The 140000-nt window shown below is 39.2% G+C and overlaps 7 protein-coding genes and 1 long non-coding RNA gene across 11 annotated transcripts in view; all 8 read right to left on the reverse strand.

Moving 5' to 3' along the window:
* The window catches only part of LOC114572795 (AT-rich interactive domain-containing protein 1B-like), a 59255-nt gene extending 58573 nt beyond the window's left edge, over positions 1–682 (reverse strand). The window contains 1 exon segment of the mRNA XM_028604562.1: positions 1–682. This exon segment is cut by the window's left edge and continues 126 nt beyond it. Within this exon segment, the coding sequence (XP_028460363.1) occupies positions 1–363 (363 nt within the window). The 5' untranslated portion in view covers positions 364–682.
* Positions 683–9246: 8564 nt separating this feature from the next.
* On the reverse strand, positions 9247–18773 carry LOC114572801 (protein NLRC3-like). Its single transcript, XM_028604571.1, has 7 exons — positions 18627–18773; positions 17171–17275; positions 15457–15585; positions 15064–15168; positions 14457–14563; positions 10511–11793; positions 9247–9798 (listed from the first exon to the last, which is right to left on the reverse strand). Exons 1-7 carry the CDS (start codon positions 18728–18730, stop codon positions 9247–9249), a joined length of 2385 nt encoding a protein of 794 aa, XP_028460372.1. The 5' UTR covers positions 18731–18773.
* A 3332-nt stretch (positions 18774–22105) lies between these two features.
* On the reverse strand, positions 22106–62274 carry LOC114572933 (interferon-induced protein 44). The gene is made up of 9 exons (XM_028604726.1): positions 62259–62274; positions 52604–52648; positions 52474–52507; positions 24399–24591; positions 23156–23314; positions 22856–23027; positions 22621–22721; positions 22339–22477; positions 22106–22138 (listed from the first exon to the last, which is right to left on the reverse strand). Exons 2-9 carry the CDS (start codon positions 52644–52646, stop codon positions 22128–22130), a joined length of 852 nt encoding a protein of 283 aa, XP_028460527.1. The 5' UTR covers positions 52647–52648; positions 62259–62274; the 3' UTR covers positions 22106–22127.
* Positions 62275–67656: 5382 nt separating this feature from the next.
* On the reverse strand, positions 67657–69511 carry LOC114572935 (uncharacterized). The gene is made up of 3 exons (XR_003694836.1): positions 69433–69511; positions 69277–69351; positions 67657–67894 (listed from the first exon to the last, which is right to left on the reverse strand). It is a non-coding gene; the product is annotated as an uncharacterized LOC114572935 (long non-coding RNA).
* Positions 69512–73213: 3702 nt separating this feature from the next.
* On the reverse strand, positions 73214–74142 carry LOC114572900 (interferon-induced protein 44-like). Its single transcript, XM_028604679.1, has 4 exons — positions 74024–74142; positions 73729–73900; positions 73509–73609; positions 73214–73366 (listed from the first exon to the last, which is right to left on the reverse strand). Exons 1-4 carry the CDS (start codon positions 74114–74116, stop codon positions 73214–73216), a joined length of 519 nt encoding a protein of 172 aa, XP_028460480.1. The 5' UTR covers positions 74117–74142.
* A 17691-nt stretch (positions 74143–91833) lies between these two features.
* LOC114572901 (interferon-induced protein 44) lies at positions 91834–94349 on the reverse strand. The gene is made up of 7 exons (XM_028604680.1): positions 94321–94349; positions 93947–94142; positions 93468–93626; positions 93173–93344; positions 92939–93039; positions 92657–92795; positions 91834–92455 (listed from the first exon to the last, which is right to left on the reverse strand). The coding sequence occupies exons 1-7, from the start codon at positions 94347–94349 to the stop codon at positions 92445–92447; spliced, it is 807 nt and encodes a 268-aa protein (XP_028460481.1). The 3' UTR covers positions 91834–92444.
* A 9976-nt stretch (positions 94350–104325) lies between these two features.
* Positions 104326–131233, reverse strand: LOC114572932 (interferon-induced protein 44). Of its 3 annotated transcripts, none has more exons than XM_028604723.1 (9): positions 130803–131233; positions 130049–130093; positions 129917–129950; positions 129065–129266; positions 128283–128423; positions 127983–128154; positions 127072–127172; positions 105007–105163; positions 104326–104797 (listed from the first exon to the last, which is right to left on the reverse strand). In XM_028604723.1, the coding sequence occupies exons 2-9, from the start codon at positions 130089–130091 to the stop codon at positions 104766–104768; spliced, it is 882 nt and encodes a 293-aa protein (XP_028460524.1). In that variant the 5' UTR covers positions 130092–130093; positions 130803–131233; the 3' UTR covers positions 104326–104765. The 3 variants fall into 3 exon arrangements, with proteins under 3 accessions (XP_028460524.1, XP_028460525.1, XP_028460526.1); XM_028604724.1 differs by having other exon boundaries at positions 130049–130117; XM_028604725.1 differs by lacking the exon at positions 104326–104797 and having other exon boundaries at positions 104871–105163.
* A 3070-nt stretch (positions 131234–134303) lies between these two features.
* LOC114572931 (interferon-induced protein 44-like) overlaps positions 134304–140000 on the reverse strand; it is a 12443-nt gene continuing 6746 nt past the window's right edge. For both annotated transcript variants that reach the window (XM_028604721.1, XM_028604722.1), the window contains exons 7-10: positions 138144–138244; positions 135677–135833; positions 135351–135466; positions 134304–135086 (exon numbers count right to left, since the gene is read on the reverse strand). In XM_028604721.1, the coding sequence (XP_028460522.1) occupies positions 135393–135466; positions 135677–135833; positions 138144–138244 (332 nt within the window). In that variant the 3' untranslated portion in view covers positions 134304–135086; positions 135351–135392. The remainder of the gene's footprint in view (positions 135087–135350; positions 135467–135676; positions 135834–138143; positions 138245–140000) is intronic.

The raw sequence follows: 140000 nt of genomic DNA on the forward strand, positions 1-140000 counted from the left end.
TTGCTGTGAAGAATTAACGTTATAATCGGGATATCCACTTCCATAACCTCGCATCATCGGGCTGGGAGACGTCAATAACTGGTTTAAAGTCGGCGTAGCTCCGGAGGGGTGCTGGTGCTGTTGCTGCGGACACTGTTGCCCGGGGAACCGCTGCTGATACCCTCCGATACCGGCCGGGGAGCTGGTAGCAATCATAGCCGCTTTAGTGCCCGGGCCCATCGGGTTATTCCCCCGGCGCGAGGGACTCATTATTCCCGCGTATCCACCATTCCCATAGCCGGGTCTGTAGTTCGGGTAGTGGTTATTATACGGACTGTTGTTGTTGTTGTTGAAGCCTTCGTGGGAGTTGTGGACCTGATCCATTGTGATGTGTACAGTCAGAGATAGTGCGCCGCTGTGCTGTTATATTACCCCAGCTCTCTGCGCTTTGTTGTCCGCCATGTTGATCGAAGCAAGGCCCTCCTTGTACATTCCCATAATAATGATTTTAAACTCGGAGCGGTTCCTCTTGGTGGTGGTGGTTGTGTTGTTGGTGGCTGATCTCAGGCTGGCATCAGCCCCTTCAGGAACAGCGCTCAGCCTTTCAGACACTTTCTTTTATTCCAGTGGCCACTCGCGGTATCGCAACGAAATTCTCCACCTTGTGGCCCAGAAAGCATTTTCTCCATAGGCCACCATCAGGGGCGCTTCTAGGATCAGACCTTTAGGTGGACTCAGCCCCTAATGTGAATGTGTGCCTTGCAAATAGAAGTTATTTTGAGTTTAGAAAATCTGCATCGACTTGAGAGCAAACTAACCATCACCAAACTCCACCAGACTCCATGTAAATAATCAGGGCTTTTAGCATCATAAAACACACTTCATTCAAAGTGGACAGAAACTAAATTAAACCATCAAAAGCCGTCTTGGTTCATCTTTCCACTGTTCCAACAATCACCACTCTGGTTTGGTTGAAATAAACCCTTAATTCACCCATTTACATGTGGAGATATGCTGGCTCTATACACGCTAAAAGTCCTGATTATTTACATGGAGTCTGGTGGAAATATGCTGGCTCTATACACGCTAAAAGTCCTGATTATTTACATGGAGTCTGGTGGAAATATGCTGGCTCTATACACGCTAAAAGTCCTGATTATTTACATGGAGTCTGGTGGAAATATGCTGGCTCTATACACGCTAAAAGTCCTGATTATTTACATGGAGTCTGGTGGAAATATGCTGGCTCTATACACGCTAAAAGTCCTGATTATTTACATGGAGTCTAGTGGAGATATGCTGGCTCTATACACGCTAAAAAAAAAGATATTACTCTTTAACTTAAAGGTCTATCTCTGTAGGGATCCTCCCATAATGTTTCCTAAGAAACAGGGGCGATTCTAGGATCAGAACTTTAGGGGGGCTCAGCCCCTATTGAGAATGTGACACAGTGCCTTGCAAAAGTGTTTACGTTTCAATTTGGGTTCTAATCTGCGCCATGAAATAACTAACTTCTTCTCTGGGACTGACTAACAACGTTAAACTACACAACCGTCTCCTGCTGTCCCTCTGATAGATCAGATAGATATCTGTCATTTCTCTCTCACACACACACACACACACACACACACACAGACACACACACAGACACACACACACACACACACACACACACACACACACACACACACACACACACACACACACACACACACACAGACAGACACTGACACACACACACACACACACACACACACACACACACACACACACACACACACACACACACACACACACACACACACACACACACACAACACACACACACAGACAGACACTGACAGACACTGACACACACACACACACACACACACACACACACACACACACACACACACAGTGTGTTTTTGACTGAATTTGACCCCGTTTTCAAAAAGTTTCTATATCAGAAATTTGAAATTTTAACGTGGATGGTTCCCTACAACACTCTTCACAAGTTAAATAAAAGATCAGTTCACTACTTTCATTGTTTTACAAAATTTATAGCATTGGGGGAAAAAAATTATAAAAGATTGTTGAAAAAAGTGACCAAAACATTGGGAAAAGTGACAAAAGTGTAGAAAAAAAACGGACTAAAATGTTATAAAAAATGTGTGAATTTAAAATTTTGACCCAGAGAAAAACAAAAGTTGCTAGCAGACAGGAAGAACACACAAGGGTTATTCAGTGTGTCATTTTTTTATGATGTGATATTTTTTCTGACATTTTAGAGACCAAACTATTAACTAACAATCCACACATCAAGAATGTAAAAAATAATAATTTTGTAGTCTTAAAATGCTGTTGTCTGTTTTTCCAATCCGCCATTTTGTGTCACAGATTTTTAGTATTGTGGTAATTTTGACAGAACATAATATGAAAATATAAAAAAATATGTTAACACACAGGCTGCCGTAGGCTACATCAGCACATCATCATCAGAGGTTAAATTAACTCCCACTGTTATGTAAAAATATGTGAAAATTAACTGTAATACTCCATTGATCCACAGTGTGGAACTGCAGCAGAAAGCAAGACAGTAACATACAGTATAAAATATACATTTAAATGTGTTAATCTTCAGTTATGTTGTCATAGAACAGATCATCTGCAGAGTCTCTCCCAGTTCAGATTATAATCACAATAAATAAAATCTGGGTGGAGGAGAAGGTGGAGACACTGAGCAGCAGCAAAGTAGTCCGGTCACTGCCACCTGATGAATAGAATAGATCTTTTTTGTCATTTTTTTTCAACAACAAAACACAGTTTAGCAGCTCTCAACATGACAGTTAAATCACAGACAAACAGAAATATAAAATGTACAATAGTAAAAACTCCCAATAGTAAAGAAATGGGAGCGCGAGCTGAGCCCTGAGGGGAACGTAATTAATTGGGAGACAGTTTGAGACAACATTTCCCACTGTTCCAAGAAGCCATAGGACATATTGGACTCCTCAGAAGAGATACGTCTCTAGAGTCATTCCTACTCCCTATTGCACATTCTGTCAACCTTAACAAACTGGAACTTTCCTGCACATGGCCTGGCAGTGTGAATGTGCATGAGTTCTGGAATCAAACAACATCAATAATATATGATGTGATAGGATGTTGAATTCCTACTGACCTGATTGTTTTGTTACTTAATGATGACTCTAAATTACAACTTCTTGGGAGACAAAAGAAAATGGCTAGCTGGCTCAACCGCAACCAAGAAAATGACAGCTCAGCACTGGCTTCCCCCCCACACTCGCTTTGTATAAAACAGTAGTTGGCGTATTTTCTGGACATAGCTATGCTGGAGCTCTCTACGTACGCTCTCTACGTAGCGTCAGTTGTTTACGTTCCTTTCAGTCAGAGTCAATCAGAGTATGATCCCCGAAGAAAAAGGCAATGTTGTTTACGGATAGGATCATTTTAGAGCATTTTTTTCAATAATGTACCCCATTTGAATTGTTTTCTTTTAGGCCGAGTACACCCTGACCAGCGGTAGATTTACCAAACAACAGCCATGTCACTGAAAAACATTGAAATGATGATGAAAAAAGGCAACAAAAACTTTAACAAAAACTTGGAAAAAGTCAGTAGAAAGAAGGAAGTATGGAAGGAAGGAAGGAAGGAAGGAAGGATGGATGGAAGGAAGGGAGGGAGGGAAGAAAGGGAGGGAGGAAGGAAGGAAGGAGGGAAGGAGGGAAGGAAGGAGGTTGAAAATAGTGACAAAAAGCGACAAAAACTTTTAAAACCGTGACAAACTCTGATGTGATAGGAGGTCGAATTCCTACTGACCCTATTGTTTTGTTACTTAATGACGACTCTAAATTACACCTGCTTGGGAGACAGAAGAAAATTTGGCTAGCCGGCTCAACCGCAACCAAGAAAATGACAGCTCAGCGCTGTATAAAACAGTGGTTGACGTATTTTCTGGACATAGTTACTAGAGGTGTGAATCTTCACTGATCTTCTGATTCCATTACGATTATCATGTCTTCGATTCAATATCACGATGCGCCAAATAAATGTTTCTCTTAAAGCCAGGTAGGATATTTAATTCACAGCTTTTCAAGTTTCAAAAACCAAACATTCTGCAGTGCTCTAATACTAAATAAACAGGATACATAAAACTATACAGCACTGAGCACATGGCACCTCCTGAATGTGCAAAACATACCAGAATATGTAAACAGAAATGTTGTTAGGCCTACATTACATTCAATTGTAAACCGAAATAATCAATTATGAGCCGGCCGATTATCGATGCAGCATCGTCCATGTCCACGATTCGATGCATCGATTATTTAATTTATTTCAACACCTCTAGTAGTTATGCTGGAGCTCTCTAAAGCAAGGATTAACAAAGCCAAGTCATCTACTATAGACCTATGGAAAGGTGCAGCAGCACAGGTATCAGTCCTAAAGAACTCAGTATCACAACAAGTAGAGGAGAGTGATTAGGCAAGCTGTGATTTCTGTTTTCTTGTATATTAGTTTGTTTTGTTTTCCCCAAGACCGCAGAGGGTGGGAGAGGGTTTTGGTTCTACTTTGATTGTATTTGTTTGTTCTCTATGTTCTATGTTCAAAAATATAAAAATAATAAAAAATTGATCATTAAAAAAAAAATGTAAATAGTAAAATAGAAAATAATAAAATAGAAAATTTAAATAGTAAAATATAACAATCAAGATAAATAAACACAATGAGATAAACATACCATTATTGTTATAGAAGAAGACAACAGAAGAGATAAACCCCTTTCTGTTTTCTTTTGCGTGTTCACATCAATCACTCAATCTATTTGAAGGTTAACAGGAAATACTGGACCTTTGGAATTTCAGTTTTTGGAGCAATAGGTATCGGACACGAGGGAATTCTTTAAAACTTTACCCTAGAACATGCCTATCTGAAAAAAGAAAGAATTCTTTCACGCTCTGTGCGGTAAAATCATGGAACGAGCTTCCAGAAGAAGTTGTGCATTCCCCTTCAATTCATTCTTTTAAGAATAGGTTAGATGCATTTTGCCAGTCAAAAGGTGTAAAGTATAATTTTAAAGCTTGTCAGTAATTTATGTAACTTATTTATGAATTGTTAGAAAGTTTAAATCATGAAATTAATGTGTTTTATGAAAACAACATGTTAAAATGTGAATATATATTTGTATTGTGTTGCTTGAGTCTGGAATAGAGGATTTTATATCCTGTACCAGAATTATTTTCAATAAATTTCAATACATTTGTTTTGATACTGTTTAGTTCAATAGACCTTTTTCACGGCAAAGATGTTGACATGTCATAGTAGGAAAAGCACAGGTGTATTCAAAACCATACATGATGGCTGCATTCCACTTAGGAGAGGTCCTGGTATTAAACCATTACTGATGGCTGCATTCCACTTAGGAGAGGTCCTGGTATTGTGCATGCTGACTCACTGAAATAGCTTACTGGGACACTTGATGGAACTGAGCCATCGTTAAGGTTATCAATCTCAGCTGTGCTTTTCCTACTATGACAAGTCAAAATGTCTGCTGTGAAAAAGTTCCATACTGCTGAAACCAGCGTGGACAAAATTCAACTCTACTTACAACAAAGTCTCCAAACTACAGAGTGGATTCTCCTTCAGATCACACAGCAGTTTCACGTCTGAATCCTGCAGGTTGTTTCCTCTCAGGTCCAGCTCTCTCAGATGGGAGGGGTTGGACTTCAGAGCTGAGGCCAGAGAAGCGCAGTTCATCTCTGACAAACTGCACCAACTCAATCTAAATAGAGAAGAAATTATTTTGATAAAAATCTATTTCTAATCCAATCACATTTGTTCAGGTTTTAAATACAGTACAGGCCAAAAGTTTGGACACACCTTCTCATTCAATGTGTTTCCTTTTATTTTCATGACTTTTTACATTGTAGATTCTCACTGAAGGCATCAAAACTATGAATGAACACATATGGAATTATGTACTTAACAAAAAAGTGTGAAATAACTGAAAACATGTCTTATATTTTAGATTCTTCAAAGTAGCCACCCTTTGCTTTTTTTGATAACTCTGCAAACCCTTGGTGTTCTCTCAATGAGCTTCATGAGGTAGTCACCTGAAATGGTTTTACCTTCACAGGTGTGCTTTGTCAGGGTTAATTTGTGGAATTTTTTCCCTTATTAATAAAAAAGCAAAGGGTGGCTACTTTGAAGAATCTAAAATATAAGACATGTTTTCAGTTATTTCACACTTTTTTGTTAAGTACATAATTCCATATGTGTTCATTCATAGTTTTGATGCCTTCAGTGAGAATCTACAATGTAAATAGTCATGAAAATAAAAAGGAAACACATTGAATGAGAAGGTGTGTCCAAACTTTTGGCCTGTACTGTACGTAGCTCAACTTCACAAGGGTTTCTTGCAGCATGATATAGCAGAGGTCTTTGCAAGGCAGCTTATGTCAGACAAATTCATTACTTGGCAAAAAAGAACATGTGCACAACAAATGTTTAAGTCAGTAGTTGGCTAAATGTTTTCACCAGGGCCTCTCTTTTAGATTACAAAAAATTGACTTAAAACTTTTTTCCACAATTTTAATTAGGAAAATATTCAACATTTCAGACACATTCTCAAAATAATAATCCAGAGAAACAATGTGACTTAATGACTAAATAAATAAAAGAAATAATAATAACAAAACAATATGTAAAATGGGAATTAAGGGGATAAAAAACATCAATAACATAAAATTGTAATGAGACAAAACAAAATAGTTCTACATAATTCTTGTAAAAGTTCAACTTTAGTTTTGTTCATTTTTTTAGGTGTCTATCAGTTTGAGAGACTTAATACATATTCCTTGAATTCACACAAAAAACTGAAGTTAGGGGTAACATTTGTTGTTTTGCATTTATGCAAGTAGAATTTGTCAAATAAAACCAATAAGTTTACTATTTTTAAATTAAATTTGGATATTATGATTAGTTTTACACAACATATATAATCCATAATTTGAGTCCAAAAGGTAATTGAATGTAAACAATAGTAGATATTGTAGTGAAGTACATTTGTTTTAGATTCTGGTTCATCATTGCAAAACCTGCATTTGTTTTCAATATTTAAGAATTTAGAGAAACTTAAGTGAACTTAATCATATCAAAACGTGAGTTTTGTGTATTATTACATCCTTAAAATGTATTCATTAAAACATACACACACCTACCAGTAAAATAAGTTCCTGTATGACAGTGTGGAGTGTGTCAGTGGCTCTATTGGCATTGAATGACACCAAAAGAATACCTAACTACTCCAACCCTTTACTGACCTCAGAGTTTCCAGTCCACAGTTTGGACTCTCCAGGAAATCACACAGAAGCTTAACTCCTGAATCCTGCAGCTTGTGACTGTAGCTCAGGTCCAGCACTCTCAGATGGGAGGGGTTGGACTTCAAAGCTGAGACCAGAGAATTACAGCTGATCTCTGACAACCTGCAGACACTCAATCTGTAAGAAAATACATGTTGTATTCAACAATACATTTACCAAAAGAGCCATCATTCATAAGTTAACATTACTGGGTCCTAATCAATTAGTTTTTGAGTAGAATCACCATTTAGCACCTATTCACATCAGCAGTACATAAACTAAAGTACTAAACTTGCCATTCAAATACCATTTTCTTGTTTCTGCTAGCCTTCCACAATGTTACTGCTGCATAGCTTTCTGATTTCACAAACTACGGAGCAGCCCAAGGCCAAAATAACATATAACAGTATATAACAGTATATACTATTATATAGTATATCAGAAAAATGAAACCAACATGGAAGTGCTAAAAACAGCAGTTCCGCGAATGGCAACTTCAGGCTGGCTCTGAAAGTTAGTCAATGCCCATGGACCCCATGTTAAAATGCCCAAACTAAACACTTTTTCTGAAGTAAGACTTTGCCTCTTTGTGCTCTAGGCTTCATCCAGCCAGTCTCTGCTCCATCCACACTCCACCTCTTTGCCAATTCTTTAGGTTAGCCAGGAGTTAGACAGTGCCAGGCAATGCTAGGATGGCGGAGACGCCCAAATAAAGTTTACAACAGCTCTTCAGAAGCCTGTGAGTGACGTCACAGGAACCACATCCATATTTTATACTATGACACACACACACACACACACACACACACACACACACACACACACACACACACACACACAAAGCTAGACAGAACAAGACAAACAGAGAACTGACCCCAGAGTTTCCAGTCTACAGTTTGGATTTTCCAGTCCAGCAGACAGCAGCTTCATTCCTGAATCCTGCAGACGGTTGTTGCTCAGGTCCAGTTCTTTAAGATGGGAGGGATCGAACTTAAGAGCAGAGGCCACAACTTCAAAGTGAGTGTCTGACAGCTCACAGTTATGAAGTCTGTGAATACAGATAAATGTAAAATATGTTACCACAGTTCATTGACACATACTACCAACAATATTATGATACTAAGTTAATAGAATATCAACAAGGTATCTCTTTAATTGAAGTTCCTTTGGCAAATTTCAATTAAGGACACAAAGGAGGATATCCATAAGGTGAAAAGTAAACTCTGAAATCTGACATCTTTTATTCAATCGAAAGTCACAGGAGTTGTAATTCCACCATTGGGCGCACTGCGAACTTCCTGGTGGGTGCCACAGTCAGCTACAATAATTTGTTCCTCCATTTTTGATTCAACAACATCAAGACATCTAGACTAGGTAAACCTAGCCCGATCTGCTGGGGGTTTGATTTCTCCCTGCAGCTCAGGCTGGAAACCTGTACGTTTATCTATCCTGCTTCCGTTACAAATGTTGATGCTGCTGTCGCTGCTACGTCACCTTGATCGTTGGTCTGATTGATTGAAGGACTATCCAGTTGCGTACAGAGTCATTTGAACTATGTGGGTTGATTACTCCTCTTGTGCAGAGAAAATACAGAGCAGACTCCCCAGACTAATGTTCAATCTTAAAAGACTGAGCTTGGTCTGATGATAGCCAGACTAGAAGATATCAAGAGAATCTAAACGGCAATAGGCTTTCATGGCATAGCATCACATGAGTTTGTTGCGCAAGTTGAAACATTTGTTTATATTCTCGAATATACATACAATTTGTGTTACCCAGCGCAAATTTGAATCTATGCATTGACTTTGAATGTAACAGTGTCAGGTCTAACATTTGCTATGCGTTTGGTGTGATCACACTATAATTCTACATTGATTCATTTTGTCAATAACAATGCATGCACTCACACAGCTTTTCTGCAGTTCCTCACAGCTGGGATCAGTCTCAGTTGTCCCTCCTCTGATGTGTTGTACTTCCTTAGGTCCAACTCATCCAGAACCTCCCCTGACATCTGCAGCATGTAGGCCAGAGCTGAGCAGTGGATCCCAGAGAGTTCCTTCTGTGATCTGCTCCCTGACTTCAGGAACTCTTGAATCTCCTGATGTATTGTTTGGTCGTTCATCTCCAACAAACAGTGGAAGATGTTCATGCTTCTGTCAGGAGAGATTACATTGTCCATGTTCATCTTCTTCAGGTTGTTGATGGCTGTTTGGATGATTTCTAGTCTGTTTTCCGACTGACCCAGCAGGCCTCCTAAGAGTCTCTGGTTGGACTCAAGAGCCAGGCCATGAAGGAACCGAACAAACAGGTCCAGGTGGCCATTTTTACTTTTCAGGGATTTTTCTGTGGCTCTCTTCAGGAAGTCATCCAGAGTTGAGACAGTGTATGTATAATAATAACGAAGATCTTGGTCGTGATCATTGTATCGATCATCGTATCGATCTTCGTATTGATCGTCTTGGTCGTAATCATCGTCTCGATCGTCGTCTCGATCGTCGTCTCGATCGTCGTCTCGATCGTCGTCTCGATCGTCATCTCGATCGTCGTCTCGATCGTCTCGGTCATAATCATCGTATCGATCGTCGTCTCGATCGTCGTCTCGATCGTCGTCTCGATCGTCGTCTCGATCGCCGCCTCGATCGCCGCCTCGATCGCCCTCGGTCATAATCGCCGCCTCGATCGCCGCCTCGTCGCCGTCGTCGATCGTCGCCTAAATCGTCGTCGCCTCGATCGTCGTCTCGATCGTCGTCTCGATCGTCTCGGTCATAATCATCGTATCGATCGTCGTCTCGATCGTCGTCTCGATCGTCGTCTCAATCGTCGTCTCGATCGTCGTCGCCGCCTCGATCGCCGCTCGATCGCCGCCTCGATCGCCGCCTCTCGCCGCCCGGATCGCCCCCGTCATAATCATCGTATCGATCGTCGTCTCGATCGTCGTCTCGATCGTCTTGGTCGTAATTATCGTATCGATCATCGTATTGATCATCGTATTGATCATCTTGGTCATAATCATCGTATCGATCATCGTATTGATCATCGTATTGATCATCTTGGTCGTAATCATCGTATCGATCATCGTATCGAACATCCTGTTCACGGTAACGATGCTGATTCAGCGATAATTTAGCCTCTCTTTCCCCCAGGAAAGGGACCAGTACCTTTTCCATTCTGTTTGTGTAACAGTGGAAAATGTAGACTGCCGCCAGAAACTCCTGAATGCTCAGATGAATGAAGCTGTAGACTTTTTTTCCCCCAAAGATCACACTCTCTGTTTTAAAGATCTCTGTACAAACTCCTGAGTACACCGAGGCCTCTGTGACATCCAGACCACAGCGCTCCAGGTCTTCTTGGTAGAACATGATGTTTCCTTTCTTCAGCTCTTCAAACGCCAGCCTCCCCAGCTTCAGAAGAACTTCCCCGTCAGCCTCCGTCAGCTCCTGTGGACTCGTCTCTTGTCCCTCAGCATACTTCTGCTTCTTCCTCTTTGTCTGAACCAGCAGGAAGTGTGAGTACATGTCAGTCAGGGTCTTAGGCAGCTCTCCTCTCTGGTCTGTAGTCAACATGTGGTCCAGAACTGTAGCAGTGATCCAGCAGAAGACTGGGATCAGACACATGATGTGGAGGCTCCTGGAGGTCTTGATGTGGGAGATGATTCTGCTGGACAGCTCTTCATCACTGAATCTCTTCCTGAAGTACTCCTCCTTCTGGTCGTCAGTGAAGCCTCGTACTTCTGTTACCCTGTCAACACACGCAGGAGGGATCTGATTGGCTGCTGCAGGTCGGGAAGTTATCCAGACGAGAGCCGAGGGAAGCAGCTTCCCCTTGATCAGGCTTCTCAACAGCACGTTGACCGATGACTTCTGTGTGACATCAGATACAACCTCCTGCCTGTTCTGAAAATTCATTGAAAGTCTGCTTTCATCCAGGCCGTCAAAGATAAAGAGAACTTTAGAGCCAGCGAGCTGCTCTGCTGGGACCTTCTGTAATGTTGGATGGAAAACATGGAGGAGCTTGAGAAGACTGTACTGCTCATCCTTGACCAAGTTTAGCTCCCTGAATGCAAGAGGAATCACCAGACTGATATCTTGGTTTTCCAAACCCTCAGCCCAGTCCAGACAGAACTTCTGCACTGAGAAGGTTTTTCCAACGCCAGCAACGCCGCACGTCAGAACGACTCTGATGTGTTTCTGTTGGCCAGGTAAGGCTTTAAAGATGTCGTGACACTTGATTGGAGAGTTATGGAGGATCTTCATCTTGGAATTTGTTTCAAGCTGCCAAACCTCGTGTTGGGTGTTAACCTCTTCACTCTGTCCCTCTGAGATGTACATCATAACGTACACCTTCTTGAGGTGGGTTTTACTTCCCGTTTCATTAGTTCCTTCAGCCACACGTTCAAATCTGCTTTTCAGACTGATTTTTTGTTCAACTGACACCTCCTGCTGACCACGATCTATTGGACGAGAAGGAAAAATGTGAGACCAAAAGAAAAATGTTTTGAGAATCTGATGATTATTTTTTAGGGCCTACAGAATTCAAGTCACAATAAACATAGGGGTTTAAATGTTATATTTGTACAAATCTTAAATGTCTATCATAGAATAGATCTTATTGTCATTGCTTTCAACAACGAAAAACAGATTAGCAGCTCTCAATATGACAGTTAAATTACAAACAAACAAAATAAAAATATAAACTCACAACAAAATAGAAAATATAAATAGTAAAATGTAACAATCAAGATAAATGAGGTGGCACTATATACACATAATATTATTGCACTTCCAATTAGTTTATTGCACACAAGTCTTTATAGAGGAAGTAGATGGAGAGGAGGGTTTGTGCTTTTGACTGCCTGGGGGAAAAAGCTGTTTTTCAGTCTGTTGGTTCTGGATCTGATTGTCCTGTATCTTTTTCCAGAGGGTACGGGAGAGAACAGGTGATGTCCAGCGTGAGTGGGGTTCTTTATGATACAGCTGGCTTTCTTTTGGAGTCGGCCAGTGAATATGTCTCTGAGGGAGGGTAGTGTTGTCCCGATGACACGCTCTGCTGCCTTCACCAACCGCTGACCTTCAGTGCTCAGCTGATTGTGAAGCGACTGGGATGAGGATCAGCACCTCTAAATCTAAGAACATGGTTCTCAGCCAGAAAATGATGTAGTGCCAGGTAGGGAATTAGTCCTTACCCCAAGTGAAAGAGTTCAAGTACTTTGTGGTTTTGTTCATGATTGAGGGGAGAATGGAGTGGGAGATTGGCCAATCGGAGCAGCATGCGGTATACTGCATTTGCTTTACTGCACTGTTGTGGCAAAATAGAGCTGTGTGGAAAGGCAAAGCTCTCAATCTATGGGTCAATTTTTGTTTATACTCTATTTATGACCACTACTATGTTCATAAAGGCTGGGTCATGACCAAAAGAACAAGTTTGGGGGTACAAGCGGCCAAAATTGTTTTTTCTCAGGACAGTGTCTGGCGTCTCTTAGGGCTTTCACAGCTGCCTAATTTTTTTGTGTTGTGCTTTGCCAGAAGCTCCTCCAAAGCATGCTGAAGGAGGGTCTGGCTACTCCACATAGCATTCGGGGATGGGAGGAAAACATGCTCTGGTTTAATGGCATTTCTTTAAACCAATCAGAATCGTCATGGGTGGTGCTAAACTCCGCACAGAGCCGCTGCAAAATAGTTGTGCAAGAGAAAACAAAGAAAGTGGAAGGAAACGGAAAAGACATGCATCCAGCGGAATTCCTGCACCGGAGCAATCCCAGAAGTGGAACATGAAGGATAAAGTGCAGTTTGTTTGGGTAGGTGTGAATGCAGCAAGTGTGAATGCAGCAATTGCACTCAGATGCACCCTTACGCAGACCAAACAAGCACACGGACAACTCCTTGAAGAGGTTGTCTCGGTCAAACAAGCTGCCGCTAAAGTTGGAGACAAATGCTGGCAGAGCAGAGCGAAGTATCCGTGAGCAGAGCAGACGTAGAAAAATTGTTTGCAAAACAATGTCTGAAAAATGATTTCAAAGAAATGAGCAGGTTTGACCATGGAGACAACCAGAACACAGGACGTTTTTCCTATATTTCCTGTACTATCATGATCCCATCCCAGACCAATAAACTGAGTGAACGTTCTTAACATTCTTGTGTGGTTTGTAATGACGCATTTTGGTTCGCTTAGATTTTTCCGTGTGAAACAAAACTAAACCAAGGGGAAATCGCTCCAAGTTTACAAAGTCATCAACTGATTCGGACCAAAGCAAACCAACTACAGGTGTAAAAACGCCCTCAGTCACCTGTAAGGAGCTCGGAGTAGAGCCGCTGCTCCTTTGTGTGGAAAGCAGCCAGCTAAGGTGGTTTGGGCATCTGGTAATGATGCCCCCTGGACACCTCCCTAGGAAGGTGTTCCAGGCGGTGGGAGGAGGCCTCGGGGAAGACCCAGGACTAAGTGGATAGACTATATCTCAACCCTGGCCTGGGAACGCCCAAGGAATGCTCATGGAAAGGGAAGTTGGGGGTCCCCTGCTGGAGCTGCTGCCCCTGCGACCCGAGCCCGGATAAGGAGATGACCATGGTTGGATGGTGCACAAAACAACAAATAAACCAAGAAGAATCATTTTTTCACACATTGTAAAAAACGCCATGCCCCTGTGCATGCATTCCCATTATGTATCCACTGTGCCTGATCACGCTCCCTGCACGTGCACTCTGCACATGCACGGAGGAGCAGACATCAGCTGGACTTGACTTTCCGTTACTTATAATGACTGTCATTTATATAGGTTACACAAAGGCCTTCGTGTTTGCTAATCTCTAATTAATAGCTCATTCCATTCTAGTTATTATTATTAGCCATTGATATCGCTCTATGCTCTATTTAGCTTAGGTTTGCCTTTGCTATTGGTCTTTAATTATGTTATGTTAATTAAACTTTCTAAACAGTCTGTATTGCTGTGCTTTGTTGTTTACATAAACCATCTAAACCACAGCCCTGGACTCTGCATCTCCTTTCTCCCACACTCTCACCTGAACATTGAAATAGTGTCCTGACCCGACACCCTGAAGCGATTGTTGCCACACCAATTAAACCATATTTACACATTCTCTCACACACACGATGACTTACTTTGTACAGTGCTGGTCTGACTGACTGTCTGCAGTCCAGCTCTTGTTCCGGATCTGTTGCCAGACGGCTGTTCAACCATGAAAACATGACTCTGTTTAGTTTTGTCTCTGTGGAGATGAACACATTTAGTAAACACATTAGTGGTAGGGAAACAACGACAAACTTCGAGCTACATACTGAAAATGTCAAGTTTTTCAGAAGATGTGGATGGGGCAACAAGGCAGGCTTGCTTAATTATTTTGGGGAATGATGGTAAAGATTTATAAAGAATATGTTTAGGGCATTTCCTCTCTAACTGGGACGTTTTGGGACTGATTGGTGGGATTGCTGTGGACAAAGTACACACGGAGATACACTGGTAAGAGCCAATGAGGTTTAACCATGTATCCAGCTACTGTGTGAAAAGTTCAATACATTTAATATTGTATGGGACATTTTATTTTACGGGGTGCAAATGTTCCACCAAAACAAGTTCCTTCCTGTGACTATTTTGCAGAGCTTAGCAACCCAGAACCCCAGAGTGTTTTTTTCTCCAGCCAGACCTTACTACACAGCGCTGTGAAGATAGGTCTAGCAATGCTAGTTCACAACAAAAACAATCTCTTACTTTGTGTCTGAGGGTCTAGGTTCATTACTGAAGAATGGAGGTTCGTCTTTGGAAAAGTCACTCTTCATGGACAGAGAGCTGGACACTGGAGACTCTGCTCTCCGTCTGTGGGAACAACATGTTTTACACATATCATTAGTACTTAGCAAAAGAAGCAGTTACATGATCTGTATCTCCATATGCATAGGATATAGACACTACCAACAGGCCCTCACACCTAAACAACAAAATAGGTACATTTTCTAGTGACTCCCTAAAATGACAAATATGAACGTTGAACGTATAAACTGTGATACGGCCCATGTTCAATGCATATTCTGCAACAAAACTAAAAGCTACGACTGCAAGGCAAATAGATAATTGGAAGTTTCTGGTCTTGTTTGGTTAGCTTACACTAGAAACCGTTTCCCATAACTCTTTGTGTCTGAGGGTCCAGGTTCATTACTGAAGAATGGAGGTTCGTCTTTGGAAAAGTCACTCTTCATGGACAGAGCGCTGGATAGTGGAGACTCTGCTCTCCGTCTGTGGAAACAAAACGTTTTAAGCCCCTGACACACCAACCTGACGGCTGACCGTCGGCTCCCTGAGGTGCAACAAATGCCTCAGAACACACTGAAGCGAAGCCGTCTTGAGTGTACGTTCTGCGCATGCACAAGACGCAATACAAAAAATGAAAACCGGAAATGACAACGGACAGCTGATAGTAATTGCGGCTTGTCCGAAATACAATCTTGTATTTTATGAAAATAGTTCACTGAAACGTGTTTCTGAAAACATTTTAAGTGGGAAATAGGCCATACAGTTGCTGAATCTGTCTTCATTTCAGATCAACAGTTTAAAAAGATTTTTGTCCGATTTTGAGAGGCGTTCGTCACTTATTCCGCTCGTTATTTCCGGGTTAGGACGCCAACAATCTGATTGGTGGAGTGAGTCCGACTGCCCGCCCTCCGACCCAGCAAGTCAGGTCGACCAAAATGAAGGCCGATGGCTCCTTCGACGGATGACGGCACGGAACACATGGAACAGACTTGAGTCACTCACCGTCCGACGGACGATTATCGGCTTGGTGTGTCAGGGCCATTACACACATCATTAGTAGTTAGAAGAAGTAGCAGTAACATAATCATGATTTGATAATACTTATAACTTTCATTTCTCCTTTAAACAACAAAGCAGGTGGATTTCCAATGAGTCCCAAAACAACAAATATGAGCGATATGGTGCATTCCATTTGTACTCGGAAGTTGAATTTCCAATTCCAAGTCAGAAACTTTAAATGGAACGCCCTCTGAGGTTTTATTCCTGACTCAGAAAAGTCAGATAACCTCACAGTACCCCGCGCAAAGGCAACCTCAAAATCCAACATGGCTGGGCCGTGCATCAACAGTAGTGAAAGCTGTAGTAATATAAAGTTTATTAGCACTTCTCTCTTATTTGTGTCTCATTAAATCAGCTGTACACACAGTCCTGTCCAACTTTTATCTTTGGACGTTGTTACTCTGTTTGCACAAAAAACAGCCTAATGTATTGTTATCAACTGGTATTGCTAGCAATGGCTAAGCAGGACAGAACAAAACTACACTAAAATTCCGACTTTTTTAATGAAACGCACTCAACTTGGGTGTGACATCATTCCCAGCGCTGGCTTCCGACGGACATGGAACACAGGATTAGATTTAGTGCTGTAACACGCCCATGTTCAATGCATTTTCTCAAATAAAACTAAAAGAGCCAAGCCAGCAACTTTGCTTAATTTTTGCATAGCGCCCCTCTAAAACCACTTTAGTTGCACTTTAATTAAAGGTATCTACATAAGAGTGACATAACACTGTCACGTGTCATAAACATTATAAACAAGTCACGTTTTTGACATGACAATTTATGGTTAGGGTTAGGTTTGGGTTAAAACGCAACGCAAATAAAAGGTCTCATCCACACCTGCCTTAGCCTAACAAAAGGCTTAGAGTTCCTGTGTCATGACAGTGTCATGTCACTCTTATGTAGATACCTTCAAGTAAAGGGTTACCATAACTTCTACTAGCTGGTGTCAGATAAGTCTCTACATGACTGAATCTTCTTCAGGTCAGTTTACAAAAGAAACTCTAACTTTGTGGTTGTTGGTCCAGGTTCATCACTGAAGAATGGAGGTTCCTCTTTGGAAAAGTCACTCTTCATGGACAGAGAGCTGGACACTGGAGACTCTGCTCTCCATCTGTGGAAACAACATGTTTCATACACATCATTAGTACTCTAGTACACAAGTACTATATATATGTAATACTCGACATAACTGAATTATCTTTCTTGTAAATATTTCTCTTTAGATCAGTGTTATTCATTGCACAGCTTGCGAGCCTCCTGCGGCTCCCCAAGCTTTAATTTGTGGCTTGCATGGCAGTAAACAATACAGTGATATGATCACGCAGTCAATACAGATATTTCATAAAAACATTAAAAACAAGCAGGGCTATAACATAACCCTAAGGGCCCTATTTTAACGATCTAAGCCCACTGGTGCAGGTGCATTTAGGGCGTGTCCAAATCCACTTTTGCTAGTTTACCAGCCATTTTCATATTATACCAACCTTTGCAGCATGCTGAGCCTTTTTGGTAAGGTTCCTAGGAAATCTCAGCCAGAGTAATTAATAGATAGTAATAATTATTATTTGCCCCAAAACAAGTTTCCTTTTTATTTTTAAAGAACTATACAACAAAATGTTTTATTTTTTGCAACTTTCACTGTCTATGTGAATCCCTATGCAGAATTATCAGTAGTAGGCTACCATGAATAGGACAGGATGGGATCATAGAGACACAGCAAGTCCTGTTTTTCACCTTTTATGAGGCAAAAAAAACTAGATAAGGCCCTAAGTCTGCTTTAAAATAATTTATGTTTTAAAAAAATACCCAAAACAGTGCCATTACAAGATGGAAATAAAGACTAGAAAATATATTTTTAACTTGCTCTGCCCTCTAGTTTGTCCAGTCTTTCCAGCTATGCAAAAAAATTGCATATTGTATGTTCAGCGATGGCAGATTGATAAGCAGACATGCTATTTATGACTGGAAGTAACTTTTCATACATTGTGGTAAAAGTGGCTCACCTATTGTTCAGTGTGGCTCTAATGAAAAAAATAGTGAAGACCACTGCTGTCTACTGTCAGTTAGAGTCACTTTCATGTACTTTTTTCTGTTTTGTTTTATTCTCTTCTATTTAAATATTTGAATACATGTTCTGTGTGTGCAGTGTGTGGAGGAGGCTAAAACAGGATTTTATTGTGCAATAAACCGTGAACCAGATTATGTCTCGCGAAAAATAAGGTGTGGCAGATTTGGCAGCTACACCTGATACTTCAGTGTGTCACAAACATTTCTAGTCAACATTTAGGTAAACGAATCAGTAAAGGGCTCTGATCGGGGTCAAAAACATTTGATTAGACATCCCGAGTGACTGACTAAAATAAAATCCTCATGAAATTATACAAGAACAGAGTTGTAGTGACTATCATAATTAAATAACAGATTATTCCACGGATGAGTTTACAACAGAAACAGACTCTTACTTTGTGTCTGAAGGTCCTGTTTTTTTACTGAAGAATGGAGGTTCCTCTTTGGAAAAGTCACTCTTCATGGACAGAGAGTCCTCCTCTTCTTCCAAATCACTCATTTTACCGAATCTGGAATGTAAACAATCTAACAAATCTGATAAAATCAGCAGATTAAATCAAAGGAAGAGTTCTTGCTTTCAGGCTGAGTGTTAACACTCACCCTGCCTGAGACTTCCTGTTATCCTCCTGCTCTGTCGTTCTTCTTCTTCTTGTGAGATTCCGGCAGTGTAGACGCTGCTAAGCCTATTACTGCCCTCCACAGATCAAAAGTTTAACCTAGATTATTACATACAGTCCTGTATCATGCAGGAATTGAAGAACTGTCTTGGATGTCAGTTAATGTTCCTCACTGTGTGCAAACAAACAGAAATTGACAGAAAAAGCCTCAACTCCAAGCCGTGTCAGTTTTACAAACAATACCCTTATTTTCTACACTATATCTTTTACATTCCAGCAAAACATGCTTCACTCGAGACTCCCACATTCACACGAGCCAGAAACATTCTTTCCTACAATGCACAAATAATAATTTAACCCACAATGCCCCAACCTCAATCTACACAGTTTAACTCTACGAGACAGAGATGTACAGAAGCATATTTTCATAACTTTAGGTTGTATAAAAAAGTGTCTACCCCTGACTTATTTTTCCCACCCCCTCTGCCATTCTTTTGTTACACCCTCTTTAATTCTTTCTCTCATTTCCACTCTGCCCAATGATAGATGGATATCTACTACTCTTCTTAGACTCTCCTTTGCAATGAGGACCATCTGCTCATTCCCCCTCACCCGAGCATTTTTTTAGATCAATTATTTTATTGTTTTTTACATTTTTATCATACTGAACAGACAAATACAATTGAACAAGAACAAAAACCATCTCCCACCCCCCACCCTCTGCGGCCTTGAGGAAAACAAAACAAACAATAATAAAAAAATTAAAAATATCACACTTTGCCTAGTCACTCTCCTCTAATTCTTGTGACGCCGAGGTCACCAGAACTGATACCCGTGCTGCTGCGCTTTTCCACAGGTCTATAGTCGATGAATTGGCTTTGTTAATCCTTGCTAAACACACACCTAAAATGTCATTTAGAATGTCTGGACGAGCTTTAGATTTTCCTACCCTTAAAGTTTCTAGAGCAGCTGCAGAATCTGAACGGATGATGACTTCTCTAAATCTGGCTTCCTCAATCCACCATAGAGCCCATAATATTTCCATTAAATCAGCAGTGAGAACAGAGCTTCCATTAGAAATGCATCGGCAAATCTTTACCCAAACTGCTCCACATACACCGCAAACCCAGCTCTCCCACTAACTTGATCTCTAGATGCATCTGTAAAAACAATCAAAGTGCACTCACTGATTAAATTAAGATATTCCATTATTTTTGGAGTCACCTCCGGCTTTTTCCTGAAGAAAACCAAGATCAATATTAAATTCCAGCAGGACCCAATAGGGCATAGCTAACCATCTTGTATGCTCTACACTACGTTACCTCTCTGTTCCAATCCCAGCTTCCTAGCCCCATGATTTACATTGACAAAACAATTATTCAGTGTGCCGATGTGCTGCAATAGCAGCAATCGTCAGAATGACTAATATCCCCCGTACTTAATATTATTCCGCCACATTTTTGTTCTGCTACTAGTCACGGAGAGTTGCCAACACATGCACACAAAATACATTAAAATGTGTGTAATGATCGGGATTGGTGTGCTATGACTTTTCTAAGAGATTTGCCACGCGGTTTTCACAAAATTGACAAAAAAACGCAGCAAAATTTCCCATAGACTTTAATGGGAAATCTTCAGGAAATCGTTTTACATAGCTCAAAACAACCCCTCTTTGGAGCCATACTGTATCGCCAAACTTTAATGTAGAAATATAATTAAAAGTTTAAACCAAAGACAAGACTTTGGCCTTTATTGGACTGAATGGGCATTTTGATATCAAACATGGTTTCTACCAAATCACAGTTTATGTATATGTCCAGTTTTCAGACAGTTTCAGATTTTCCAGTGTGTGTGTATGTGGCCGAAATGTTGAGAGCCAGAGGGGATGACAAAGGGTGAAGCTGCAGTACGATCCTCTGAAACTTTTCCAAACAAATTCTCTCTCCCCTACAGTTTTCACGCTTCATACATCATTGTTGGTCAAAATGTAGGAAATTTTGTTCCGCCGAGACGTAACTATGGAATCCACGGACTTAAACTTTTGGCTCTGTTCATACCAACTGCCAATAGAAATAATGAAAAAAAAAATATCTGGAAGGAGGAAGACAGTTCCCTGCTTGTTACCTGCTCTGTGTCACATCTATTTGACACCACAAACAAAAACCACATCAATGTGTTCGCCAGACTTTTATCTTTTTTGTGATGATAATATGTTTGCTGTTTGGACCCACGTTTTTGAATTACAGAACAAACTTGAGAGGTATAATTATCATTAAATGGACATGTTTGACCCATTCATTAGGGGAAGACAGAGGGTGAAGATGCATTATGATTCTCTGACATTTTTCCAAACAAATTGCTCTCTCCGCTACAGTTTTCCCTCTTCATACACCACGGTGGGTCAAAAATTTGTTCTTTCCATTGTTCAGTTGACCTAAGTAATTGCCTCCACTAATCACAAATAGATATTAGTTTGACATTAGGCCTAGGAAGTGTTGTGTTTGAAAGAGAGGCCTGGTCCAATGAAGATTAACAAAAAGATTTAATAAGAAAATTACATGACAAAAACAAGTTTTACCCTGCAGCGGACTGAAAAGATGCTTCTCCCTTGTGGATTCACATTTTACAGTCCCAAACATTTCTCAGTTTCACAAATATATTCTCTTGAAGTTTTGGGGGCGGTTCCTTGGATGAAAACTCTCTCCATTGGGCCGTCGTCCCCCAAATCCATGTGTTTTGAGGTTACTTCAGTCACAAACAAGATCCTACCATGTGGTTGTCAATTCTTTTCAAGCTACAAGAATAAACATTCTTTTGTTCTAATCTAGTCTGCACGCCAGCAGGGGCTGGTTCCAAGACGGATATGTGGAGAGGCAAATGAAAAAGTAGTCTTGCCAAGCTCAGTTTGAGTAGCCTATGATATACAGTCAAAGATCCTCTATGTGGAAATGAACTGTAATACAATATTCTTCCACAGGGTGGAGCTGCAGCAGAAAGCAAGACAGAAATAGGCATAGATATATCTATAGAAATATACATTTAAATGTCTTAATTTGCAGTTATGTGGTCATAGATAGAACAAATCTACAGTCACTCTGAGTTTAGATTATTTGACTGAATAACAGACAACATAAATCCCAGGTGGAGGCTCAGAGCCGTCCAGATACAACTACAACAGCTGTACCTTGAACCAGTATACTGTATGACTCTTGAAACAAGAATCTTCTTACTCAGCGTATGGGGTTGTAGGTTCAATACTGAAATCTGGAATCACTATCCTCAGCTGGACCCTGGGGACAGTTTAATGAGAAACGAGTATTTTCAGCCATCATCTAATAAAAGCAGGGGTCACAAAGGCTTTAAAGTAAAACACAATTAACATGGTGCCATCAGGAAAAGTAATGATTGACGAATTAATGTCACAGATTGTTATTTTGACATAATGCAATACAGCGTTCTTATGCAAATATCTCTCAACATTCAGACTGACCCAAGTTGTCGATGATGTCTCTCAGGGAGCTCAGGATCAGTGAGTCAATGTCACTGTTGAAGTTGGTTTCTTCATGGTAGTTCTTCACAGGGAAGATGCAGTTCATGGGATAACCCACCGCTGCACTGAACTCCTCCATCTATGTTTAAAACAATCACATCTCAGAAAAAAATACAGCTCAGAACAAATGAGAGCTTTGTGCTAAAATACTGAAAATGTATTACATGACATATTAAATTATATTTCTTCTCTGTGCAAACTAAATGACAAATAATATAATACCTTTTTCTTTAGTATCTTGCTCCTGTAGACATTCTTTACATCCTTTTTAATCTCCGGACAGATTAAGTCAATTTTGGTGAGAATGGCCACTTGAGGAATATCTGCAAGGAGAACAGAAAGATTTAACATGAACCCATTAGCTTAGCTTTCATTTCTTCCCTGTACCAGAGTTTGAGAACAAGTGGCCTACATCAATCCCAAAGGGTTAAATAAAAATCATGATTTCTGCTCTCACTCAGGTCAGAGGCGTCCTCTCTGATGTCCTGCAGTGTCTCTATAGCTTTAGGACTCATCTGAGATACTGTGCTGGCATCAACGACACAAAGCAGAATGTGCACTTTGTCGTTGGCAGTTGGGGCTCGGGTGTAGTATCGATCCTCCTTTGATATCTTACTTTCAGGATTGAACTGGAAATCAAAGTAAAATCAAGGATGACAATTACCAAGATTATTATAATGTTAAACAGATAACAGTAGTTATTTAAATTTTTTTAACCTAAATAATGTTTGTTGAAAAAATGCTGTTTTAAAAGTACCGTGTATTCTTCTCTCACACGTCCCTTCATCACCCGTTTGATATCTTTGACATAGACTTTTCTGCGTCTGTTGGTGTTGCATTCCAGCCCCATGGTGTCACTGAGAACGATAGAGCAAAAGGTATTCTGTCCATCCTTTTGGATCTTGTAGGTGTTGTACTGTGAACCACATATAGAGAAAAGTGCAGTTATTAAGCATGTCCTGTTTGTCTTGTCTTGTTGTGTTGCTGCAGGTGCTTCTGTTCAAAGCACAGACTGTAAAAAGAATGAACAAAGAAAAAACGATTATATTCGGGTTAAGGCAAACGACGAAGAAATAATCAATTTCCACCTAATCTATTTATAGCAACATAGTGTGCATTTTCATTTGGTATAATATAGTGAACATAACTGCATAATAAAGGGATTTCCTTTAGAGGAATGTGTCTATCAAATGTGTGTAAATCCAATAGCAATATTAGTAGGTTATTCTAAAACTGGTATGTGGTAATGGTTTAACTGGGCAGAGGGCGGTGAATGTGCTCCTGTAGATCACGGTTTTGTAATTAAACCGTGTAGATTTGAACCACTTCATAAACCTGTCACGTGGTACGGTCAGGCAGCGAGGCTTCAGATGTCATCAATGACCAACGTCACACGCTTAGCAAAACATTAAATGGTTGGGTTTAGGAAGAGAACATTGGGGAAGGCTTTATTAAAAAAAAAAAAAAAAGATTGATAAACGCCACAATAATTCACACGTAACATATGTCAATGGAGGCCAAATGGCATTGATAAACACGCTAAAAAGCAATAATGAGTCTCTATAACACGCCAATAATGGCATTCAAATTGGCGTGTCATACATACGCCACTTAATGAGATCAGTCTGCGTTGGTAATCTGCTGGATGACTCGCTTCAGAAGGGTTGAAAATCGGCAACGTTCCCTCTTTAGCGTTTAGCTTAGCGCAGCGCCATGAAACCATAAACAATACTGGCTTGGCTGCGCCATCCTCCCCAGCTTGACCCTATCGTCCAGAAATTGCCACGCCTTGTTGCAAAAAAACAAGACGGCGAAGCCCATATTGCCAAACTTGAGGCTTCAAAATGGCAGTCCACAAACCAATGGGTGATGTCACTGATGCTATGTCCATTTTTTTACACAGTCTGTGGTTCATAGCTCCATTAACTTTAAACACAACTTAAGAACTAGAGACACATCAATACTTAAACTGTATATTTTACTTTATACTTTCTTTGTACCTTTTTGGTTTGAGTTTCGCCAGAGTTAGCCACATAAGCCTTTTTGGACGTTGTGCCTTCTACGACACTTAGGACAGAGTTGATGAAACTGGACTTTCCAGCTCCAACTGGACCATGAAGAAGAATCCTGTGCTGCAGGCCTTCAGTCTGAGGTCTGTAGTCCTTCACATACTGCAGATCCCTCTGTTTGCCTCTGCTCAGGGCAGGAAAACATACATTATATCAGATTTTCTTAACACAGACAGCAAATGTAAATTGCTCAGTAGGTTACTGTAAAGGCTCTGACACAAGAACCCGATGGCCGACTGTCGGCAGAAACAGCAGGTAACGCTAATCTGTATTGTCGCCCAAAAAATGAAAACAGGAAATAACGGAGCATCTTTCCAGACCTAGTAAACATAGCACGCTGGGGTCAGTCATAGTTTTCATCAGAGAGAGGTGATAGTAGTCAAGAAGTGTCGTTGTTGTCATTACTCGCTGAACGGAAGAAAATGTGATGGCTAGTAATAAGAAGATACTGGCGTTGGAAGCTCAGTTTTTCTTGTGCACTGATTCGTTAGTCGAGGGCTAGCACTCCACCAATCAGATGGGTCATTGAGTCCGACTGCCCACCGGCCGATTCAACAAGTCAAATCGGCCGAAATGAAGGCCGGCTGCCATGTCTGCTTTGAGTGAGCTCACAGCTTGAGCATCATCACACTGCTGTCGTACACACTTGATGTTCCCCTCAGGTCCTTAGTTGTGAGTTTTAACAGATTGTAAACTACTTGAATGTGATCTTTTCTGACCACATGTTCTGTTCTTGTTAAATATATATATATATATATATATATGTAATAAGTTTCTAATACTTTATACTAATAACATTAGTTTAAGCTCCAGTAAGCAGCTTTTGTTCATTTTTAATTCATGCAAACATTTGTTGCTGAAAATGCATGTACTTGTATGCTTTCTGATGATTCTACTACTGACGATGGCACGAAACACACCACACAGACTCGAGTCACCGACCTTGCCAGACTAAGTTTTGTCATTAAAGCAGGGGTCACCAACCTTTTTGAAACTGAGAGCTACTTCATCGGTACCGAGTCATACGAAGGTTTGATACACTCTTCTGAAATAACAAATTTGCTCAGTTTGCCTTTAGTTATACATTATTAATAATGATTAATGACACTCATCTATGTGAAGACACTGATCACGTTAATGATTTCTCACAATATAATTTTAATTTAATAATTATCAACAATGACAATAAGGTGGGAAACAGATATCAATATTCAGCACTTTAATCTCAGTAATTGTTAAATTTTCAGATGATGACTTACATCACTACCTTTCATAGGAATAATGTCCCATTTTCACTAGCCACTGACAAACCCTTTTAACAAATCATGAACTTTGTTGCACTATGTTTCAAAAAGTTATCAATTATGTAATGTTAGAAAAATCAACTTAAATATTTTTAAATACATCTTCTAATAATCAAATCTGCGGCATTTTTAACAAAATTATAACTGTAACATGTCATGAACACACTTTTAAATTGAACACAATTCTTCAATATTTTAATTCCACTTCGCCATGGCACTGCCATGTTGCCACTGACATCTTACGGTATCTGTTTCTTTGTTAGTGGGAAGACTGGCATTGCATGCTGTTCACCAGTGTATTGTAATCTGGTGTGTAACTTGACACTGCTGTGAGTCTTTCAGATGTGCATCAGTGAGGCGTGTTCTGTGTTTGTTCTTGATGAAGTTCATGTCCGAAAACGCTGATTCACAGAGATAGGTTGAACCAAACAGGCTGGCAACCTGCATAGCTGCTGTGCATACTCCACTGTACTTCTCTGTGTCAACAAGTCACCAAAAGTTTGGTGCAGCCTGGTAGGCTTTGAGGTGGAGGTCATTTTGCAATATTATGATTTCAATCTCCACCTGTCCAGCATCCAAGTTGAACGTTGGACTTAGTTGCTCAGCAAAGCATGTTGTGTCCACATTCACGAAAGGATTGGAAATGAATGACACACATGGCTCAAGCTGATGAAGCCCAAGTCTGTTTATGACTTCACAGTACTTTTCTGCAACTTTGTCAAATCTCTGAGATGCAGAAGCATTGTCTTTCAGCACCTTTTTTCTCTGTAAATCCACAGAGAAAATGTTCATCTTGGCTTTAAATGCATTTAAAGCAGTTATCATTTCAACAGCAGTCTTACCTTTGCCTTGCAGTTTGCAGTTCAAGTCGTTTAGTTTCCCAGTAATGTCCGTCAAAAATGCAAGGTCAAGTGTCCACTCTGTGTCCTCTAGCAGTGAGACGTCTTCGCCTTTGGACTGCTTGAACTCTTTGATTTCACCCAAAAGTGACAAAAAAACGAAGTAAAACTCGTCCTCTGCTGAGCCATCGGACTTCTGTGTGTAGCAGCAGGTCACCATATTCAGCTGACATCTCCTCCAACAGCACCTGGAAAATCCTGTGCTGTTTTGCTTTGGAGCGGATGTTGTTTATGATTTTTACAACAAGGGTCATCATGTGCCCAAAGCCGATCACTTTTGCACATAATAATGCAGACATTTTGGGAAGTCTGGGTCACTTTTACAGTGAGCGATGAAACCTGTATGTCGACCGATCATAGAGGAGCTCCGTCTGTAGTCACCGCTACCAGCTTTTCCAATGGTACCTTTTTCTGCACGAAAAACTCCTTCACCGTGTTATAAATGTCAACTCCCCCGTAGTTGTCTTTAAGGGCAGCAGTGTCAGGAGTTCTTCTCTTGTGGAGAAATCTTCAAACACCATACGGGTAAAAACTGCTGCTGTCCACGGACTTGTCGCACTGGATGCTAAACCAGCGGCACTTCGCCAGATCCCGGTCCAGCTGATCGGCCAAGTTACCAGACATAGCTGACACTCGCCTAACCATCGTAGATGCACCCAGTTGGACGTCGGAGAGAGTGGAGATTAGATCGGTTCCATTTTTCTCATCTTTAAGTACAGTGTTAGCAATTATCATCATTGCTTCCTCGACAATTTCTCCGTTTGAAAATGCCTTCTTCTTCTTGATAGGAAAATGTGTTGCTCTAAACGAGGCTTCGGTTGCTTTTTGTGACTTTTTCACCAGCCTCGTGAAAAAAAGACTGTTGCTTACCCAAAGCTGCCTTTAGCTCACAGGCTTTTTCTGCCCGTAGTGCACTTCCTGGTGGTTAGTTAGCATGGTAGCAAATGAGACACACGCAGGTTTCTTTCACAGACATAAAATTAAGAATTAAGAATTCTTCCTGCAATTTGTTGTGAAAGTGATACGTTTTCTTCTTTTTTTCTGCCATGTTTTTGGGGCAAGAAACTGCATTCAGCTACCATCTTCGCTGCGCCCGCTAGCTTACTCTCCACGAGCACTGGTTTTGTCACGCGCACAATACTGACCTTTGAACTAGAGTAGGTCAGAGTTCACCTAAACTTATCTAAACTCATGTATGATGAACATATTGTCATATTATATATTGTCAAGCATACAAACGTTAGTTTGTTGGTTAGTACCTGTTTTTTTGTATACAGTATGGTTACCTAGCAACCAAGGCTTGAAGACACCAAGTGGTAAACAGTTGTACAACATCCTGTGAGAACTGCTAGGTGAGTGGTTAGAAGATTGAGCTTTGACCTGGGAGTCTAGAGTTTGAGTCCCTGGTGAGGTGCTCTTGTATTTTTCATTTTGGATTGGATAATTTGCATGCCATTGCACAAGATCAGGGCCCGCAAATGCAAAAACAAATGTGCAGGGTGGTAGGGGAAGACTAATGAATATTCATTAATTACTCATCCCTGAATGGCTAGTACCCAATGCTTGCTCTGGTTGGGTGAAAAGAGGTTTTATGGACTGTTTATTAACAATGTCTTAATCATTAACAAATTGTTAATAAACCATCCACAAAACCTCTTTTATAGATTGCCAAAAAAAGATTTAATGGGGCCAAATGAATGTTACTTGATGCTTTATAAGCCATTAATTAATCATTACCTTATGATTATAACCATTAGTTGCAACTTTACAACAGCCAGCCAAATAATGTTTATAGATGATTTACAAAACAATTATTAACCATTAACAAAGTTAACTATCTAAATGTATACACTTATTTTATTTTACACTAATCTATTGATACATTGATACAACATTACTAGTAATTAGTAAACATTATAAATCATTTTTCATTGTTTGTTAACAGTAGAATAGCTATTAAATAAAGTTTAAATGTAAGAAAATTAGTAGCAGTATTGCTTGAAATTTAAAGGTGGTGTGCTCATTGCAAGAGTTGTGTTTCTTCCTAAAAGGGAGTTTTTCCTCGAGGAGCATCTCGCTGCAGCCTGCAGCCCCACCCACATCCAAGTCAGTAATTATTTTGTTTGCCTACGTCACTCCCCATAAGCTCAAACGGACCAAGACGGTAGCAAAGCTGATATATAGCCTCTTGTTTCACAATAAATGACAGAAACTGATGTAGGCTAGACACAAACGACATTTCACGCAACAACAGTGAACTGTAGTTGGGCCCGTGTACTTTTTTGTTCATTTGATTTCAGATTTTGAAACCAAAAGAGTGGTTTGGAAATAGCGTAAGACTGCCTCGGTGAAAGCCTTGTTTTCATGAGCTTCTGGGGCTAGCTGCTAACTAGCTTGGAAGCTAACATATAATGGCAGGCAGGTTGCTAATTAGCTAACGCTAAAAAGTATGGAAGTACTAGTTTCCCCTGCTTTCTATCAATATTCCTCGGTATTTGTCTCTTGGTGTAGTTTGCTAACATGCTCATAGACAAGTAAATTAATTAATTTCAGTTTAATAAACTGTTTGCGTGCTACCTTTTGAAATCCTTAGATTAGGTGTGTTACTGTGCAGGTCATTGAGTGAAGCCGAATATCCGAGGACCATCTCGCATGATTGTGAATTCTACTGAACCAGACTGAGAGACCATTTAAAGGCTAAGGAACCCATTGCAGGTGTTTTGAATTAATTAGGTGATTAGAGTGGGACACTTTGAGCCTACAATATTGAACCTTTTCACAATAATCTCATTTTCTGAATTTCAGAATTATAACAAATACAGGTGTGAAATATCTCGCTTTGCATGTAATAGGGCTATATAATATATTAGTTTTACCTTTTAAGTTAAATTAAAATTGAAATAAATTAACTTATGCACGATATTCTAATTGTGCTTCTGGTTCATCGTTTGTTAATTTTTAATAAAGCAAAATCGCCCCTTTGTACATTTGGTTGTAATGGAGACTGAATTCTTGCTGTTAATAAGAAAGTCCATAACGAAACAACCCACCATTCTACTTCTGAGGGCTAAATTAAATAAAAAATATGGCTTGTTTTCTGTTTGAACACATTGTCATCAATATTAACAAGCTTTAAAATGACCCATTTTTCAAATTTGGATATCGTTTCAAAATCGGAAATCGAATGAACAAAAAAGTACACTGGCCCAATTACAGGAACTACATGAAAACTTAACTGTTGTTGCATGAAATGTCGTTTGTGTTTAGCCTATATCATCAGTCTCTATCACCTAATGTGAAACAAGAAGCTATATCAGCTTTGTGACCTGGCCGTCTTTTTTTTTTGGTCTTCAAAAAAACTTTATTATTCAAGTATAGATACATAAACACATTGAAAACATTAAATGCATACATACATGAAAAAGGGGCGCATGAAATTTACTTTAAAGAGGTTGTAAGGCATTGTAAATGTTCAGAGTCCGGAAGGCTTTCTTATTTGTGTTAGAGAAATTTTGATTTACATACTTTCTCTCATGTTGTTATTTATACTGTTTGCATAAAATGCCATGTTATAATGATTACACGCTCACAAGATACCATGGAGCCATCGTCTGTCCTCGTGAAAGGCACAGGATGTTTCTCAGAGCAGAGGAGATAACTGACGACATCGACTCTTTATTATGACTATAGAGTTTTATCACATTCCACATATTACCAAAGCTGTTGTAGAAAGCTTATTCGTCAAGTCACTTTCTGTACTCATGCTGTGAGTACTGTATCTGTCAAATTAATCTTGTAAAATTAACTTTAATATAACTTCAGTGGTTCTGTCTATTATTTGATAATGTCATTTTAAAGTTTCAAAATATAATTTCATGTCATTTTTAAATTGGTGAATATTGGGTTTTCTTTCAGACCATTTACATTTATGGATATCAAATTTTCCAAATAAAATTAAAAGATTCAAAATGAAAACATGGCATTTATCCAAATAATTTCCTTCATAGTAAAAAATACTACCAGGCTGTCTTGGTCTGTTGGAGTTTAAGGGGAGTAACGTAAGCAAAGAAAAATGGCTGACTTGGATGTTCCCCCTGGGATTATTAAAGTATTTCTGATTCTGATTCTGATTTCTGATATCAAGCCCTGTCGCATTAAATGTTTGCTCTTGGAGGAATCACTAGAATTGTTGGGTCTTTGTAAATTATGTGATGATGAGTGTGGTCTAGACCTACTCTATCTGTCTTGAGATAACTCTTGTTATGATTTGATACTATAAATAAAATTTAATTGAATTGAATAGAGGAAGTGGTTACAAGTTCCAGGCGGGGCACACTTGTATGGCATGTTCAAGGATTAGACTTTCACGCACAGAGAGTTATCTTAAGCTTTCACTTATAGTTTATACCATATATAATTTTGTTCACCAGACAGAGTAGCAGAAAAGCAGGAACCAGTTGTTAATGTGTTTGTCAGACCAGAAGAGGAAGTTGCACCAGACAGAGGACCCAAACCCTGTGTGTGTGTGTGTGTGTGTGTGTGTGTGTGTGTGTGTGTGTGTGTGTCAACAGAATAATCTGCCCGGAGACAGGAAGACTACACCCCATCATGGAAAAGGATAAAGATTGAGGGATATTGCAGAACGGGGCTCACAATTGGACAGAGACTTTGCTAACCTCTGACTCTTTTGTCTGTAGATAGGGATACTTACTGTCTTTTGTGAACCCACATATGATTACAACTTAACTGCTGGACTCAGTAAACTTTTCTTAACCTGAATCTATCATCTCAGACTCGATCTTTGAATTTTGGAATCCATAAGTCCTATCAACGAATATGCGGTTATTAGAATAGTTGGAGTCAGATATCTCGGACTTTGGGCCTGTGTCTTTATCGCCGAAATTCCCTTTCAACAATAACTATCAATTTAGCATTTGTTAGTGATGGTTACATATAAAGTGTTACCAGGTTGTAGCACAAGTGCCCGTAGTCCCTGGGTAGGTTGGTAAAACAATAAATATTCATAGAGGAGGTGAAGTCCCTCCCCTTCCGGTGGACCGGCATGGGACCTTAATTCGAAAAAAACATGAACGGTAGTGAACAGGAGAGACAAATAATGTTTTGATCCCATTTGAATTGAGCCATGGATTACACACATGATGTTCATCAGTTTAAAAGATAATTTATCAAGTAAAGAAAGTCTCAGCTTATTGTTAAGCTGTTGAAGTATAAGACTGTGCAAAAACATAATTAGAAAGACTATCACACCTCAAAGTCGCATGGATGACGTCTCTCTGAAGCTACGATGTGTCTGTGTATCGTACCGGGATGTAACGTTACAAGAGCGGAGGATCTCACTCGTTCTTTCACTTCTCTGCTGATAAAACTTCACTGGACAAAACACATGAGATAAAATAACGTTACATGTGTTGTGGAACAGAGCTAAGCGCGAGCGAGCAAGAAAAGCGTCAAGCTAGGTGATTTAAATTGCGCGAGACGAGAGACCAAAATAATAGCGGAAGTTTGACTTGGCAGGTAGCTTGTGAATTTCACCACCGTATCAATAAAGTCTGCTCTTTATCCACTTTAATACATCATAGATTATTTATATTTTCTATAATTAAAATTAATATGCAAAGTAACTAAAGCTGTAACAATGGTAAAACTGAAAATGAAAATACTCAATTAAAAGTACCTTACAGTTGTATTGAAGAACGGCATAGTTACTTTCCACGGCTGATAAAATGCAATGATATTTATGTGTAGCAAGACTAAACATTAATTCCCGACATGTTTCTATCTGCCAGCAGCTCGGACACACTGCTGTCCACGCTGATGTACCGTTACCTGTTGGGACGCGGATGTTGTCCATACCGTCTCTGGTTCTGGTTCTGACCACGGGAACAGTGACGGGACAGCTCGCTTCAACGCAGCGTTATAACTCCTGAAAATAATGTCCATCTCGCAAATGTCTCTGTCTCTGCAGTCATCTCAACCATTGAATACGACAACAGGAAATAATACTCACAGCTTTTTTTTCTGTGAAGAAATGTTTCGCGCTGTTGGTGAAAAAACACCACTAAATGTTGCGTTAAAATGCGTTGTAACTCGCGTATAATATTACCAAAATGTAATTAGTAATGCGTTATATTGTTGGGTTACAGCAAAAAGAAATACATTACTGTGATTGCGTTACATTTGAAACGCATTACTCCCAACACTGGAAGCAACCACAAATAATTCATTCCCTCTGATATTTTTTGTACTACTGTCTCCTGTCTAACAGTAGACCGTGCTTTGCCTTTTTATGGAGCAGTTTACACTCTGGCAGAGCAGGGTTATATAAAACTGGATACAACTCTCAGTAGGTTTGCTAGTGGTCAACAGGGCAATGGAAATTATTTAACTCAGGAGCATGAATTGCTTAGTAAAGAGCACAGATAAGTAATTGCACAAAAATGAGAAATTATAGAGAATTAATAAGTATTAATCAAGCATGCATTAGTAATTTGAAAGAACAAATCAGTGACAAAATTCACTTTTAGATGCATACTTACTCCCAGTTTATTGTCCTCCAAGGTTTACTGAAAAAAAAAAAAAAAAAAAAAAGAGTACAATACATGTTAATATAAAACAAAATCCTAACTTTGTATGAATGAGAAGTCATTTTCAAAAATGATCTTACGAGGAGAAGGCGGAGGGGCAGAAGAGCTGGAGCGTCCTCCCATGGCTGTGGAGTAAATTAAATAAATGAGCTAAAATTTGAACAAATTGTTAAGGTGAATAAACATCTTGGTTTAGGTTTCTTCCTGAAAGGGAGTTTCTCCTCGCCACTGTCGCAATAGCCACTGCTAATGCTTGCTCTTGAGGGAATTACTGTAATTGTTGGGGCTTTGTAAATTATAGAGTGTGGTCTAGACCCTACTCTATCTGTAAAGTGTCTTGAGATAACTCTGATTGAATTGAATTGAATTTTGTGCATTGTGAAAAACGTAAGCAGAAATGTAATAAGTGGCCTATATCATGTGATTCAGCTTGATTCAAGGAACACATGGATGTAAGGTTTTCTAATGTGCGATGTGTAATGTGAGTTAAACGCAAAAAACATTATAGCGCCACCTAGTGGTCCACATGTGTAATTTTTGACTCCAGAGGGTCATCACGAATAAGAGTCTCAAGTTTGGTGTTGATAGCATTTATTTTGGCCGAGATATGGCAAAGTTGGTGTTTTCATAGTAAGCTTCACAAATTTGTTGGTGCGTAATATGCACAATTTTTATCCTATAAAAATTCTTTTAATAGGATCTTGTCAGGTCAATCTGGAGATGCTACCTGCCAAGTTTCATGCCAATCAGTCACACGGTCTAGGAGGAGATCAAAAAAGTAGGTTTTGGATAAATCGCGATTTTTCATGCATAAAAGTCTAGACAGAAATGGACGTGGGTCCTTGCGCCATTTTGGACCGGTCCTGAAAGTGGCCTCCCCCCCCCCCAACATGTACGGTTTAGCAGGAGTTTTCTGCTGAGAAGAATAATAATGGAAAATCCTTGGAAAAACAATAATAAATAGGGTTCCACAGGTTCCAGACTCGGGCTTGGACCCCTAATAACTATAGAACGTATAGAGTACCCCTAAAAAACATGCAGGGTTTATCTAAAATTAAACCAAACATAAGTAGAAATTGAATTTATAACAGACAAAATTATATTTTCCTAATACTATTCTGTAAACAACATAAAAATCTTCAATACACAAAACACAATCTACCATTTAAAAATAAGAGAACAAACTTTAGGGAAAAAGTCATACCTACTGAGTCAAAGGCAGAATGTGCGTTGAGGGATTATTAAGACCAATTTACATACAGCTGCCACTTTCACTTTCACCTGCAAGTAAGATCTGTCTCAGTGTGATTGGAGGAGAGAGCTGTGATACCAATCGGCATGTCTGCTTTGAGCTGGAAAAAACCCATCTTTCCTCTTTTCTGTCACAAGTTCATACAAGCAAATGTTTCTTGTCAGCTAGATTCACAGACCACAACATCCCGTCTGCAGAACACCCTCACAATGATTTCACCATTTTTCACAACACGTTTCTTTAAAACCATAGTAAGCTTTTAAGTACACCATGCAAATATCCACACAATAAAATATAAGATATATTATACAGTACCGGTCAAAGTTTTAGAACACCCCAATGTTTCCAGGTTTTTATTGAAATTCATGAAAACATATATAACATATATATAATACTTGTATGGAATTATTCTGCTTAATAGAACTCAATAGATTAAGCTGTCAGTTTCACACTTCTTAATATTGAATCAACTAAGTAAAAAGAGTTTTGTTTTTTGGAAAAATTTATTGAAAATGTGTTGAAGTTGATTGGACGGAGCAGATTTGAAGAAAACCAAATAATTAAAACAGTTGACGATTCTTTTGAACTATTAGCACAAATTAAAACATTTAAAATATACATCCACCTTTGTAAAATCACTGATTCCGTCTGTAAAAATTTTAAATCCTTAAGGCTATGTTCACAGTTAGTTAGTTAAATCGTCATTGGACAAAGCCTGTTCTTTCTCAAAATCCTACAAACGCAAAAAATACCAAGTGTGAACATAGCAAAGTGGGTTTATGAATTGTAAAGTATTTCATGAATGAAACTCAACCAAACACAATATAATGAACTATGAAATATAAAACTATAATAACTATACAACCTATAGAGTTCCCCAATAAAACAGGGTTTACCTTAAAGGGTTTTTCCTGTAAACAACGTTAAAATCATCAATACAGAAAACACAATTTATCATTTAAAAATAAGAGAACAAACTTTAGGGGAAAAAACTCATAGCTACTGTTGTACTGGAAGTAAGGCAAAGGCAGAATGTGAGCTGAGGGATTATCAAGAGCAATTTATACAACTGCAACTTTCACTTTCACCTGAAAGTAAACACGATCTGTCTCAGAGGAGAGAGCTGTGATACCATCGGCACGTCTGCTTTGAGCTGCAAAATCTCTGTCTCATGTTCATACGGAAAATGTTTCTTGTCAGCTAGATTTCACAGTTTTTCACAACACAATGTTTCTTAAAACCATAGTAGGCTTTTAAGTACAAAATGCACGTATCCACACATTAAAATATAAGATTAAAACCAAAACATATATAAAATATATTTAACACTTTGAACAAACTATTCTACTTAATTGAACGCAGTAGATTAAGTTGTCAGCACACTTTAAGAATGTATTCTGCCAAAGCGATCAAGAATTAAGTAATGCAAGAAGCCCTACAGACTTCAAAAACAAATATACTAAAGCAATTGGTTACATATTCAAAGCAGTGCAATCTGTAAACGCAAATATTGCAAAATACTGCAAAATAGTATGAAAGAAGAGGTGGTTCCTTGAAGTTCCAGACAATGTAATGTGTGTGCCATGACCAGTGTTGGGAGTAACGGCGTTTAAGTATAACGGCGTTACTAACGGCGTTATTTTTTCAGTAACTGAGTAATCTAATTAATTACTTTTCCCATCGTTGCAACGCTGAGAAGAGAAGAATGTTTATGTAACATGCACGCTATGCCCAGGAAAAAAAAAGACTTTGTCCACGCCTGCCTCAAGCAACTCCAATCTTATAAAGCTTTGACGTTAAAGATGTTATAGAACGTAATAGCGTTATAGAACAAAATGACGTCAGTTACTTTGCTGAGTAACTAATTACTTTTACAATGTGGTAACTGAGTTACTAACTCAATTACTTTTTGGGAGAAGTAATTTGTAACTGTAACTAATTACTTTTTTAAAGTAAGATGACCAACACTGGCCATGACTGTTCAAACTATTGTCAAGATACCCACACACTGCACTGATGGCTCACTTACATTTAATGTTTCTTGTTACTGTCATTAATTGGCTTGATTACCGTTATTCATTTTATTCAGAGAGCAATTTAGAGAAGGCAACTCAGACTTTGCAAGGTTTTTTCATCTCTCTCATCAAAAGCAAACAAAATACTATTTAATTTGAAGTGTTAGAATGGTCAAAGTGGCAGCCAGTTTTTATGTGTCGGCAGAGAGCAAGCCGACCCACTGCTGCTGGGTCTAACTAAAAGTGACTGAATAAAATAAACACATTTTATTATAAAAGAACAGAGTTGTAGTGCAGATTATCAGATAACACATAACACAATCTTCTACGGATGAGTTTACAACAGAAACAGACTCTTACTTTGTGTCTGAGGGTCCTGGTTTGTTACTGAAGAAAGGAGGTTCCTCTTTGGAAAAGTCACTCTTCATGGACAGAGAGTCCTACTCTTCCTCCAAATCACTCATTTTACCAAATCTGGAAGGTAAACCATGTAAAACATTGGGGATAAATCAGCAGATTAAATCAAGAAGTAAAGGAAACTCACCCCGCCTCAGACTTCCTGTTTTCCTCCTGCTCTGTCGGGGTTTAAAATGGAGTCTGTACAAAATGGACTATCAGCGTTCCTCCCTTGTTACAGATTCAGAGAATGCGGACCCAAATGCAGAGACGGAAAACAATGGATTGTTTGAGGATTTAATTTCAAACACAAAAATACAAAAAAAAGAAGTCCTGGATACAGCAGGCAAAATGTAATCCCGAATGAAGACAAAGTCAAAACAGGTAACACAGCAACCAACACAGAGACGACTCGGGAAGTCTCAGACACACACAATTCAAACAGAAGACAATGATCTGACAACAGAAAAAGGAAACGGAGACTAAATACACAAAAGTAAACAAGGGTTAACGAGGGGCAGGTCACACAAGGGCTGGGAAACACATCAGACCATCACAAAGGCAGGAAAACCAGAAGACAGAAGTAAAACAAGACAAGGGAAGACAGAAAAACAGACTACCACAATAAAACAGGAAACAGAACAAAATACAACAAAAAAAAAAAAAAAAAGAAAAGAAACCTAAAGAGGGCAAAAGGAGAACCAAAATAGGTACGCCGGAACAGTCGACAGCAGGGCTCGAGAACAGAGGACAAAGGAACTCGGGGATCGGGGAACTAAGGACATTGAGACTCTGAGACCCGGGGTTTGTGGGCAGAGGCGAAGGCCGAACCACTCATGTGGTGACACCCCTCTAGACGACTGCGGGCGAAACCCCTCTGGAGGCCTGGCAGGCGAAGGGGTAGCTGGGCTGGAGCCAAGGGACGGGTCCACTATGCAGGAGCCAGGCCAAGGGTCAGCTGAGCCAGGATCAGGCAACAAGGCAACAGGATCAGGAGTCAGCGGAGCCACCGACAGGACACGGGGAGCAGGAGTCTCTCGGAAAACACCGAGGGCTCTGGTCCGCGGCACAACACCGAGGGCTCTGGTCCGCTGCACAACACCGAGGGCTCTGGTCCGCTGCACAACACCGAGGGCTCTGGTCCGCGGCACAACAACGAGGGGCTCTGGTCCGCTGCACAACACCGAGGGCTCTGGTCCGCTGCACAACACCGAGGGCTCTGGTCCGCGGCACAACACCGAGGGCTCTGGTCCGCGGCACAACAACGAGGGCTCTGGTCCGCTGCACAACACCGAGGGCTCTGGTCCGCTGCACAACACCGAGGGCTCTGGTCCGCTGCACAACACCGAGGGCTCTGGTCCGCGGCACAACACCGAGGGCTCTGGTCCGCTGCACAACACCGAGGGCTCTGGTCCGCTGCACAACACCGAGGGCTCTGGTCCGCGGCACAACACCGAGGGCTCTGGTCCGCTGCACAACACCGAGGGCTCTGGTCCGCGGCACTGCACAACACCGAGGGCTCTGGTCCGCGGCACAACTCGGAGGGCTCTGGTCCGCTGCACAACACCGAGGGCACTGGAGGACTGGTCATCAGCTGAAGCTCTCAAAGGCGGGTCTGCTGAGACTCTGGATGGCTGCATGTCAGCTGAAGTTCTGGAAGGCTGTCAGCACGGGCTCAGTACCGCAGAACAGCGAGGACTCAGGGCTGAAGAGAGGTTGACGCTGAGCATGGCGTCGGGAGCCATGTTGACCCTTACTCCGTCTAGGGCCTCCACGAGGCCCAGGGAATATAGCCAGGTGGGTCCCCTCAAAGGACTGCTTGTTGTTGAGGGTGCCCACAGAACAGGTAGCAGTTGAGCCGACAGACAGGAGTTCAGGGGAGCTGCTAGAGAGCGTACTGGACCTTTGTCTTCTAGCTTGAAGCCTGGCTGCTTTGGCCTCCTCAGTCCATCTAGCACACATAGCAACATATTGGAATACAGTCAAAAAAGTCTCTGGCTCTCCTCCACGTTGAGAAACGACACGACTTGGAGAAGTAGGCAAAGGGGCAGGCTGGGTGACGAACAAAGAACCTGTAGCCAAAATGCTAGCAGGCCGAGCAACAGGCAGGTTGGTGGGTGCTAACTGGCACTGAGGTAGGCCAGGGATCTGAAGAGGAGCATTGGTGGAGCTAACAGGCTTACATGAACTCAACCAATTACCAGTTGGAGGAGTTGGAGTGGAAATGAAGCGTAGAGCCCAGTGGGGAACAGAGTCCTTTAACCAAGGTTTCTTTGACACCTTCTCACGAGCTTCCAACTAAATGATCTCCTTCAGGTACTCACTGCTAGCCTCCTTCCACATAGTCTTCAGCTCCACCAGGTCACAGATTAAATATGTGAGAGACATCAGACAATCACAAAGGCAGGAAAACCAGAAGACAAGAGTAAAGCAAGACAAGGGATGACAGAAACACGGACTACCACAATAAAACAGGAAACAGAATAAAATACAAAACCATAACGCACAGGACATTTAGAGTTGCCACCTTTCATGCAGAAATATAAAGGACGGCAACAATATGTTTCTTAAAACAAGGTTGATTTCATACGGACTTATGGCTTCTACAGGAATGGGACGCACTATTTTATTTTGAAATACAGGACGATTTCTAAGGCAAGCCTAAAGACATCACGCGTGTGTGTGTGTGTGTGTCTATTGTTGGCAGTTCGTATATAATATCTTAGTATGTTGACAGTCTTTACTCCACCTTCAGTTTGGCTGTATAGCAGGTAAACATTGAATTAAATCATGTTAAGTCTGGTTTTAAAACCTTTATATTCTCCCTTTATTCTGGACATATATTTATTTTTGTCGCTTCCTCCATCATACTTTTGGCTACTGGGGCTGCAAAGGTTAATCGATTAGTTATCAACTATTACATTAATCGGTAACTCTTTTGATAATCGGTTAAAGTGATTTTTTTATGTAAAAACAGGTAGTTTTTCAGTTTCTTCTCTCCTCTGGGACAGTAAACTGAAGATCTTTGTGTTTTGGTCAAAACAAGACATTTGAGGACATCATCTTGGGCTTTTTGGGAAACACTGATCCACATTTTTCACCATTTTCTGACATTTTAGAGACCAAACAACTCATCCATTCATCTAGACATCGACATATTAAACGACAATGAAATTAACTAGCTCATTGCTACGAGAAACCAATACATATTCACATGGGTAACACTTTATTTAGATAGTCAATCTGTAGATGCTCTACAAACTATCAACAGATTATCAGTGCATTTCTCAACTGAATGTCTTCAGACTTTCAACAATTAATCTGTAGATGATCTACAAACTTTCAACACTTTTTATTGTGATAATCTATATATCTACAGATATAAAAAATGCTTGAAAAAGCACATTTGTAGTGTATCAGTAACACACACACACACAATATATATATATATATATATATATATATATATATATATATATATATATATATATAGAAACTCAACAACTTTGCTACAACTTATTTGTAGCTTGTCCATAGCGTCTCTAAAATATTCTTAACCATTTACATCTACCGCAAATCTCTAAGTCTATTAGCAGCATCACTAAGGCATCAGTAACACTTTTACAACACATGTGATGTCATCAAGTAACTATCTGTAGGTATGCTTTGTGACTATCCAAATAAAGTCAAACACAAGTGAAACTTAGTCGACTGTTTATTAGGGGTGGGGGAAAAAATCGATACAGCATAGTATCGCGATATTTTTCGTGGCAATACTGTATCAAATCACAGATGCCAAGTATGGATCTTTTATGATATATGTGTTGGTCAGTTTGTCTGCTTGACAATCACATTTTGCACCAATAAAACTGAAGTGTGATGAACAAACAGAGAAATGTATATTTTTAGATACAACAGATGTTGACAAAATTGTCCTTTCGGGACATCATTTGAAATTGGGAAAAATCTGAAGTTGTAAAAAAGGTAAAATATTGCAATATATCGCAGAATATTGCAATATCTTTAAAATCGCAATAATATCGTATCGGGACATAAGTATCGGGATGATATCGTATCGTGAGGCCTCTGGTGATTCCCACCCCTACTGTTTATGGCTTATTGATGAACATGTACAATGAGTTCACAAACTCTAGAAATAATCTATAGATATGCCTTATGTCTATCCAAATAAAGTGAAATTTATTTGACTGGTTATGGCTTATCTACTTCACATTAACAAAACATCTACTGATAAACATGTTCAGTATATTCATAAACTCTAGAAATAATCCATAGATGTGCCTTATGACTATACAAATAAATTGAGAGTGTTGCAGTGTTGTATTTGTCATGGTGCAGCTATATTTCTTATCTATTTTAGGGTATTGACTTGCTGGAATTTGGTTGTGCTTTTAACTATAGATGATTGAAAGCATAGTCGAGAAACTGTGAATTTAACAAATATACAGACCTGTTTTGAGTGGATAAATAAAGGTGTACATTTCCTTTCTCAATTTCTTTACTGAAACTATACAAGATCTCACACAAACTGGATAATGTCCACTGAGAATTAGTCACATAATGCTAAATTACCTGTAAAACATGCAATGTGTTTTAAAAATGTATAAACATTCTTCACAATAATGAATCAAATGTCTAACATTATGTTTCCAGATTTTCACAAGGTTTGTGTATGCGGCAAGTGGACATGTTGCAAGATGGGATTTCTAAGAGTAGCGCCACACTCTCAAGGATGGCAAAGAAACTTCAGCACATCTGTCTTAAAAGCATGAGAAAGCATCGGAAGCAAAAAGGGCAGAGAATAGGTGGAGTTGATATCCTTATCCACATTGATGAAAGTAAATTATGTCAAAAAAGAAAGGTATGTATTCTGTTGCTAAGTTATTCTATAGCTTTCAAGTCAAAATATGCAATATAAACACTAAATTTGCACGCAAAAAAAAAAGACGACATTATCTACAAATCTGTACGAACAACATGGTTCATTCAATTCTATTCAAATTGATCTTGCAAACCAGCTCAATATCTTGTACTACAAAATTATTTTTATTGTTTTAACTGACAAGTCTCTTCAAAGTGTTGGGAGATTCCTTGTCCACTCATTATATTTAAACATTAATTTATTTCAGTATGCCAGAGGATGCTTTGGTAACACATGGAGGATAAAGAAGTGGGTATTTGGGATGTTGGCGATACGGGGCAACTCCAGACGACCCGTCCTTCGTCTAGTGAAGAGGAGGAACAAGGCTACCTTGGTTTCTATTATCAAGAAGCACATAAAAAAACCTCAGAGTACGGTAGTAAGTGATGAGTGGAGAGATTATTCAAGTCTTTCACAGGAAGGCTACAGACATGTGAAGGTCAACCACAGTCAAAATGACGTAGACCCAGCTACAGGTCTACACACACAGAACATTGAGAGGGCATGGCAGACCTACAAGAAGGAAGTATGGCGGTTGCGTGGAAACCAAACAGAAAAGTCTCTGAAAAGTCAGCTCTGCTTCATAGAATGGACCCACTGGTTGGGCAAAAGACAAACATGGAATCCTTGGTAGACTTTTTAAGGACATAAGATATTCATGAATGGAGACACATTTTAGATATTAGCCATTGTAAAGTTTATACTCTCCTCCTCTTTTACTAACCTCTTCTAACCTCCCAATGTGACTTGTAGAGGTGAACACATATACACTTGTGTTGCATGGTATACTGGAATTTCAGAAACCACCATTCAACATAATGATCAACCTTAGGCTCTGTAATTTCATAAATTATGTTCAGCAATGTTGCAGCAGATTTCGGTGCGTTGTTTGTATTAGAGGCTCTGTTTTTGTATAAGATGTGCACATTTTGGTAGACCAGGCAATATACCAGGCAATACAATGCTGTGATTTTTTGTTCTTTGTGAATGTACTGAACATGTTGATCAGCACATATTATGTAAATGTGAAGTAAACATAAACAGTCCACAAAGTTTCCCTTGTGTTTTATTTTTATTTTGATAGTCATAGGCATATAGATTGTTACTAGGTTGTGAATGCACTGAACTTTTTGATAAGTAGACATTTTGTTAGTGTGATGTAGATAAGCCATAACAAGTCAACTACATTTCAATTTATTTGTATAGTCATAAGGCACATCTATGGATTATTTCTAGAGTTTATGAATATACTGAACATGTTTATCAGTAGATGTTTTGTTAATGTGAAGTAGATAAGCCATAACCAGTCAAACAAATTTCACTCAATTTGGATAGACATAAGGCATATCTATAGATTATTTCTAGAGTTTGAGAACGCATTGTACATGTTCATCAATAAGCCATAAACAGTCGACTAAGTTTCACTTGTGTTTGACTTTATTTGGATAGTCACAAAGCATACCTACAGATAGTTACTTGATGACATCACATGTGTTGTAAAAGTGTTACTGATGCCTTAGTGATGCTGCTAATAGACTTAGAGATTTGCGGTAGATGTAAATGGTTAAGAATATTTTAGAGACGCTATGGACAAGCTACAAATAAGTTGTAGCAAAGTTGTTGCGTTTCTATATATATATATATATATATATATATATATATATATATATATATATATATATATACATATACACATACACATACATATACACATATATATATATCTACAGACATTCGGTTATGGAAGTAAGATATTTTGTTGATAGTTTGTAGATCATCTACAGATTAATTGTTGAAAGTCTGCAGACATTCAGTTGAGAAATGTGCTGATAATCTGTTGATAGTTTGTAGAGCATCTACAGATTGACTATTTAAATAAAGTGTTACCTTCACATGTAAGAAGCTGATGATTTTATTGGTTGGCATTTTTAGAATAAACAATTGATTGTCATAATAAAAAACACCAAAAAAGACTTTCATTCACAGCGCTGTGGAGGAAGGTCTGGCAAAGCGAAAGCTACTTTTCTTCAGAACCAAAGACTTTGAAATTTAATTTCAAAAAGTTTATTGAAAACTCAGGGCCCATTGAGGGAGACCCTCCTTTTAATGGGCTCCGAGGGCACAGCATACATTTCCCCAAATAAACCCTAACATAACACTGAAATTACAACAGATCAAATTTGTAAACAATCAAATAAAGCAGACACAATACGCATAATAAGTGACTAATCAAGGCCTTAAATTGACTGATAGATTGAGGAAAGACACATTTTAAGGTGCTTTGTTCCAGGAATGTGGAGCGGAAAATTAAAAAGTAGTCTTGCCAAACTCAGTTTGAGTATCCTATGAAATACAGTCAAAGATCCTCTATGTGGAAATTAACTGCAATACTTTATTCTTCCAATGGGTGGAGCTACAGCAGAAAGCAAGACAGAAATATGCATAGATATAGCTATGGAAATATAAATTTAAATGTCTTAATTAGACAGCTATGTGGTCATAGACAGAACAAATCTACAGAGTCACACTGAGTTTAGATTATTTGACTGAATAACAGACAACTACAACAGCTACAACAGCATCTTATTGTGTAATAAAGCTGTACCATGAACCAGTATACTGTATGACTCTTGAAACAAGAATCTTCTTACTCAGCGTATGGGGGTGTAGGTTCAATACTGAAGTCTGGAATCACTATCCTCAGCTGGACCCTGGGGACAGTTTAATGAGAAACGAGTATTTTCAGCCATCATCTAATAAAAGCAGGAGTCACAAAGGCTTTAACGTAAAACACAATTAACATGGTGCCATCAGGAAAAAGTAATGATTGACGAATTAATGTCACAGATTGTTATTTTGACATAATGCAATACAGCGTTCTTATGCAAATATCTCTCAACATTCAGACTGACCCAAGTTGATGAGGTCTCTCACGGCGCTCAGGATCAGTGAGTCAATGTCACTGTTGAAGTTGATTTCTTCATGGTAGTTCTTCACAGGGAAGATGCTGTTCATGGGATAACCCACCGCTGCACTGAACTCCTCCATCTATGTTTAAAACAATCACATCTCAGAAAAAAATACAGCTCAGAACAAATGAGAGCTTTGTGCTAAAATACTGAAAATGTATTAAATGACATATTAAATTATATTTCTTCTCTGTGCAAATTAAATGACAAATAGTATAATACCTTTTTCTTTAGTATCTTGCTCCTGTAGACATTCTTTATATCCTTTTTAATCTCCGGACAGATTAAGTCAATTTTGGTGAGAATGGCCACTTGAGGAATATCTGCAAGGAGAACAGAAAGATTTAACATGAACCCATTAGCTTAGCTTTCATTTCTTCCCTGTACCAGAGTTTGAGAACAAGTGGCCTACATCAATCCCACAGGGAAAATAATAATCATGATTTCTGCTCTCACTCAGGTCAGAGGCCTCCTCTCTGATGTCCTGCAGTGTCTCTATAGCTTTAGGACTCATCTGAGATACTGTGCTGGCATCAACGACACAAAGCAGAATGTGCACTTTGTCGTTGGCAGTTGGGTCTGGGTTGTAGTATCGATCCTCCTTTGATATCTTACTTTCAATTTTGAACTGGAAATCAAAGTAAAATCGAGGATGACAGTTATCAAGATTATTATAATGTTAAACAGATAACAGTAGTTCTTTTAATTTTCTTTTTTAACCTAAATGCTAAAAATGCATTTTTAAAAGTACCGTGTATCCGTCTTTCACATGTCCCTTCATCGCCTGTTTGATATCTTTGACATAGACTTTTTTGCGTCTGTTGCTGTTGCATTCCAGCCCCATGGTGTCATTGAGAACCAAAGGGTGAAAGGTATTCTGTCCATCCTTTTGGATCCTGTAGGTTGTGTACTGTAAACCACATATAAAGAAAAGTGCAGTTATTAGACATGTCCTGTCTGGTCCAACTTGTGCTGTCTTGTTGTGTTGATTCAGCTGCTTCTGTTCAGAGCAAAAATTGCCACGCCTTGTTGCAAAAAAACAAGATGGTGAAGCCCATATTGCCAAACACAAGGCTTCAAAATGGCATTCCACAAACGGGTGATGTCACTGATGCTATGTCAATTTTTTTCATACAGTCTGTGGTTCAGAGCTCCATTAACTTTAAACACAAGGTACTAGATATCAATCAATACTTAAACTTTATATTTTACTTCATACTTTCTTTTTACCTTTCTGGTACAAGAGCTGCCAGAGATGTTAGCCGCCCCAGCCTTTTTGAACGTTGTGCCTTTTACGACACTTTGGACAGAGTTGATGAAACTGGACTTTCCAGCTCCAACCGGACCATGAAGAAGAATCCTGAGCTGCTGGCTGTCAGGCTGAGGTTTATAGTCCTTCACATACTGCAGATCCCTCTGTTTGTCTCTGCTCAGGGCAGGAAAACATACATTATATCAGATTTTCTTAACACAGACAGCAAATGTAAATTACTCAGTAGGTTACTGTAAAGGCCTAGACACACCAACCCGATGGCCAACCGTCGGCAGAAAAGGCGTCTGACTGATCAGTCGGCCACCCCGAGGTCCAACAAAAAAACTATTAACTTAATTGAACAGTTATTTTACTGATAACTAACAACTAAATCATAATTAATAATGTTTACTAAATATTAATTTATTATTTTAACAGTTTGTTTGTGCTCACATCATAACATTTTTATATATTATTAAGAAATTGTTTATAAACCATCAACCAACATTATTTGGATATCTATTATAAAGTTGAATCTGATGAATATAATACCTTGTTAATGGTTAATATTTGTTTTGTAAAGCATCTATAAAAATAAACATTGTTAGGATAATTAAAATATATAATAATATTTATTTCTTTTATAGATTGCCAAATATAATAATAATAATAATAATAATAATAATAATAATAATAATAATAATAATGTAATGGGGCCAATTGAATGTTACTTGATGCTTTATAAACCTTATATTAATCATTAACTTATTATTGTAGGTATTAGTTGCAACTTTACAATAGCCAGCTTTATAATGTTTATAGATGATTTACAAAACAATAATGAACTATTAACAAAGTATTAACTATTTAAATGTATACACTTATTTCATATTATACAAATCTATTGATACAATAGCATAAATTACGCTACAACATTATTAGTAATTAGTAAACATTCTAAATCATTTTTCATTGTTTGTTAACAGTAAAATAACTATTAAATACAATTTGTAGGAAAATTAGCATCAGTATTGTTGTAGAAATATTAGTATCAGTATTGCTTGACATTTAAAGTTGGTGTGCTCGAGTTGTGTGCAGTCATAGAGGAAGTAGTTACAAGTTCCAGGCGGGGCACACTTGCACAAAGAATAGACTCTCACGCACAGAGAGTTAGCTTAAGCTTTCACTTCGGGACAATTAAAACAGCATGGGGGAGTTTAAGCCATATAAACTTCCCACAACTTCAATATTATACTACATATCATGAATGGTACTCCCAAAAGGTGTTATTTTAGATTTTGTTGCTGGGCTATATGTCTTGGTGAATGTCTGTTAACAATTAACTGCTGTCATTGTGAAGCGTGTATGAAGCGGTTATTGAAATAGCATGCACTGTGGAAGTGCCATTTGTATAGCTAGAACAGTAAGTTTTCCCATTTATATCATGTTTCTATTGTGGAAAATGTTGTTTCACTAGGTCTTTACATAGGTTAAGCCACTGCACATCCAAATAAGTACCCTTAATGACCCACAGCCCGTCAGTCTCCATAGGATAACATGGGAAAACTCAACCCCCTACCTGGTGAGCCCAAATATATTTTCATTTTTCTAAAAGTGCTTTTCCATGTCTCACCTCCATAAAGTATTGTATAAACACAGATATTGACATAATACTTAAAGGAACACGCCGACTTATTGGGACTTTATCTTATTCACCGTAACCCCCAGAGTTAGACTAGTCCATACATACCCTTCTCATCTCTTATTGAGACTTTATCTTATTCACCGTAACCCCCAGAGTTAGACTAGTCCATACATACCCTTCTCATCTCTTATTGGGACTTTATCTTATTCACTGTAACCCCCAGAGTTAGACTAGTCCATACATACCCTTCTCATCTCCGTGTGTGCTGTAATGCTGTCTGACGACTCCAGCAGCATCAGCCCAGCACAGAAAATGCAGGTAACTGGTTCCAGTAATCCTACTGCTCCAAATAAGTGACAAAATAACTCCAACATGTTCCTATTTCCATGTTGTGATTTGTAGAGTCACAGCGTGTACAAAAAACAACCTAACATGAGACACAGCCATCTTCTAACAGTAAACAAACCGGGAACTATATTCTCAGACAGGCTTGCTGCGAGCATATCACTCCGCCCAAGTAGCAGAATGAATATAATTCCCGGTTTGTTTGTTTTTTGTACACGCTGTGACTCTACGGGCCCTATCTTATACTCAGCGCAATTGTACACCGACGCATGTATCATTCCTATTTTGCACCCGACGCACAGCGGACTTTTGCCTCCACAGACGCACGTCGGTAAATCAGGGAATGTATTTGCGCTCACGGAGGCGGTTCAGGCGCAAACGTTCCCTGGTGCTATTTTGTAGTTTCAGAAAACAATTCCGCCACAGACCAGGAAAAACCTGGTCTAAAGTCAGTAGCGCGTTATTCAGATGCTATTTTAGGGGCACATGCTTGGCCATAATGTAGCGTGAAAAAGAAAAATATTAATGAAAATGCGCTTTAGGTGTTTGGATAGGTCAGGAGGCACTTTACAGTACAGTCCTCAAAAAGTTGCAGCATTATTTGTGGCTTGTTGTGTTTTACAACATTTCCATGAATCATGGATTTGTTGATGACATAAATGAGGAAATATTAGAGGACTTAAGGAGATGTGATGTTGAACTACGGTGGAATTGGACACTCGATGTGCTCCTGGTGGAGCGGGTGGACGGAGATGGAGTGGGGGGAGGAGGAAGGGGCACTATGGCGAGTGGATAGTGCCACGGATAACCTACCGAAGGAGACTGTCGCGTGACTCTGTGGATTGACTACACCGTCGCCAGTGTACATCGTCGTTGATAAGTACGCCGCCACACCTAGCGTCGTCGCCAGACGTACAGCCCCCCCCCCAAAAAAAAAATTGATTGAGTGAATTCAAGTTCAATATACAGTAAGACTATAGCCTATAGGTTTAAATGTATTTCGATTCATTCAATATATGTTCCAGGCCCTTTAGCCATTATACAAGTTGCTCTAAAAGTAGCCTACTGACAGTATAATAATAATACGATGAATTAAATTGTAGTATCTCATCAGCTTATGTGACCTGCGCACTGTTGGAAGAATGCGTAACTCTAACATTGACTGAACATCGGCGCCATCTACTGGATCATTGGCATTAATTGCCTTACTGTTTATAAGCTTTATAGATCTATTTACATGTAACTTTATGTACGTATGTGTATGTATGCATGTATACACTTTATTATATACAACTTATATATGTAGCCTACATAGTTTCATGTTTAACGTTACCTTGTTTATCTTTGTTTCTAGCCATAACGTTATGTCTGTTTCTGTGTTGAAAGCAACACCTAGCCAGACTCAAATTCCCTTGTGTTTACTTGGCCAATAAAGCAGTTTCTGATAAAAAGTTCAGTTCAGTCAATGTTAGAGTTACGCATTCTTCCAACAGTGCGCAGGTCACATAAGCTGATGAGATACAATTTAATTCATCCTATTATTTTTATACTGTCAGTAGGCTACTTTTAGAGCAACTTGTATAATGGCTAAAGGGCCTGGAACATATATTGAATGAATTGAAATACATTTAAACCTATAGGCTATAGTCTACTGTATATTGAACTTGAATTCACTCAATCAATTTCTTTTTTTGGGGGGGTGCGTCTGGCGACGACGCTAGGTGTGGCGGCGTACTTATCAACGACGATGTACACTGGCGACGGTGTAGTCAATCCACACGTAAGAGTCACGCGACAGTCTCCTTCGGTAGGTTATCCGTGGCACTATCCACTCGCCATACGCGTTACGCCCAAACCACACCTAGCTACTTCAGACCAACCCATCTTAGATTTGCGTCGTGGGCAAGACTCATTTATCCCGCCGGTATCATAGCAACAGCGCCCGAGATCCGCCCACAAAGCTACTCGCGTTTCACGTTTGATACTTGCGTTTCAGATTGTTAAAATAGGGCCCTACAAATCACAACATGTAAACAGGAACACGTTGGCATTATTTTCTCACTTATTTGGAGCAGTAGGATTGCTGTCACCTGCCTGTTCTGTGCTGGCCTGATGCCGCTGGAGTCGTCAGACAGCCTTACAACACGCACTGAGATGAGAAGGGTATGTATGGACTAGTCTAACTCTGGGGGTTACAGTGAATAAGATAAAGTCCCAATAAGAGATGAGAAGGGTATGTATGGACTAGTCTAACTCTGGGGGTTACAGTGAATAAGATAAAGTCCCAATAAGAGATGAGAAGGGTATGTATGGACTAGTCTAACTCTGGGGGTTACAGTGAATAAGATAAAGTCCCAATAAGAGATGAGAAGGGTATGTATGGACTAGTCTAACTCTGGGGGTTACAGTGAATAAGATAAAGTCCCAATAAGAGATGAGAAGGGTATGTATGGACTAGTCTAACTCTGGGGGTTACAGTGAATAAGATAAAGTCCCAATAAGAGATGAGAAGGGTATGTATGGACTAGTCTAACTGTGGGGGTTACAGTGAATAAGATAAAGTCCCAATAAGAGATGAGAAGGGTATGTATGGACTAGTCTAACTCTGGGGGTTACAGTGAATAAGATAAAGTCCCAATAAGAGATGAGAAGGGTATGTATGGACTAGTCTAAAGATAAAGTCCCAATAAGAGATGAGGAGGGTATGTATGGACTAGTCTAACTCTGGGGGTTACGGTGAATAAGATAAAGTCCCAATAAGAGATGAGAAGGGTATGTATGGACTAGTCTAACTCTGGGGGTTACGGTGAATAAGATAAAGTCCCAATAAGTCGGCGTGTTCCTTTTAAAATACATGGAGTTACAGCTGTTTCAACCGTCTCGACATAGACATTATGTAGACATAGAAATATGCCATTATAGGCTGTTTTGCTTCCCATGTAAACAAGCATGCAATATGAAAGTCTGGGATTGTGGAGAACACTAAATGGTCAACTGAATATGCTTGTAGTCAAACCTTTAAATGAAAAACACTCATTATAATCCAAACAATTTAACCGCTAACAAAGTTTACTTTTGAAGGTAGCTGGTGAATTTCACCACCGGATCAATAAAGTCTCCTCTTTATCCACTTTAATACATCATAGATTATTCATAATATTTTGTATAAATAATATTAATATGCAAAGTAACTAAACGACTAAATTAAAAATAGAGAAGTAAAACGTACAATATGCAAGTAGGAGAAAATGTAAATACTCAATTAAAAGTATACAGTTGTATTGAAGTATGGCATAGTTACTTTCCCTGGCTGATAAAATGCAATGATATTTATGTGTAGCAAGACTAAACATTAATTCCCGACATGTTTCTATCTGCCAGCAGCTCGGACACACTGCTGTCCACGCTGATGTACCGTCACCTGTTGGGAATGCGGATGTAGTCCATACCGTCTCTGGTTCTGGTTCTGACCACGGGAACAGTGACGGGACAGCTCGCTTCAACGCAGCGTAATAACTCCTGAAAATAATGTCCATCTCGCAAATGTCTCTGTCTCTGCAGTCATCTCAACCCAGACTGATCTCAATAAGGGGCGTATGTATGACACACCAATTCGTATGCTATTTTGGCGTGTTATCAAAATGCGAAATGCTTTTTAGCGTATTTTATCAACGCCGTTTGGCCTCCATTGACTTAAATTACCTTGCGATTGCATGTCAATTGACGCCGTAGCGAGTATTATGAAAGTAGTATGTTGTTGTCCCGCGTCCCGTTGTTGTTTTCCTAAACCCAACCCATCCGCTGTATAAGACGTAGACATACACGCAGATAGCTCAAAATGCGTACAGATAACACGCTACTTGGCGTGTATGTTTACGCAAAGTCATGATGTCACGTTGCTCAACCACTGAATACAGCAACAAATAATACTAATAATAATACTCACAGCTTTTAATTAGTAATGCGTTATATTACTGTGTTACAGCAAAAAGGAATACATTACTGTAATTAATTACTTTTGTAACGCGTTACTCCCAACACTGGTACGTACCACAAATAAGTAATTCATTCCCTCTGATATTTTTTGTACTACTGTCTCCTGTCTAACAGTAGACCGTGCTTTGCCTTTTTATGGAGCAGTTTACACTCTGGCAGAGCAGGGTTATATAAAACTGGATACAACTCTCAGTAGGTTTGCTAGTGGTCAACAGGGCAATGGAAATTATTTAACTCAGGAGCATGAATTGCTTAATTAAGAGCACAAATAAGTAATTACACAAAAATGAGCAATTCTAGAACATTAATAAGTATTAAGTATGCATGCATTAGTAATTCGAAAAAAACAAATCAGTGACAAAGTTCACTTTTAGGTGCATACTTACGCCCAGTTTATTGTCCTCCAAGGGTCATCGAAAACTTAAAAAGAGTAAAATACATGTTAATATAAAACAAATCTTCCAACAGTTGTTTAACTTTGTATGAATGAGAACTCCTTTTCAAAAATGATCTTACGAGGAGGGGGTGGAGGGGCAGGTGAGCTGAAGAATCCTCCCATGGCTGTGGAGTAAATTAAATAAATGAGCTAAAATTTGAACAAATTCTTAAGGTGACTAAACATCTTTGTAGAAAAGTATAATGAATAAGTCGATTTTCCCAATACTATTCTGTAAATAATGTTAAAATCATCAATACAGAAAACAAAATGTACCATTTAAACATAAGAGAACAAACTTTAGGGAAAAAGTCATAGCTACTGTTGTACTGGAAGTAAGTCAAAGGCAGAATGAGAGTTAAGAGATTATTAAGAGCACTCATATACAACTGCCACTTTCACTTTCACCTGCAAGTAAACATGATCTGTCTCAGTGTGACTCACAGAGAGAGCTGTGATACCATCGGCATGCCTGCTATGAGCTGCAAAACCCCCCAACTTTCAAAGCTCAGTTTAGCTGAGATATGTCATCTTAAATTAGCTAACGTAACTACCCAGACAAATGAAACCATGTTTGTTACAAGACATGTTAGCCACATCACGGTAGCATTACAATAACATTAGCTAGTTAGGTTAGCCACAAATCACATCCAAAAGTTAGAAAACCTTACATAATACACCAAGCTACAAGCTTAACTTTATCTAAGCTTATTAACTTACATATTCACGTTCACAACATCAGGGATGTGTGATGTTTGGGGAGGTAGAGAGGATGAAAATTGAATTGAGGTAAATAAGTGCTCCATATGTGAGGTCTTTTTGTAATCCACCACGGCTCACCAAAAACACGGTCCACTGCTCCTTCAAGTCCAGCACAAACATAAAATAAAAAAATTTGTTGTTGCATCTTCATAGGTGGATGTACATCCAGTGACAAACAAGCATTATGGGGCAAAGTAGCAATGCTTTGCCCCAATATAGTCCCAAGTCAATCTGCCTAGGAAATCGCTTAGTCTTAATCTGCATTGCTATTTGTACTCGTTGTGAATATGCAGGCCACAAGAAGTAATGTTTTTTTTTTTTTTGGCTCACCTTTACTCACAACATGCTATCCGGCAACAAAGGATTCCATTCACTATGCTAAGCTAAACTAGCAGTGGCGCTGCCAGACTAAGACAATGCATGCACTGAGACAAAAATGCGTTTGACCACCTATATAACTCTAGGGGAGACGGTGAATAATCCTTTTTCAAAAAACAGTGGCATGTTCCTTTAAGGTGACTGAACACCTCGTGGAAAAGTATAATTTTTTTAAATGTCAATTTTAAATTACAATACAGCGTCACATTTATTATTCACCTTTCAGACTTATTATTATTAATATTGAATCAACTAAGTAAAAAGAGTTTATGTTTTTAGGAAAAAATATTCAAAGGAATTCATTGAAAATGTGTTGAAGTTGATTGGACGGAGCAGGTTTAAAGAACCCAAATAATTAAAACAGTCGACAACTTTTTTTTAACTATTAGCACAAATTAAAACATTTTCCACATTTTTGTTTTCTCATGCCATTTTCTTATTAAATCGTGTTAAAATCTTCATTGGACCAAGCCTCTCCTTTCTCAAAATCCTTCAAACACAACAACACCAAGTGTGAACATAGCCAAGAGGGTTTTATGAACTGTAAAGTATTTCATGAATGAAACTCAATCTAACACAATATAATGAACTATGAAATATAAAACCCCAAAAACAGGGTTTACCTAAAATTAAACCCAACATAAGTAGAAATTTAACTTATACCGGGTGACATATTTTCCCAATACTATTCCGTAAATAATGTTAAAATCATCAATACAGAAAACAAAATGTACCATTTAAACATAAGAGAACAAACTTTAGGGAAAAAGTCATAGCTACTGTTGTACTGGAAGTAAGTCAAAGGCAGAATGAGAGTTAAGAGATTATTAAGAGCACTTGTATATACAACTGCCACTTTCACTTTCACCTGCAAGTAAACATGATCTGTCTCAGTGTGACTCACAGAGAGAGCTGTAATACCATCGGCATGCCTGAGCTGCAAAACTTGTTTGTCACACGGCAGGAAGAAACCTTTCGTCTACCAGTCTTGGACCCAACCCCTGCTGTCATGCCAACTAGATTAGAACAAAAGAATGTTTATTCTTGTAGCTTGAAAAGAAGTTACATCCTCATGTTAGATAATAAAGTTAGTTCCCTGTACAGGGAGCACCTGGTCATGTCATATAACTCGCTGCACTCGAATAAATTGTTAAGGTGACTGAACACCTCGTGGAACAGTAAAAAAAATATAGGAATGTCAATGTCATATTAGAGCGTGACATTTATTAGTTACTTCTTAAAGTTTTTATAATTAATATTGAATACTGTTTATATTTATTTCTATCTCCCAAATTGCACACATTACTAAATTGAAGCAGACTAAAACATTGATAATGTATTATATTTCATAGGAAAGAGCAGATTTAAAGATTAAAGAACCCAAATTATAAAACATTAGTCAATATTTTTTTTAAACCTATTAGGAAGTGAAAAAAAATTTCCGCATCCGTGAATTCACTGATGCAGTCTCTCAAACATCCTTGATAGGGTTTTATGAACTGTAAGGTCTGTCATACTGAGTGAAATTAAACTCAACCAAACATAATTAATTAAGCATTACCTGTTCTGTATTTGTTTTCATTAATACACATTTTTGAAAGTGCTCATTTTCAGGTTGATAATTGTATTTAGAGGTTGTATCAGAATAGGTTTACATGGTTTAATTTTCAAAAAACACCATATTTCTGTTGTACTGCACATTGCTGCAGCTCCTCTTTTCACCCTGTGTGTTGAGCTCTCTGTTTTAGCTACAGAGTGAGGCATCTCACTTCTGTTCCATCTTTGTTGGGAGTCGCACATGCTCAGTAGCTAGGTAAGGACTACTAGCCAGTCAGAAGCAGAGAATGAGGGCGTGCCCTGACAGTACCTAGGTAAGGACTACTAGCCAGTCAGAAGCAGAGTATGAGGGCCCTGACAGTACCTAGGTAAGGACTACTAGCCAGTCAGAAGCAAAGCTGAACGCAGTTGGCAAAAAAACTACTCTCCAGGTCCATTATAACACCTATAAAGAGAGACTTCGCATTTATAATGCCAGAAACAATAATAATTCACGTGCTTTGTTTGCTACTGTTGATAGATTAACAAACCCTCCAGTACCAGTAGCATCTGAACTGTTGTCTACCAAGGCTTGCAACGACTTTGCCTCCTTCTTCACAGACAAAATTCAGAAAATTAGACAAACAGTCAGTGCTTCCATATCAAGTACAGGATATGTGTTGTCACAGTGTTCACGCAAAACAAATTCCAACATGACACAATTTCATACGATCAACCTTAAAAACCTGGAGGACATTATACAACATCTGAAAACCTCCTCCTGTTGCCTTGATATTCTACCAACGGGTGTTTTCAAAAATGTTTCGAACTGTTTGGCTTCTGATCTTCTACAGATTGTAAACACATCTCTGCTCTCAGGTATCTTCCCACAGGCCCTGAAAACTGCAGTCATCAAGCCACTCCTAAAAAAGAACAATCTAGACACGACACTAATGAGCAACTATAGGCCAATATCAAACCTTCCATTTTTAAGTAAAATCATAGAAAAAGTGGTTTTTCAACAACTCAACCTTTTCTTATCGCTAAACAACAGTTTTGATGCCTTCCAGTCAGGTGTTCGACCACACCACAGCACTGAGACAGTTCTTGTTAAAGTCTTTAATTACATCCACTTAAACACAGATTTTTTAAAGAATTTAAAGAATAGGGACTACTTTGTGTCTATAGGTAATTATACATCTGAGCATACAAATATGACGTGCGGAGTTCCCCAAGGCTCAGTTCTGGGGCCTCTTCTGTTCAACATCTACATGCTTCCACTGGCTCAGATTATGGAAAACAACAAAATAAGTTACCATAATTAATGCGGATGACACACAAATTTAGATAACCTTATCGCCAGGGAACTATAGCCCAATACAACAAATGAATAAGTGCATTGAAATTAAATTAAATGAAGAAAAAACGGAGGTGGTTGTTTTTGGAGCTAAAGAGGAACGATTGAAAGTCAGCGCTCAGCTTCAAACGACAATGTTAAAAACAACAGACAAAGCCAGAAATCTTGGTGTAGTCATGGACTCAGACCTAAATTTTAAAAGCCACATTAAGACAATTACAAAATCAGCCTATTATCACCTTAAAAATATATCAAGGGTTAAAGGACTTATGTCTCAGCAGGATCTGGAAAAACTTGTCCATGCTTTTATCTTCAGTAGACTTGACTACTGTAACGGTGTCTTTACAGGTCTCCCTAAAAAATCAATCAGACAGCTGCAGCTGATTCAGAACGCTGCTGCTCGAGTCCTCACTAAAACCAAGAAAGTGGATCACATCACTCCAGTACTGAAATCTCTACACTGGCTTCCAGTGCCTCAAAGAATTGATTTCAAAATACTTTTGCTGGTTTATAAATCACTAAACGGTTTAGGGCCAAAACACATTTCTGATCTGCTACTACATTATGACCCACCCAGACCTCTCAGGTGGTCTGGGACAGGTCTACTACACTATGACCCACCCAGACCTCTCAGGTGGTCTGGGACAGGTCTACTACACTATGACCCACCCAGACCTCTCAGGTGGTCTGGGACAGGTCTACTACACTATGACCCACCCAGACCTCTCAGGTGGTCTGGGACAGGTCTACTACACTATGACCCACCCAGACCTCTCAGGTGGTCTGGGACAGGTCTACTTGTTGTCCCCAGAGTCAGAACTAAACAGGGGGAAGCAGCGTTCAGTTTTTATGCTCCATATATCTGGAACAAACTCCCAGAAAACTGCAGGTAAGCTGCAACTCTCAGTTCTTTTAAATCCAGGCTGAAGACCTTTCTTTTTGATCTTGCCTTTCTTTAAATAACCTATTTTATCTGCTTTTAAAAGTTTAACTGTTTTAATGTTTTTAAATTGTTTTTTTTAAATTTTTATACTGCACTGTAAATTTTATTCTTGACTTTGAATGTTTTTAAATTGTTTTTAATTGTTTTCTGAATGCTCTTTCATGTTTTATGTAAAGCACTTTGAATTGCCCTGTTGCTGAAATGTGCTCTACAAATAAAGCTGCCTTGCCTTGCCTTGCCAGTCAGAAGCAGAGTATGAGGGAGTGCCCTGACAGTACCTAGGTAAGGACTACTAGCCAGTCAGAAGCAGAGTATGAGGGCGTGCCCTGACAGTACCTAGGTAAGGACTACTAGCCAGTCAGAAGCAGAGTATGAGGGCGTGCCATGCTAGCAGCTAGGTGAGCATTATAACGTGTGTTACAAAGTGACCACGTTGGTCTCTGAAGTAAAGGCTGGACTACAATAGAGCTGTTTGGAGCAGTTGGTGAACAGTGTTTTCTGTTAGAGATGGTAAGTCCCTTTGGGGGGGGGGACTTTGGGCTTTTTCACTTTGTAAACCTATAACGTGCACAAAAAAGATATATAACAATAAAGGAAAGGGGAAAAGCCAAAAATCATATTAAAAACCGTTTATAATTTAACTCTGTAAGATTGACATGAAATGGCAGAGTAAAATGTTAAGTGATGAGCATGGTGGGTTGTAATGCTGATTTGAGCAGGTTCTAAATGTCTAGTTGACCAATCAGATTGCCTGGTTGGATCGACTGGGATAAATAATAACTTAATTTATATATATTAGCTACATGAATAGAACATCTTGATTTTCTGACTGGGAATAGAACAAGACTAAGATAAACTGTCTGATAATATCTGTTTAGCAGCTGACCCTCTAGCTTGGTTTATGACATTATTATGTTCCTACACTGGTGAATTATTGACAGATGTTTTGTAGCAGCTAAATGTGAAAGCGGCTTTCATCCATTCATTGTTCAATAAATACAGTGCAAACGTACAAAGGCTTTTTATTTCATCCATCCTTATTTAAATAGAAAAAGAAAAGGATGGAAATAAACAGCAAGAGAGACTAGAATATTCGACGGTATATTAAAAAATTTAATATATATTAATACTAGAAATCTGCTGAAAACGCCTACATTTGAACTCTGGTGCAACTAAACAAACCACAATTCTGTCTCTGTTTGCTTCCCAGTAAACTTATGTATATTTTGAGACCATAACGCTGAACAACCGTCAGGACTGTGTTTGTGAAGATGTGAACAATGCGGATTAAAAATGCTAAACAAACTAAATATTGTCAAGGAATCAATCTAATTTCTTCACTCAGTGTTGTGAAACAACTGATCAAACCAAAGTTCTAAATGTTTAAATAAACACACAAGGATATAAATATTTTCAACAATCGCTACATTCATTGAGATGAAGTGTAGTAAGATAAGAAAGAGTTTCGCCGCCAACACAGCAGGCTTACCGTTATGCTTGATCACAGGTGGTGTGAAGTACAATGAAGTGAAATTAACAGAATCACTGGGAACCAGACAAATCCAGACAGGAACTGGGAAATAACCACAGTGAAAAGCATAAGTACAGAACAAAAACAGAAAAGGTCTAACACACACAATCCTCACGTACACTTTAAACACACACACACACACACACACACACACACACACACACACACACACACACACACACACACACACACACAGTCCTCACGTAGAAAAATTAATCTTACAAGGAGAGGGTGGAGGTTAGAGATGCACCGATTACAATTTTCTAGGCCGATTCAGATTTCCGATTTTTCATTGTGTTTGACCTGCCGATTCTGATTTCATTTTTTCTAACCACTTTACAACACACACAAATATTTATTTTCTATCTTTTCTTTAATAGAACATTTTACATTTTGTGTAGAACATAGAACATTTTTTAACAGATCGCTATGAAATAGAACAATATAAATGACTCCTGGTGTGGTTTATATATTTAGCAAACTAATCTTCTGTATTAAAACAGGTAATGCATTTGTAGAAAATGGCGTCTATAAGCAGTGATTGTAGGAGTACATGTCGGAGAATAGCGCGGACACGCGCTTCACACCTAGCCAGTGGAAATTGCGTGTGTGCGTCCTTGAGAACTGTAAGTCGATATAACTTACAGTGGGGAAATAAGTATTTGCCCCTTGCTGATTTTGCAGGTTTGCCCACAACAGTGAAAGACAGAATCCCAAAGCAGGCATCTGATGAGGAAAAACAAGTATTTGACCCCCTGGACAAACAGCATGTTAATATTTTGTAGAAAAGCCATTATTGGCCAGCACAGATGTCAAACGGTTTTTACCACATTTTGGCAGGGATGTTGGCCCACTCCTCCCTGGAAAAATCATTCAGGTAGAACTCAAATTTTAAGCTCCCTCCAAAGATTTTCAATCGATTCAAAAAAAAGAGAACCTTGACTCTCTATCCGGTTGCTTTGGCGGATAACTAGCCAGTGGAAATTGCCACCACCCCCCTTGAGAACTGTAACCATGTCTTTAGGTTGTACTCGGTGTTCTTTGCCCTCCAACTTGAGTTGTTGTCAGTTCATTTCTGTTAGGTGGTGATTTCGGCCTTGTTTGTGTTCTTTCAATCCTGCTAGCTAGGTTGCCCTGCCTTCAGGCTGTGATTCCTCACCGATTCGATATAATGGCGATTGTTGGTGTGGTGCTTCTTCCATTTTGCTCACGTTTGTATTTTTCCGATTCTCTTGTGCCCATCCCAGCCTTGTGCAGATTTTGTCCCTGATGTCTAAAGCATGTAGTTATGCTGCATTAAGATAATGTAATTAGATAATTGGTTCGGATTGGGGTTTATTGTTATTAATTTGCTAGCCCTCATCAGATGGTTATAATTTTAATTTCATATGATGTGATTTTCTGGAATTTTCTTTGGGATTCTGGCATTGTTAAAATTGTAGATTTTTGGTTCTTTGTAAGCCTTTACAGCATTTATTTCCCCACTGTATGTTGACATTGTTAGCATAAAATCTTCACCTGCATATGTCAGACTGGCGATTGTTGAACGCTCTTGCTCACGCGGCTCAATTAATAGTGGGTTTATTGTTATTATTTGCTAGCCTAAATTCCTAATTGTGTGTATGGTAGCCTTTACAGCATTTGACCGGCATAAAATCAGGTCAGACTGGCAGGTCATGGCTGATTAAAAAATCGGTCACCAGCCGGTGCATCTCTAGTGGAGGGGCAAGATAGCTGAAGAGTCCTCCCATGGCTGTGGAGTAAAATATATAAATGAGCTAAAATTTGAACAAATTGTTAAGGTGACTAAACATCTTGTTGGGAATTAATAAAGTCATAAAGTATATGAATATGTCAATGGATGAATGGGTCTGTCCGAGGTTTCTTCCTAGAAGGAAGTTTTTCCTCACAACTGCTGCACTAAATGCTCTTGGGTGGATTACTGGAATTGTTGGTTATTGTGTTCAGGGCAAGTTTCGGCTACTTTCACTTTCACAGGGTGTTTCGCAGTTAGTTTTCTCCGTCTGTTGCAGGATTTAGGTTTAGAGAATGTCTCCTATCATGATGGATATCTATTTTATTTTAGGTTCCTCCGTCTGAAGCTCCAGCTGAAGGTAATGTAAGCCGTCTCTCTGTTAGTTTAGTCTGAGAGCAGAAAGCTGCAGAGGTACTAACACAACTCTGACTGGGGACTCAAACTGTCCAACTGCACAAAGATCCTCCGCTAGGATGGCTAGATTTCTGGGAGAGGAACGCAGGTATTATTTATAACATATGAAATACATACAATAGCATTTAAAAAGCAGCAGCCACAGCAGGAGAGGAGAGATATCTATTACACAAATATACAACTAACAACATGTTAATTTCTCTACAAAAGATCAAAACAACAGAACAAGAAAGGCCAAAGAAGGTGACTAAACATCTTGGTGGAAAAGTCATAAAGTATATGAATATGTCGATGGTAAATTACAATACAGCGTCACATTCATTATTTAACTTTCACACACTTTCTTAATATTGAATCAACTAAGTAAAAAGAGTTTGTTTTTTGGAAAAATTCATTGAAAATGTGTTGAAGTTGATTGGACAGAGCAGATTTAAAGATAACCAAAATAATTAAAACAGACAATTAAAAAAAAACAACTATTAGCACAAATTAAAACATTTTCCACCTTTGTAAAATCACTGATTCAGTCTGTAAAAAAATAAAATCCTTAAAGCTATGTTCACACTTTTTTGACAAGAAAAAGTTGACTAAGGGCGCTTTTGTAGTAAAAATTAAAGCTGAGCGAAAACCAGGCAAGAGTGTCTTTTGTTGATATAACAACAGCCACCGCTACAGTTAGAGCTAGAGAAACAACAGAGAGAGAGAGAGAGGTGCTAACGTCATTGGACCAAGTCTCTCCTTTCTCAAAATCCTACAAATGCAACAATACCAAATGTGAACATAGCTAAGAAGGTTTTATGAACTGTAAAGTATTTCATGAATGAAACTCAACCAAACACAATATAATGAACTATGAAATATAAAACTATAATAACTATATAACCTATAGAGTACCCCTAAAATTAAACCAAACATTAGAAATTTTACTTATAACAGGCAACAATATATTTTAATAATACTATTCTGTAAACAATGTTAAAATACAATAAAATACAGATACAGAAAACACAATTCACCATTTAAACATAAGAGATCAAACTTTAGGGAAAGACTCATACCTACTGTTGTACTGGAAGTAAGTCAAAGGCAGAATGTGAGTTGAGGGATTATTAAGAGCAATTTATATACAACTGCCACTTTCACCTGCAAGTAAACACAATCTGTCTCAGTGTGATTGGAGGAGAGAGCTGTGATACCATCGGCACGCCTGCTTTAAGCTGCAAAAAAACAATCTTTCCTCCTTTCTGTCTCATGTTCATACAAGGAAATGTTTACTGTCAGCTAGAAGCCAAACCACAACATCTCCGTTTTCACAATTTTTAACAACACAATGTTTCTTTAAACTATAGTAAGTTTTTTAATACACCATGCACATATCCATACATTAAAATATGAGATTAAAAACAAAACATAGATTAATAGAACTAATCTACTTAATAGAACTCAGTAGATTAAGTTGAGAGTTTAAGAATGTATTCTGCCAAAGCGATCAAAAATTAATAAATGCAAGAAAGCCTACAGACTTCAAAAACAAATATACTAAAGCAATTGGTTACATATTCAAAGTAGTGCAATCACTAAATGCAAATACTGCAAAATACTGCAAAACAGTATGAAAGAAGAGGTGGTTCCTTGAAGTTCCAGACAATGTAATGTGTGTAGCATGACTGTTTAAACTACCCACACTGCATTGATGGCTCACTTACGTTTACTGTTTCTTTTTACTGTCATTAATTGGCTTGATTTACCTTTATAAATTTTATTCAGAGAGCACATAAGAGAGCAAGCAACTCTTTGCACAGTTTTTTCATCTCTCTCATCACAAGCAAACAAAATACTATTTAATTTTAAGTGTTAGAATGGTCAGAGTGGCAGCCATTTTTATGTGTCAAAAAATCTATTCAATTAAATTAAATTGTATTTATAGTATCAAATCATATAAAGAGTTATGTCAAATCACTTTACAGACAGAGTAGGTCTAGACCACACTATCATTTACAAAGACTCAACAATTTCCCAACAGCAAGCATTTGGTGTCACAGTGGCGAGGAAAACCTTCCATTTAGACAGAAACCTCGGACAGACCCTGGCTCTTGGTGGGCGGCCATCTGTCTCTGCCAGTTGGGACACAGAGACACTGATACAGATATACAGATAGAGAGAAATATGATTAATAATAATCATAGTAGTTTGGATGATGAACAGTGGCAGTTATAGTAACAATAAAGATAGTGGAACTAAGACTAGAATTAACAGTGGTAGCAGTTCAGGGCGTAGCAGTAAAGATGGGCGTAGCGCGGTGTTGCTGGGCATAACAGGGAATAATGGGGCATAGTAGGGCATAACAGGGAATAATGGGGCATAGTAGGGCATAACAGGGAATAATGGGGCATAGTAGGGCATAACAGGGAATAATGGGGCATAGTAGGGCATAACAGGGAATAATGGGGCATAGTGGGCATAACAGGCAATAACAGGCATAACAGGGAATAATGGGGCATAATGGGGCATAGTAGGGCATAACAGGGAATAATGGGGCATAGGGCATAACAGGGCAATGGGGCACAGGGCATAAATAATGGGGCATAGTTGGGCATAGCAAATAATGGGGCATAGTAGGGCATAACAGGGAATAATGGGGCATAGTAGGGCATAACAGGGAATAATGGGGCATAGTTGGGCATAACAGGGAATAATGGGGCATAGTAGGGCATAACAGGGAATAATGGGGCAGAGTAGGGCATAACAGGGAATAATGGGGCATAGTTGGGCATAGCAGGGAATAATGGGGCATAGTTGGGCATAGCAGGGAATAATGGGGCAGAGTAGGGCATAGCGGGACGTAACAAGGCAAAGCAAGGTGTAGCGGGGTATTGCAGGTCATAGTAAGGCATATTAGGGCATAGGAGGTTGAATCAGGGTGTAGCGGGGCATAGTACGGCTCAGTGGTGCATAGTAGGGCATATTAGGGCATAGCAGGGCATAGCGGGGCATAGTAGGGCATAGGAGGACATAGTAGGGCATAGGAGGACATAGGAGGGCATAGTAGGGTGTTGAGCAAGACCACGGTGGCAGCTGCAACCATGATTTAGGTGCCACCCTAATCCAAGGAAAACTGCGGGGCGAGAAGACATAAATCTGAGGAATAAGCTGCCCAAAGTAATCTGTGACATTAACCAACAGGATTTCCTACAATCTATGATTCATTACTTTTTGCTTATGGCACCATGTTTTTATGTGTTTTACTTCAAAGCCCATGTGATTCCTGCCTTCATTAGATAGATGATGGCTGAAAATACATATTTCTTATTAAACTAATATCTCCAGGGTTTGACGGTGATGATCCCAGAGGGTCTCCTCCAGACTTCATTGATGAACCTGCACCCCCATACACACAGTAAGAGACCTAAAGTTATTTAAAGTTATTTAATGATATCTGATAGCCACTACAACTCTGTTCTTTTAGAATTACATGATAATTTTAATTTATTCAGTCACTCGGGATGTCTTGATCAAATATTTTTGACTAATCAGAGTACTTTAAAATGAGTATCTGCTGATAGAGAGTTTGACTTGATACTTATATTCACACCTTAAAGTAAAGTACATACAGGTGCAGATATTGAAATAAGTATTTGTTATCACCCAACACTCATTCATCTCTTCTGTTGTCTTTTCTCCTCAGATGGCAGTGATATTTGTCAGTGTCCTGATGATCCAGACGGTTTCAGACTGTATCTGGACTTCTCTGATCCTCCACCTGGGACATATGTTGTCTGTTATTCATTCAGATAATCTAAACTCAGAGTGACTCTATAGATGTGTTATGTCTATGTCCATATAACTGTAAATTAACACATTTAAATGTATATTTCCATAGATATATCTATGTATATTTCTGTCTTGCATTCTGCTGCAGTTCCACCCTGTGGAAGAATAATGTATTACAGTTAGTTTCCACATAGAGGATCTTTGACTGCATTTCATAGGATACTGGAACTGAGCTCGGCTACTTTTTCATTTGCCACTCTACATTCCTGAAATGCCTAACAAAGCACCTTAAAATGTGTCTCTACTCAATCTATACATTTTCTGTCAATTTAAGGCCTTGATTAGTGACTTCTATGTATCTTCTTGTGTTTGCTTTATTTGTTTAAAAATTGCATCTGTTGTAATATAAATGTTATGTTATGGTTTATTTGTTGAAATGTATGCTGTGCACTTGGGGATCACTAAAAATGCAGGTCTCCTTTAATGGGCCCAGAGTTTTAAATAAACTTTTTGAAATTAAATTTCAAAGCCTTTGAAAAGTAGCTGGGCTGTGTCATGAACATCATAGTCTTGTTTGGTGTTTTTTTTTTGGTAATGGTAACACAGTTGCCCAGTGCTGTTGTTACCATGTTTCCGTGAAAATCATGATATTGCAGTTCATTATACATTTACGAGTAGTGATCCGCAGTCGAAGATCATCCATTTTGTTTGCTAAAGACCCTTCATTGTGAAAGGGGAATTCCGGCGAAAAAAACACAGGCCCGAAGGCCGAGATATGACTCAAATTACTCTAATTCCCACGTATTCGTTGATAGGACTTATGGATACGAAAACTCAAGGATCAAGTCTGAGACGAAGAATTCAAGTTAAGCAAAGTTTACTGAGTCCAGCAGTTAAGTTACAAAACACATGTGGGTTCACAAAGACACTAAGTATCCCTAACTTCAGACATGAAAGTACAGAGCTCAGGATAACAAAGTCTCTGTCAAGTTGTGAGCCCCGTTCTACATATCCCTCAAAATGTATCCTTTTCCTCGATGGGGTGTCATCCTCCTGTCTCCGGGTAGATTCTTCTGTCGCCACATACACACACTGTCTGGTGCAACTTCCTCTTCTTGTTCTCATTACCTTTTAAGGCCTAAAGTGTTTTTATGATTTAAGCTTAAGCTTCTGTGCATCAAGAGTTCACCCGTAGTACTTTTAACCAATAAGATAATAATAAGGTGTAGGCCGATAAGGTGTTAACCTTAGGTTATCCCTCCTTTCTTCGTTTACCGTCTTAACCCTAGTTGCGTGCAGTCGGCGGATCTGTGTTGATAGACCTCGCAGATGCACCAGGTTGATAAATGACATCAATAATCATTTAGCTTTCAGAGACAGAAATCATTTTTATTGTAATGTATTTTTAACCTTTATTGCTTTTCAATAATCTAAGGCCACGTCCACAAGTACCAAAACAATCTTTTTTTACCCGTCTTCCCTGGATTTGTTTCAAAAATAGTTGTGTCCAAATGAATCTATTTATAAATGACTCAACACGCTACTTCATATTCCAGACCTCTAGGCGGCGCTGTTTCTGCTACAGAAATTCACCAAAAAAACTGAGAAGAGCATACCACGAATTGTTAAAATCCAAACGAAGTCCAACCCTAACTAGAGCGCCGCTTACTGTGCTCCATGGCTGCAACACAACAAGCACATGGCTGCTACGGAAACCAAAACTTGTGCATATTATATTTGGAACCGATGATCGGATTTAAAACCAAATCCTCCAAATGATTCCAATAAAGAAAAGATCCTGATGGAATCGTAATTTTTGGAACGATTCCAAGTAGGAATCGGTTGTCAATACCCAATCCTACTCAACTTGCCTTTCAAAAGACCCTTTTCTTTATCCATGTGTCGTTAAAAGGAATTTACGTTAATGTTGACACCCCTAGTAAATATATGTACTTTTAAAGTTAGTCGGGTTTTTTTTTTGTTTTGTTTTTTTAAACATGGACCCTATTTACCTATGTTTCTGTGTCTAAGTGTCTGATGTAAACAACAATCTTTGACATTGGTCCAGTATTAAGCGAGATTGCTGCTGTTGGTGGTAGCGGCGAAACAAATGTAAATGGACTGTTCTTATATAGAGCTTTTCTAGTCTCAACGACTACTCAGAGAGCTTTAACATAGTACAGGAACCATTCACACACATTCATACACGGTGGCCGAGGCTGCCGTACAAGGTGCCACCTGCTCATCAGATAATCATTCACACACACATTTACACTCCGATGCGCAGCATCAACCAGCAACAAGCTTTAATGTACGTTATTGGACCACTGTGCACTTTCTATTTATGTTCACAAAAGTGCTCGTTTTGCCGCTGACAGGCTCAGATTAATATTCTAAGTGTCTGAGAACATTATGGAAAGGATTTCTAAAGGAGGTCAATCTCTCTGTTAAAGAGTAAGATCCTTTTTTTAAACAAAAACATTTGGTTAAGCCACCAGACTCCATGTAAATAAACCGTAATTTTGAGCTTGTCTGCGGCAAAAAAAAATAAAAAAAAGCACTATTAGTGGACGAAATTGATGATGCACATTTGCCCTATAGGGTTACATTGCAGCTCGGTCTGTGGATGCTAATCACAGCGTTCGTGCTTTATACATACATATCAAGTCAACATTTAGGTAAAAGTATCAGTAAAGGGCTATAATAATAAAATTCTCATGAAATTATACAAGAACAGAGTTGTAGTGCCTAGCAGATAACATTAAATAACAGATTATTCTATGGATGAGTTTACAACAGAAACAGACTGTCTAAAAGGTCCTGTTTTTTTTTTACTGAAGAATAAAAAGGTTCTTCTTTGGAAAAGTCACTCTTCATGGACACAGAGTCCTCCTCTTCCTCCAAATCACTCATTTTACCGAATCTGGAATGTAAATGTGGCAGTAAGAGTGGCGTATGATTCAATTCAATTTTATTTATAGTATCAAATCATAAGAGTTATCGAGACACTTTACAGTTAGAGTAGGTCTAGACCACTATAATTTCCAAAACCCCAACAATTCCAGTAATTCCCTGAAGAACAAGCATTAGCAGTGGCTATTGCGACAGTGGCGAGGAAAAACTCCCTTTTAGGAAGAAACCTCGGCAGACCCAGACTCTTGGTAGGCGGTGTCTGATGGGGCCGGTTGGGGGCGTGATGAACAGTGGTGATAATAGTCACATTAAAGATAATGGAACAGTGACTTTGAAGGTAGTCGTGGAAGTTCATAGCAGGGCACATCGTGTCATACTGAGTAGTGCAGTCTCCTATACCGGATCCTGACTACTCTGTGCATATGAACATCACAGCAGGGCGTTGCGGGCTGTAACGTGGCGCTGCAGAGCACGGGTGGATGCAGCGGACGCAGCAGGGAATCGCAGAGCAGAAGAAACATAAGGACTCCGGGGAGTAAACTCCCCAGAGCTAGGTTAGTAACTAACATTTCTGGGACAGGATGCATACAAAAGGAAATCAATGAAAACCTTGATGAGAGAGCAGCTCAGTGTGTCATAGGAAGGAAGGAACTTCCCCGGCAGTCTAGAATTATAAAAGCATGACTGGCTGTACTGGCCTGCCTCCCTCTACTCCCACTATATAATTGATTATAGGATAAATAAAACTGATGACTACGAAGAGGAGCAGGTGGGCCGAGTTAGGTGGACGCTGCAACTCCTCACTCCACCATAGACCCATATCTAACCTAACTATAAGCTTTATCAAAGAGGAGAGTTTTCAGTTTATTCTTAAATGTGGTGATGGTGTCTGCCCCTCGAACCCAAAGTGGGAGCTGGTTCCACAGGAAAGGAGCCTGGTAGCTGAAGGCTCTGGCCCCCAGTCTACTTTTAGAGACTCTAGGAACCACAAGTAGTTCTGAATTTTGGGAGCGCAGTGCTCTAGTGTGGCAGTAAGGTACTAAGAGCTCTTCTAGGTATGATGGTGCTTGACCATTTAGAGCTAGTATGACACTCGAGAAGCTAAACTTGTCCGACAACGCCACTTGGGATAAGCCCAAGACCTTTAAAAGCACACAAGTTGGTTCTCAAAATCAGGGATCAGAGACAATAAAGTAATTATAAATATATACAATTTTATTTAATTAGATAGGTCTTAAAATAGCAATCTTTTCTGTTAAGAAAGTAAGTGATGATATTAGAAAATAAAAAAAAACAAACAAAACAATTCAAATCAAAAACCACCATGCATAATGAAAAGAAAATAAAAAAAAAAAAAAAAAATGGCTCGAAACAGGGAGGCATGCAGCTTACCGAGACACCCAACGCCAACCGCCCAGGTATACATCTACCCACATAGGGACATCCACAGCCAAGACAGGGTCGGCTCTATGAAAGAACACACGTTAGTGCCACATGCACAGCGACACAAAACAATAAAAGGCACGAAAGATGAAAAAGTGTCCTTACCACACTGCAGCAAACTGACAACCTAGGGCAGCTGCAAAAAGATACAGCACGCCAAGCCCAACACATCTCCACACCCAACAGGAGAAGACAGAAAAAGAACAAGTTTACACACAGGCTTAAATAGAGCCCCCACCTGCTCCCAATCAAAGGGGATGAGCCCCAGGTGTGCTTGTGCGCACTCCCGTGCACAGGTAAGAGGGAGGGGCAAACCTCATCCTGTCACATGTTTATGTGTATGTGTAATCTAACAAATCGGATGAAATCAGCAGATTAAATCAATAGGAAGAGTAATTCTTACTTTGTGTTAACACTCACCCTGCCTGACACTTCCTGGTATCCTCCTGCTCGGTCATTCTTCTTCTTCTTGTGAGATTCCGGCAGTGTAGACGCTGCTAAGCCTATTACTGCCCTCCACAGATCAAAAGTTTAGATTAGATTACATACAGTCCTGTATCATGCAGGAATTGAAGAACTGCCTTGGATGTCAGTTAATGTTCCTCACTGTGTGCAAACAAAGATAAAACAGAAAAAGCCTCAACTCCATCCGTGTCAGTTTTCCAAACAATACCCTTCTTTTCTACACTATATCTTTTACATTCCAGGAAAACATGCTTCACTCGAGACTCCCACATTCACACAAGCCAGAAACAGAAAAAGCTTTCCTACAATGCACAAATAATAATTTGACCCACAATGCCCCAATCTCAATCTACACAGTTTAACTGAGTCCCTACGAGACAGAGATGTACTGAAGCATATTTTCATAACTTTAGGTTGTATAAAAAAGTGTCTACCCCTGACTTCTTTTTCCCACCCTCTCTGCCATTCTTTTGTTACACCCTCTTTAATTATTTCTCTCATTTCCATTCTTCAAAATGATAGATGGATATCTATCGTCTCTTCTTAGACTCTCCTTTGCAATTAGGTCCACTCGCTCATTCCCCTCACCCCAGCATGCCCAGGAACCCAGCAAAAAGTGATGTTACAAGCAAACCCAATTATTTTTTTTATTTTTATTTTTTTATCAATTTTTTATTGTTTTTTAAATTTGTAACATACTGAACAGACAAATACAATTGAACAAGAACAAAAACCCTCTGCGGCCTTGGGGAAAACAAAACAAACAATAAAAAAATTTAAAAAATCACACGTTGCCTAGTCACTCTCCTCTAATTGTTGTAACGCCAAGGTTACCAGAACTGATACCCGTGCTGCTGCGCTTTTCCACAGGTTTATAGTGGATGAATTGGCTTTGTTAATCCTTGCTAAACAAACCCAATTCTAAAAAACACTTCTCTAAATCTGGCTTCCTCAATCCACCATAGAGCCCATAATATTTCCATTGAATCAGCAGTGAGAACAGAGCTTCCAATAGAAATGCATCGGCAAATCTTTACCCAAACTGCTCCACATACACCGCAAACCCAGCTCTCCCACTAACTTGATTTCTAGATGCATCTGTAAAAACAATCAAAGTGCACTCACTGATTAAATTATTCCATTATTTTTGGAGTCACCTCCGGCTTATCTTTTTCCTGAAGAAAACCAAGATCAATATTAAATTCCAGCAGGACCCAATAGGGCATAGCTAACCATCTTGTATGCTCTACACTACGTTACCTCTCTGTTCCAATCCCAGCTTCCTAGCCCCATGATTTACATTGACAAAACAATTATTCAGTGTGCCGATGTGCTGCAATAGCAGCAATCGGCAGAATGACTAATATCCCCCCTACTTAATATTATTCCGCCACATTTTTGTTCTGCTACTAGTCACGGAGAGTTGCCAACACATGCACACAAAATACATTAAAATGTGTGTAATGATCGGGAATGGTGTGCTATGACTTTTCTAAGAGATTTGCCACGCGGTTTTCACAAAATTGGCAAAGAAACGCAGCAAAATTTCCCATAGACTTTAATGGGAAATCTTCGGGAAATCGTTTTACATAGCTCAAAACAACCCCTCTTTGGGGCCATATTGTATTGCCAAACTTTAATGTAGAAAAATAATTAAAAGTTTAAACCAAAGACAAGACTTTGGCTTTTATTGGACTGAATGGGCATTTTGATATCAAACATGGTTTCTACCAAATCACAGTTTATGTATATGTCCAGTTTTCAGACCGTTTCAGATTTTCCAATGTGTGTGTATGGGGACGTTATGTTGAGAGCCAGAGGGGATGACAAAGGGTGAAGCTGCAGTACGATCCTCTGAAACTTTTCCAAACAAATTCTCTCTCCCCTACAGTTTTCACGCTTCATACATCATGGTTGGTCAAAATGTAGGAAATTTTGTTCCGGCCGCAGACGTAACTATGGAATCCACCGGACTTAAACTTTTGGCTCTGTTCATACCAACTACCAATAGAAATAATGAAAAAAAATATCTGGAAGGACGCAGACGGTTCCCTGCTTGTTACCTGCTCTGTGTCACATATATTTGACACCACAAACAAAAACCACATCAATGTGATCACCAGACTTTTATCTTTCTTGTGATGATAATATGTTTGCTGTTTGGACCCACGGTTTTTGAATTACAGAACAAACTTGAGAGGTATAATTATCATTAAATGGACATGTTTGACCCATTCTTTAGGGGAAGACAGAGGGTGAAGATGCATTATGATTCTCTGACATTTTTCCAAACAAATTGCTCTCTCCTCTACAGTTTTCCCTCTTCATACACCACGGTGGGTCAAAATGTAGGAAATTCCATTTGTTCTTTCCATTGTTCCGACCTATCAGTTGACCTAAGTAACTGCCTCCACTAATCACAACTAGATATTAGTTTGACATTAGGCCTAGGAAGTGTTGTATTTGAAAGAGAGGCCTGGTCCAATGAAGATTAACAAAAAGATTTAATAAGAAAATGACATGACAAAAACAAGTTTTACCCTGCAGCGGACTGAAAAGATGCTTCTCCCTTGTGGATTCACATTTTACAGTCCCAAACATTTCTCAGTTTCACAAATATATTCTTTTGAAGTTTTGGGGGCGGTTCTTTGGATGAAAACTCTCTCCATTGGGCCGTCGTCCCCCAAATCCATGTGTTTTGAGGTTACTTCAGTCCCAAACAAGATCCTACCATGTGGGTGTCACCTCTTTTCAAGCTACATGAATAAACATTCTTTTGTTCTAATCTAGTCTGCACGCCAGCAGGGGCTGGTTCCAACACGGATATGTGGAGAGGCAAATGAAAAAGTAGTCTTGCCAAGCTCAGTTTGAGTAGCCTATGATATACAGATATACAATATTCTTCCACAGGGTGGAGCTTCAGCAGAAAGCAAGACAGAAATAGGCATAGATATATCTATAGAAATATACATTTAAATGTCTTAATTTGCAGTTATGTGGTCATAGATAGAACAAATCTACAGTCACTTTGAGTTTAGATTATTTGACTGAATAACAGACAACATAAATCCCAGGTGGAGGCTCAGAGCCGTCCAGATACAACTACAACAGCTACAACAGCTGTACCTTGAACCAGTATACCGTATGACTCTTGAAACAACAACAAAATCTTCTTATTTTGCATATAGGGGTGTAGGTTCAATACTGAAGTCTGGAATCACTATCCTCAGCTGGACCCTGGGGACAGTTTAATGAGAAACGAGTATTTTCAGCCATCATCTAATAAAAGCAGGAGTCACAAAGGCTTTAAATTAAAACACAATAAACATGGTGCCATCAGGAAAAAGTAATGACTGACGAATTAATGTCACAGATTGATATTTTGACATAATGCAATAAAGCGTTCTTATGCAAATATCTCTCAACATTCAGACTGACCCAAGTTGATGAGGTCTCTCACGGCGCTCAGGATCAGTGAGTCAATGTCATTGTTGAAGTTGATTTCTTCATGGTAGTTCTTCACAGGGAAGATGCTGTTCATGGGATAACCCACCGCTGCACTGAACTCCTCCATCTATGTTTAAAACAATCACATCTCAGAAAAAAATACAGCTCAGACCATAGAGAGCTTTGTGCTAAAATACTGAAAATGTATTAAATGACATATTAAATTATATTTCTTCTCTGTGCAAACTAAATGACAAATAATATAATACCTTTTTCTTTAGTATCTTGCTCCTGTAGACATTCTTTACATCATTTTTAATCTCCGGACAAATTAAGTCAATTTTGGTGAGAATGGCCATTTGAGGAATATCTGCAAGGAGAACAGAAAGCTTTAACATGAACCCATTAGCTTCTCTCATGTCTTCCCTGTACCAGAGTGGCCTACATCAATCCCAAAGGGAAAATAATAATCATGATTTCTGCTCTCACTCAAGTCAGAGGCCTCCTCTCTGATGTCCTGCAGTGTCTCTATAGCTTTAGGACTCATCTGAGATACAGCGCTGGCATCAACGACACAAACCAGAACGTGCACTTTGTCATTGGCAGTTGGGGCTGGGTTGTAGTATTGATCCTCCTTTGATATCTTACGTTCAGGATTGAACTGGAAATCAAAGTAAAATCGAGGATGACAGTTATCAAGATTATTATAATGTTAAACAGATAACAGTAGTTATTTTAATTTTCTTTTTTAACCTAAATACTAAAAATGCATTTTTAAAAGTACCGTGTATCCGTCTTTCACATGTCCCTTCATCGCCTGTTTGATATCTTTGACATAGACTTTTCTGTGTCTGTTGCTGTTGCATTCCAGCCCCATGGTGTCATTGAGAACCAAAGGGTGAAAGGTATTCTGTCCATCCTTCTGGATCCTGTAGGTTTGGTACTGTAAACCACATATAAAGAACAGTGCAGTTATTAAGCATGTCCTGTCTGGTCCAACTTGTGCTGTCTTGTTGTGTTGCTTCAGGTGCTTCTGTTCAGAGCAAAAATTGCCACGCCTTGTTGCAAAAAAACAAGATGGTGAAGCCCATATTGCCAAACACAAGGCTTCAAAATGGCATTCCACAAACGGGTGATGTCACTGATGCTATGTCAATTTTTTTCATACAGTCTGTGGTTCAGAGCTACATTAACTTTAAACACAAGGTACTAGAGATCAATCAATACTCAAACTGTATATTTTACTTCATACTTTCTTTTTACCTTTTTGGTATAAGAGCTGCCAGAGATGTTAGCCGCCCCAGCCTTTTTGAACATTTTGCCTTCTACGACACTTTGGACAGAGTTGATGAAACTGGACTTTCCAGCTCCAATTGTTCCATGAAGAAGAATCCTGAGCTGCTGGCTGTCAGGCTGAGGTTTATAGTCCTTCACATACTGCAGATCCCTCTGTTTGTCTCTGCTCAGGGCAGGAAAACATACATTATATCAGATTTTCTTAACACAGACAGCAAATGTAAATTACTCAGTAGGTTACTGTAAAGGCCTAGACACACCAACCCGATGGCCGACTGTCGGCAGAAAAGGCGTCTGACTGATCAGTCGGCCACCCCGAGGTCCAACAAAAAAACTATTAACTTAATTGAACAGTTATTTAACTGATAACTAACAACTAAATCATAATGTTTACTAAATAGGAATTTCTTATTTTAACAGTTTGTTTGTGCTCACATCATAACATTTTTATATATTATATTAAGTATTTGTTAATGATTAAGAAATTGTTTATAAACCATCAACCAACATTATTTGGATATCTATTATAAAGTTGAATCTGATGAATATAATACCTTGTTAATGGTTAATATTTGTTTTGTAAAGCATCTATAAAAATAAACATTGTTAGGATAATTAAAATATATAATAATATTTATTTCTTTTATAGATTGCCAAATATAATAATAATAATAATAATAATAATAATAATGTAATGGGGCCAATTGAATGTTACTTGATGCTTTATAAACCTTATATTAATCATTAACTTATTATTGTAGGTATTAGTTGCAACTTTACAATAGCCAGCTTTATAATGTTTATAGATGATTTACAAAACAATAATGAACTATTAACAAAGTATTAACTATTTAAATGTATACACTTATTTTATATTATACTAATCTATTGATACAATAGCATAAATTACGCTACAACATTATTAGTAATTAGTAAACATTCTAAATCATTTTTCATTGTTTGTTAACAGTAAAATAACTATTAAATACAATTTGTAGGAAAATTAGCATCAGTATTGTTGTAGAAATATTAGTATCAGTATTGCTTGACATTTAAAGTTGGTGTGCTCGAGTTGTGTGCAGTCATAGAGGAAGTAGTTACAAGTTCCAGGCGGGGCACACTTGCACAAAGAATAGACTCTCACGCACAGAGAGTTAGCTTAAGCTTTCACTTCGGGACAATTAAAACAGCATGGGGGAGTTTAAGCCATATAAACTTCCCACAACTTCAATATTATACTACATATCATGAATGGTACTCCCAAAAGGTGTTATTTTAGATTTTGTTGCTGGACTAGTCTAACTCTGGGGGTTACAGTGAATAAGATAAAGTCCCAATAAGAGATGAGAAGGGTATGTATGGACTAGTCTAACTCTGGGGGTTACGGTGAATAAGATAAAGTCCCAATAAGAGATGAGAAGGGTATGTATGGACTAGTCTAACTCTGGGGGTTACGGTGAATAAGATAAAGTCCCAATAAGAGATGAGAAGGGTATGTATGGACTAGTCTAACTCTGGGGGTTACAGTGAATAAGATAAAGTCCCAATAAGAGATGAGAAGGGTATGTATGGACTAGTCTAAAGATAAAGTCCCAATAAGAGATGAGGAGGGTATGTATGGACTAGTCTAACTCTGGGGGTTACGGTGAATAAGATAAAGTCCCAATAAGAGATGAGAAGGGTATGTATGGACTAGTCTAACTCTGGGGGTTACGGTGAATAAGATAAAGTCCCAATAAGAGATGAGAAGGGTATGTATGGACTAGTCTAACTCTGGGGGTTACGGTGAATAAGATAAAGTCCCAATAAGAGATGAGAAGGGTATGTATGGACTAGTCTAACTCTGGGGGTTACAGTGAATAAGATAAAGTCCCAATAAGAGATGAGAAGGGTATGTATGGACTAGTCTAAAGATAAAGTCCCAATAAGAGATGAGGAGGGTATGTATGGACTAGTCTAACTCTGGGGGTTAGTGAATAAGATAAAGTCCCAATAAGAGATGAGAAGGGTATGTATGGACTATTCTAACTCTGGGGGTTACAGTGAATAAGATAAAGTCCCAATAAGTCGGCGTGTTCCTTTTAAAATACATGGAGTTACAGCTGTTTCAACCGTCTCGACATAGACATTATGTAGACATAGAAATATGCCATTATAGGCTGTTTTGCTTCCCATGTAAACAAGCATGCAATATGAAAGTCTGGGATTGTGGAGAACACTAAATGGTCAACTGAATATGCTTGTAGTCAAACCTTTAAATGAAAAACACTCATTATAATCCAAACAATTTAACCGCTAACAAAGTTTACTTTTGAAGGTAGCTGGTGAATTTCACCACCGGATCAATAAAGTCTCCTCTTTATCCACTTTAATACATCATAGATTATTCATAATATTTTGTATAAATAATATTAATATGCAAAGTAACTAAACAACTAAATTAAAAATAGAGAAGTAAAACGTACAATATGCAAGTAGGAGAAAATGTAAATACTCAATTAAAAGTATACAGTTGTATTGAAGAATGGCATAGTTATTGGCTGATAAAATGCAATGATATTTATGTGTAGCAAGCCTTAACATTAATTCCCGTTGTGTTTCTATCTGCCAGCAGCTCGGACACACTGCTGTCCACGCTGATGTACCGTCACCTGTTGGGACGCGGATGTTGTCCATACCGTCTCTGGTTCTGGTTCTGACCACGGGAACAGTGACGGGACAGCTCGCTTCAACGCAGCGTAATAACTCCTGAAAATAATGTCCATCTCGCAAATGTATCTGTCTCTGCAGTCATCTCAACCCAGACTGATCTCAATAAGGGGCGTATGTATGACACACCAATTCGTATGCTCTTTTGGCGTGTTATCAAAATGCAACATCAACATATCAACGCCGTTTGGCCTCCATTGACTTAAATTACCTTGCGATTGCATGTCAATTGACGCCGTAGCGAGTATTATGAAAGTAGTATGTTGTTGTCCCGCGTCCCGTTGTTGTTTTCCTAAACCCAACCCATCCGCTGTATAAGACGTAGACATACACGCAGATAGCTCAAAATGCGTACAGATAACACGCTACTTGGCGTGTATGTTTACGCAAAGTCATGATGTCACGTTGCTCAAACACTGAATACAGCAACAAATAATACTAATAATAATACTAATAATACTCACAGCTTTTAATTAGTAATGCGTTATATTACTGTGTTACAGCAAAAAGGAATACATTACTGTAATTAATTACTTTTGTAACGCGTTACTCCCAACACTGGTACGTACCACAAATAAGTAATTCATTCCCTCTGATATTTTTTGTACTACTGTCTCCTGTCTAACAGTAGACCGTGCTTTGCCTTTTTATGGAGCAGTTTACACTCTGGCAGAGCAGGGTTATATAAAACTGGATACAACTCTCAGTAGGTTTGCTAGTGGTCAACAGGGCAATGGAAATTATTTAACTCAGGAGCATGAATTGCTTAATTAAGAGCACAAATAAGTAATTACACAAAAATGAGCAATTCTAGAACATTAATAAGTATTAAGTATGCATGCATTAGTAATTCGAAAAAAACAAATCAGTGACAAAGTTCACTTTTAGGTGCATACTTACGCCCAGTTTATTGTCCTCCAAGGGTCATCGAAAACTTAAAAAGAGTAAAATACATGTTAATATAAAAGAAATCTTCCAACAGTTGTTTAACTTTGTATGAATGAGAACTCATTTTCAAAAATGATCTTACGAGGAGGGGGTGGAGAGCTGGATTTTCCTCCCATGGCTGTGGAGTAAATTAAATAAATGAGCTAAAATTTGAACAAATTGTTAAGGTGACTAAACATCTTGGTGGAAAAGTATAATGAATAAGTCGATGGTAAATTACAATACAGCGTCACATTCATTATTTAACGTTCACACTTCTTAATGTTGAATCAACTAAGTAAAAAGAGTTTATGTTTTTAGGAAAAAATATTCAAAAGAATTCATTGAAAATGTGTTGAAGTTGATTGGACGGAGCAGGTTTAAAGAACCCAAATAATTAAAACAGTCGACAACTTTTTTTTTAACTATTAGCTCAAATTAAAACATTTTCCACATTTTTGTTTTCTCATGCCATTTTCTTATTAAATCGTTGTGTTAAAATCTTCATTGGACCAAGCCTCTCCTTTCTCAAAATCCTTCAAACGCAACAACACCAAGTGTGAACATAGCCAAGAGGGTTTTATGAACTGTAAAGTATTTCATGAATGAAACTCAATCTAACACAATATAATGAACTATGATATATAAAACCCCAAAAACAGGGTTTACCTAAAATTAAACCCAACATAAGTAGAAATTTTACTTATACCGGGCGACATATTTTCCCAATACTATTCTGTAAACAATGTTAAAATCATCAATACAGAAAACAAAATATACCATTTAAACATAAGAGAACAAACTTTAGGGAAAAAGTCATAGCTACTGTTGTACTGGAAGTAAGTCAAAGGCAGAATGTAAATTAAGAGATTATTAAGAGCACTCATATACAACTGCCACTTTTCACCTGCAAGTAAACATGATCTGTCTCAGTGTGACTCATAAGGAGAGAGCTGTGAGCACATTGACACCCCTGCTTTGAGCTGCAAAACCCCCCAACTTTCAAAGCTCAGTTTAGCTGAGATATGTCATCTTAAATTAGCTAACGTAACTACCCAGACAAATGAAACCATGTTTGTTACAAGACATGTTAGCCACATCACGGTAGCATTACAATAACATTAGCTAGTTAGGTTAGCCACAAATCACATCCAAAAGTTAGAAAACCTTACATAATACACCAAGCTACAAGCTTAACTTTATCTAAGCTTATTAACTTACATATTCACGTTCACAACATCAGGGATGTGTGATGTTTGGGGAGGGAGAGAGGATGAAAATTGAATTGAGGTAAATAAGTGCTCCATATGTGAGGTCTTTTGTAATCCACCACGGCTCACCAAAAACACGGTCCACTGCTCCTTCAAGTCCAGCACAAATATAAAATAAAAAAATTTGTTGTTGCATCTTCATAGGTGGATGTACATCCAGTGACAAACAAGCATTATGGGGCTTCACCCCAATATAGTCCCAAGTCAATCTGCCTAGGAAATCGCCTAGTCTTAATCTGCATTGCTATTTGTACTCGTGAATACGCAGGCCACAAGAAGTAATGTTTTTTTTTTTTTTGCTCACTTTTACTCACAACATGCTATCCGGCAACAAAGGATTCCATTCACTATGCTAAGCTAAACTAGCAGTGGCGCTGCCAGACTAAGACAATGCATGCACTGAGACAAAAATGCGTTTGACCACCTATATAACTCTAGGGGAGACGGTGAATAATCCTTTTTCAAAAAACAGTGGCATGTTCCTTTAAGGTGACTGAACACCTTGGTGGAAAAGTATAATTTTTTTAAATGTCAATTTTAAATTACAATACAGCATCACATTTATTATTCACCTTTCAGACTTATTATTATTAATATTGAATCAACTAAGTCAAAAGAGTTCTTGTGTTTTTGTAAAAATACATTGAAAATGTGTTCGAAGTTCTCACCCTGGACCAGTGGACCCAAAGAGTCAAAGCTGTCAATTATATGGAAATATAACTGCAAAATTACAATTCTATATGGACATTTATTTAGAGAGGTGGTCGCCTGTCATACAGTATACGGCAATTGAATAGAGTGTTGAATTAGAACTGGACAATTAGGCAAGTAACCTCTCACATCTTGTGTGTCCTTAGTAGCATGTTGATTATTGTGTGTGTGTATATAAGTGCATGTCAATACTATCTGTTTTTGTACCATGTTGTGTGAGATGCTTTGTCAAGGATGTTATTTTAATAAATGTTAAAAAAAATAAAACATGTTCTACTTCTGTAAATTTACTCATATAGTCAAACATAATCTTAATAGGTTTTTTTTAACTGTAATGTATGTCATGAGTGAATCTCAACCAAATACAATATAATTGAGCATAATTACAAAAACTATATAAACTACAGGTGAACCCTTGTGTTGTCCTCCCATGTCAAAATTAACACATTTGTTAACACATTTTATGAAATTTTATCTAATTTTAGAGTTAAAAAATGCATAACATACATTATTATGACTGATAGTTTATGGATAATCACCGACTGTCAAAGTTTTGTCATTGATTAAAACACCCAAAAGTCAACGATAGTATTGAACTGTTGTTTACTTTTACTTGTGAAGAGCATTCATGGAACCATCTGTGTTACTTAAATTTTTTAAGATGATTTTTTTGGGCATTTCTGCCTTTAATGCTCTACCCACTGATCCAACCCGGCCACCATCTGTGTAACTTTTGGGAAATTTGGTTGAAAGAAACCCAAATTTCTGATGTAAAACTTTGAAAACGGGTCAAATTTGACCCATGGACAACATGAGGGTTAACGAAAAAAACTTATAAGGAGATTACACAATGCCAATTCATTGGAAAAAAAAAGGATTCATAATTTTCCTTATTATATTCTTTAAATTAGCAATTTTAACATCATCAGTTCACAAAAACAGAATTTAGCATTTAAACATTAAAAAAAACTCTTTAGAAAAACAAAAAGTAATACCTGCTTTTGTACCGGAAGAAAGTCAAAGGAAGAATGAAAGTCCAGGGGCTATATCGGAGAAATGTATACAGTCACTTGTAATAAAGTAATACAGTATATATATATATATATATATATATATATATATTTTATAATGGATTCTTAAATACTGGATAAACCAAGCAAGAGGACAGCCTCAGCGTATGAATAATGCCCAAGAAACACACAAGGATATACATACTTTTCTAACAATCGCTACATTTAGATGAAGTGTAGTAAGATTAGAAAGAGTCAAGAAAATAAACAAATGAATAGTGTGTAGACAGATTATTTTGCTATTACACCAACACTGCAGGCTTACCGTTATGCTTGATCGCAGGCGGTGTGAAGTACAATGAAGTGAAATCAACACAATCAGAGGGAACCAGACAACCAGATTTTTCTTATGAAAAACGCAGAAGTACAAGAATAGAAACACAGTCCTCACGTACATTTTAACCACACACACACTGTTCTCACGTACACTCTAAACACACACACACTGTCCTCACGTACACTCTAAACACACACACACTGTTCTCACGTATACTTTAAACACACACACACACACACACACACACACACACACACACACACACACACACACATTGCATGGATTGCATTTATTTTTCTCATGCAAACACACAGAAGTACAGAACAAAAACAGAAAAGGTTGAACATTTAAAATGTATGCAGATTTCACGTATACTTAAAACTTATGCACAGTCTTCACGTACATTTTAACCACACACACACTGTCCTCACGTATACTTTAAACACACACACAGTCCTCACGTACACTCTAAACACACACACACTGTCCTGAAGTCAATAACGCAGCATTTCATTGTTATTTTAACAGAGCATTAGTAAAATGCTCCTAGGCTCGTTCACAGCGAACACACACTATGCTTGTTACACACACAGGGACGCACAGCAGCACACACACACACACACACACACACACACACACACACACACACACACACACACACACACACACACACAGAAGATTACAAATAAAAATGTTACGGTGTAAATCCTCCATCATACCAGCAATGCTCCAAGGTCCAAACGCACCTGGCTTTTAAAGGGAATGGGAGATGATCTCTGATTGGTTGATGAATGGGAGATGATCTCTGATTGGTTGATTGCATGTTACGCCCAAAACACACCTCTGATTAATGAAGACACTAAGAACAACCCTTTAGGACCAGGCGCCCGGCACACGGACCCTTTTTTTCGCCGTCAAAATAGCAAAACACACCTGCGCCAGACGCTTCACGCCGTGCGGTTAACCCGATTTGTACAGGTCCTAACCCCGGACCAATCGGCTATCCTAAACCACTTGTGGCAAAATGCCTAACCCCAACCAATCGTGCTGCTTTGTAGGGCGGGTCTTGGTGTGGCCTTAGTGGGATTTGTAATATCGTCGGATTCGTCGGATCATGGCTCAATTCAAACGGGATCAAAACATTATGTAGAAACCATAAGGAAACTCCAAGGCACTCTCTTTTAGAAAAATTAAAAAGCCTTTATTTATGGCTTGGTCATCATAAACCTTTCGGCATACAAGCCTTCGTCAGGGAGGGATCAAAACATTATTTGTCTCTCCCCGTTGTTTCAAATGTTTCCGATTAAGGTCCCATGGCGATCCACTGGAAGTTACAGGAATTTGCAAGTTTGAACCCAAATGCAGATAACCTGATGAAAAGGCAGCAGGAAGATTCAATGATTTATAAGAAAAATGGCTTACACACAGAGAGTTCAGAGGCAGGCAGGTGATGGCAGCAAAATAAATAATAAAAAAACATGAACACTTCTTGGACAAACAAAACCACAACAACTTAAAGTGATGGTTCGGAGTAATTTCACCCTAGGGTCCTTAGCACCATGACCTCGAGCCAAACACCCCCCCAGAAGCTTTTTTGACCTGGGTCTAACATTGGACGAGTTAGCGTAGAGCAGCGTTATCAGCTGAATAGCTTAGCGCAGGGGCTAATGGATCCAGGCTTGTATCTCGTAAGTTACCCCACTAATAATGCCCGAAATTATACCAAACTTCTACACTAGTACAAATAGGTTATGCACTCATAAAACGATGGATTGTAAAGTTTGTAAGTACACCAGAAGTGTATGTAAATTGATGTAATTTGTAGACTGCCCTAAGCACTCAGCAGCAGCAGCAGAGATGAGAAGCCAGCAGGCAAGTGTTATTTACACCACAGATGCATTCTGGGATAGGAATAAAAAAACAAAAAAACACTTGTGTTTGCATTTCTTTAAACCAATCACTGTGGTCTTGGGCGGTGCTAAGCTCTGGACGCAGCGACGGTGCTCTGCTAAATAGTCTCAGGAAGGAACTTGTTTTGGTGGAACATTTACACCCTGCAAAAGAAAACGCCACATGCAATATTTAATGAATAAAATTAACTGTTGACACAATACAGTAACGTGAGCTATTTAAATTAGCTGATACATGGCTAAACCTCATTGGCTCTTACCAGTGTATCTCCGTGTGTACTTGGTCCACAGCAATCCCACCAATCAGTCCCAAAACCCCCCAGTTAGAGAGGAAATGACCTAAACAAATGACCTTTGTAAATCTTTACTTTGCTAGCTCGAAGTTTGTTGTATTGGATTTGAGAATGGCAACACACAAAAAGCAGAAACTCTGGCAATTATCCTGGAAAGGAACTTTCGTTGACCCAGATTAGCCTATTAACTAACAATTAGAAGGGTACAAGTGGACAAAAATCAGATATTAGATTGATATTAGGCCTACAAAGTGTTGCGTTTACATGAGGAAAACTTTTGAGGAAAAGAGAGGCTTAGTCCAATGAAGATTAACAAAAAGATTTAATAAGAAAATGACATGACAAAAAGACTGAAAAGATGCTTCTCCCTTGTGGATTCACATTTCACAGTCCCAAACATTTCTAAGTTTCACAAATATATTCCCTTGAAGTTGTGGGCAGTTCCTTGGATGAAAACTCTCTCCATTGGTCCGTTGTCCCCCAAAAGAAGGCGTTATTTCCAAATCCATGTGTTTTGAGGTTACTTCCGGTCACAAACAAGATCCTACCATGTGGGTGTCAATTCTCTTCCAATATATATATATAATTTTTGTTCTCGCTTAAAATTGTAGGCAGGCTACTTAGTAGGCTAAACCTCCAGGACCTCTTAACCTGGGACCCTTGCAGTCATCAGGTCAGCTGCTAGCTGCTAGCATCCTCGTCTTTCCTGCCGCCACGGCATCACTATTTTATGAATGAAACATGGCGGAGAAACATAACAGTGCTGATAACTGCTCTGTATCAAAAAAGAAAGTAAGGCTCTATCTCGAGAGTTACCTCAACTTCGGTTTCGGGGGGGCTCAGCTTTTCTTAGACATAAGTAGGGGGGGGCCAAGGAAAAAAGGTTGGGAACTACTGTCCTAACGTATCCTTCAAACATACACACACTGTCCTCACGTACACTCTAAACACACACACACACACACACACACACACACACACACACACACACACACACACACACACACACACACACACACATGCAGAAGATTACAAATAATAATATTAGGGTGTAAATCCTCCATCATACCAGCAATGCTCCAAGGTCCAAACGCGCCTGGCTTTTAAAGGGAATGGGAGATGATCTCTGATTGGTTGATGAATGGGAGATGATCTCTGATTGGCTGATGAATGGGAGATGATCTCTGATTGGTTGATTGCATGTTACGCCCAAAACACACCTCTGATTAATGAAGACACTAAGAACAACCCTTTAGGACCAGGCGCCCGGCACACAGACCCTTTTTTACCTCCGTCAAACTAGCAAAAGTGGATTTGGACACGCCCTAAACACACCTGCACCAGGCGCTTCACGCTGTGCGCTTAGATCATTAAAATAGGGCCCCTAACAACAGCAATGGGTTTCTGTATCACAGAGTAATAGTTAGTGGCTTAGCTTTAGTCTCTCTCGTTTACTGTTAATACGAGGGAACAAAATGCTATTTCATTTTAAGTGTTCATCCTGTCTGCCTCGCCATTTTTTCTTACATGAGACAACAAACTTTACAGAAAAACAAAAAGTAATATCTGCTTTTGTACCGAAAGAAATTCAAAAGAAGAATGAGAGTCCCGGGGCTATATTGGAGAAATTTATACAGTCACTTGTAATAAAGTAATACAGTATATATATATATATATTATAATGGATTCTTATGTACTGGCCTAAACCAAGCAAGAGGACAGCCTCAGCGTATGAATAATGCCCATGAAACACACAAGGATATACATATGTTTCTAACAATCGCTACATTTAGATGAAGTGTAGTAAGATTAGAAAGAGTCAAGAAAATAAACAAATAAATAGTGTGTAGACAGATTATTTTGCTATTACACTAACACTGCAGGTTTACCGTTATGCTTGATCGCAGGCGGTGTGAAGTACAATGAAGTGAAATCAACACAATCAGTGGGAACCAGACAAAAAGAGGATCTGGGAAATAACCACAGGGGATAGCATTTATTTTTTCTCATGGAAAAACACAGAAATACAGAAACAGAAACGGTTGAACATTTAAAATGTATGCAGATTTCACGTATACTTAAAACACACGCACACAGTCCTCACGTACATTTTAACCACACACACAGTCCTCACGTATACTTTAAACACACACACACTGTCCTCACATACACTCTAAACACACACACACTGTCCTCACGTATACTTTAAACACACAGACACTGTCCTCACCGGTAATAAGACCGAAATAATATTATTAAAGTAAAGAAATGAATACCATGATAACATCTAAATAAATGTTGATAGATGTAGCATTATAGTTTAAAAAATATAAATCAACAAAAAAGCAATCCAGCTTCCCTGGCCGAAATATACCGAAATAATAACATTAAAAGAAATACATATGAACCATGATACTATCTTGTGAATAATGTTGATTAAAACAGCGGTTATTGGGCTAAAAATACCAATAACTGTCACAGATTTCGAGTTAAGGGGCGGGGGGCGTGTTTTTTTCTTTCGTCGATATCCGACGGTGAGGGAATAACATGAATGTCTATCTGACGGACCCCCCTCGTCGAAAAATAACGTCAAGGGTACCCCTATTTGGTTGAAACTTGACGCCAGGGTCCTTGACCATGCGTCATACATTTGACGAGTAGGGAGTGAGACTGTGTTGAGAAGACAGAAAAAGAACAAGTCTACACACAGGCTTAAATAGAGCCCCAACCTGCTCCCAATCAAAGGGGATGAGCCCCTGGTGTGCTTGTGCGCACTCCCGTGCACAGGTAAGAGGGAGGGGCAAACCTCATCCTGTCACATAAATAATCTAACAAATCGAATAAAATCAGCAGATTAAATCAATAGGAAGAGTAATTCTTACTTTGTGTTAACACTCACCCTGCCTGAGACTTCCTGGTATCCTCCTGCTCGGTCATTCTTCTTCTTCTTGTGAGATTCCGGCAGTGTAGACGCTGCTAAGCCTATTACTGCCCTCCACAGATCAAAAGTTTAGATTAGATTACATACAGTCCTGTATCATGCAGGAATTGAAGAACTGCCTTGGATGTCAGTTAATGTTCCTCACTGTGTGCAAACAAAGATAAAACAGAAAAAGACTCAACTCCATCCGTGTCAGTTTTCCAAACAATACCCTTCTTTTCTACACTATATCTTTTACATTCCAGGAAAACATGCTTCACTCAAGACTCCCACATTCAAAAAGCCAGAAACAGAAAAAGCTTTCCTACAATGCAAAAATAATAATTTGACCCACAATGCCCCAACCTCAATCTACACAGTTTAACTGAGTCCCTATGAGACAGAGATGTACTGAAGCATATTTTCATAACTTTAGGTTGTATAAAAAATAAGTGTCTACCCCTGACTTCTTTTTCCCACCCTCTCTGCCATTCTTTTGTTACACCCTCTTTAATTATTTCTCTCATTTCCATTCTTCAAAATGATAGATGGATATCTATCGTCTCTTCTTAGACTCTCCTTCGCAATTAGGTCCACTCGCTCATTCCCCTCACCCCAGCATGCCCGGGAACCCAGCAAAAAGTGATGTTACAAGCAAACACAATTATTTTTTTCTTTTTCTTTTTTTATCAATTTTTTATTGTTTTTTAAATTTTTAACATACTGAACAGACAAATACAATTGAACAAGAACAAAAACCCTCTCCCACCCTCTGCGGCCTTGGGGAAAACAAAACAAACAATAAAATTTTTTTAAAAATCACACGTTGCCTAGTCACTCTCCTCGCCAAGGTTACCAGAACTGATACCCGTGCTGCTGTGCTTTTCCACAGGTTTATAGTGGATGAATTGGCTTTGTTAATCCTTGCTAAACAAACCCAATTCTAAAAAACACATCTAAAATGTCATTTAGAATGTCTGGACGAGCTTTAGATTTTCCTACCCTTAAAGTTTCTAGAGCAGCTGCAGAATCTGAACGGATGATGACTTCTCTAAATCTGGCTTCCTCAATCCACCATAGAGCCCATAATATTTCCATTAAATCAGCAGTGAGAACAGAGCTTCCGTTAGAAATGCATCGGCAAATCTTTACCCAAACTGCTCCACATACACCGCAAACCCAGCTCTCCCACTAACTTGATCTCTAGATGCATCTGTAAAAACAATCAAAGTGCACTCACTGATTAAATTAAGATATTCCATTATTTTTGGAGTCACCTCCGGCTTTTTCCTGAAGAAAACCAAGATCAATATTAAATTCCAGCAGGACCCAATAGGGCATAGCTAACCATCTTGTATGCTCTACACTACGTTACCTCTCTGTTCCAATCCCAGCTTCCTAGCCCCATGATTTACATTGACAAAACAATTATTCAGTGTGCCGATGTGCTGCAATAGCAGCAATCGTCAGAATGACTAATATCCCCCGTACTTAATATTATTCCGCCACATTTTTGTTCTGCTACTAGTCACGGAGAGTTGCCAACACATGCACACAAAATACATTAAAATGTGTGTAATGATCGGGATTGGTGTGCTATGACTTTTCTAAGAGATTTGCCACGCGGTTTTCACAAAATTGACAAAAAAACGCAGCAAAATTTCCCATAGACTTTAATGGGAAATCTTCAGGAAATCGTTTTACATAGCTCACAACAACCCCTCTTTGGAAATGGAAATGGAAATTGATTTATTTGAAACAGGGACAATGCACAAATAAACATTAAACTTGTTAAACAAGAGAATATGTCTTGGGCCAGGTTATAGCAACAATTGCTAATTTCCACCTGTAGTCCCTGGGCAGGTATGACAAATTTAAAACAAAACAATTTACAATTTTAAATAGAAATATTACAAAACTATATATAAATGACATGATGTGCATAGTAATTAAGAACAAACTGTTTAGTAAAAACAGGGGCGCCATCAGCCCACTCACTCTCTCTTTCTCTCCCCTCCCAGCACGCACACTGTAAAAACTTCTGGAGCAGCTTAGGCACATTAGAGTACATTCTACTCCAGATATTCATTCATACAGTTTTTATACAAAGATTCCAAGGGTTTTATGACTGTTTTACAGGCCTGAGACCAGGATGTAATGCAGTATAAAAAGTGGGGAATGATCATTGCATTTAAGTATGTACTTGATGCTTCAGTGGTGAGAGAGTTTCTTATGTATCTAAAATTAACTAAATTGAATTTCAGTTTGTTGCACAAATTTTTAACATGACCTTTAAAACTGAGTGTTGAATCTAGAGTTACCCCTAGGTATTTAAATCTCTCCACGTGTTTTATATATTGGCCGTTTACTAAAATTTCAGGATAAGTTTTAAGTTTAGATCGATTTGTGAAGAACATGGTTACAGTTTTTTCAACATTTAATGTAAGACACGAATGATGTAACCAGTCACTAACCTTGCTCATGACGCTTGATAATTTCTTTGCTACGTCTATTGCACTTCTCCCATGGGTATATAAAACGGTGTCATCAGCATACATAACAATATTTATGCCCTTGCAAACCAAAGGCAGGTCATTAATATATAAACAAAAGAGCAGTGGCCCTAAAATTGACCCCTGTGGAACTCCCACAGTGGATGCAAGAAATGTAGACAATGTTCCATTTACTTGCACACATTGTTTTCGATTTATCAAGTATGATTTTATCCAATTTTGGACATTTATGGAGATATCATATTTGGCCAGTTTGTGTATCAGTACCTCATGGTTAACTGTATCAAAGGCTTTATGTAAATCTAAGAAGACTGCTCCCACCACTCCTCCTTGATCTAAGCTAGTTTTAATTTCTTCAAGGAAGTAGCAGCATGCAGTTTCAGTGGAATGTTTTTTCTGAAACCAAATTGCATAGGATGAAAAAAGGACTTTGAGTCCTGATGTGCTATTAGTTGTTCTGCCACAACTTTTTCAATAACCTTTGATGCAGCTGGGAGAATACTGATGGGTCGATAATTAGAGACCACTTGAGTATCTCCAGATTTATGCACAGGGGTTACAATGGCAGGCTTGAGCACACTAGGAAAGACGTTTTCATTAAAAGACTTATTTATAATCATGGCTAGAGGTATCGTAATAGATGTCTTGTGTTGTTTTAAAAAAGCAGTATCACAACCATATACATCTTTAGCTTTGCTGTTATTTAAAAATGAGATTACATTTTCCACTTTCTCTGTGTTAATAAGGGAAAACTTGAAAGCAGAATCATCATAGGTAAAAGCTTGTGTGAGTTGAGTTTTAGGAAAACTTAAACTCAATTTTTGTACTGAATTTATGAAATACTCATTAAAACATTCCCCAATAATCTGGTCATCACCCTGGATACAGCCATCCACCATAAGTTTTAAATGTTTATTTGCTGATTTTTCCCGTCCAAGTATCTTGTCAATGCTCTTCCATAACTTTTTGGGGTTTCCTTTTGCCTCATTAATAACATTAAGGAAGAAATTTGCTCTAGCCTTTCTAAGTTGTTGTGTGACAATGTTTCTTAAACTTTTAAAAATCAGATGATCAGTATTTAATTTTGATTTTAAAAACTTTTTCAAAGAAGCATCCCTTTTTTTCATTAATTCCCAGAGTTTTGTGTTGAACCAGGGTAGATTATATTTTTTATTTGTTTTCCTGCCCCTTTTTTTGGTGTATTTTAATATAATGTCTTTAATAGTTGACATTAAATCAGCACAGGCTGGCTCACAGGGCATGCTACCAATGGTGTTATGCCAATTTACTTGCTTTTATTTCATTTTCAATGAAGGCCATGTCCTTTGGAGCGATAAAAGGCATGGATTTCCCCTTCATTGAGTTCTGATTTTTAAAGCGAGTTTTTGACAATTTTCTGGAAGCCAGAGTAAGATTATGATCTGATAACCCAGTAATGAGGTTATAAATCTTTATAATTCTATCTGGTTTATTTGTAAAAATTAAGTCTAAAAGCGTTTGGGAAGACTTTGTTATTCTTGTGGGTTTATGGATTATCTGCGTCATCTGACAAGTTTTGGCAATATCTTTAAGCTTTTTCCTACGTGTTTTGTCTTGCCAGTTTAAGTTGAAATCACCCATAAGAATAACTTCCATTTTTCCATGTTGTTTAAGTATGACATTTAGACAATCATAAAACTGGAGCCATTGGAGCCATACTGTATCGCCAAACTTTAATGTAGAAATATAATTAAAAGTTTAAACCAAAGACAAGACTTTGGCCTTTATTGGACTGAATGGGCATTTTGATATCAAACATGGTTTCTACCAAATCACAGTTTATGTATATGTCCAGTTTTCAGACAGTTTCAGATTTTCCAGTGTGTGTGTATGTGGCCGAAATGTTGAGAGCCAGAGGGGATGACAAAGGGTGAAGCTGCAGTACGATCCTCTGAAACTTTTCCAAACAAATTCTCTCTCCCCTACAGTTTTCACGCTTCATACATCATTGTTGGTCAAAATGTAGGAAATTTTGTTCCGGCCGCAGACGTAACTATGGAATCCACCGGACTTAAACTTTTGGCTCTGTTCATACCAACTGCCAATAGAAATAATGAAAAAAAATATCTGGAAGGAGGAAGACAGTTCCCTGCTTGTTACCTGCTCTGTGTCACATCTATTTGACACCACAAACAAAAACCACATCAATGTGTTCGCCAGACTTTTATCTTTTTTGTGATGATAATATGTTTGCTGTTTGGACCCACGGTTTTTGAATTACAGAACAAACTTGAGAGGTATAATTATCATTAAATGGACATGTTTGACCCATTCATTAGGGGAAGACAGAGGGTGAAGATGCATTATGATTCTCTGACATTTTTCCAAACAAATTGCTCTCTCCGCTACAGTTTTCCCTCTTCATACACCACGGTGGGTCAAAATGTAGGAAATTCCATTTGTTCTTTCCATTGTTCAGTTGACCTAAGTAATTGCCTCCACTAATCACAACTAGATATTAGTTTGACATTAGGCCTAGGAAGTGTTGTGTTTGAAAGAGAGGCCTGGTCCAATGAAGATTAACAAAACGATTTAATAAGAAAATTACATGACAAAAACAAGTTTTACCCTGCAGCGGACTGAAAAGATGCTTCTCCCTTGTGGATTCACATTTTACAGTCCCAAACATTTCTCAGTTTCACAAATATTTTCTCTTGAAGTTTTGGGGGCGGTTCCTTGGATGAAAACTCTCTCCATTGGGCCGTCGTCCCCCAAATCCATGTGTTTTGAGGTTACTTCAGTCACAAACAAGATCCTACCATGTGGTTGTCAATTCTTTTCAAGCTACATGAATAAACATTCTTTTGTTCTAATCTAGTCTGCACGCCAGCAGGGGCTGGTTCCAAGACGGATATGTGGAGAGGCAAATGAAAAAGTAGTCTTGCCAAGCTCAGTTTGAGTAGCCTATGATATACAGTCAAAGATCCTCTATGTGGAAATGAACTGTAATACAATATTCTTCCACAGGGTGGAGCTGCAGCAGAAAGCAAGACAGAAATAGGCATAGATATATCTATAGAAATATACATTTAAATGTCTTAATTTGCAGTTATGTGGTCATAGATAGAACAAATCTACAGTCACTCTGAGTTTAGATTATTTGACTGAATAACAGACAACATAAATCCCAGGTGGAGGCTCAGAGCCGTCCAGATACAACTACAACAGCTGTACCTTGAACCAGTATACTGTATGACTCTTGAAACAAGAATCTTCTTACTCAGCGTATGGGGTTGTAGGTTCAATACTGAAGTCTGGAATCACTATCCTCAGCTGGACCCTGGGGACAGTTTAATGAGAAACGAGTATTTTCAGCCATCATCTAATAAAAGCAGGGGTCACAAAGGCTTTAAAGTAAAACACAATTAACATGGTGCCATCAGGAAAAAGTAATGATTGACGAATTAATGTCACAGATTGTTATTTTGACATAATGCAATACAGCGTTCTTATGCAAATATCTCTCAACATTCAGACTGACCCAAGTTGTCGATGATGTCTCTCAGGGAGCTCAGGATCAGTGAGTCAATGTCACTGTTGAAGTTGATTTCTTCATGGTAGTTCTTCACAGGGAAGATGCTGTTCATGGGATAACCCACCGCTGCACTGAACTCCTCCATCTATGTTTAAAACAATCACATCTCAGAAAAAAATACAGCTCAGAACAAATGAGAGCTTTGTGCTAAAATACTGAAAATGTATTAAATGACATATTAAATTATATTTCTTCTCTGTGCAAACTAAATGACAAATAGTATAATACCCTTTTCTTTAGTATCTTGCTCCTGTAGACATTCTTTACATCCTTTTTAATCTCCGGACAGATTAAGTCAATTTTGGTGAGAATGGCCACTTGAGGAATATCTGCAAGGAGAACAGAAAGATTTAACATGAACCCATTAGCTTAGCTTTCATTTCTTCCCTGTACCAGAGTTTGAGAACAAGTGGCCTACATCAATCCCAAAGGGAAAATAATAATCATGATTTCTGCTCTCACCCAGGTCAGAGGCCTCCTCTCTGATGTCCTGCAGTGTCTCTATAGCTTTAGGACTCATCTGAGATACTGCGCTGGCATCAACGACACAAAGCAGAATGTGCACTTTGTCGTTGGCAGTTGGGTCTGGGTTGTATTTTGGATCCTCCTTTGATATCTTACATTCAGGATTGAACTGGAAATCAAAGTAAAATCAAGGATGACAGTTATCAAGATTATTATAATGTTAAACAGATAACAGTAGTTCTTTTAATTTTCTTTTTTAACCTAAATGCTAAAAATGCATTTTTAAAAGTACCGTGTATCCGTCTCTCACACGTCCCTTCATCGCCTGTTTGATATCTTTGACATAGACTTTTTTGCGTCTGTTGCTGTTGCATTCCAGCCCCATGGTGTCATTGAGAACCAAAGGGTGAAAGGTATTCTGTCCATCCTTTTGGATCCTGTAGGTTGTGTACTGTAAACCACATATAAAGAAAAGTGCAGTTATTAGACATGTCCTGTCTGGTCCAACTTGTGCTGTCTTGTTGTGTTGATTCAGGTGCTTCTGTTCAGAGCAAAAATTGCCACGCCTTGTTGCAAAAAAACAAGATGGTGAAGCCCATATTGCCGAACACAAGGCTTCAAAATGGCATTCCACAAACGGGTGATGTCACTGATGCTATGTCAATTTTTTTCATACAGTCTGTGGTTCAGAGCTCCATTAACTTTAAACACAAGGTATTAGAGATCAATCAATACTTAAACTGTATATTTTACTTTATACTTTCTTTTTACCTTTCTGGTATAAGAGCTGCCAGAGATGTTAGCCGCCCCAGCCTTTTTGGACGTTGTGCCTTTTACGACACTTTGGACAGAGTTGATGAAACTGGACTTTCCAGCTCCAACTGGACCATGAAGAAGAATCCTGTGCTGCAGGCCTTCAGTCTGAGGTCTGTAGTCCTTCACATACTGCAGATCACTCTGTTTGTTTCTGCTCAGGGAAAGGAATCATTACATTAGAGTATACGTAGACTAAACTATATTTTATAGAAAAGTTACCCAGGTGTCACACAACAACTGGGAAGTTAATCAGGATGTCATGGAACAAGGAAACAAGTAAATTTGTATATTTTGTGCAGTAAAAGATTATGTTGATAAAAGGTTCAGACATACTCACCTCCAGTTTATTTCCCTCCATGGTTTGCTGAGAACTGACAAATTGCACAAAAGTTTTTTAAATGAGTCAAATATCGATACCCTCATTATGCAATAATGTATAATTGTCCATAAATTAGAACCGGTTTTCTTTTTTAAACAAACTTACGTGGAGGACCTTCGGGTTCTTTTTTTCTCCAAAATCCTAAAACAACAACAACTGGGCTATCAAAACACATCCAAATTATGTATTAACTAAATTAAAAATACAACACAAAACACAGGCTTTAAATACATAAAACATATAATTAAAGAGACACAAATTCACACATACATTCAAAACTATAAAGCTTTTTTAAAAATACTATTAATTTTGTCATGCTTACAACAAGGAAGCGGACACCCCCCCCCCTTAAAAAATTGTACTACCCTATCCTACTCCTACTGTAATTATACATAGACATATTCTACTGCTCTTCATACTATTCATCCTGCTTATACACTTATTCTTACTACTCTTATAATTTTACCACACTGCACATAGCTGTACATACTGTACATATCTGTCTATATGGTTCATTCAGTATATCCATAGTTATTCTGTTTTTCTTATTATATATTAGGTTAATACACTGCATATATCTATATTATTCTTACTATTAGTATAAGGTAACTGCTAATACACTGCACATATTTATATTTAATTTATATTACTCTAAACCACCTTCTGTAAACCAACTGTATACTACTATACACTGCACTATATTTCTTGTCCTACCAATGCACCACCCATCTATACTTTGTATATCGCATTCGCAGTTTTCTACTTTTTTGCACTTCCGGTTGGATGCAAACTGCATTTTTTGTTTTGTACTCTGTACTCTGCACAATGACAATAAAGTTGAATCTAATAATCTAATCAGTTTTTGATGATCATATTTTGAATAATAATAAACTGTTGAAAGTGCTGCACAACTACAGAAAATACATTAAAACAACACAATTCAACATAAATAAATGGAACAAGATTTACACAAAGAGAATTAAAAAGCAACGATAGATTTGGCTGACCTAATTTCTGCGGAAGGTCATTCCAGGGTTTGGGGGGTCCGGACTGCAAAAGCAGATACTTCTTAGTTCTTAGTCACCAGTCAGGCTCTGGGAACTACCAGCAGGCCACGCTCAGCCGATCTAAGAGGGTGCACAGGCTCATAAGGGGTCAGAAGAGCTTTAATATCGACTAATTAGGATCTGAAATAGGCACAAAACTGAAAATACTTTCAAAAACACAGGAAGCACAATTTTGTTACACATTTGAGGATAATGGAAACTTCGTACCTGCGTTGTTGTACTGGAACAAAGTGAGCAAGAAAGACCGAGTATAACACTTGGACGAAAGTGTTGTAATTTATGTTGCCGTTGATAATATCGATAAGCGATCCTCCCCCACATAACATAAATTTCCCTTCGTCATGCCAGACCAGAAACCAAACATTTAGTTTCATTTTCATCAGGATGTTTGTTTTCTCTTTTCAAAGCAGTTTTATTTTATGTAAAGAGGCAGTATCATTCATTTTGTAACAGCTAAACTTCTTACTACAGTTTAATTTGAGACCCATCAATTACATTTAAGAAATCAACAAGAATATTTTCAATCCATCAGATCATCACTGCACTCAAAGTGAAGACCTGTTCAACAGGTTTGTCTTGTTAGTCATTTTCTCACTGTTGCAGACCTGCAACCTCAAATATGGATTTGTACTTATTTTTTTTTTTTTTTGGCGCATTTCTGCCTTTATTGTATAGGAAAGCTGAGATCTGAAAGCGGAGAGAGAGGGGGGAAGACTGCAAGAAAATGCAAGAAAACTGTCACGGGTTGGATTCAAACCCCAGACCTTTTGCACCGAGGAATAAACCTCTGCACATGTGCACCTGCTCCACCAACTGAGCTAAACAGTCACAGATTTGTACTTTAAAGGTCCCATGACATGGTGCTCTTTGGATGCTTTTATTAGACCTTAGTGGTCCCCTAATACTGTATCTGAAGTCCTTTTATATAGACCTGGGTCCCCTAATACTGTATCTGAAGTCTCTTTTATATAGACCTTAGTGGTCCCCTATACTGTATCTGAAGTCTCTTTTATATAGACCTTAGTGGTCCCCTAATACTGTATCTGAAGTCTCTTTTATATAGACCTTAGTGGTCCCCTGAACTGTATCTGAAGTCTTTTTATATAGACCTTAGTGGTCCCCTAATACTGTATCTGAAGTCTCTTTTATATAGACCTTAGTGGTCCTCTAATACTGTATCTGAAGTCTCTTTTATATAGACCTTAGTGGTCCCCTAATACTGTATCTCAAGTCTCTTTTATAGACCTTAGACCTCAAGTCTCTTTTATATAGACCTTAGTGGTCCCCTAATACTGTATCTGAAGTCTCTTTTATATAGACCTTAGTGGTCCCCTAATACTGTATCTGAAGTCTCTTTTATATAGACCTTAGTGGTCCCCTAATACTGTATCTGAAGTCTCTTTTATATAACTCTAGGGGAGACGGTGAATAATCCTTTTTCAAAAAACAGTGGCATGTTCCTTTAAGGTGACTGAACACCTTGGTGGAAAAGTATAATTTTTTTAAATGTCAATTTTAAATTACAATACAGCATCACATTTATTATTCACCTTTCAGACTTATTATTATTAATATTGAATCAACTAAGTCAAAAGAGTTCTTGTGTTTTTGTAAAAATACATTGAAAATGTGTTCGAAGTTCTCACCCTGGACCAGTGGACCCAAAGAGTCAAAGCTGTCAATTATATGGAAATATAACCGCAAAATTACAATTCTATATGGACATTTATTTAGAGAGGTGGTCGCCTGTCATACAGTATACGGCAATTGAATAGAGTGTTGAATTAGAACTGGACAATTAGGCAAGTAACCTCTCACATCTTGTGTGTCCTTAGTAGCATGTTGATTATTGTGTGTGTGTATATAAGTGCATGTCAATACTATCTGTTTTTGTACCATGTTGTGTGAGATGCTTTGTCAAGGATGTTATTTTAATAAATGTTAAAAAAAAATAAAACATGTTCTACTTCTGTAAATTTACTCATATAGTCAAACATAATCTTAATAGGTTTTTTTTAACTGTAATGTATGTCATGAGTGAATCTCAACCAAATACAATATAATTGAGCATAATTACAAAAACTATATAAACTACAGGTGAACCCTTGTGTTGTCCTCCCATGTCAAAATTAACACATTTGTTAACACATTTTATGAAATTTTATCTAATTTTAGAGTTAAAAAATGCATAACATACATTATTATGACTGATAGTTTATGGATAATCACCGACTGTCAAAGTTTTGTCAGAAATTGATTAAAACACCCAAAAGTCAACGATAGTATTGAACTGTTGTTTACTTTTACTTGTGAAGAGCATTCATGGAACCATCTGTGTTACTTAAATTTTTTAAGATGATTTTTTTGGGCATTTCTGCCTTTAATGCTCTACCCACTGATCCAACCCGGCCACCATCTGTGTAACTTTTGGGAAATTTGGTTGAAAGAAACCCAAATTTCTGATGTAGAAACTTTGAAAACGGGTCAAATTTGACCCATGGACAACATGAGGGTTAACGAAAAAACTTATAAGGAGATTACACAATGCCAATTCATTGGAAAAAAAAAGGATTCATAATTTTCCTTATTATATTCTTTAAATTAGCAATTTTAACATCATCAGTTCACAAAAACAGAATTTAGCATTTAAACATTAAAAAAAAACTCTTTAGAAAAACAAAAAGTAATACCTGCTTTTGTACCGGAAGAAAGTCAAAGGAAGAATGAAAGTCCAGGGGCTATATCGGAGAAATGTATACAGTCACTTGTAATAAAGTAATACAGTATATATATATATATATATATATATATATATATATATATATATATATATTTTATAATGGATTCTTAAATACTGGATAAACCAAGCAAGAGGACAGCCTCAGCGTATGAATAATGCCCAAGAAACACACAAGGATATACATACTTTTCTAACAATCGCTACATTTAGATGAAGTGTAGTAAGATTAGAAAGAGTCAAGAAAATAAACAAATGAATAGTGTGTAGACAGATTATTTTGCTATTACACCAACACTGCAGGCTTACCGTTATGCTTGATCGCAGGCGGTGTGAAGTACAATGAAGTGAAATCAACACAATCAGTGGGAACCAGACAACCAGATTTTTCTTATGAAAAACGCAGAAGTACAAGAATAGAAACACAGTCCTCACGTACATTTTAACCACACACACACTGTTCTCACGTACACTCTAAACACACACACACTGTCCTCACGTACACTCTAAACACACACACACTGTTCTCACGTATACTTTAAACACACACACACACACACACACACACACACACACACACATTGCATGGATTGCATTTATTTTTCTCATGCAAACACACAGAAGTACAGAACAAAAACAGAAAAGGTTGAACATTTAAAATGTATGCAGATTTCACGTATACTTAAAACTTATGCACAGTCTTCACGTACATTTTAACCACACACACACTGTCCTCACGTATACTTTAAACACACACACAGTCCTCACGTACACTCTAAACACACACACACTGTCCTGAAGTCAATAACGCAGCATTTCATTGTTATTTTAACAGAGCATTAGTAAAATGCTCCTAGGCTCGTTCACAGCGAACACACACTATGCTTGTTACACACACAGGGACGCACAGCAGCACACACACACACACACACACACACACACACACACACACACACACACACACACACACACACACACACACACACACAGAAGATTACAAATAAAAATGTTACGGTGTAAATCCTCCATCATAACAGCAATGCTCCAAGGTCCAAACGTGCCTGGCTTTTAAAGGGAATGGGAGATGATCTCTGATTGGTTGATGAATGGGAGATGATCTCTGATTGGTTGATTGCATGTTACGCCCAAAACACACCTCTGATTAATGAAGACACTAAGAACAACCCTTTAGGACCAGGCGCCCGGCACACGGACCCTTTTTTTCGCCGTCAAAATAGCAAAACACACCTGCGCCAGACGCTTCACGCCGTGCGGTTAACCCGATTTGTACAGGTCCTAACCCCGGACCAATCGGCTATCCTAAACCACTTGTGGCAAAATGCCTAACCCCAACCAATCGTGCTGCTTTGTAGGGCGGGTCTTGGTGTGGCCTTAGTGGGATTTGTAATATCGTCGGATTCGTCGGATCATGGCTCAATTCAAACGGGATCAAAACATTATGTAGAAACCATAAGGAAACTCCAAGGCACTCTCTTTTAGAAAAATTAAAAAGCCTTTATTTATGGCTTGGTCATCATAAACCTTTCGGCATACAAGCCTTCGTCAGGGAGGGATCAAAACATTATTTGTCTCTCCCCCGTTGTTTCCGAATTAAGGTCCCATGGCGATCCACTGGAAGTTACAGGAATTTGCAAGTTTGAACCCAAATGCAGATAACCTGATGAAAAGGCAGCAGGAAGATTCAATGATTTATAAGAAAAATGGCTTACACACAGAGAGTTCAGAGGCAGGCAGGTGATGGCAGCAAAATAAATAATAAAAAAACATGAACACTTCTTGGACAAACAAAACCACAACAACTTAAAGTGATGGTTTGGAGTAATTTCACCCTAGAGTCCTTAGCACCATGACCTCGAGCCAAACACCCCCCCAGAAGCTTTTTTGACCTGGGTCTAACATTGGACGAGTTAGCGTAGAGCAGCGTTATCAGCTGAATAGCTTAGCGCAGGGGCTAATGGATCCAGGCTTGTATCTCGTAAGTTACCCCACTAATAATGCCCGAAATTATACCAAACTTCTACACTAGTACAAATAGGTTATGCACTCATAAAACGATGGATTGTAAAGTTTGTAAGTACACCAGAAGTGTATGTAAATTGATGTAATTTGTAGACTGCCCTAAGCACTCAGCAGCAGCAGCAGAGATGAGAAGCCAGCAGGCAAGTGTTATTTACACCACAGATGCATTCTGGGATAGGAATAAAAAAACAAAAAAACACTTGTGTTTGCATTTCTTTAAACCAATCACTGTGGTCTTGGGCGGTGCTAATCTCTGGACACAGCGACGGTGGCTCTGCTAAATAGTCTCAGGAAGGAACTTGTTTTGGTGGAACATTTACACCCTGCAAAAGAAAACGCCACATGCAATATTTAATGAATAAAATTAACTGTTGACACAATACAGTAACGTGAGCTATTTAAATTAGCTGATACATGGCTAAACCTCATTGGCTCTTACCAGTGTATCTCCGTGTGTACTTGGTCCACAGCAATCCCACCAATCAGTCCCAAAACCTCCCAGTTAGAGAGGAAATGACCTCAACAAATGACCTTTGTAAATCTTTACTTCGCTAGCTCGAAGTTTGTTGTATTGGATTTGAGAATGGCAACACACAAAAAGCAGAAACTCTGGCAATTATCCTGGAAAGGAACTTTCGTTGACCCAGATTAGCCTATTAACTAACAATTAGAAGGGTACAAGTGGACAAAAATCAGATATTAGATTGATATTAGGCCTACAAAGTGTTGCGTTTACATGAGGAAAACTTTTGAGGAAAAGAGAGGCTTAGTCCAATGAAGATTAACAAAAAGATTTAATAAGAAAATGACATGACAAAAAGACTGAAAAGATGCTTCACCCTTGTGGATTCACATTTCACAGTCCCAAACATTTCTAAGTTTCACAAATATATTCCCTTGAAGTTGTGGGCAGTTCCTTGGATGAAAACTCTCCCCATTGGTCCGTTGTCCCCCAAAAGAAGGCGTTATTTCCAAATCCATGTGTTTTGAGGTTACTTCCGGTCACAAACAAGATCCTACCATGTGGGTGTCAATTCTCTTCCAATATATATATATAATTTTTGTTCTCGCTTAAAATTGTAGGCAGGCTACTTAGTAGGCTAAACCTCCAGGACCTCTTAACCTGGGACCCTTGCAGTCATCAGGTCAGCTGCTAGCTGCTAGCATCCTCGTCTTTCCTGCCGCCACGGCATCACTATTTTATGAATGAAACATGGCGGAGAAACATAACAGTGCTGATAACTGCTCTGTATCAAAAAAGAAGTAAGGCTCTATCTCGAGAGTTACCTCAACTTCGGTTCGGGGGCTCAGCTTTTCTTAGACATAAGTAGGGGGGGCGCCAAGGAAAAAGGTTGGAAACTACTGTCCTAACGTATCCTTCAAACATACACACACTGTCCTCACGCACAAACTAACACACACACACACACACACACACACACACACACACACACACACACACACACACACACACACACACACACACACACAGCAGAAGATTACAAATAAAAATATTAGGGTGTAAATCCTCCATCATACCAGCAATGCTCCAAGGTCCAAACGCCTGGCTTTTAAAGGAATGGGAGATGATCTCTGATTGGTTGATGAATGGGAGATGATCTCTGATTGGCTGATGAATGGGAGATGATCTCTGATTGGTTGATTGCATGTTACGCCCAAAACACACCTCTGATTAATGAAGACACTAAGAACAACCCTTTAGGACCAGGCGCCCGGCACACAGACCCTTTTTTACCTCCGTCAAACTAGCAAAAGTGGATTTGGACACGCCCTAAACACACCTGCACCAGGCGCTTCACGCTGTGCGCTTAGATCATTAAAATAGGGCCCCTAACAACAGCAATGGGTTTCTGTATCACAGAGTAATAGTTAGTGGCTTAGCTTTAGTCTCTCTCGTTTACTGTTAATACGAGGGAACAAAATGCTATTTCATTTTAAGTGTTCATCCTGTCTGCCTGCGCCATTTTCTTACATGAGACAACAAACTTTACAGAAAAACAAAAAGTAATATCTGCTTTTGTACCGAAAGAAATTCAAAAGAAGAATGAGAGTCCCGGGGCTATATTGGAGAAATTTATACAGTCACTTGTAATAAAGTAATACAGTATATATATATATATATTATAATGGATTCTTATGTACTGGCCTAAACCAAGCAAGAGGACAGCCTCAGCGTATGAATAATGCCCAAGAAACACACAAGGATATACATATGTTTCTAACAATCGCTACATTTAGATGAAGTGTAGTAAGATTAGAAAGAGTCAAGAAAATAAACAAATAAATAGTGTGTAGACAGATTATTTTGCTATTACACTAACACTGCAGGTTTACCGTTATGCTTGATCGCAGGCGGTGTGAAGTACAATGAAGTGAAATCAACACAATCAGTGGGAACCAGACAAAAAGAAGAACTGGGAAATAACCACAGGGGATAGCATTTATTTTTTCTCATGGAAAAACACAGAAATACAGAAACAGAAACGGTTGAACATTTAAAATGTATGCAGATTTCACGTATACTTAAAACACACGCACACAGTCCTCACGTACATTTTAACCACACACACAGTCCTCACGTATACTTTAAACACACACACACTGTCCTCACATACACTCTAAACACACACACACTGTCCTCACCGGTAATAAGACCGAAATAATATTATTAAAGTAAAGAAATGAATACCATGATAACATCTAAATAAATGTTGATAGATGTAGCATTATAGTTTAAAAAATATAAATCAACAAAAAAGCAATCCAGCTTCCCTGGCCGAAATATACCGAAATAATAACATTAAAAGAAATACATATGAACCATGATACTATCTTGTGAATAATGTTGATTAAAACAGCGGTTATAGGGCTAAAAATACCAATAACTGTCACAGATTTCGAGTTAAGGGGCGGGGGGGCGTGTTTTTTTCTTTCGTCGATATCCGACGGTGAGGGAATAACATGAATGTCTATCTGACGGACCCCCTCGTCGAAAAATAACGTCAAGGGTACCCCTATTTGGTTGAAACTTGACGCCAGGGTCCTTGACCATGCGTCATACATTTGACGAGTAGGGAGTGAGACTGTGTTGAGAAGACAGAAAAAGAACAAGTCTACACACAGGCTTAAATAGAGCCCCCAACCTGCTCCCAATCAAAGGGGATGAGCCCCTGGTGTGTGAAAATGGCTTACACACAGAGAGTTCAGAGGCAGGCAGGTGGTGGCAGCAAAATAAATAATAAAAAAAACAGGAACACTTCTTGGACAAACTAAACCACAGGGGGAAAACGAAAAACTTTTACAGGGTGAGAGAACGATAAACAAATATAATAATATTTATAATAATAAATACACAACTAGGCTATGTTCCCACAGCCCTATGTTCCCACATTTCTAAGATTGTTGTCCAAAATTAGGCCCTATGTTCCCACATTTCCTTTTTCATAAATTTGTATCAGATTTTATCCCCCTAATAAATATTGTGGGAGGATAGGGCTTAAACTGAAGGGAAATGCAGGAACACAAGACGTAATGTTGACCCAGATTAGCCTATTAATAATACTGTTACTAACAATTAGAAGGGTACAAGTGGACAAAAATCAGATGTGCTGACCCATTTCAGGCACTGCCTCCACTAATCACAACCAGATATTAGTTTGACATTAGGCCTAGGAAGTGTTGTGTTTACTTGAGTTTTGAGGAAAAGAGAGGTTTGGTCCAATGAAGATTAACAAAAATATTTAATAAGAAAATGACATGACAAAAACAAGTTCTATGCTGCAGCGGATTGAAAAGATTCTTCTCCCTTGTGGATTCACATTTTACTGTCCCAAACATATAAGTTTCACAAATATATTCTCTTGAAGTTGTAGGCGGTTCCTTGGATGAAAACTCTCTCTATTGGTCCGTTATCCCCCAAAAGAAGGCGTTATTTCCAAATCCATGTGTTTTGAGGTTACTTCCGGTCACAAACAAGATCCTACCATGTGGGTGTCAATTATTTTCAAGCTACAGGAATAAACATTCTTTTGTTCTCATCTAGTCTGCACGCCAGCAGGGGCTGGTTCCAACACGGATATGTGGAGCAGCAAATGAAAAAGTAGTCTTGCCAAGCTCAGTTTGAGTAGCCTATGATATACAGTCAAAGATCCTCTATGTGGAAATGAACTGTAATACAATATTCTTCCACAGGGTGGAGCTGCAGCAGAAAGCAAGACAAATATACATAGATACTGTATATCTATGGAAATATACATTTATATGTGTTCATTTGCAGTTATGTGGTCATAGATAGAACAAATCTACAGAGTCACACTGAGTTTAGATTATTTGACTGAATAACAGACAACATAAATCCCAGGTGGAGGATCAGAGCCGTCCAGATACAACTACAACAGCATTTTATTGTGCAATAAAGCTGTACCTTGAACCAGTATACTGTATGACTCTTGAAACAACAACAACAACAGAATCTTTTTATTTTGCATATGGGGGTGTAGGTTTAATATTGAAGTCCGGAGGAAGCGCTTTTCAATCACTGTCCTCAGAGGTACAGCTAGACCCTGGGGACAGTTTAATGAGAAACAAGTATTTTCAGCCATCATCTAATAAAGGCAGGAGTCACAGGGTCTTTAAAGTAACACATATAAACATGGTGCCATCAGGAAAAAGTAATGAATGACAAATTAATGTCACAGATTGTTATTTTGACTTAATGCAATACAGCCTTCTTATGCTGTGTTTAAAAATATGTCTCAACATTCAGACTGACCCATGTTGATGCAGTCGTCTCCTAAGTTGATGATGTTTGTCAGGGCGCTCAGGATCAGTGAGTCAATGTTATTGTTGAGGTTGATTTCTTCATGGTAGTTCTTCACAGGGAAGATGCAGTTCATGGGAATTCCCACATTTACACTGAACTGCTCCATCTATGTTTAAAAACAAATTACAGTTTAGAGTTCAGAACATTCTTATTCTTCCGGCATCGATCCGATCAGTTGGACCAATACTAGTCTCGCTTTGCCAGACCTTCCTCCACAGTGTCACAAAGGAAGGTCTGGCCGTCCACACAGCATTCCTGGATGAGAGGAAAACGTGCTCTGGTTTATTGGCATTTCTTTCATCATCTTGGGCTGTGTTAAGCTCCAGACGGAGCCACGGTGCCTCTGCTAAATAGTCTCAGGAAGGAACTTGTTTTGGTGAAACATGTGTACGTTCAAAAGTAGTTTTAGTCGTGCAACAGAAAACTCCGATTGGACAGATAGTCTAGCTAGCTGTCTGGATTTACCCTGCAGAGATCTGAGGAGCAGTTAACCATAGTCCTCACAAATCCACCAACACAAAGGAAGCGTTAAGCCCAGTTCAGACCAAAGATTTGTGAAACAAGATTAAACTGTTTTAGAACGCCGTCTCAGCTCGACTCAAACAGCTGATGGTGTCACTCCAACTCAGCTGGTGGAGTCTCCAGAGGCTGGTTTTAGAACATAAGAGACAGCTCCTGTTTCAACAGCCAATAGAGAAGTCAGCTGGTCGAGCCAACTACAAACCATAATCCATTTTATATTAATGTTAGAAACAGCTGGTTGAAATGGTGTTTTAGATGACCGCCCGAAAGCACGGTAACGTTATATGTTGGAGAGATGGAGAGAGACTGAAGAGAGAGAGAGCGCGTCCAGTGGCGTTAGAACAAGGAAGAGAATCAGAGAAATAAAAAACTTATTTTCGCCGATTCATCACTAGAAATGTAACTGCAGCGAGCATCTCACTTTCACTAACGTTATCCACATTCATACAAATGATATATTCACCTACAAAAAGCCTGGATGTCTGAAGTTAGAACGGAAGTACAAAGAGTTGTTGCTATGGAGATGATACACCATCTCATCTCATTGGTGCGAACCGGCAGCTTCCAGAAAGCTGCAGACCGACACGTTGCAAGTAGTTGCAAGTAGTTGCAAGTTTCAACCCGTCTTGTCGCAAATCTTTGGTCTGAACTGGGCTTTAGGTAACTGAAATCTAATTGAAAAAAATTATGGAGTTTTATTCCTATTTTTATTCAAAAGTGCATTCCTTTAATGAGAAATGCTCTCAAATTGAAAGAATGTGCTCTTGAATAAAGATAGGAATAAAAGACCATAAAAAAGGACATACAGCAGAATTTGCGGCGACAACAAGGTAATACCGGAAGTGGAAGTTCGTGGATATAGACCGATACTGATCTTACTAAGCAGATCAGGTAATAGCCAGACATGAACTATCCATCGTGATTTTTAAAATGAAGGCAGTGGGAGGTCTTTATTGTGTTAAGTGTTGACAAAGTTGTTTGCGGTTAGCCAACATTACAGGCAGTTGGCTTTTTCTGATGTCTTTGTGTGTGCAGATCACAATAAGTATGCAATATTTTGTTTATTTTGTGGAGCGCAGCGTCCCGTCCGTTGGTTGTGTGGCTTAGTTGTGTTCAATTTAGACCTCGCTTGAAACGCTGTTATGATCAGTGGTGGTGATGGCGCAGTGGATATGACACATGCCTATGGTGTGAGAGACCTGGGTTCGATTCCCACTGCCATACATCAACCAATGTGTCCCTGAGCAAGACACTTAACCCCTAGTTGCTCCGGAGGCGTGCAACCTGATATATAAAGCAATTGTAAGTCGCTTTGGATAAAAGCATCAGCTAAATGACATGTAATGATCACGGTACCCTATGGAGCGTACCACGTGATGTGTGTGCATGTTTCAACAGAGTATTATTTGGCCAAAGATATGATGCCCATCCACACAGTGGATAAAAAAGGCTTCAACAAGCTTCTGAATGAACTAGACAAACAGTACCAAATCCCATCCCGCACCCATTTCCCAGCTCTGCAACTTTATAAAAGGAGTCGAATAGATTGAATATTTTTCATCCAGCCGCACTACGGAGCCATATATAAATCTCACTGTGCACTATATTGTTATGAATCTATGAATATTGTTATGATGCGTTTTCCCGTAACTTTTGTAACTTTACATATGTTTAAAAATATCTAAATTAATATTGATATCCTATATTCATAATCAATATCTAATATCACATTTTGTCAATTTTGTGCAACCCTAGTGCAGATAAGAAAATAGGCAGGATTTGAACTTTTCTCTCAGGCTCTACTTTTTTCTCTCTTTAGTACTTGAATATTGAAAACAATATAACCATGAAACGTACCTTGTTCTTAATGTACTTGGACCTGTAGACATTCTTCAAATCGTTTTTGATTTCAGGACAGGCCACATCAATCTTGGTGAGAATGCCCACTTGAGGAATACCTGCAAGGAGAACACAAAACTACTGTAAGTGACATAAATAAGGACCACGGTGCCATTTTGAGATGAAGCTACAAACCCAATTCCAATAAAGTTGTGACGTTGTGTAAAACGAAAATAAAAACTGAATACAACGATTTGCAAATCCTTTTCAACCTATATTCAATTGAATACACTACAAAGACAATATTTCAACCAGGAGAGACTTCCTTGCAATTATGAACATGTTTATTGTACAAAACATAATATGAAATAAAGTCTCCAGAAAGTCTCTGGAGATTAGACTCCTTCGAATCCATATGTTATAAAAGGGGTAGTGAACCCAAACATATCCCCCGATGGAGTCCAGACACTGGTGGTGGTGATGAAGGTGCCCAGGAACCAATCAAGATTGCCATTCAGCTGACGATCCACAGAGTATGTGGGTGAGACGACCGGTGGATGAAGGGGAGGAGGCGGGACCCACTCTATTCCTGAAACGACAACTGACATGCGCAGAGGAGAGAGAAGATTTAAAACAGGATGTCATGCTGGGATTGGCTTGTGATACCAGGCTGAATTGGATTGGTTTAACTAACAATGAAACAGCTGAATCTGATTGTCTGCTGATGAGCGAATGCCATGGAACAGCTGATCAATTAGGAGTGATGAAAGAAGAAATTTGAAGTTTTCCTGTAAGAACTTACAATGAGCTTCATATGTACTGTTCAAACTGATAAACTTTATTGTTTTCTTTTGCAAATATTTACTCATTTTGAATTTGATGCCTGCAACGCATTCCAAAAAAGCGGAGAAAAGCGTGAGCAAATAGTCCAACAGTTTGAGAACGTTGTTGTTAAAAGGAAAGGTGATGTAGAGGCTGCAAGGGAAGCTTGGCTTCCCCTTAAATGTCAAAAAATTAATGGTCAAATATGTACTATTGTGTTAACATTTTATTGACTAATAATGCGTTAGAATACGTTCATCTCGAAGACGAGTTTGTTCAGAATCAGCTGACTCAATTTCCGTCTCATACATTCCCGTAGCATCTCAGTGCATTTCCCTGTTGAAGCCTAGCGTCGATTTACTTCAGTGGGGCTGCTTTGAGCAGTTTTTTTAAGTGCTTTGAAACTAGACTGTCATTGGATAAATGCTGCGATTATGTCCCGCCCACGGACACTCAGCGTCTCTGGGGGTCAATGGAGCAGTGGGCTGGCCTGGACTCCGGGCTTCTGCGTGATGATTGGAGGGTCTGTGGAAAGACTGCATCTCCTTTTGATTGACAGCGATTTTGTACTATTAAAAAGTTGCTGAAGCCATTCAAGCTCAGTCCCATCGCGGATTTTGCAAATGTTGTTGAAAGACGAACTGCTGCAACTTATTTCTTTGTATTTGCTTGGCGAAATTGCTAGCCAATTTTCATAATATATTAATTATACACCACATTCCTTGTTCCAGTTTAACCTAATTCCCACATTTCCTCCTTTAAGTTTAATATCGTTTTGTTAGATTGTTTGTTCATTCATTCATTCATTCATACAGTAGGCTAGGCTGTGAACTAGCCAGCTAGCAAACTGAACACAATGGCAGACAATGCTAATATTGTCGACCTGATTTTGTCAAAGCCATTTAAAAGTCTTCCTTACGAGGAGAAACTTAGAATTAAACAGCAGGGCAGATCAACACCTAAGATTAATTAATAATAATAATTATTATTATTATTATATATTATTATAATAATGTAAATAAATGGACAATTTTTATGATGTAGGCCGAAAATGAGCTTCCCTTCTTTGAAAGACCAGCAGCCGCCACTGAGGTGAGGTAACATGTGTAGTATCTGGAGATTTCTGTTAAGAGCTTATATGGAATTTGCTCTCTGAAGATTTATTTATGTCTCTGTTAGAGGCTTATATGGGCATTGTTCTATTCTTGCCCTTACCCCCCACATTACTATGTCTTATGTTACACCATGCCAGAATATATATACAGTGTTTCAACAGCAGTATGTTAGAGTGACTTATTTTGTGACCAGGTCTGTCGTCTCTCCGAGTTTCTGCAGAAGCTTGTAAATTGATGCTGAATTCTTTGATGTAATAAACTTTTACAATCAAGAACGGTGTCAGCGGATTCCTCTTCATACATCACCACAGCATCGCTATTAAAGATACCACACATGCAACAACAATGGAACGTGTTGAAGCCATCAAATTCAAAATGAGTGAATATTTGCAAAAAAACAATAAAGTTTATCAGTTTGAATATTAAATATCTTGTCTTTGTAGTGTATTCAATTGAATATAGATTTAAAAGGATTTGCAAATCACTGTATTCTATTTTTAATTTACGTTTTACACAATGTCCCAACTTCATTGGAATTGGGCTTTGTACATGAGGTAATGTGTACCGCATTAGGATGATTTCTTTTCAAGCAGTGTGATCTATTAAAAATCATAAGTAGGTAATAATAATCAGATTTCTGCTCTCACTCAGTTTACTGGCTTCCATCCTGATGTTGCGAATCTTATCCACAGTTTCCTGTTTCATGTTAGCTACTGTGTTGGCAGGAACGACACAAACCAGAACATGCACTTTGTCGTTGGCAGTCGGATGGTTGTTGTAGAATGGATTATCCACCGACAACGTTGATTCAGGATTAAACTGCAAAACAAATTTGAGTCCATGTTAAAGAATGGTTGTAACATGTAGCCTATAAACAAATAATTGAATATAATTTAAAATAATCCCATTCACTAAATTTGTGGAAGATATTTCTGGAGCAACTGTACCGCATAATCTTCCTTCACGTGTCCCTTCAAAGCCAGTTTGACATCGTCCACAGGGACACCTTCCTTGGCCAGGCCCATGATGTCATTAAAGACAAAAGGGTAAAAGGTCTGTGGGCCTTTTCGAATTTTGTAGGTTGTGTACTATAAAGCAGATATGAAGAGTTAGTACAATTATTATGATCATTATGAGCAAAAATCAACACATCAATACCCAGCTACCATATAGTAAACTGTATTATATAGTTCGCTTTTTTTACACAGGTTTGGAATCATTAATTTGGTTTAATTCCTTTTCATTCTATAGATCAATTCTGATTTGTTTCATGTTCACACTGACTTATTACAAATAAACTAAGAAGTTAAAACATGGACCAACAGGTAGCTCAGTCATTGGATAGTTTAATCTTGGTTACATATAGTTACATATATCACATATAAAGATTGCTTTCTTTACAGTTTACAATCAGCGTTCAGCAGACAGATTTAATATTTATATATTTATGCAGAAATCACGATCACAAAATGTTTGTGGCTTTGCATTCACATTACAAATTTGGAGATTCGGACCTTAGGAACTGGAGCTGAAAACTGTTTTAGGAGAAATAGCACTGGTCATTTGTTGTTACATCGTATGCTCAGTAGGGGTGGGAATCACCAGAGGCCTCGCGATATGATATCATCCCGATACTTATGTCACGATACGATATTATTGCGATTTTAAACATATTGCAATATTCTGCGATATATTGCAATGTATTACCTTTTTTCCAACTTCAGATTTTTCCCAATTTCAAATGATGTACCGAAAGGCCAATTTTGTCAACATCTGTTTTATCTAAAAAGATACATTTCTCTGTTTGTTCATCTCACTTCAATTTTATTGCTGCAAAATGTGATTGTCAAGCAGACAGACTGACCAACACACATGTCATAAAAGATCGATACTTGGTGTCTGTGTATCGATACAGTATTGCCACGAAAAATATCGCGATACTATGCTGTATCGATTTTTTCCCCCACCCCTAATACTCAGCAGCTGCAAAGGAGGCAGCGTTGCATGCATGGATCCCAGCCTCCTTGGGCTTGGACCCCTGATAATTATTATTATACATCCTACTATTGCAATGTTTTATTTGCCAATGTTTAATTTGTTTTTGTCTAACAATACAATAAAAAGTTAAAAATACCTTTTTGGTGAAACAGCCGCGAGAGTTGTTTTCCACCAAAGCTTGTCTGTACATTCTGCCGTGTAAGACACTTAGGACAGAGTTGATGAAACTGGACTTTCCAGCTCCAACTGGTCCATGAAGAAGAATCCTGAGCTGCTGGCCGTCAGTCTGAGGTTTATAGTCCTTCACATGCTGCAGATCACTCTGTCTCTGTTTGTCTCTGCTCAGGAAAGGAAACCTACATTACAGTATGTTAGACTTTAACAAAAACACAGACAACAAATGTATATTACTCAGGATGTATGATATATCGACTGATACATTAATTTGCAAACTTTTATTAGTAATTGTTCTAATAATAATAATACAGTGATATGTGATGAATAGAGCCGATAATACCGACCTCACTCTTATGCACTAAAAGTATCACAGCTGTCCCCCAACCCTTTAAATTTCTTTATTAATACAACATGTCTGATTTTACAGATTATGTCAAAGCATTTCATTTGAATTCTTAGGCAAAATGCTCTATAAAAGTAGAGCTGGGAAATAAATCAATTGTTTGAATTAAAATGTATGGTTTATAGATAAGATTTTCACTTTAACTTGGGTAATTGCAGTAGGGTTGAGCTCCCGTAGTTTAACGTACAGTGTTGAGGATGTGTCTGTGTTTTTGTTCCAGAGCTCTGCACACATATGCAAAAAACTCTGGATTGTGAAACCTGAATGTTTGTAGGTATGTGTGTGTATGGTCACAAATAAGTAATTGCACAATATGAGAAATTCTAGAGCATTAAAGGTCCAGTGTGTAGGAATTTCTCCCATCTAGAGTTCATATCATATATCATATATTGCATCAACTGTTTCTCGCCAGGCAGTTCACAGTACGTACTGCAGCTACGGTAGCCTTCACGCTTCAAAAAGCGAAGTTGTACAAAGGCCGTCTATCAGCCGTTGTTGTCATATCTATATCTATAGTTGGAGTGCATGGTGGAGAGGGCGCGGACGCGCTTTTCACACCGCGAGCGGGAACGCGCGACACCCAACGGAAAAAAGAGCAAAAGAAAAGGAGACTGTAGCGGTCGGGAGGATAATTAACTAGTTGGGATTTGGTGTGTGCTTCCAAAGAAGCTCCAATGTTCACTCTTTTTTTCTGATGACGCCAGTCTCTTGCTCTTTTCAATATCCGTTTTCTTATTCTGGGCAAAGAAGAAGACTCCTGTTCCTGAAATTTTGGATTTTGAATACGTGTGGTCCTCCATGTTTCCTTCTTTAAATTTGCCGGGGCCGGGAAGCTACGATACCCATTAGCAGCAGCTGTGAGTCAAAAACGCAAAAGGTGGAGCAGTACGTCCTGTATGTCCCTTACCGGCTAACGTATTCAAGATGGAGCATCAATATGGAGCGTCTACCCCAGTTCATGCAAATGCAAATGTTAAATTTCAAGCCAATAGGAAGACTTCATGGTGGTGATAAATATTCATGAAAAAGGACGAGTTTGTGAACGGGCAACACAGATTTAGATAATGACCAACTGCAAACGTTACACACTGGACCTTTAACAACTATTAAGCAAGCATGCATTAGTAATTCAAAAGAACAAATCAGTAACAAAGTTCACTTTTAGGTGCATACTTACGCCCAGTTTATTTTCCTCCAAGGTTTACTGAAAACTTAAAAAAAAGAAAAAAAAAAAGAATACAATACATGTTAATGTAAAACAAAATCTTCCAACAGTTGTTTAACTTCGTAAGAATGAGAACTAATTTTCAAAAATGATCTTACGACGAGAGGGTGGAGGGGCAGGAGAGGGTGGAGGGGCAGGAGAGCTGAAGAATCCTCCCATGTCTGTGGAGTAAATCAAATAAATGAGCTAAAATTTGAACAAATTGTTAAGGTGACTAAACATCTTGGTGGAAAAGAATATGTAGATGGTAAATTACAATACAGCGTCACATTCATTATTTAACTTTCACACTTCTTAATGTTGAATCAACTAAGTAAAAAGAGTATGTTTTGGGGGAAAATTCATTGTAAATGTGTTGAAGTTGATTGGACAGAGCAGATTTAAAGATAACTCAAGTTTTTTTTTTTTTTTAACTATTAGCACAAATTAAAACATTTCCACCTTTGTAAAATCACCGATTCAGTCCGTTAAAAAAAATGTAATCCTTAAGGCTGTGTTCACACTTTTTTGTGCTATGTGGAGTGTTGATAAATGATAAAACAGTGGTGGGGCGAGCTCGAAAAAGAACAGAGAGAAAGAAAGAGAGAGAGAGGTGCTGATGTCATTGGACCAAGCCTCTCCTTTCTCAAAATCCTACAAAATGCAACAATACCACGTGTGAACATAGCCAAGAGGGTTTTATGAACTGTAAAGTATTTCATGAATGAAACTCAAGCAAACACAATATAATAAACTATGAAATATAAAACTATATTAACTATAGAACCTATAGAGTTTGCCAAAAAACAGGGTTTACCTAAAATTAAACCAAACATAAGTAGAAATTTAACTTATAACAGGCAACATTATATTTTCCTAATACTATTCTGTAAACGTTAAAATCATCAATACAGAAAACACAATTTACCATTTAAACATAAGAGAACAAACTTTAGGGAAAAACTCATACCTCCTGTTGTACTGGAAGTAAGTCAAAGGCAGAATGTGAGTTGAGGGATTATTAAGAGCAATTTATATACTGTACAACTGCCACTTTCACTTTCACCTGCAAGTAAACATGATCTGTCTCAGTGATAGAGGAGGGAGCTGTGATAACATCGGCACACCTGCTACAAGCTTCAAAACCTGTTTGTCAAATGGCAGGAAGAAACCTTTTGTCTATCAGTCTTGGACCCAACCCCTGCAGTCGTGCCAACTAGATTAGAACAAAAGAAAGTTTATTCCTGTAGCTTGAAAAGAAGTTACAGTGGGGCTCGAAAGTTTGGGCACCCCAGGTAAAAATTTGTATTAATGTGCATAAAGAAGCCAAGAAAAGATCGAAAAGGCATCAAATGACAGACATTCTTATAATATGTCAAAAAAAGTTTGATTTTATTTCCATCATTTACACTTTCAAAATAACAGAAAACAAAAAAATGGCATCCTGCAGAGTTTATAGCATGCACCGCCCCCTTTGGAAAGCTGAGAGCTGACAGTGTCATGGATTGTTCTCAATCATCGTCTGGAAAGACCAGGTGATGTCAATCTCAAAGGTTTTAAATGCCCAGACTCATCTGACCTTGCCCCAACAATCAGCACCATGGGTTCTTCTACGCAGTTGTCTAGAAAACTGAAACTCAAAATAGTTGACGCTCACAAAGCAGGAGAAGGCTATAAGAAGATAGCAAAGCGTTTTCAGATGCCAATATCCTCTGTTCGGAATGTAATTAAGAAATGGCAGTCATCAGAAACAGTGGAAGTTAAAGCAAGATCTGGAAGACCAAGAAAAATATCAAACAGAACAGCTCGCAGGATTGTGAGAAAAGCAAGTCAAAACCCACGTTTGACTGCACGATCCATCCAGAAAGATCTGAGATACTTGTACAAATATGGTCTGCATGGAAGAGTCATCAGAAGAAAACCTCTTCTACGTCCTCACCACAAAAATCAGCGTTTGAAGTTTGCAAATGAACATATAGACAAGCCTGATGCATTGTTGGCCACCTGTTTGGACGTGGCTCACAACCAGTCCCTCCGGATCTCGACTCTCTCGGCGGCCCTCCAGGACACAGAGCTGTGGGATCCATACACCTGTCCCCGGCCATCCTCCTGCTCAACCCCGACCGTCACCGCGTCCTGGAGTGAGGTGGTTTGCGGGCGAAGGAGGGCCCTGCCTTCCACCATCAGCCTCTCCAACCGCTTTGGCGCCTTGTCGGAGCTGGATGTTGGTGCGGCTGATACCGGTACGGCTGGTTGTTCTGGTTTGCATCCGGGGACCGCCCGTTGCTGGAGTTTCGGCGCTGTCGGTGCCTGGTGGAATAGCTCAAGTGGCCTGTGACGGACCGCCCCGGTGACGGATGCTGTGGTGTCCCGCGGTCGCGATTTGCCCCCCGGTGGTGGCGCTATGGATCCCGCGGTTCGGCGTCTCCCCCCCTCGGATGTCTGGGGTCCACGGACTCCACGGGTTCCAGAGTCGACTGGCCAGTTGTCGTCGAGGGAAAGGACCGTTGCGTTTAAATCGGCAGCTCTCCATGGATGCGCCCGTTCAGGCGCTCTGGTGGTTGCTACCAGGACCGATCAAATAACAACGCACCCCAAAGACCATCTTCACCACAGAGTAAGCAATCTTCTTTCCCATGTATATCAGAAACTAATGCGGACTCTTCTCTTACTGATACTGGCCATCCACAATCCCTCACTCCTAGTCCACTCTTCCCCCCAACTACAATAATTATCGGCGACTCATTCACCCGGCGTTTACGTTTTTTTAATGCTGTTACACACTGTCTTCCTGGAGCCGAAGTTTCAGACATACATACCAAAGTTCTGGACCTGATACCCTCATTTCCCTCATCCATTGAACGCATCGTGGTCCATTGTGGACACAGTGACACATCCTACCACGAAACTGAACGCACAAGGCGAGATTTTACCATTCTCATACACACTTTAAAGAACACTGGAAAGTCGATTTTTATTTCAGGTCCACTCTCCTCTCTAGGTCGCGGAAAAGACCTTTTTAGCAGACTATTCCAGCTTCATACCTGGCTGGAGTCTACATGCAGCAAACACAATATAGGTTTTATTGACAATTTCCATCTGTTTTGGAAACGTGGCTCGCTGTTTGGCAGGGATGGTATTCATCCCAGTGCATGGGGCAACCAAATGCTTCGTGGGAATCTGCAGCATGCCCTGAAAATACAGACTCATGATTGACTGTCAACATTTGAGGAGGATGTGCACATGCACACTCCCACACACCATCTCTTTCCACAAACTAGCTCCATCATTCCAGTCAGAATCGGTAACAGACAAAACAAATTGGTGAAGAGTCTGAAGACACTATGTAAGAACTTCACTGCTAAGACAGTGAATTTAGTACCCATCCCTTGTCAGCTCGGTCTATCACAGAAAAGGAGACGGCTAATACATTTAACAAACTGACACTTGCCCTACTAAACATTAGATCTTTGGCAGGAAAATCCTTTTTAATCAATGATTTTATTACTAAGCACAACCTTGATTTTTTGTTCCTAACTGAAACTTGGTTGGACAATAATAACAGCGATACAGTACTCATTGAGTCAGCCCCTCCGAATTTTCACTTCATGACTGAGAATAGACTTAATAAGAAAGGTGGTGGAGTTGCTATTTTGTTTAATGATTCATTTCAATGTACAAAATTATCTTACGGAAATTTTGCTAGTTTTGAACATGTGGCTCTTCAGCTGAGGTCTTCTCCTCAAGCTATATTTCTTAATATTTATAGGCCACCAAAATACTGTGCAGCATTTTTTGAAGATTTTGCTGAATTGCTGTCTATGATCTGTATTGATTTTGATTGTGTGATTATTGCCGGCGATTTTAACATTCATGTTGACAATCCTCAGGACACAGGAACTAAAGAATTATGTTGTATTTTTGAGAACTATGGACTAACTCAGCATGTGACACAGGCCACACACAAGGGACACACCTTAGACTTGATTATCTCCAAGGGTCTGAACATTTCCAATGTTGAGGTGACCGATGTTGCTTTATCTGACCATTCATGTCTTTTCTTTAATGCTTTTTTCTCTGTTAAAAAAAGGATTCAAACTAAGGTAATCAAAAAACGGTATATCACTGAGAAAACCAGAGAGACATTTGTTCAGCTTTTCTCTTCCACACCTGCTCTTTCAGGGGTGTCAGTGACCGAGCTTGTAGATAATTTTAATTGTAAAACTACAAACATTATTGATGCCATTGCCCCCATTAAGGAAAAAACTCTCTTTTAAAAATAAATCCCCATGGAGAAATGCCACATTGGTAAGAGCAGAAAAAAGGGAGTGTCGAAAAGCCGAACGTAGATGGCGAAAAAGTAATCTCCAGGTCCATTATGAGTCCTATAAAGACAGACTTAAAACTTATAACTTTGAACTAAGGAATGCAAGGGAGTCCTTCTTCACTGACATTATTGCAAGAAACAATAATAACTCACGTACTTTATTTGCTACAGTCGATAGACTAACAAACCCTCCAGTACCAGTAAAATCTGAATTTTTATCCGATAAAGCCTGTAACGATTTTGCCTCCTATTTCACAGATAAAATTGAGAAAATTAGACAGACAGTGAATGCGTCCGTATCAAACACAGGTCCGGTGTTGTCACAGAGACCAAGCAATATAAATTCCATTATGACACAATTTCATATGATCAACCACAATAACCTGGAGGACATCATACAACAATTAAAAACCTCCTCCTGTTGTCTCGATATTTTACCAACAAATGTTTTTAAAAATGTTTTAAACTGTTTGGCTTCAGATCTCCTACATATTATAAACACATCTCTTTTTACAGGTACTTTTCCACAGGCCCTAAAAACTGCAGTCATCAAGCCTCTTTTAAAAAAGACAAATCTAGATACATCACTACTGAGTAATTATAGGCCAATATCAAACCTACCATTTTTAAGCAAAATCATTGAAAAAGTGGTTTTTCGACAACTTACCCAATTTCTATTTGTAAACAACAGTTTTGATGCTTTCCAATCAGGTTTCTGACCACACCACAGCACTGAGACAGCTCTTGTAAAAGTTTTTAATGACATCCACTCTAACACAGATAGTGGCAAAACCTCAGTCTTGGTGTTACTTGATCTTAGTGCGGCATTTGACACGGTCGACCATGACATACTACTAGATCGACTGAAAAACTGGGTTGGCCTTTCAGGATCAGTTCTTAACTGGTTTGAATTGTATCTAAAGAACAGAGACTACTTTGTGTCTATAGGCGATTATGTATCTGAGCGTAAAATTATGACATGTGGAGTTCCCCAAGGTTCAATACTGGGACCGCTCTTATTCAACATCTACATTCTTCCACTGGCTCAGATTATGGAAAACAACAAAATAAATCACCATAGCTATGCTGACGACACACAACTGTATATAACTTTAACGCCAGGGGACTATAGTCCAATAAGAAAACTGACAAATTGCATTGAACAAATCAACAACTGGATGTGCCAGAATTTTCTTAAATTAAATGAAGAAAAAACTGAGGTGATTGTTTTTGGAGCAAAAGAAGAGAAACTGAAAGTCAGTGCACAGCTTCAAATGGCCCTGTTAAAAACAACAGACAAAGCAAAAAATCTTGGTGTTGTCATGGACTCGGACTTGAATTTTAACAGTCATATTAAGACAATAATAAAATCAGCCTATTACCATCTAAAGAATATATCAAGAATTAGAGGACTTATGTCTCAGCAGAATTTGGAAAAACTGGTCCATGCTTTTATTTTTAGTAGACTTGACTACTGTAACGGCGTCCTTACAGGACTGCCTAAAAAACTAATTAGACAGCTGCAGCTGATTCAAAATTCTGCAGCAAGAGTTCTCACTAGGACAAAAAAAGTGGATCATATCACTCCCGTTCTAAAGTCTTTACATTGGCTTCCTGTGCCTCAGAGAATTGATTTCAAAATACTTATGCTGGTTTATAAATCCCTAAATGGCTTAGGACCAAAATATATCTCTGATCTATTAGTGCCTTATGAACCACCCAGACCTCTCAGGTCGTCTGGAACAGGTTTGCTCGTGGTCCCCAGAGTCAGAACTAAACAGGGAGAAGCAGCATTTAGTTTTTATGCTCCGCATATCTGGAACAAAATACCAGAAAACTGCAGGTCTGCCCCAACTCTCAGCTCTTTTAAATCAATGCTGAAGACCTTACTTTTTGATAATGCTTTTTGTTAATTCTTTTATCGAACAGTGATTTTTATTCGTGTATTTTATTTTGTATAAAATTTTAATACGGATTTTTATTTTTATTTTTTTTTAATGTATCTTAAATGGTTTTAAATTTGTATTCATTACTATTTTTATTCTTATTTTACTCCCTATTTTTGTTATTTGTTCTTTAATGATTGATGATTTGTGTGAAGCACTTTGAGTTGCCTTGTGCTGAAATGTGCTATATAAATAAAATTGCCTTGCCTTGCCTTGCCTTGTTGAAACAAGTTCTGTGGACCGATGAGGTTAAAATAGAACTTTTTGGCCGGAATGAGCAAAGGTACATTTGGAGAAGAAAGGGCACAGAATTTAATGAAAAGAACCTCTGTCCAACTGTTAAGCATGGGGGTGGATCAATCATGCTTTTTTTAAGGGTTGTATTGTAGCCAGTGGCACAGGAAAAATGGATTCAATAAAATTTCAGCAGATTTTGGACGCTAACTTGATGCCATCTGTGAAAAAGCTGAAGTTAAAGAGCGGATGGCTTCTACAAATGGATAATGATCATAAACACACCTCAAAATCCACGGTGGATTACATCAAGAGGCGTAAACTGAAGGTTTTGCCATGGCCTTCACAGTCTACTGACCTCAACAGAATTGAAAATCTATGGATAGACCTTAAAAGAGCAGTGCGTGACAGACGGCCCAGAAATCTCAAAGAACTGGAAGACTTTTGTAAGGAAGAATGGGCGAAGATACCTCAAACAAGAATTGAAAGACTCTTGGCTGGCTACAAAAAGCGTTTACAAGCTGTGATACTTTCCAAAGGGGGCAGTACAAGGTATTAACTCTGCAGGGTGCCCAAACTTTTGCAGATGCCATTTTTTTGTTTTTGTTTTCTGTTATTTTGAAAGTGTAAATGATGGAAATAAAATCTAACTTTTTTTGACATATTATAAGAATGTCTAATCTGCCATTTGATGCCTTGGAGATTTTTCCATCTTTTCTTGGCTTCTTTATGCACATTAATACAATTTTTGACCTGGGGTGCCCAAACTTTCGAGCCCCACTGTACATCCTCATGCGAAAATGTTTGATAAATGACCGAGAATAACCTAAGAATTCAGAAGTACGCCCTTCTTTTGGGGGATGATGGACCAATAGAGAGAGTTTTAATCCAAGGAACTGCCCACAACTTCAAGGGAATATATTTGTGAAACTGAGAAATGTTTTGGACTGAATAGATGGGGATCTGTTAGGAGGGACAGCTATTTCAGCCCGTTGCAGCGTAAAATCCAGTTCTGTCATGTCATTTCGTTATTAAATCTTTTAGTTTAATCTTTATTGGACCAAGCCTCTCCTTTCTCACAAATTTCAGGTGACGGGTCACCTGGGCTGAAGACAGGCCCCGGGTCCGCTGAGCCGGGATTCGCCAACAAGGCAACAGGAGCAGGAGTCGGCCGAGCCACCAAGCAGTTGAGCCGACAGACAGGAGTTCAGGGGAGCTGCTAGAAAGCGTACTGGACCTTTGTCTTCTAGCTTGAAGGCTGGCTGCTTTGGCCTCCTCATTCCGTCTAGCACACAGGAATACAGTCAAAAAAGTCTCTGGCTCTCCTACAAGTTGAGAAATTACACGACTTGGAGAAGTAGGCAAAGGGGCAGGCTGGGTGACGAACAAAGAACCTGTAGCCAAAATGCTAGCAGGCCGAGCAACAGGCAGGTAGGTGGGTGCTAACTGGCCCTGAGGTAGGCCAGGGATCTGAAGAGGAGCATTGGTGGAGCTAACAGGCTTACATGAACTCAACCAATTACCAGTTGGAGGAGTTGGAGTGGAAATGAAGCGTAGAGCCCAGTGGGGAACAGAGTCCTTTAACCAAGGTTTCTTTGACACCTTCTCACGAGCTTCCAACTAAATTATCTCCTTCAGGTACTCACTGCTAGCCTCCTTCCACATAGTCTTCAGCTCCACCAGGTCACAGATTAAATCACATAGTTCATCTGACATAGAGTCTGCTGGATCCATTGTCCAGGTAGGTTCGGAGTTAGCAAACTGTAGAAGAAAAAACAGGGAACCCACCGGAAAAAGACGCCTCTCTGCTGGGTCCAAATTGGTCAGATCATTCTGTTACAGATTCAGAGAATGCGGACCCAAATGCAGAGACGGAAAACAATGGATCGTTTGAGGATTTCATTTCAAACACAGAAATACAAACAAAAAGGAGTCCTGGATACAGCAGGCAAAATGTAATCCAGAATGAAGACAAAGGCTACGTTCAGACTGCAGGCAAAAGTGGCCCAAATTCAGAGGTAGTGTGAACACTCAAATCTAGCCCAGATCAGATTTTTTCAAATCAGATTCAGGCCACTTCCACATGTGGTCCTGAATCCGACCCAGATCTGATTTTTTTCAATCCGGCCACGGTGTGAACAACCAAGGCGGATTTGATGCGACTTTTACCTCAATAACCCTCGCCTGCTCCCGGTGCAGCTCTCAACCTGGGGGGACTGTCCTCCATGTGCCCCAACCGCGTCACGTCGCCAGGCCGGGGATCGGCTCACGTAAAAAGGCGATGTCGGCAACCCCCCCGACCCGTCTTGAAACACGGACCAAGGAGTTTAACGCGCTCGCGAGTCAGAGGGTCGCCCCGTGGCGCAATGAAAGTGAGGACCGGCGCGCACCGTCTGAGGTGGGATCCCGGTCCCTCGGGGTCGGCGGACCACCGGCCCGTCTCGCCCGCACCGCCGGGGAGGTGGAGCGTGAGCGCGTGCGAGGGCGAAGCCAGAGGAAACTCTGGTGGAGGCCCGTAGCGGCCCTGATGTGCAAATCGGTGGTCCGGTCACACAGACCTCTGGAGTGAATTTGCAGCCATAACCCCACAAAACACCAAAAGAGCAAATTTGTCTCTTCATTCTTCTCCTCCTCAGCACCTGCTCATTAATATTATGGCTGCCATTACACAAACGTTCTGAAATAAAAGTGAAAATGCTGACTTCCTTCATAACCTCCCTAACTTTAGTGCAACAGGGTGCTGCGTCTGATGTCATTGTTATTGTTCTTTTGCGCATGCGGGTCAGTTCTAAACCGCAAACAGTTCACACTGGAATCTGATATAGGCCACATTTTAAAAGGTAATGTGAACAGCCAAAAAAAAATCGGATTTAGGCATTAAGACTTGCGGTGTGAACGTAGCCAAAGTCAAAACAGGTAACACAGCAACCAACACAGAGACGACTCGGGAAGTCTCAGACACACGCAATTCAAACAGAAGACAATGATCTGACAACAGACAAAGGAAACAGAGACTAAATACACAAAAGTAAACAAGAGTTAACGAGGAACAGGTGACACAAGGGCTGGGAAACAGGTGAAAGACATCAGACAATCACAAAGGCAGGAAGACCAGAAGACAAGAGTAAAGCAAGACAAGGGACGACAGAAAAACAGACTACCACAATAAAACAGGAAACAGAATAAAATACAAAACCATAACACACAGGACATTTAGAGTTGCCACCTTTCATGCAGAAAAATAAAGGACGGCAACAATATTTTTCTTAAAACAAGGTTGATGTCATATGGACTTATGGCTTCTACAGGAATGGGACGCACTATTTTATTTTGAAATACAGGACGATTTCTAAGGCAAGCCTAAGGACATCACGCGTGTGTGTGTGTGTGTGTGTGTGTGTGTGTGTGTCTATTGTCGGCAGTTTGTATATAATATCTTAGTATGCTACGAAAAACCAATAAATATTCACATGTACAAAGCTGATACCAGTGATTTTATTGGTTGGCATTTTTAGCATAAATAATTGATTTTTTTGCGGAAAACCTGGAGCTACAGCTGAAAAGCAAGACATAGGTGAAAATTGTGATGTGCTTAGTCTATATCCACATTGATAACGTTCCACTTCCGGGATTGTTCCGTTGCCGCCGGAAATACCGTTGGATGTCCGTCCCCTTCTTCGGTCTCTGTGTTGGTGTTCTAACCTCTGGTGGATTTGTGAGGACTATGGTTAACTGCTCCTCAGATCTCTGCAGGGTAAATCCAGACAGCTAGCTAGACTATCTGTCCAATCTGAGTTTTCTGTTGCACGACTACAACTACTTTTGAACGTACAAATGTTCCACCAAAACAAGTTCCTTGCTGAGACTATTTAGCAGAGGCACCGTGGCTCCGCCTGGAGCTTAGCCCCGCCCACGGCGATTGTGATTGGTTTAGAGAAATGCCAATAAACCAGAGCACGTTTTCCTCCCATCCAGGAATGCTGTGTGGACTAGCCAGACCTTCCTTTGCAGCGCTGTGGAGGAAGGTCTGGCAATGCTAGACTATGATGTGCTACTTATTTTCAGAACCAAAAACTTTGAAATTTGATTTAAAAATGTTTATTGAAAACTCCCATTGAGGGAGACCCAGGTTCACAGCATACATTTCCCCAAATAAACCATTACATAACATTCAAATTACAACAGATGCAATTTTTAAACAATCAGATAAATCAGCCACAAGAAGATACACAGAAGTCACTAATCAAGGCCTTAAATTGATAGAATGAGGAGAGACATTTTTAAGGTGCTTTGTTAGTTAGGCATGCCAGTGTGGAGCAGCAAATGAAAAAGTAGTCTTGCCAAGATCAGTTTGAGTAGCCAATATAATACAGTCAAAGATCCTCTATGTGGAGATTAACTGCAATACATTATTCTTCCACAGGGTGGAGCTGCAGCAGAGTGCAAGACAGACATTTGCATAGATATATCTATGGAAATATACATTTAAATGTGTTAATTTACAGTTATGGTCATAGACAGAACAAATCTACAGAGTGACTCTGAGTTTAGATTATTTGACTGAATAACAGACAACATAAATCCCGAGTGGAGGGTCAGAGCCGTCCAGATACAACTACAACAGCTACAACAGCATTTTATTGTGTAATAAAGCTGTACCTTGCACCAGTATACCGTATGACACTTGAAAAAACACCAGAATCTTCTTATTTTGTGGTTCAATACTGAAGTCTGGAGGATGCTCTCTGGAATCACTGTTCTTAGAGGTACAGCTAGACTCTGGGTACAGTTTAATGAGAAATGTGTATTTTCATCCATCATCTAATAAAGGCAAGAGTCACAGGGGCTTTACAGTAAAACACATTAAACATGATGCTATCAGGAAAAAGTAATGAATGATGAATTAATGTCACAGATTGTTATTTTAACATAATGGAATACAGCCTTCTTATGCTGTGTTTAAAAATATGTCTCAACATTCAGACTGACCCATGTTGATGAAGTCGTCTCCAAAGTTGATGATGTTTGTCAGGGCGCTCAGGATCAGTGAGTCAATGTTATTGTTGAAGTTGGTTTCTTCATGGTAGTTCTTCACAGGGAAGATGCAGTTCATGGGATAACCCACCGCTGCACTGAACTGCTCCATCTATGTTTAAAAACAAATTACAGTTTAGAGTTCAGAACATTCTTATTCTTTTGGCGCCGATCCGATCAGTTGGACCAATACTAGTCTCGCTTTGCCAGACCTTCCTCCACAGTGTCACAAAGGAAGGTCTGGCCGTCCACACAGCATTCCTGGATGAGAGGAAAACGTGCTCTGGTTTATTGGCATTTCTTTCATCATCTTGGGCTGTGTTAAGCTCCAGACGGAGCCACGGTGCCTCTGCTAAATAGTCTCAGGAAGGAACTTGTTTTGGTGAAACATGTGTACGTTCAAAAGTAGTTTTAGTCGTGCAACAGAAAACTCCGATTGGACAGATAGTCTAGCTAGCTGTCTGGATTTACCCTGCAGAGATCTGAGGAGCAGTTAACCATAGTCCTCACAAATCCACCAACACAAAGGAAGCGTTAAGCCCAGTTCAGACCAAAGATTTGTGAAACAAGATTAAACTGTCGCAGGGGAAGTTTCAGCAGTCTGAACCGGCCCGTCTGAGCTCGACTCAAACCAGCTGATGGTGTCACTCCAACTCAGCTGGTGGAGTCTCCAGAGGCTGGTTTTAGAACATAAGAGACAGCTCCTGTTTCTACAGCCAATAGAGAAGTCAGCTGGTCGAGCCAACTACAAACCATAATCCATTTTATATTAATGTTAGAAACAGCTGGTTGAAATGGTGTTTTAGATGACCGCCCGAAAGCACGGTAACGTTATATGTTGGAGAGATGGAGAGAGACTGAAGAGAGAGAGAGCGCCCAGCGGTGTTAGAACAAAGCAGAGAATCAGAGAAATAAAACGTGTTCTCGCCGATTCATCACTAGAAATGCAACTGTAGTAAGCATGTCACTATCACTAACGTTATCCACATTCATACAAATGATATATTCAGCTACAAAAAGCCAGAAGTACAAAGAGTTGTTGCTATGGAGTAGCTTGCGAATCTTTGGTCTGAATTATGGAGTTGTATTCCTTTTTTTATTCAAGAGTGCATTCCTTTAATGAGAAATGCTCTCAAATTGAAAGAATGCGCTATTGAATAAAGATAGGAATAAAACTCCATAAAAAAGGACATACGGCGGAATTTCCGGCGACAACAAGGTAATACCGGAAGTGGAAGTTTGTGGGTATAGACTAGACCGATACTGATCTTACTAAGCAGATCAGGTAATGGCCAGACATGAACGATCCATTGTGATTTTTAAAATGAAGGCAGTGGGAGGTCTTTATTGTGTTAAGTGTTGACAAAGTTGTTTGCGGTTAGCTAACATTACAGGCAGTTGATTTTTTCTGATGTCTTTGTGTGTGCAGATTAGTGGTGCATGATATCACAATATGACGTTACGCAAAATTATATAGAAAGTGTCACAATAACTATGCAATATACTTTATTTTGTGGAGCGCAGCGTCCCGTCCGTTGGTTGTGCGGCTTAGTTGTGTTCGATTTAGAGCTCGCTTGAAACGCTGTTATGATCATGTTTCATTGGCCAGTTACCGTGGTTACCATGCCACTTGCACACGTTAGTGCACGTCAGCACATGGGGCCACTATGTGAAAAACCCCACGGAGCGTACCACGTGACGTGTGTGCATGTTTCAGCAGAGTGACAGTGTAAGTGAAGAAATAGATAGACAACACAACAGAACAAATCATGAGTGCATGATACTATCCCAAAAAAAAACCCTGTTTTAATTAATATGGCAGAGCTAGCCAAACAAGCCTCGCTAGCAAGTGTTTTTGCTAGAGGCACAAAGTACGACAAGAACTCGAAGAGACATACTGAAATCACCAATGCTATAACATATTATTTGGCCAAAGATATGATGCCCAAAGCTTCTGAATGAACTAGACAAACGGTACCAAATCCCATCCTGCACCTATTTCTTCCAGGTAGTTATCCTGCAACTTTATAAAAGGCGGTGCAGGCAGAGTTTGGAATCAGATAGATTCAATATTTTTCATCCACGACTGACCTGTGGTCCAGCCGCACTACGGAGCCATATATAAGTCTCACTGTGCACTATATTGTTGTGAATCTATGAATATTGTTACAATGCGTTTTCCCATAACTTTTGTAACTTTACATATGTTTAAAAATATCTAAATTAATATTGATATCCTAATATTCATAATCAATATCGAATCTCACATTTTGTCAATATCGTGCAACCCTGCAGATAAGAAAATAGGCAGGATTTGAACCTCTCTCTCAGGCTCTACTTTTTTTCTTTCTTTAGTATTTGAATATTGAAAACAATATAACCATGAAACGTACCTTGTTCTTAATGTACTTGGCCTTGTAGACATTCCTCAAATCGTTTTTGATTTCAGGACAGGCCTCATCAATCTTGGTGAGAATGCCCACTTGAGGAATACCTGCAAGGAGAACACAAAACTACTGTAAGTGACATAAATAAGGACCACGGTGCCGTTTTGTGATTACAGAAACTACAACAAAGCTACAAACCCAATTCCAATAAAATTAGGACGTTGTGTAAAACGTAAATAAAAACAGAATACAATGATTTGCAAATCCTTTTCAACCTATATTCAATTGAATACACTACACAAAGACAATATATGTAATGTTCAAACTGATAAACTATAGTTTTTTTTGCAAATATTCACTCATTTTTTAATTTGATGCCTGCAACACATTACAAAAAAGCTGGAACAGGGGCGTCAAAAGACTCAGAAAGTTGAGGAATGTTCAAAAAACACCTGTGTGGAACATTCCACAGGTGAACAGGATAATTGGTTATGATTGGATATGTAAAATGTGCATCCCCAAAAGGCTCAGTTATTCACAAGCAAGGATGAGGCAAGGTTCACCACTTTGTGAACTGCGTAAGCAAATAGTCCAACAGTTTAACAATGTTTGTCAACGTACAATTGCAAGGATTTTAGGGATTTCATCATCTACAGTCCATAATATCATCAAAAGATTCAGACAATCTGGAGAAATCTCTGCATGTAAGCAGCAAGGCCAAAAACCAACATTGAATGGCCGTGACCTTCGATTCCTCCGAAAATGAGCTTCCCTTCTTTGATAGACCATCAGCCACTTCATTGGAATTGGGGTTTGTACATGAGGTAATGTATACCACATTAGGATGATTTCTTTTCAAGCAGTGTGAGCCATTGAAAATCATAAGTAGGTAATAATAATCAGATTTCTGCTCTCACTCAGTTTACTGGCTTCCATCCTGATGTTGCGAATCTTATCCACAGTTTCCTGTTTCATGTTAGCTACTGTGTTGGCAGGAACGACACAAACCAGAACATGCACTTTGTCGTTGGCAGTCGGATGGTTGTTGTAGAATGGATTATCCACCGACAACGTTGATTCAGGATTAAACTGCAAAACAAATTTGAGTCCATGTTAAAGAATGTTTGTAACATGTAGCCTATAAACAAATAATTGAATATAATTTAAAATAATCCCATTCACTAAATTTGTGGAAGATATTTCTGGAGCAACTGTACCGCATAATCTTCCTTCACGTGTCCCTTCAAAGCCAGTTTGACATCGTCCACAGGGACACCTTCCTTGGCCAGGCCCATGATGTCATTAAAGACAAAAGGGTAAAAGGTCTGTGGGCCTTTTTGAATCTTGTAGGTTGTGTACTATAAAACAGATATGAAGAGTTAGTGCAATTATGATGATCATTGTGAGCAAAAATGAACACATCAATACCCAGCTACCATATAATAAACTGTATTATATAGTTTGCTTTTTTTTCTTGCAGTTTTGGAATCATTAATTGAGTTTACTTCCTTTTCATTCTATAGATCAGTTCTGATTAGTTTTTCTTGGTAAAACATGGACCAACAGGTAGCTCAGTCATTGGATAGTTTAATTTTGGTTACATATAGTTACATATATCACATATAAAGATTGCTTTCTTTACAGTTTACAATCAGCATTTAGCAGACAGATTTAATAGTGCGTGACATTTATGCAAAAATCCCATATATAGGATCATAAAATGTGGTTAGTCTGCTTTGTATTCACATCACAAATTTGGAGATTCGGACCTTAGGAACTGGAGCTGAAAACTGTTTTAGGAGAAACAGCACTGGTCATTTGTTGTTACATCGTATGCTCATCAGCTGCTAAGGAGGCTGCATTGCCTTGCATACATGGATCCCAGCCTCCTCAGACTCGGACCCCTGATAATTATGATTATACATCCTACTATTGCAATGTTTTATATGCCATAATTAGTTTGTTTTTGTGTATCAATACAATCAAAAGTTGTTAATACCTTTTTGGTGAAACAGCCGCGAGAGTTGTTTTCCACCAAAGCTTGTCTGTACATTCTGCCGTGTAAGACACTTAGGACAGAGTTGATGAAACTGGACTTTCCAGCTCCAACTGGTCCATGAAGAAGAATCCTGAGCTGCTGGCCGACAGTCTGAGGTTTATAGTCCTTCACATGCTGCAGATCACTCTGTCTCTGTTTGTCTCTGCTCAGGAAAGGAAACATACATTACAGTATGTTAGACTTTAACAAAAACACAGACAACAAAATGTCAATTACTCAGGGTTTGGATATATCGACTGATACATTAATTTGCAAACTTGTAGTTGTATATTGTTTTAATGATAATAAAATGATAAGTGATGAATAGAGCCTTTAATATCGACCTCACCCTTATGCACTAAACGTATCATAGCTGTCCCCCAACCCTTTACATTTTTTTATTAATACAACATGTCTGATTTTACAGATTATGTCAAAGCATTTCATTTGAATTATTAGGCAACATGTTCTATAAAAGTAAGCAATAAATCAATTGTTTGAATTAATACGAATTCATGGTTTATAGATACGATTTTCACTTTATCTTGGGTGATTGCAATAGGGTTGAGCTCCCGTAGTTTAACGTACAGTGTTGAGGATGTGTCTGTGTTTTTGTTCCAGAGCTCTGCACAAATTTATGCAAAAAACTCCTGGATTGTGAAACCTGAATGTTGGCAGGTATGTGTATGGTCACAAATAAGTAATTGCACAAAAATTAGAAATTCTAGAGCATTAATAATTATTAAGGAAACGTGCATTAGTAATTTGAAAGAACAAATCAGTAACAAAGTTTACTTTTAGGTGCATACTTACTCCCAGTTTATTGTCCTCCAAGGTTCACTGAAAACTTAAAAAACAGTACAATACATGTTAATATAAAACAAAATCTTCCAACAGTTGTTTAACTTTGTATGAATGAGAACTAATTTTCCAAAATGATCTTACGAGGAGAGGGTGGGGGGTCAGGAGAGCTGGAGCGTCCTCCCATGTCTGGGATTAAAATAAATAAATGAGCTAAAATTTGAACAAATTGTTAAGGTGACTAAACATCTTGATGGAAAAGTCATAAAGTATATGAATATGTCAATGGTAAATTACAATACAGCGTCACATTCATATTTAACTCTCACACTTCTTAATATTGAATCAACTAAGTAAAAAGTTTGTTTTTTGGAAAAATTTATTGAAAATGTGCTGAAGTTGATTGGACGGAGCAGATTTGAAGATAACCCAAAATAATCAAAACAATTTTTTTTTTAACTATTAGGACAAATTAAAACATTTAAATCACTGATTCAGCCTGTAAAAAAATAAAATCCTTAAGGCTATGTTATGTTGTGGTGGAATTTTGTTAAATCTTCATTGGACCAAGCCTCTCCTTTTCAAAATCCCACAAATGCAAGAATACCAATTGTGAACATAGCCAAGAGGGTTTTATGAAATGTAAAGTATTTCATGAATGAAACTCAACCAAACACAATATAATGAACTATGAAATATAAAACGATAATAACTATAGAACCTATAGAGGCCCCCCAAAAAAACAGGATTTACCTTAAATTAAACCAAACATAAGTAGAAATTTAACTTATAACAGGCAGCATTATATTGCCTAATACTATTCTGTAAACAACGTTAAAATCATCAATACAGAAAACACAATTTACCATTTAAACATAAGAGAAAAACAGACTCTTACTTTGTGTCTGAGGGTCCTGGTTTGTTACTGAAGAAAGGAGGTTCCTCTTTGGAAAAGTCACTCTTCATGGACAGAGAGTCCTACTCTTCCTCCAAATCACTCATTTTACCAAATCTGGAAGGTAAACCATGTAAAACATTGGGGATAAATCAGCAGATTAAATCAAGAAGTAAAGGAAACTCACCCCACCTCAGACTTCCTGTTTTCCTCCTGCTCTGTCGGGGTTTAAAATGGAGTCTGTACAAAATGGACTATCAGCGTTCCTCCCTTGTTACAGATTCAGAGAATGCGGACCCAAATGCAGAGACGGAAAACAATGGATTGTTTGAGGATTTAATTTCAAACACAAAAATACAAAAAAAAGAAGTCCTGGATACAGCAGGCAAAATGTAATCCCGAATGAAGACAAAGTCAAAACAGGTAACACAGCAACCAACACAGAGACGACTGGAAGTCTCAGACACACACAATTCAAACAGAAAACAATGATCTGACAACAGAAAAAGAAACGGAGACTAAATACACAAAAAGTAAACAAGGGTTAACGAGGGGCAGGTCACACAAGGGCTGGGAAACACATCAGACCATCACAAAGGCAGGAAAACCAGAAGACAGAAGTAAAACAAGACAAGGGAAGACAGAAAAACAGACTACCACAATAAAACAGGAAACAGAACAAAATACAACAAAAAAAAAAGTCAAAAGAAAAACCTAAAGAGGGCAAAAGGAGAACCAAAATAGGTACGCCGGAACAGTCGACAGCAGGGCTCGAGAACAGAGGACAAAGGAACTCGGGGATCGGGGAACTAAGGACATTGAGACTCTGAGACCCGGGGTTTGTGGGCAGAGGCGAAGGCCGAACCACTCATGTGGTGACACCCCTCTAGACGACTGCGAAGGCGAAACCCCTCTGGAGGCCTGGCAGGCGAAGGGGTAGCTGGGCTGGAGCCAAGGGACGGGTCCACTATGCAGGAGCCAGGCCAAGGGTCAGCTGAGCCAGGATCAGGCAACAAGGCAACAGGATCAGGAGTCAGCGGAGCCACCGACAGGACACGGGGAGCAGGAGTCTCTCGGAAAACACCGAGGGCTCTGGTCCGCGGCACAACACCGAGGGCTCTGGTCCGCTGCACAACACCGAGGGCTCTGGTCCGCTGCACAACACCGAGGGCTCTGGTCCGTGGCACAACACCGAGGGCTCTGGTCCGCGGCACAACCCCGAGGGCTCTGGTCCGCTGCACAACACCGAGGGCTCTGGTCCGCTGCACAACACCGAGGGCTCTGGTCCGCGGCACAACAACGAGGGCTCTGGTCCGCTGCACAACACCGAGGGCTCTGGTCCGTTGCACAACACCGAGGGCTCTGGTCCGCGGCACAACACCGAGGGCTCTGGTCCGCACAACAACGAGGGCTCTGGTCCGCTGCACAACACCGAGGGGCTCTGGTCCGCTGCACAACACCGAGGGCTCTGGTCCGCTGCACAACACCGAGGGCTCTGGTCCGCGGCACAACACCGAGGGCTCTGGTCCGCGGCACAACACCGAGGGCTCTGGTCCGCTGCACAACACCGAGGGCTCTGGTCCGCGGCACTGCACAACACCGAGGGCTCTGGTCCGCGGCACAACTCGGAGGGCTCTGGTCCGCTGCACAACACCGAGGGCTCTGGTCCGCTGCACAACACCGAGGGCTCTGGTCCGCGGCACAACACCGAGGGCTCTGGTCCGCGGCACAACACCGAGGGCTCTGGTCCGCTGCACAACACCGAGGGGCTCTGGTCCGCGGCACTGCACAACACCGAGGGGCTCTGGTCCGCGGCACAACTCGGAGGGCTCTGGTCCGCTGCACAACACCGAGGGCACTGGAGGACTGGTCATCAGCTGAAGCTCAAAGGCGGGTCTGCTGAGACTCTGGATGGCTGCATGTCAGCTGAAGTTCTGGAAGGCTGTCAGCACGGGCTCAGTACCGCAGAACAGCGAGGACTCAGGGCTGAAGAGAGGTTGACGCTGAGCATGGCGTCGGGAGCCATGTTGACCCTTACTCCGTCTAGGGCCTCCACGAGGCCCAGGGAATATAGCCAGGTGGGTCCCCTCAAAGGACTGCTTGTTGTTGAGGGTGCCCGCAGAACACGTAGCAGTTGAGCCGACAGACAGGAGTTCAGGGGAGCTGCTAGAAAGCGTACTGGACCTTTGTCTTCTAGCTTGAAGCCTGGCTGCTTTGGCCTCCTCAGTCCATCTAGCACACATAGCAACATATTGGAATACAGTCAAAAAAGTCTCTGGCTCTCCTCCAAGTTGAGAAACGACACGACTTGGAGAAGTAGGCAAAGGGGCAGGCTGGGTGATTTAACAAAGAACCTGTAGCCAAAATGCTAGCAGGCCGAGCAACAGGCAGGTTGGTGGGTGCTAACTGGCACTGAGGTAGGCCAGGGATCTGAAGAGGAGCATTGGTGGAGCTAACAGGCTTACATGAACTCAACCAATTACCAGTTGGAGGAGTTGGAGTGGAAATGAAGCGTAGAGCCCAGTGGGGAACAGAGTCCTTTAACCAAGGTTTCTTTGACACCTTCTCACGAGCTTCCAACTAAATTATCTCCTTCAGGTACTCACTGCTAGCCTCCTTCCACATAGTCTTCAGCTCCACCAGGTCACAGATTAAATATGTGAGAGACATCAGACAATCACAAAGGCAGGAAAACCAGAAGACAAGAGTAAAGCAAGACAAGGGATGACAGAAACACGGACTACCACAATAAAACAGGAAACAGAATAAAATACAAAACCATAACACACAGGACATTTAGAGTTGCCACCTTTCATGCAGAAAAATAAAGGACGGCAACAATATTTTTCTTGAAACAAGGTTGATTTCATACGGACTTATGGCTTCTACAGGAATGGGACGCACTATTTTATTTTGAAATACAGGACGATTTCTAAGGCAACCCTAAGGACATCACGCATGTGTGTGTGTGTGTGTCTATTGTTGGCAGTTCGTATATACTCAGCTGACAATCTTTGCTCCTGAGATAGTTTTCCATTTCAGTTAGGCTGTATAGCAGGTAAACATTGAATTAAATCATGTTAAGTCTGGTTTTAAAACCTTTATATTCTCCCTTTATTCTGGACATATATTTATTTTTGTCGCTTCCTCCATCATACTTTTGGCTACTGGGGCTGCAAAGGTTAATCGATTAGTTATCAACTATTACATTAATCGGTAACTCTTTTGATAATCGGTTAAAGTGATTTTTTTATGTAAAAACAGGTAGTTTTTCAGTTTCTTCTCTCCTCTGGGACAGTAAACTGAAGATCTTTGTGTTTTGGTCAAAACAAGACATTTGAGGACATCATCTTGGGCTTTGTGGGAAACACTGATCCACATTTTTCACCATTTTCTGACATTTTAGAGACCAAACAACTCATCCATTCATCTAGACATCAACATATTAAACGACAATGAAATTAACTAGCTCATTGCTACGAGAAACCAATAAATATTCACATGTAAGAAGCTAAAACCAGTGATTTTATTGGTTGGCATTTTTTGAATAAACAATTGATTGTCATAATAAAAAACATCAAAAAGACTTTCATCCACAGCGCTGTGGAGGAAGGTCTGGCAAAGCAAGACAATGATGTGTGTGACACAGCCCAGCTACTTTTCTTCAGAACCAAATAATTTCAAAAAATGTATTGAAAACTCAGGGCCCATTGAGGGAGACCCTCCTGTCAATGGGCTCCGAGTGCACAGCATATATTTCAACACATAAACCATAACATAACATTTAAATTACAACAGATCACATTTTTAAACAATAAAATAAATGCTTATTAGACAAAATACGCATAATAAGTCACTAATCAAGGCCTTAAATTGACTGATAGATTGAGGAGAGACACATTTTAAGGTGCTTTGTTAAGCATTCCAGGAATGTGGAGCAGCAAATGAAAAAGTAGTCTTGCCAACTCAATTTGAGTAGCTAATGAAATACACTCAAAAGATCCTCTATGTGGAAATTAACTGCAATACTTTATTCTTCCCCAGGGTGGAGCTGCAGCAGAATGCAAGACAGAAATATACATAGATATATCTATTGAAATGTATATTTAAATGTGTTAATTTACAGTTATGTGATCATTGACAGAACGAATCTACAGAGTCACTCTGAGTTTAGATTATTTGACTGAATAACAGACAACATAAATCCCAGGTGGAGGCTCAGAGAAGTCCAGATACAGTCTGAAACAGTCTGGATCATCAGGACAATCTGACAGATATCACTGAAATCTGAGGAGAAAAAACAAAAGAAGAGATAAATGAGTGTTGTTCTTTTTTTTGGATAACAAATCGTTATTTCTTCATTTGCACATACATGTGTACACACTGTACATCTTCCTTGTAAATATAATTCAGGTTTCTTTCGTTCTTCTTCCTTCCATGTACTTTGTACTCTTTTATTGTTTTATTGTGCTCCATTTAAATATTTGAATACGTGTTCAGTGTAATGTGGGGGAGGCTATAAAAGCATTTCATTGTGCAATAAAGCTGTACCTTGAACCAGTATACCGTATGACTCTTAAAATAACAGAATCTTCAGCCCTTCATGAATGGGGTTGTAGGTTCAACACTGAAGTCTGGAGGATCTTCTTTGGAATCACTGTCTTTATCTGGGGACAGTTTAATGAGAAATTAGTTTTTTCATCCATCATCTAATAAAGGCAGGAGTCACAGGGTCTTTAAAGTAAAACACATATAAACGTGCCATCAGGAAAAAGTAATGAATGATGAATTAATTAGTCACAGATTGTTATTTTGACATAATGCAATACAGCGTTCTTATGCTGTGTTTAAAAATATGTCTCAACATTCAGACTGACCCATGTTGATGCAGTCGTCTCCAAAGTTGATGATGTTTGTCAGGGCGCTCAGGATCAGTGAATCAATGTTATTGTTGAGGTTGATTTCTTGATGGTAGTTCTTCACAGGGAAGATGCAGTTCATGGGAATTCCCACATCTACACTGAACTCCTCCATCTATGTTTAAAAATAAATTACAGTTTAGAGCTCAGAACAACCGAGGGATTTATCCTCCCGGCACTGATCCAATCAGTTGACTCGATACTAGTTTTGCTTTGCCAGACCCTCCTCCACAGTGTTGCAAAGGACAGTCTGGCTAGTCCACACAGCATTCCTGGGTGGGAGAAAAACGTGCCCTGGTCTATTGGCATTTCTTTAAACCAATCACAATCGTCTTGGGGCGGGGCTAAGCTCCGGACGGAGCCATGGTGCCTCTGCTAAATAGTCTCAGGAAGGAACTTGTTTTGGTGGAACATGTGTACGTTCAAAAGTAGTTTTAGTTATGCAACAGAAAACTCAGATTGGACAGATAGTCTAGCTAGCTGTCTGGATTCACCCTGCAGAGATCTGAGGAGCAGTTCACCGAGGTTAGAACACCAACACAAAGGAAGCTTTAAACCCAGTTCAGACTAAAGATTTGCGACAAGACTAACTGTTTTAGAGTTTTGCAGGGGAAGTTTCATCAGTCTGAACTGGTCCGTCTCAGCTCGACTCAAACCAGCTGATGGTGTCGCTGCGTCTCAGCTGGTCGAGTCTCCAGAGGCTGGTTTTATAACGTAAGAGACAGCTCCTGTTTCAACAGCCAATAGAGAAGTCAGCTGGTTGAGTCAACTACAAACCATAATCCATTTTATATTAATGTTACAAACAGCTGATTGAAATGGCGTTTTAGATGGAGCCTCAACGACGTTATGTGTTGGAGAGATGAACTTCTTTTAAAAGCCAGGCCTTGTTTGTGGTAGTGGACATCTTCTACTTTTACTAAAGTAAATATGTCTCTGGTTATTTGTACTTTTACTTAAGTACTGAGATTCAGTACTTCCTCCACCACTTCCACGCAGTCTCACAGGAGGTGCACAGGAAGTGTCATGTCCTTATATGGGAATTTGCTAATTTCTTATGCTAATTAGGGAACAACTGTCATGCGTTTTCAATTACGAAGACGTGGGATTCATCAATCCTAAGAACACATGTGCGAACAATTCTGCTGTTTAAGAATGTAAAGACGTAGACTTTTAGGGACTTTCTTAAGAACAGATTTAAGAGAAAACTTAGGAAGATATTGGTGAATGAGGCCCATTGACATATGTACTAATAATAAAGCATGGAGATAAATAAGGAGTAAATAAACTTCTGGGGGTGCATAAGCACAGAAAATCCAAGCGCATCAGTGGCTATTTGCGTGTAAAATCTGGACGTAAAATCAATAACAATTGCTCTCAAATTGAAAGAATGTGCTCTTGAATAAAGATAGGAATAAAACTCCATAAAAAAGGACATACGCTGGAATTTCCGGCAGTAACAGGGTAATCCTGTAAGCGGAAGTTGATATAGACTAGACCGATACTGATTTCACTAAGCAGATCAGGAAATGGCCAGATATGAATGATCCATTGTGATTTTTAAGATGTGGACACACAGAGCCGATAATCGGCTGCCTGACAGTCTGGCGAGGTCGGTGTCTCGAGTCTGTTTGGTGTGTCCCGTGCCATCGTCCGTCCGAGGGGCCGTAGGCCTTCATTTTGGCCGATTTGACATGTATAATCGGCGGGGCGGGCACTGCCGGCAGTCGGACTCAAACGACCCATCTGATTGGTGGAGAGCTAACCCGGACACCCGGATGAGGTGACTAGAGTCTCTCAAAATCTGACGAAAATCTTCTAAACTGACCTTTGTTGAGCTGAAATGAAGACAGATTCAGCAACCGCACGGCCTATTTCTCACTTAAAATGTTTTCGGTGAACTATTTTAGTTCAATATGAGATTGGATTCTCAACGAGCCGCCATGACAGTCTGGCTTTGAATTTCCGGAGAAACCAGACCCCACGTGACGCATTCAATCAGCCGCTGGTTTAAATTTTTGGGCAACAATACAGATTAGCGCCGCCTGCTGTTATGGAGACGTATTACGTCTCGTCTCTTCGGTGTTCTGAGGAACTTTTTTGACCGACACGGGGACACTGATCAGTCTGACTGCCTCTTCTGCTGACGGTCGACCGTCTGGTCTTTGTGTCTGCAGCTTTAAAATGAAGGCAGTGGGAGGTCTTTATCGTGTTAAGTGTTGACAAAGTTGTTTGCGGTTAGCTAACATTACAGGCAGTTGGCTTTTTCTGATGGCTTTGTGTGTGCACATAAGAAAATAGGCAGGATTTGAACTTCTCTCTCAGGCACTTTTTTTTCTGTCTTTAGTGCTTAAATATTGAAAACACTTTAACCATTTTAACTGTGATTTTAACTGAAATTAATAATATTACTAATGAAACGTACCGTGTTCTTAATGTACTTGGCCCGGTAGACATTCCTCAAATCGTTTTTGATTTCAGGACAGGCCTCATCAATCTTGGTGAAAATGGCCACTTGAGGAATACCTGCAAGAAGAACACAAAACTACTGTAAGTGACATAAATAAGGACCACGGTGCCGTTTTGTGATTACAGAAACTACAACAAAGTTACAAACCCCAATTCAATAAAGTTGGGACGTTGTGTAAAACGTAAATAAAAACAGAATACAATGATTTACAAATCCTTTTCAACCTATATTCAATTACATACACTACAAAAACATGATATTTAATGTTCAAACTGATAAACTTTATTGTTTTTATGCAAATATTCACTCATTTTGATTTTAATGCCTGCAACACGTTCCAAAAAAGCTGAGACAGGGGCATCAAAAGACTTGGAAAGTTGAGGAATGCTCAAAACATGGAACATTAACATTTGGAACATAAAAGGTGCATCCCCAAAAGGCTCACTCACAAGTGTAGTATCTAAAGATTTATAACTTTGGCTTAAGTTTTTGTTATAGGGGGTTCAGATGCACAGGTACCAGGTCAGAGGGCAACATTCTAGAGGGGCCCTAAAGCAGAGGTGACTCTGGTTCCCCTATTCTATGTGGAGACAGTCCATTGGTTGTCCTTTGTCCCTACCAAACACCCCCACCTTATGTTACACAAAACAATTTTTTTTTGAGATTGGGTTGTCATCTCTCCAAGCTTCTGCAGAGCTTGTAAATTGATTCTTTGATGTAATAAACTTTTATAATCAAGAACAGTGTCAAGTAGATTCCTCTCCAACACATCATTACATCATCGCTACTAAAGATACCACAAAAGCAAGGATGAGGCGAGGTTCACCACTTTGTTAACTGCGTGAGCAAATAGTCCGAGAGTTTAAGAACGTTTCTCAACTTACAATTGCACGTAAGCAGCAAGGCAGAAAACCAACATTGAATGCCTGTGACCTTCGATCCCTCAGGCATTAGGCATTAAAAAACAATCTTGTTATGTAAAGGATATTACACAGGGGCTCAGGAACACTTCAGAAAACCATTGTCAGTTAACATAGTTCATTGCTACATCTACAAGTGCAAGTTAAAACTCTACCGTGCAAAGCGAAAGCCATACATCAACAACACCCAGAAATGCCACCCACTTCTCTAGTCCCGATCTCATCTCAGATGGACTGACAAGTGTTCTGTGGTCTGACAAGTCCACATTTCAAATTGTTTTTGGAAATCATGGACTTCATGTCCTCCGGGCCAAAGAGGAAAAGGACCGTCCAGATTGTTATCAGCGCAAAGTTTAAAAGCAAGCATCTGTGAAGGCACCATTAATGCTGAAAGGTACCTACAGGTTTTGGAGCAACATACTGTACGCTGCCACCCAAGCAACGTCTTTTTCAGGGAGGTGTCTGCTTCTTTCAGCAAGATAATATTAAGCCACATTCTGCTTGTGTTACAACAGGGTGGCTTCATAGTAAAAAGTGTGGGTACTAGACTGGCCTGCCTGAAGTCCAGACCTGTCTCCCATTAAATATGTGTGGCGCATTATGAAGCCCAAAATACGACAACGGAGATCTCTGATTGTTGAGCAACTGAAGTTGTACATCAAGCAAGAATGGGAAAGAATTCCACCTAAAAAGCTTTAACAATTAGCGCTCTCAGTTCCTAAATGATTATTGAGTGTTGTTAAAAGTAAAGGTTATGTAACACAGTGGTAAACATTCCCTTGTTGCAGCTTCAATGGAACGTATGGTAGCCATCAAATTCAAAATGAGTGAATATTTTCAAAAAAACAATAAAGTTTATCAGTTTGAATATGAAAGATCTTGTCTTTGTAGT

This window comes from Perca flavescens, chromosome 18, assembly GCF_004354835.1.
Source record: "Perca flavescens isolate YP-PL-M2 chromosome 18, PFLA_1.0, whole genome shotgun sequence".
NCBI lineage: Eukaryota > Metazoa > Chordata > Actinopteri > Perciformes > Percidae > Perca > Perca flavescens.

Coding starts and splice junctions, on each gene's coding strand:
- LOC114572801 (XM_028604571.1), bottom strand. CDS start 18,730: ATGAGTGATTTGGAAGAAGAGGAGGACTCTCTGTCCATGAAGAGTGAC. Junction 17,276..18,626: donor ACAGGACCTTCAGACACAAA/GTAAGAGTCTGT, acceptor TTGTTTCCACAG/ATGGAGAGCAGAGTCTCCAG. Junction 9,799..10,510: donor TCCACTGTTACACAAACAGA/ATGGAAAAGGTA, acceptor TACGACCAAGAC/GATCAATACGAAGATCGATA.
- LOC114572933 (XM_028604726.1), bottom strand. CDS start 52,646: ATGGGAGGATTCTTCAGCTCACCTGCCCCTCCACCCCCTCCTC. Junction 52,508..52,603: donor TGCCCCTCCACCCCCTCCTC/GTAAGATCATTT, acceptor ACTCTTTTTAAG/TTTTCGATGACCCTTGGAGG. Junction 23,028..23,155: donor GTGTGAGAGAAGAATACACG/GTACTTTTAAAA, acceptor TTTGATTTCCAG/TTCAATCCTGAAAGTAAGAT.
- LOC114572900 (XM_028604679.1), bottom strand. CDS start 74,116: ATGGGGCTGGAATGCAACAGCAACAGACACAGAAAAGTCTATGTCAAA. Junction 73,610..73,728: donor AGAGGAGGCCTCTGACTTGA/GTGAGAGCAGAA, acceptor TTCTCCTTGCAG/ATATTCCTCAAATGGCCATT. Junction 73,367..73,508: donor GCAAGATACTAAAGAAAAAG/GTATTATATTAT, acceptor TTTTAAACATAG/ATGGAGGAGTTCAGTGCAGC.
- LOC114572901 (XM_028604680.1), bottom strand. CDS start 94,349: ATGGAGGGAAATAAACTGGAGGTGAGTAT. Junction 94,143..94,320: donor AATAAACTGGAGGTGAGTAT/GTCTGAACCTTT, acceptor TTCCCTGAGCAG/AAACAAACAGAGTGATCTGC. Junction 92,796..92,938: donor GCAAGATACTAAAGAAAAGG/GTATTATACTAT, acceptor TTTTAAACATAG/ATGGAGGAGTTCAGTGCAGC.
- LOC114572932 (XM_028604723.1), bottom strand. CDS start 130,091: ATGGGAGGACGCTCCAGCTCTCCTGACCCCCCACCCTCTCCTC. Junction 128,424..129,064: donor GCGGCTGTTTCACCAAAAAG/GTATTAACAACT, acceptor TCTGTTTTATAG/TACACAACCTACAAGATTCA. Junction 105,164..127,071: donor CCAAGTACATTAAGAACAAG/GTACGTTTCATG, acceptor TTTTAAACATAG/ATGGAGCAGTTCAGTGTAAA.